The sequence below is a fragment of the Phaseolus vulgaris genome, chromosome 9, assembly GCF_051622355.1.
Source record: "Phaseolus vulgaris cultivar YP4 chromosome 9, ASM5162235v1, whole genome shotgun sequence".
In the NCBI taxonomy this organism is placed as follows: Eukaryota; Viridiplantae; Streptophyta; class Magnoliopsida; order Fabales; family Fabaceae; genus Phaseolus; species Phaseolus vulgaris.
Window position 1 is genome coordinate 12,102,160 of NC_143506.1, and position 128,406 is coordinate 12,230,565.

At 32.4% G+C, this 128,406-nt stretch overlaps 10 protein-coding genes, 2 long non-coding RNA genes and 1 pseudogene across 25 annotated transcripts; 7 read left to right on the top strand and 6 right to left on the bottom strand.

Annotated features, from left to right (window-relative positions):
- Positions 1-6,461: 6,461 nt before the first annotated feature.
- LOC137820283 (SNARE-like superfamily protein) lies at positions 6,462-8,012 on the bottom strand. The gene has a single exon (XM_068624269.2). It carries the CDS (start codon positions 7,562-7,564, stop codon positions 6,911-6,913), a length of 654 nt encoding a protein of 217 aa, XP_068480370.1. The 5' UTR covers positions 7,565-8,012; the 3' UTR covers positions 6,462-6,910.
- An 857-nt stretch (positions 8,013-8,869) lies between these two features.
- Positions 8,870-19,276, bottom strand: SS1 (glycogen/starch synthase, ADP-glucose type). Its single transcript, XM_068624453.2, has 15 exons — positions 18,876-19,276; positions 18,222-18,601; positions 18,011-18,088; positions 17,797-17,921; positions 17,240-17,321; positions 16,502-16,675; positions 16,220-16,301; positions 14,390-14,481; positions 14,246-14,308; positions 11,740-11,829; positions 11,266-11,390; positions 11,051-11,159; positions 10,921-10,976; positions 10,437-10,476; positions 8,870-9,436 (listed from the first exon to the last, which is right to left on the bottom strand). The coding sequence occupies exons 1-15, from the start codon at positions 19,159-19,161 to the stop codon at positions 9,281-9,283; spliced, it is 1,938 nt and encodes a 645-aa protein (XP_068480554.2). The 5' UTR covers positions 19,162-19,276; the 3' UTR covers positions 8,870-9,280.
- An 850-nt stretch (positions 19,277-20,126) lies between these two features.
- Positions 20,127-24,156, bottom strand: IQD21 (IQ-domain 21). 2 transcript variants are annotated; one of them, XM_068625829.2, is made up of 4 exons: positions 23,677-24,156; positions 22,189-22,482; positions 21,184-21,555; positions 20,127-21,008 (listed from the first exon to the last, which is right to left on the bottom strand). In XM_068625829.2, the coding sequence occupies exons 1-4, from the start codon at positions 23,761-23,763 to the stop codon at positions 20,376-20,378; spliced, it is 1,386 nt and encodes a 461-aa protein (XP_068481930.1). In that variant the 5' UTR covers positions 23,764-24,156; the 3' UTR covers positions 20,127-20,375. The 2 variants fall into 2 exon arrangements, with proteins under 2 accessions (XP_068481930.1, XP_068481929.1); XM_068625828.2 differs by having other exon boundaries at positions 20,127-21,011.
- Positions 24,157-37,852: 13,696 nt separating this feature from the next.
- On the top strand, positions 37,853-46,998 carry LOC137821849 (protein DEFECTIVE IN MERISTEM SILENCING 3). Of its 2 annotated transcripts, XM_090295788.1 has the most exons (10): positions 37,893-38,072; positions 38,864-39,007; positions 39,187-39,301; positions 39,699-39,936; positions 40,230-40,421; positions 40,510-40,830; positions 41,350-41,575; positions 44,998-45,246; positions 45,354-46,593; positions 46,668-46,998. In XM_090295788.1, exons 1-9 carry the CDS (start codon positions 38,037-38,039, stop codon positions 46,518-46,520), a joined length of 2,688 nt encoding a protein of 895 aa, XP_090151914.1. In that variant the 5' UTR covers positions 37,893-38,036; the 3' UTR covers positions 46,521-46,593; positions 46,668-46,998. The 2 variants fall into 2 exon arrangements, with proteins under 2 accessions (XP_068482727.1, XP_090151914.1); XM_068626626.2 differs by lacking the exons at positions 44,998-45,246; positions 45,354-46,593; positions 46,668-46,998 and adding an exon at positions 42,610-43,169 and having other exon boundaries at positions 37,853-38,072.
- Positions 46,571-48,008, top strand: LOC150025167 (pentatricopeptide repeat-containing protein At1g74900, mitochondrial-like; annotated as a pseudogene).
- Positions 48,009-49,275: 1,267 nt separating this feature from the next.
- On the top strand, positions 49,276-59,821 carry CLPX (CLP protease regulatory subunit X). Of its 2 annotated transcripts, none has more exons than XM_068624952.2 (15): positions 49,276-49,958; positions 50,039-50,103; positions 50,211-50,314; positions 50,671-50,754; positions 51,210-51,256; positions 51,826-51,900; positions 51,993-52,070; positions 52,192-52,248; positions 52,563-52,633; positions 52,729-52,828; positions 52,928-53,032; positions 53,370-53,432; positions 58,804-58,926; positions 59,260-59,415; positions 59,500-59,821. In XM_068624952.2, the coding sequence occupies exons 1-15, from the start codon at positions 49,593-49,595 to the stop codon at positions 59,566-59,568; spliced, it is 1,563 nt and encodes a 520-aa protein (XP_068481053.1). In that variant the 5' UTR covers positions 49,276-49,592; the 3' UTR covers positions 59,569-59,821. The 2 variants fall into 2 exon arrangements, with proteins under 2 accessions (XP_068481053.1, XP_068481055.1); XM_068624954.2 differs by having other exon boundaries at positions 50,219-50,314.
- An 899-nt stretch (positions 59,822-60,720) lies between these two features.
- On the top strand, positions 60,721-65,330 carry LOC137820734 (TRAF-like superfamily protein). Its single transcript, XM_068624956.2, has 3 exons — positions 60,721-62,082; positions 64,045-64,431; positions 64,811-65,330. The coding sequence occupies exons 1-3, from the start codon at positions 61,858-61,860 to the stop codon at positions 65,171-65,173; spliced, it is 975 nt and encodes a 324-aa protein (XP_068481057.1). The 5' UTR covers positions 60,721-61,857; the 3' UTR covers positions 65,174-65,330.
- Positions 65,331-66,379: 1,049 nt separating this feature from the next.
- On the bottom strand, positions 66,380-69,193 carry EMB1796 (Pentatricopeptide repeat (PPR) superfamily protein). Its single transcript, XM_068624783.2, has 2 exons — positions 67,013-69,193; positions 66,380-66,883 (listed from the first exon to the last, which is right to left on the bottom strand). Exon 1 carries the CDS (start codon positions 68,971-68,973, stop codon positions 67,078-67,080), a length of 1,896 nt encoding a protein of 631 aa, XP_068480884.1. The 5' UTR covers positions 68,974-69,193; the 3' UTR covers positions 66,380-66,883; positions 67,013-67,077.
- A 9,926-nt stretch (positions 69,194-79,119) lies between these two features.
- LOC137821324 (uncharacterized) lies at positions 79,120-80,560 on the bottom strand. The gene is made up of 3 exons (XR_011082782.2): positions 80,362-80,560; positions 80,136-80,210; positions 79,120-79,356 (listed from the first exon to the last, which is right to left on the bottom strand). It is a non-coding gene; the product is annotated as an uncharacterized LOC137821324 (long non-coding RNA).
- Positions 80,561-82,968: 2,408 nt separating this feature from the next.
- On the bottom strand, positions 82,969-84,153 carry LOC150025168 (uncharacterized). Its single transcript, XR_016515425.1, has 3 exons — positions 84,026-84,153; positions 83,800-83,874; positions 82,969-83,027 (listed from the first exon to the last, which is right to left on the bottom strand). It is a non-coding gene; the product is annotated as an uncharacterized LOC150025168 (long non-coding RNA).
- A 5,372-nt stretch (positions 84,154-89,525) lies between these two features.
- On the top strand, positions 89,526-93,671 carry SOS3 (Calcium-binding EF-hand family protein). Of its 8 annotated transcripts, none has more exons than XM_068624963.2 (11): positions 89,624-89,664; positions 89,771-89,842; positions 89,946-90,068; positions 90,841-91,015; positions 91,786-91,868; positions 91,974-92,033; positions 92,235-92,343; positions 92,500-92,552; positions 92,746-92,826; positions 92,934-93,046; positions 93,141-93,671. In XM_068624963.2, the coding sequence occupies exons 4-11, from the start codon at positions 90,907-90,909 to the stop codon at positions 93,202-93,204; spliced, it is 672 nt and encodes a 223-aa protein (XP_068481064.1). In that variant the 5' UTR covers positions 89,624-89,664; positions 89,771-89,842; positions 89,946-90,068; positions 90,841-90,906; the 3' UTR covers positions 93,205-93,671. The 8 variants fall into 8 exon arrangements, with proteins under 8 accessions (XP_068481060.1, XP_068481065.1, XP_068481063.1 ...); XM_090295288.1 differs by having other exon boundaries at positions 89,629-89,664; positions 90,841-90,988; XM_068624959.2 differs by lacking the exons at positions 89,771-89,842; positions 89,946-90,068 and having other exon boundaries at positions 89,526-89,664.
- A 12,572-nt stretch (positions 93,672-106,243) lies between these two features.
- Positions 106,244-111,844, top strand: LOC137823151 (prolyl oligopeptidase family protein). 3 transcript variants are annotated; one of them, XM_068628296.2, is made up of 7 exons: positions 106,359-106,664; positions 106,765-106,845; positions 107,469-107,937; positions 108,607-108,801; positions 109,438-109,467; positions 109,749-110,858; positions 111,139-111,844. In XM_068628296.2, exons 3-7 carry the CDS (start codon positions 107,512-107,514, stop codon positions 111,688-111,690), a joined length of 2,313 nt encoding a protein of 770 aa, XP_068484397.1. In that variant the 5' UTR covers positions 106,359-106,664; positions 106,765-106,845; positions 107,469-107,511; the 3' UTR covers positions 111,691-111,844. The 3 variants fall into 3 exon arrangements, with proteins under 3 accessions (XP_068484396.1, XP_068484397.1, XP_068484398.1); XM_068628297.2 differs by having other exon boundaries at positions 106,380-106,664; positions 106,765-106,815; XM_068628295.2 differs by lacking the exon at positions 106,765-106,845 and having other exon boundaries at positions 106,244-106,664.
- An 8,172-nt stretch (positions 111,845-120,016) lies between these two features.
- On the top strand, positions 120,017-124,169 carry LOC137821675 (phosphatidylinositol 4-kinase gamma-like protein). 2 transcript variants are annotated; one of them, XM_068626384.2, is made up of 3 exons: positions 120,017-120,266; positions 120,857-122,641; positions 123,547-124,169. In XM_068626384.2, the coding sequence occupies exons 2-3, from the start codon at positions 121,274-121,276 to the stop codon at positions 123,928-123,930; spliced, it is 1,752 nt and encodes a 583-aa protein (XP_068482485.1). In that variant the 5' UTR covers positions 120,017-120,266; positions 120,857-121,273; the 3' UTR covers positions 123,931-124,169. The 2 variants fall into 2 exon arrangements, with proteins under 2 accessions (XP_068482485.1, XP_068482486.1); XM_068626385.2 differs by having other exon boundaries at positions 120,082-120,266; positions 120,876-122,641.
- Positions 124,170-128,406: the final 4,237 nt, after the last annotated feature.

The following is a 128,406-nucleotide window of genomic DNA, read 5'->3' on the forward strand; positions in this document are numbered from 1 at the left end:
ATCCGATACCACTCTCGGTTGTACATACTGCTTAGATGCAGGCCATAGATGAAGCCACTCTTCGACACCAAGATTCTATCTAGTCTACTCTTAGCCGTGCCATTAGATTTGAACCAAGTGTACTTTTTACTGACAAAGGGTAAATCCACCAAACCATTATCTTCGATAAAGCAATTAAAACCATCAATCTCGGGCTTGAGCAACCTCTAATCCCTTTCCTTTCGTCTTCACTCCTAACAGCATTGAAATCTCCACAGAAACACCAAGCCAAGTTAACATATGATTGCTTGAGAGTCGTCAAGGCTTCCCACAGAACAACCTTATCCTTTAGGTTACATGCTGCGTAGACATTCACCACTACACACTGACTTTTGGTTTTGAGATGTTGGCCCACAATGGCGATAAAACCATTTCCAACCACATGACTACCATAGGAGAAAGCTTCTTTGTGCCACATTGTTACAATACTCCCTGCCCCATTAACCCCTTCATAGTGGACCCACCCGATATTGCTAACGCCCCATAAAGAAAAGCACTTAGAGTCTGAAAAAGAAAAAAATTTAGCTTCCTGCAGACATAAGAACTCAGCTCCCTCCTTTGCCACAATGTGTCTCAAATACCGTGCTTTCGTCCCCCCTCCCAACCCTCTTATATTGAGATTAACAATAATCATGGACCCACTTTCGTTTTACCCGCCTGGGACTTGTTCTTAACTTCATTGTCCCTTTCCTCCAAACGGTCCAGTTCTCCGACCACTCCCCCTCTTCCCCAGAGCATTGCATTCCCAAGTTTTGGCCCAAATTCCAAATTCTAGCAGATTCAACAGCTTTCTCTTCTGACTTAAAACGATTATTACACTGATTGATGTCATTAGTCGATTCCGCAAAGGAGCAGCGACTTAACCTAGATGAAGAACTTACCCCGTTATGGAGGGACCCGATACCACCATTGGATCTCCATTTCGGTTGGGCAATTCGCTCATCGTGCTCCCTCTGGTGACGAAGTCTACGAAATTCCGGCGAGGTTTTGCTTTCCGCTACTGTGTGGGTTAGTGCCTCACTCCCATTAATCTTCCCGGCTTCACACTCCTCCTGTCGTCGATTCGTACTTCCGCTGGATTGTGGGTCGGAACTTCCCGTCGATGAGTCTTATCCCTCGCTGTATTGTTGAGTTGTGTGGCAAGTAGGGATGGCAAAGCGGGGCAGGCCGTGCGGGCCGGCCCGCGACCCGCAGGTAAAAAATGCAGGGCGGGATGACCTTTTCAACCCGCTAACCCACATTAGCCCGCCCCGCATTAGCCCGCAACCCGCGCGGGCCAATAGCGGGGTGGGGCGGGCTGGCCCGCAAACCCGCAAGAAAAAAATATTGGCACTTAGTAGCAGCAGGGCAACCTAAACTGGGTCATGCCAATTAAATCGATTTCAAACACGATAAAGGAGCAAGACACCAGTCAGAGAAGGAGAAGTAAGCAGGGGTATTTTAGAAGTTACCCGTGACCAAGTCTTCAATTGAGCCAAAAGTTATCTTATTTTTATTGTATTATTTTTATGAAAAATTAATTAATTAATTGTCATTGTTTTAATATATGCAGATGACGGGGAAGATTATAATTATGAAAAAATGGATGAAGGTTCTACTAAGGTGGCATCCAATGTTATTGAAATGGAAGAATGTCAATAATGTTTATGTTTAATGTTTTTCAATTAATGTTTATGTTTAATGTTTTGGAATTAGGTATTTTTAATGTTTTGGAAGTGGAAGAATAGTGATATTTGATATTTATCTTAATGTTTTGATGTTTGACTATATTTGAAAAGGAAGGAAAAAAAATTAGATTTGATAATAACAAATATATAGGTTTAATTTGACAATTTTTTAATAACAAAATATAAAAAAAAAATATTTAATTTAAAAAAAAAACGCAGGCTGGCCCGCAAACCTGCGGGCCAGCTCTTATGCGGGACGGGTCGAGAATTCTAGCCCGCAATAACTTTGCGGGGCGGGCTGGCCCGCTTTGCCATCCCTAGTGGCAAGGGAGGATGCCCGAATCCTTTTCCTGCTGTTGCACCACTGCTGATTGAGCAGCCCTACCGCACGCCCTCAAAGAAAAGCAAGGGTGTGGAAATGGAGATGGAGACATAGTCGCAGTTCCAACCCCTTCCGCGTCACCATCTTTTCCTTCAATTTCCTCTTCGCATTCAGTCGCTGGGCCACCCATACCTTCAGCTTTACTAAGCACACCTAAACCATGCTATCCTTGATTCACTTTTTTGAAACTGAAATTTATCTTACACGAGCAACACAGTTACACTGTCATTGCATGCATAACGAGAAGAGGAGCACGCATGTCATGCACAACACAGTTTTCAGATATTCCTAACTTTATCTCTTTGACCATCAACATGTTGAATGCAATGAATGTAGTCGTTCATAGAAGATAGGTCATTAATATACAGTGCTCATTCATGACGTATATAAAAGAGTGGTTCTAGGAAAGTTAACAATGCATTCAAACAAAGTCTTCATTGAAACAGGTGTTTGCATTGGTTGAGTGGGATTTGATAGGTTTGTGGGTTAGTAGAGTGGTACAAGAGTGAATTTGGTACTTTATTTTTCATGTCAGGTTAGTATTCAGTGACTTTCATAGCGTGCCTAATCGATTAGCACTGAAAAATTACACAACACTTAATTGATTATGTTACTGAAAATAACATAATCGATTGTGTTATTTTCTGGGAGCATAATCAATTATCTGATGTGTGTAAATATGAGCTTAATCGACTATGTTGTAGCAAAATTGATTATGTGTGATTTCTAATTGAAGGTATAGTCGATTATGCTCATGAAAACTTTGGATAATCGATTATGTTGTATTTTGAAGGCAGTGGATAATCGATTATGTTCATATTTTTTTTTCCAGATTTGTGAATTTCTGTTTTGCGTTATTTTTGTTTTTTTTTTAATGAAATGTGTATTGTTTTCGGGCACAAATTCTTCTTTGTCTCAGTTGTGTGTTCTTGTTCTGCTCTTTCCGGTATGTGGTTTTCTTTTTTAATGTATATTTTGTTTTTTGTTTTAAATTTGTGATTTAAAAATGAAAATATTGCTAATAAAATTTATGTTATATTATTTATAATTAAATTAAAAGATTAAATATATTTATCATTGAGAATCATTTGAATGAATTAATTTTAATATTAATCAGAACACATTTAATTTTGTTTTCTGTTTTTAGATTATTCCTTTTGTTTTTTAGATTCTCTTTTTTACAAAAGTATTTTTTTATTACTTAATTGTTTATGAAATAAAAGGTTTATTTTTTTTAAAATTAATAATTTTTTCCCCATCCAATCATTCAATATTTATGCATATTAAAATAATTATTATATATACTAATTTAGATATGTTTTATTAGTTTAAGATATTAATTTATATATGTATACAGTTTTTAATATATACTAATTAAAAGTTAAAATAAATCTTAAGACTTATTATTATTAATATAAATTAATTTTGTTTTATTAATATAAAATAATTATATGCATTATTTAAAATAAAAAATATTAATATAATAATAAAATTTATGTTATATTATTGATAATTGAATTCATAAATTAAATATATTTATTATTGAGAATCCATTTAAATAATTTTTTAAAGTTTAATCTAAAATTCATTTTAAATATAATGCAGTTGTTCTTATTTTATTAGCTCAAACATCTGTTACAATCAAATTTAAAAAATATTCTGGTTATATTTATTGATGAAGACATTTTTATGTTGTGGTGCATAAAAAATAATATATTAATTAATTGGTTTCATTACATCATGCAAATGAAATGTCAAGATAACAACATTTCTCTATCATATCACATTTTGATAACACGAATTATGCAGGTGTATGACTTAGACTTGTCAAATGATGGAGCAATAATGTTATAATGAAATCAAATTTTCACTAATTGAAGAATTGAGAACATTACTTTATATATATATATATATATATATATATATATATTTTAAAAAATAATAAATAATATTAAAATTATCTAAATACATTAATTTAACTAGCAAAATAAAATAATAAATTGAAACATAATATAATTATATTTAAATTTTAAATGATTTTAATTAACTAAAAGGTGCACAAAATTAATTATCACTTTTTTTTTATACACAAGAGTAAATGTGTAATCTTACAGTTAAAAATAATTTAAAATATATTTACAATCATCACATCACTCACATATTTTAATATTTTTTCTTCATACATACACCCTAACATACCACAATCTAAACACCCTTAACTCTCTTTACACTTTTTTCTCAAATCTTCACACTTTCACTTCCTCAAACCTCAACTTTTCACTTTCCAATTCAAACAAAGCAGAACATATCTCATTTCAAACCTACCAAACTTTATTCTCAAAATCACGACATTGCTCACGTACTTCCACCTTAACATATCTCAATCCAAATCCACCAAACTTGTTTCACACTTCCTTCTCAATCCTCCCACTTTCACTCCCTCACATTTCTACTCCCCAATCCAAACAAAACATATTTTTACCTTTTTTTCCACTGCCCATACTTTCAGATCGCACATTCAAATTATTTGTGTGCATTTTAAATTTATTTATTAAAAGAATTACATTGTCATGGTTACATCTTAAATGTATTTTTATGATTTATAGCTATTGTTTGTTAACATATCATTCCTTAATTAGAAAAATGTGTTAGCAAGAAACTACTCTATATTTATCATCATCGTAGCAATAACTTGTTAACATACTTGTAAAAATGAGTGGATCCCTTTTAAACTTAGGAAGAAAAAACAAAATTTTACACCATGGAATCCATTTGGTGGAAGGAAATTATAGATAAGAAATAAGATAATAAATACAAAAACACGTAAACTAAAAAAATCCAGTTTTGACCAAATATCCAGCATCCTGTGTTGGCCGTGAACATTTTAATCATGTCTAGTGTCAACCTCATTTCCGTATTTATAATGTTTTTAATTTTTGGCTACATTCTACTCTCATTTTTAATTTATGATTAAATTATATTATTTTCTAAATTTATTTTCTAAAATATATTTAAATAATTTTTTATTGGATAAATAAACTTAAATTTGTTACATTTCAAATTATAAGTTTGATTATAATAATTTAACTTTTACTATGTGCAAAAAAATAATAGATATATATCTAAATTAAATTAAATTGTAATATTAAGTTCTATAAAAAATAATATTGACTAATTTAAATATATATACATATATATTACACTTTTTTACGTTATTATTAATTGAAGTAAAGAAATAAAGAAGAGAGAGAAGGGAGAGAGTAAAGAGAGAGTATAGACAGAGGGAAGAGAGAGAGAAAAAAAAATAGATATAATTTTGCTTTCATATGATTTAAAATTTTACAATTTTAAATAATTAAAATACTCTCATAAATATCTATAATTTAAATTTAAATTTCTTCAAATACTCTTATAAATTTATACGTGTGGTAACTTCAGATAGATTTTACATGATCTGCATAATACTAAGGCCATTAAATGTTCAACAAAAGATGAAAAAAAAAAGTGAGAAAAGATAAAGTTAGATTGATATTAGATATTGATGTGAAATATAAGACATGATCAACAATGAAAAGGTCATATATATTTACACAGTACTGCAAATGTGAATCAGATTATGGTAATGTTTAATATTTATTAGATCTAAAGGTAGTGAGTGTCAACTTGGCGCAATAATTGTGATTTTTTATTTTCCAAAGGATTTGTAATTTAAGCAAGCCTCTACCCTGCCTTATCTCTATCTAGACGGTTGTGACGTGTTGGATGCCCATGTGATGGCACCTGAAACTGAAACTATTTGTCGATCATAGACCAATGCAAGAACACTTCCTAAAAAGATGTCCACAGTTGGACACATCAATGTGCCAGCACAGAAATTGTCATTTCCCAGTCCCACCACACCGACCCCAAAGACAGCATAGCTAAACTTTTCCTCATCTCATTTTGGGTTGGTCGAGGAGAGCTCAAACTTTCAGTTTTTGTACCAGAAAGATTTCTCTGTTTGTGACTATGCTATGAAAGCTACCTATACAATCCCAACCTAACCTAACATAACCCAACATGTACTTAAACTCACCAATCAAACATTACCCAATATTTTTACAATTTTAACTAACTCTAAAAAATATCAACAATGTAACTCATAACCTTTTTACAAATCCCAGAACTGATCTTCCAGAGAAATTAACCCTCTCACAACTGAGACGATGATAGATTCCTAAATTGGTAGGAGATACATGAGATTTTCATTTGATTGATTAAAGATGAAAACAGAATAAAAAAACTAATCACACACTCTTCTGCAATCTCTAAAACAGATTTACATCCTTCACATCATACATGGAACAATCACATCTATCAAATTTCAGAGCAAAGAACAAAATCACTAAATAATTGAAGAGATAAACCTTAAACGAAGCGGAAGCTAAAGTAACAACAATGTTAAGAAAGTAAAAAAAAAAAGTATAGGATAACCAACACCTGGAATATGTGATCTTGAACAATTGAGCATGGCCGGATGAGAAGTTAAGATGATCTTCATAATTGATATGCAATTCCCATTAAGGAAAAAGAAGGAAATTCCCAATGGAAAGTAGAAAAAAAAAGGGAAAGAAACAAACAGAACCCCCCAGTTACATACATATACATAACAGGTATGCATGCATGCTTATGCCCTGCATCTGCAACTTTTTTGTCAAGTGTGAATGAAAAAAACAAGCTAAGAATCCCTCAGTGAGGGACAAAAAAACCGAAGGCGAAACGAGAGCGAGAGGAAGAACAAGAAGGAGAACCTTTTTTCTTGTTGGAGAGGTGAAAAGTGGGATCAGGTCATGCACTTGAAGCCGCTACAGACCCACAACCAGATGAGGAAAAGGACGGCACAGACGAACAAGTCGAGGAGGAGGAGGACCCAGACGTGTTTCTTCCAGACGTGTTTGGCCTTGGTGTGGCGGTCGTGGGGCTGGTGCTTGAGGGGAGACAGTGAAACGTCGTCGGAAACATCGAGCGTGGCGGGGGCATCGTTGGGTCTCTTCTTCTTCTTGAGGCCCTGCGGCGGAGGGTTGAGTGGGGGTTCCGATCTGAGGCTGCGGTCTTTGGAATCGTAGCGGAGGGCGTCGTCGAAGATGGAAGGAAATTGGGGCTGAAAGGAGAGAGGGGTGAAGTGGTGGTGGGCGTGGGAGGAGGAGGGTAGGGTTTGGCGGAAGGAGGATCGGATGTGGTGGAGGAAGGGGAGGGTTTGGGATTTGAGGAGGGTGTGGTGGGAGATGGCGAAGAAGACGAAGGGAGGGTCCATGAGGAAGGTGTAGGTGCGGTTGTCGACGGTGTGGGTGAAGAGGGTGTGGTTGGGCGGGGCTTGGGCCACGCATTGGGCCGCAAGGGCTTCCATGTTCGGCTCGTTCTCGCTCTGGTGCTGGGCCAGGATGGTGTCCGATCGAGCAATGCAGGCGTAGTGAATCAATTCGGGATTCGAAATCATGGCAATTGTTGTGAAGCTGGGATCAAGAGTTTTTTTGTTTTTATAATTTTTTTCTATAGCATTGGAATTGAATGAATATGAATGATTAGGGTTTTGGTTTGGGCATGGAGGTTACTAAAAATGAGGAGTGATGATTGATGAAAATGAGAGGGTGGCGAGGGTAGGCGATGATGCGACGGGATTGGCTGAGCACCGCGCCCAACCACACCGCAAACCGAACTGTCCTTCTCCTAACCTCTAAATTACCAACTTCTCCTCTCCTCTCTTGTCCCACCTTCTTTCTCTTTATTTTTTATATCCACTTTCTTCATTCCTTTCTTCATTCACTCAACTCAAATCTCTTACCTCCCTTTTCTCTTTCATAAAATACCCTATGTTTCATCATAACAAACTCACCATTTACATCTTCTTCCTCACATCACACCAACTAAGTTTTGTATTCAAAAACAGATCTTACTCTCTCTCCTTCCACTATAATTAATATGTGAGAATTATTCTATTTTTGGAAAGGAATTCAAATATAAAAAAAATTATGCTGGACCAATTTTATCTGAGGTGTTAGTTAGGTTATTTATGGAATTTGAATATAAGAGAATAAATATTGTTCTATTATTTGGAATTTGAAGATGAGATTAGGTTTTATACGCATAAATTATGGATAAATATATTATGAATACTCGCAAGTAGTTTAGTTTTCTTTTTGTTTGAAAAAACACTAAAATTAAATGTTTTAATTTAATATACAATATAAACCGAATCAATGTTCTATATTTCATATTCAATTGTATACTTTTAACTAAGGAAGCTTAAGCCGTATATGTACAAAACACAAATGTATTTTATCACCTATAAAGAAATTATACAAAAAAGGTAAAAATCTGACTTGATCTTAAAAGTTAATAAACTACACATTACGTATCTTCATTCCCCACACGTTTCGTTTCATGAAACGAGTTATACATGACTAACATTCGATTTAATACTTACTCATGCTTAAAATTCTTTATACCTTTTCAAGAATGTGTTTTCGCACAATGAAATCTAGGTATTAAGTATCTTTATATAGGTTGAAAATACAAGTAAAAATAAAAAAGTTGAATACTGGATGAGAATGAATGATGGATGAGAGGAGTTGCAAACCTAATGTATATATCTTAAAAGTTTTAACTTCAACCCTTTGGATCCCAACCATATATGACTTGTTGGCCAAATGAATTAGACAAAAGTATTCCAAAAATGACTTGGTTGCTGGCGACTAGGGAGTTGCCTAAACAATTTTAACGCAAAAGTGGGTCAGGTTCTGGATGATACCAAATAGATGCATGCACAAGACAGAGATTGACGCATCTTACAAATCATGTCGGTCACTCGCAATAACAGTGCCAATACACGCACACTCTCACATGGTACAAATTCCATGTGTCACATGACCCATTCTAAAACCCTTTAAAAAAACAAAAAAGGTAAAAAACTTCTAACAGCACTATACATTGGCGTGGTTCCAAATTGGAGTTCCAATCAGTGTAAAAAATTCCTCGAGAGTGCCTAGCTGAGTTTATGTACCCAATATCATATCATCAAAGGAGTACGGCTTAGACAAGTGAGACATCTGCCTCCTTGAAGGAAACTATTATGACTTAATTATGAGCATGATAATCCTCTAAGTAGCTTGGTATTGGAGAAATCCTTGCGTGGATCATTTATGCAATCTTCATTTCAGCAATAGGGTGGGTCGATGAATGCCCACTCAATGATTTGCTCGTATTGAGTAGCTGCATTTACCCATGTGTAATCTTTTGTCATGCCTCTTAGCATCAATCCCTCCCACGAAGACTTGTGTTCATTGTATGTCTGAATGGCATATCTTAGAGCCTGTCAAAATTAGTAAAAAAGTTAACATCATGGTGACAAAAGTGGAGAAACAATGTTGTCAGAACGTCACACAATTGAGAAAAGTTAGCAAATAGTTCCACATTCCAACATGTCCACCATAGACTGTATGTGTATGGACTGTTAGATGAGATTGGTACACATTCCTTGATGTTTTAGTAACTTGGTATGGCTGTTTATAACATCTAGAGGCCGACAAAGGATTCAGAAAGCCAACCCAATGGTGTCAATTAGAGATTCATGATCCCTACCAAGAACCATTTCATAAGCTATAGTAAACTAAACCAAGCATGCCATGATTGTCAGTAGACTGAGGGTAGCAACCCAATGAGCTCAGACAAGTATATTAAAAGAAATAATGATTACCCATATATATTAGACCATAGCTTCCATCCCAAGATGGTCCCTTCCCCCATACACAACAGGAAGAGGAAGACACTCACAATACGAACACTGCTAGAAAATGTAACTGTAGTAATTATGTAAATAGGACAGATATATGTTATGGATTTATGTTAATCACACTAACTTCTTAAAAATTGAACTTTAAACCTAACTCAACCCTACAAAACCAGTAACTTCTAAGGTGATGATTATTCCCACTTATATACTTATATACTCTAAATTGACCTTATCTTTAATCGGATCTCCAACATACTCCTTCACATCACATTGAGACATAGACATCTCAAGATATTTGTGTATATTCTTGTAATTATGTGTGATTACCATTGTATTAATGGCTCCAAATATACATATATGCATTGCTTCGTAATTCAAATACACAGAATTCATCTCATGTATCTCGTCCTTTCTTCTCAACACAACCTTTTGATAATAAACAAGGCAAAAGACAACTCCAGTCTTCATATCAATTTGCAAAAGACATTATATAGAATTATCAAAATTAAAATATTAAGATGCTGTCAAAGTATGCTTAATAAAAAAACAATGAATCTGAATGGCAAGAAATCAAGCTTACCGTTAACATGCTCTCTTTTGTTAGTGGAGAAAACGTCCACCTGTCAGTGAAGTTCAAAATTATATCAAACAATATATGATGAGCATATTCATTTTGTATGAGTTGAGTCCTGGGATTGTTAACTTTCATTTGACATATCACAAAAGCTAACCGTTTGTAATTGGAAGTGTTACATGTCTCATTTTATCCAGGCTTGTACAGGCTTATGAAAGTTTATGTCACTTAATAGACTTACATTACTTTTACAAATTTAAACTATTTCTAATCACTGTATTATACTTAGTAATCAGCATAGGAAATCTCTTACTTCCATGATTCACAGCCAGAAATTTAAATAAGAGCCACGCTTAATATACACGTTCTATATTTTTACTATGATATAACTGTGTTAGTTTCACTGGGACCAAATACATGCTAGGTTTATTAAGAAAATATGGCAATGGATATTTGAAGAATAAAAAATCAAAGCTCATGGACAACATACCCAGTGCTTTCAGCTTTGCTGTCTTCAGTATATGGACTAAAATTATGAACAGTATCCTGAATAAAGAGAAAGTCGTTAAGGCAAAGAAATCATGTTGAACAAGTCAATTTCTTATATTTTCATGGCTTACTCTTAGGCCCCCAGTTTCATGAACTACGGGTATAGTTCCATATCTCATTGCATACAACTGATTCAGTCCACAGGGCTCAAACGCAGATGGCATCAACAATATATCACAGCTGACAAACCAGGAGTACAGTAAGAAGCAGATTGATGTAGATTCAGTATGGAAATTTTTAATGACCTCAAATTTTCCTATAAAGGATTCATAGATTTTTGGATTACCCTGCAGTTATTTTATGAGATATTGGAACATTAAATCCCACCCAACCCCGAAATTTATCTCTATAAACGGACTCTGTTGCTCTCATCCAGTCTTCATAAATAGGGTTTCCTGACCCAAGCATTACCTGCAAAAAATAACTAGAGGCTGTCAACCATATAGGAGGGTCACAAGCATACAACACATTCCTCAGAACTTCCATATTATAATTACATCTATCAATTAGAATTCAGGAGGCCTCAACTTCTCTCAAATGAAATTATTCACACAAGGAGGTTGCATTTGAAAAATGATCAATCGTTTTATTCTATAGTAAGTATCGAGATGTTTAAAATTTTAGTTTGTATATTCTGCAATGTCTCAAGATATATTTTATACTCTACAAGTAAACAGCCTACATTTAGATATCACCACTCCATGGATTTAATTATTTGCGACAACGTGTGTTTATAGAACAGATATACAAAATAACTTACAAACTGAACATCCGCTTCCATGAGCTCTGGCATTGCCAAGCGGATCAAGTCAATACCTTTCTGGTAGTCCAGTCTTCCAATGAACCCAATCTGCAAGTTTCAGCAATAGTCAATACCAGAAAGTAGGGGTGGTCATGGATTGGAAAATCCAATCTAGATCCCAACTTAAAATCCATATCCATTTTAACTAGATCAAATTTATTTGAATTTTTTTTAAATCCATTTAAAGTGGATGAAATCTAGATTATATTCATTTTGTTAATTAGATTAAATTCACTTTATCAATTACATTAAATCATTTTGATATGAACACAACTAAGTTGGTTCGAATTGGGCCTAAGCCGACTCAGCCTGGACGCGGACCAACTCGGCCCAAAATTGGACCAATTTAAATCAACATTGTCCCCCTCGACTCAACATGGGCCTGCCGACTCCACTTGACATTAGCCTTGACTCGATTCAACATCGACCCGAACAAATTCGGCTGGACATGGGCTCAAGCCGATTCTGCTCGATATCGGCCCGAGCCCGCTCGTCACAACATCGCCTCGGGCTCGGTCGACTCGACATCGCCGCGGGCCTGCTTGACCCGACAACAGCCCAGGACCGCTCGACCCGACAGCGGCCTGAGCCCCTCGACCAAACATTGATATGGGCCCGCTCAACCCAACATCAATCCGGGCCCGCTCAACCCAACATCGATCCAAGCCTGATCAGCCTGACGTCGATTCGGGCCTGCTCGACTAAAAATCGACTCGAGCCACCCTCGGCCTGACATCAACCCGAGCCCGCTCGACTCAACATCAACCCTGACCCCGTCGTTTCGATATTGGCCCGGGCCCGATAGACTCAATATCGGACCCGAAAGACTCAAGTCGACATGGGCCTGAACCGGCTCAACTTGACATCAGCTCGACCCGACTCTGCTCTACATTGGCTAAGGCCAACTCGGCTCGATATCAGCTTTGGCCGACTCGTTTCAACATCGGCCCACGCCCTCTCGATACAATATCGTTCTGACATCGCCTCGTGCCCACTCGACTTGACATCGGCCCGAGCCCGCTCGACCCGGTATCGGCCCAGGACCGCTCGACCCGACATTGGCCCGAGCCCCTCGACCAAAAATTGATTTGGGCCCTCTCGGTACAATATCGTCCCTGGCCCGCTTGACTCGACATCATCTCGAGCCGATGTTGACCCACACCAGCTAGGCCCAAAATCAGCCACCATCCACTCGACTTAACATCAGCCCGAGGCGACTTAGTTGGACATTGCCCGGGTCGACTCGTCTCTAGATGGGTCTGGACTGACTCGTCTCTAGATGGGTTTGGACTGACTCGTCTCGACATCGACCCGAACATGGGCTCAAGCCGATTCTGCTCGATATTGGCCCAAGCCCGCTCGTCCCGACATCGCCTCGGGCCCGCTCGACCCGACATCGCCCCGGGCCCGCTCGACCCGACATCGTCCCGAGCCCCTCGACCCAACATTGATCTGGGCCCGCTCGACCCAACATCAATCCGGGCTCGCTCGACCCAACATTGATCCAGGCTCGCTCGACCTGACGTTGATCCGGGCCTACTCGACTCAACATTGACTCGGGCCCACTCGGCCCGACACCAACCCGAGCCCGCTCGGCTCGACATCAACCCTGACCCTATCGTTTCGATATTGGCCCGGGCCCGCTAGACTCAATATCGGACCCGAAAGACTCAGTTCGACATGGGCCTGGACCGACTCGGCTCGATATCGGCTTTGGCCGACTCGTTTCAACATCGACTCGGGCCCTCTATGTACAATATCGTCCCTAGCCCGCTTGACTCGACATCAGCTCGAGCCAATGTTGACCCACACCAACTAGGCCCGAAATCGGCCAGCATCCACTCGACTTAACATCGGCCCGAGGCGACTTAGTTGGACATTGCCCGGGTCGACTCGACTCCAGATGGGTTTGGACTTACTCGTCTCGACATGTGCCCGACTCTGTTGGACATGGGCCCAGGACGAATTGGCTCGACATGGGCTCGGTGCCGACTCAACCTGGTCTGGGTGCCAAATTGACTTGGGCTTTGGTTGACTCTACTCGACTTGGCCCAGGGTTGACTCGGCTCGACTTTGGCCTGGAACGACTTGGCTCAATTTTGGCCCATACTGACTCGATTTGACTTGGGCCCGGACGTCTTGGCTCGACATGGACTTGGCTCGACTTTGCTCAACCTGGGTTCGGATTGTCTTGGCTCAACCTGGATCGGCCCAAGTCAAATCCAACCCAAAATGCAATTTGGATAATCCAAAAATGTATTCAATCTATATCTAATCCATATCCAATTAAATGGATTGGATTTAAAATCCAAAAATATGGATTTGGATTTGAGATAAATCCATTTAAATGGATTAAAACTAATATGGATTTGGATAATTATGGATTGGATTTTGTAATTTGGATTTTCTGCCCCCCTTACCAGAAAGAGTGAGCACTAATTTTGCATGCAGATAACAAACTTACCAATGGACAATCAGACCTCACTGGAAGACCCAATTCCTTCTGCAAAGCATACTTGCATTTGGCCTGTACATTACACATAATTACGATAAGAGAATTTCAGCTAATAAGATACAAAGGAAGGGTGACAAAGGGAAGATGTAAAACCTTCCCGGAAAGGTCATCAGCAGAGTAGTTGAAAGCAATATGTTTATCACATGATGGGTCCCATTCAGTGACGTCAATTCCATTTGTGATCCCTGGTCAACATTAAAATTGTAATGATTTTTTGAGCATCAAGGCACATCATTGAGTAAGCAATTGACAATGTAGTATTGTTTTGCTTTCGAATTCACATACATTGACTCAGAACTACTTGTACAGCTGAAAGCATCAGGAAACATCATGAAAAAAATAAAATAATGACAAAAGAAGCTTCTGGACTTTGTGATGTTTAGGAAAATAACAATTCATTTGCTACTAAGTTGATGAATTTGTGAAATCAAATTGGTATATTATTCTGACAATAAATTAGAATGACTTTCAACAATTTCCTGTTCAAAATACAGGCCAGTATCATTACAACAGATTCTATGGCACAAGTCAAGACAAGATAGCAAAACAAATAAACGAAAACTCAACTTTGCAAGTACAAAGCAAAGCATTAGTATTTTCTTCAAATTCATTACCTAATTTACTTGCAAGAAGTTATCTGAACAATACAAGTTGATGGAAAAGTAAAACAGAAAACGAATTCAACCCTCCTTACCTGTGGCCCTTTTCCCTGTTTGGTAGATAAGCCCCTGCTCCTCAAGTTGTCTATTTTATCTTAATGATTTGTCATCAATGCCACACTTACCTTATGTTTGGATGAGAGGATGAAAATAAAGGAGGAAAGAATTTGTTATAATTACTTCAAGTGCTTTCTTTATTAGTCCAAAACATTTCTTTCCACTTTTTCTTCAATTAGAAACGATAGAATTTTTCAAATTTCAAAAGTTTTCATTCTCCTCTATTTTCTCTCTCCTTCCGAACAACAAACATGGTATTATGCTTGAATGATCCTAACATGACATGCTTCAGAAATTGGCATGTTTCACTCAACTGAACACACTCACTCTCGATTCTTAGGAAATTGTAGAGCATACAGAAAACTAGAAGACTTCTCATTATCTTCTAAAAAACAGAACAAAGGTTCTATAAATAATTCTGTCTTCCAACAAAACTTCTTTTCCTAAGTCACAATCAGATAAGCAACAACTAAAATAACTTTAATTCTGTTCACAAACTGTTATTACATAACACCAATGATCAAAGCATCACATTATTTTTGGTGTGTGGATAGAAACCATTGTCTATTAAAATTAGTCAATGAACAAAAAACAACTATTCAAAAACTGAGGTGTGATATTTCAGAAATTGAAAGTTGGTCTGGGTTCTATTAATTTTTTATGAAAAAAAAATCTTGCATTAGATATACAAATATGAAAGTCTTCTAATCAATTCAATAGAATACTTCTAGTCACATTAGTGCCTTGTGGTACAAGCTTTTTGCCATCAAATCGAGTAAATATGAAATACTACTTTGAGCTTTCGAATAGGATTTGATTCACAGCAGAGAAAAAAAATACTTAAGATAAGCATTGTTCATTAAGTTGAGAAGATCAAAAGGTTCCTGTTTAACAAGAATAGCAAAATTTATTAATCACCCTATTGATTAGTTTTCGTAAGACACTGAAATAAAGCTTACTTTTCTGAGTGTCAAACTATCAAATGTATAAAATATATAATCTGAAACTTCATAATAAATACAGATTTGCACTGAAGATAATTATTTGGCCCAAGATTGGGTTTAACTTTCTCAAAGAATTAGTGTGCTTTAGGAGTATAAATAAACCACATGTTACCAACTCTAAAATTTCAGTCACAAATAAATCTTTCAAAGGATGAGCTTCAAAATGTATGCTATAAGAAAGAGAATGTTAAAAAAAAGCATACCACTGAGAATACTTTTTCGACCATTTAATAATTCATGTAGACCATTTCCACCTTCACTTGTAGTTATCTCCCAGGAATAGCCCTGGAAAAGAGAGGCAGATCTTTATGCATTGCATATCATTACATAGTAAATACAAGACAATTGTCTTCTACAATATTGATAATTTGTTAGATATCATAGTGGTGTATGGTTTTAACTTCAGGGTGGGTGATAAAGAAACACCCAATATTTGACACGATAAAACAGAAGGGAGCAGAATATGTAGTTTGCAGTATTAGTACCTTGCTTACTGTCACAATCCGGTCAGCTGTAACAACAGCACCTTTTAGAAAGTTGACAGCTTCACCTGTGTCAAGAGCATGCGTCCTTGCCCACGTAGGGAACACCCATTCCAGTGCTCCATACCATTCTGTAGGCAGCCCCAAACTACTGTATGTAATTGCAGGTTCCACTCCCTAACATATAATTTCATCAGCCTCTTTGCTGATATAAATGACTAAAACATATGTTACAAACTTCCCGAATTAATATCAATATACATTATATTTGGCAAAGTATTATGAAACCTATTTGTAGCATTACCTATCAAAGACTACATTATTTTCCAAGACTTCCCTACACAAATTAGCATCTTTGATATGCATGCACTGCCACTGTCATGTTCAAATCATTCATTTCAATGTGAGAACAACCAACACAATTGTATTTTACGTATTAATAAAGTCCTCACACCAAGATAAAAGTAATAATTTCAGTTTTTAACAACGAACCTTTTATTGTTGGCCATTCAGGATCTATCTGTCTAATTTCTAGAATGTGACTTAATGAACACTAATAAGAGGCAGCCAAGCTGAGGGCATCTAGATGGAAAGTATAAAATATAACTTATAGAGACCCTTGTTTTGTTGATGATGCTTGAAATGTCATTTTAAGAAACAGATAGATTAAAGCATGATGTTATTTTGCTGCTATTAGTAATATCTCTATCTAGTAAAATAAAATAAAATGAAACATCTTACCTGATGTGCTATATTATGTATCACTAATATACTGCGAGCATCCCTATATACCCCATGTGGACGATACTTCGCTGCCAAAAGTCTGCACCAGAATCAAGTACTAGGCTCATCCTCAGTAAGACAATAATATCTTCTTAGATAAATCACAAAATGCTCCAAAGGAAACTTTAAAATGTGAAAGCCACATGCCATAATGAAGCGTAATTATAACTAAATGCATAAATTACAACTGAATGGATTAAAGTATGACACATCTTGATCTCTGGAAGGTAGTGCGATTGAAGCATCTATAATGAGAGGAGACCATAATTCATCTAATTATAGAAAGGGAAGTGTAAAGTTTCCAAAAATAAAGAACAAATTGCATGACTTTAGTGGAACCATTGGAAGAAAGACAGATTTTAATAAGGCTGTATTTGCTCTTTTATTTTTAGTAAAGAAAAATATTGACAGAAATCATAAGCTTTGGGAAACACACAGTATTTCTTCATTTGAAAAAGAAAAGGGAGGGGGAAAGAGAGATTGGTAAAAGGGTGGATAAAGTTAGGTATGCATACACTGGAACTAGGCTGGCATGCCAATCATTAGCAAGGAATAAACATTTTTCTCCGTAAGTGAAACCCCCCAATGGAAGCACCAATGGCGCTTCACACGCTGCATGGGAAAGTAAAGTGAACCGAAACTGTAAAACCAAATGAGAAAGAAGTTCATCATTATTCTTGAATGTATAATGGTAATCTAGCATCAAAGCTAGAATTAACAAGAATATACCTGATTATCCCCAAAAGTCCCAAACTTGTCCCCATACGGATTCCCTGGTCTATGGAACGAGGGGTGGTCCACAAATACCTGAAACAACAAGGTAGAAGCACCAAGCATCATCCGCTATGAAACAAAGTAGATCCTACGATGTAAGAAGTCAAAGGGTTTTGAACAACTCAATAGTAACAAAAGCCAAAATCCAAAAATTCTAACTTCATACCCAATCAACCCCTTCCCTATACTCATGGAAAAAGCCAACTTCTTGAGCACCTCCAAAGCACGACACTTTGGTGCGTTGCTCCAGATCAACTGCCCCAGCAAACTTAGCATCCTCAGAAGTACCATGAATGTATCTGGGCGTGACAACCATCACACGGTGCCCGCGAGCCGCCAGAGCAATTGGCAAAGAGCCACAAACATCAGCAAGACCACCAGTCTTGGAATATGGCGCAGCTTCAGCAGTCACAAAAATAATGTTGTGGGACACTCTAGTCTCGGCTTCCTCTTCACCTGTATCCTTAATCCCAGGTTTTTTAGCCAAGTCGCTACTAGAGTCTTCCTCAGCTATTGCATGTTGCACACTCATCAACTCTTCAAGACCTGTGACACTTTCAAGAACTCTTCAAGACCAAAAAATAACATCCTCTAAATGAAACTTGGTGGATGCAACACTATTCTTTATTGTGATCGTAACATAACAAAATTGATACACCATATTTTCAATCCTCTAAAAAAGCAGAGGAGTTTAACTAACAAAATTGAATTAGAACAAGCCCATAGAGATTTTCGCATGCATGAAAATGAAATGAGTAAAAAAAATAGTTTTTATTAATGTGGAAATGAAAAGGTAATGAAAGAAAGAAAGGTATCTAACCTGACTCCGGAATCAAGCGAAAGCCAACGAGATAACCAAAATCGTCGGTTTCTCTGGCCAGCACGAGACCTCTATCATCTTTGGGGGAAGAGACAACTTTTTCTTCAAAAGCGAAGGGACCGTCTTGCGAAGCAGCGCCGCCATTGTGAGCAGAAAACAATCGGAAGTTGCGATTTCTTGAATTTCGTATTAACGGAAGAGGGAAACGCAGCTGCCTTAGTGATGGTGATGATGATGATGCGCATAGATGCGGATGTAGAAGAGCATGGAGTTGTAGAGAGTCCATGAGAAGAGAAGTCTGATGCAGGAGGGAAGGGATCGTGAACCAAGAAGAAAAGTGGCTGCGAAAAGAACAAAAAGAGGCTCTCAAACACTACACACTTCACATGACGTATAAATTTGATTTGGAAAGAGATAATGTACATCGCGTCAGATCCAGAAAAAGCGCCAAAATGCATAACGACCATAGATTGTTTCCCCTTTTATTTTCCACGTATATAATCAAAATCCAAAATTATTATGCTAATAATGTAGTTATACATATGTCTTAATTAGTTTTAACTTTCGTAGTTATTATTTTAATTTTATTTTTCTGACTCTTTCATCTCTTGCTTAAGCTATGAGAACATCAAAACATAAGATGCATCGTAACGTTTATATTATTAAATGTGTATATTTTATCACTATCATCTTGTCCCATTTTAAGAAGTTAAATTTTAAATTCTTTTTATTTTTTAACATATATAAGATAGGTGTTTATATTGTAATAATAATTCTACGGATAAAAAGTATATTGTAATAATAATTACATATTAAATGCATATATAACAAATCTTATTTATGATATCATAATTTCTATGTTGTCAGTTACTTATAATTTAATGTGATATTTTCATCCGTTCAATCTTCCACCCCTTATTTAATGATAACTTTTCTGACAAAACAAGTTTCATATCCCGTTGTAACTAGATAAGAGAGAAAAAAAAAAACACTGGCGGTGTAGGGTGTGCAAAAATTATCCTTTATCAAGTGATTGGGAACAACGGAGAGAGAAAAAAAATCTAAGGTGAGAAACAAAAGTAAAAGTGTTCTATTTTTGGAAATATGTATCTGTCGCTTTAGTTTTTACAGAACAACTATTTTGGTTTATGGTTAATCCCATGGGATTAATGAAGCACCAGTATGATAGTATTCAACACAACAAACAAACAAGGTACATTTTTCAAAATGAAAACAAAACACTCGTGCAAATACTAATTCCCTTTAGGGAAAACAAAATTCAAACATTTTCTCAACATGGGGTTCCTAGACATTACAATCCCAGTTTTGGGGTGGTTCAGGACGAGGGATTATATTGTCCATGACACGACAACAACACAACATATTAAACTGTCCTTGAACAGCACCATTGCATGTGAACGACCAAAGTTCAGAGCATGCTGTTATTTAGAAAAATATGCTATTATTAGGATATTTAGAAAAATAAATAAATTAACAAAGTCACGTCCAACCATTGGTTCCAAGGGGAAGGGCCCAATCCTCAATGTGAACATTATCCGGGCTGCCACCTGAAATCCGTCTAGATTGGAGGCGAATTTCATTAATATTTGGGCTTGGACTTCTTGGGAACACATGAGCTGCAGTGGGCCCACCAGAGCTAGATGAGTCACAGGGTAGCCCCATAGAACTTCTCCTCGTGGACGAGTTCCAGTGAGGCCCAGGTGAACCCCTATGCTTAAACGGGCCTTGACTACGAGCCTTGGCCTTTGCAGACTGGGTTGGGGCCATGTAGCTAGGTACACCTGCACTGTGGTGGCGCTGGTGGTGCCTATTGGATATTGGGCTTGTATCAAAAGATTCTCGGTGGATGAGGCCCATGTTAGCATGAGCTGAGTCCAGTGTTGCAGCCATGTCCATTTCAACTGTTTTTTCTTCAGACATGTCATCAGTGGTGGAAGCTGTGGTAGCAAGAGTTCTATAAAGGTTCTCCCGTGGCCCAAAGTGCCTTGAGTTGTGTGATTGTGATAACATCCAGCGTTCCAACCAGTTCCAATCCATTTGGGCTCTTTCACGCTCATTCGTATAGCTTCCAATATCATCACCATTTGGGTCTATGTGCATGTATTGCTTCTGCTGCTGCATACAAAATCATCAACAATCAAAAATGAAAATGCATTTAGGATTATGTCATGTTATACAGTGGAGACATCATGCTAAATTTTTGAAAAACTTAGATACTTGTTCCTTAAAGATTGAACAAAACTACATGTTCAAGACTGCTTGATTTTGGAAGGACAAAAATGAATACCTGGCAGTTGAAAGCGTAAGCAAGAGCTCTCTCCCTCTTCATTGCAGCTTCATGTTTCCTCAAATCATTTTCCTTGATCTGTTGGCTACTTTGGCGCCTGCTGTCCCAAGTATCCATGTCTAACATTTTGATGGGGCTCAAAAGCAGCTTAGGTTGTTCTTGTTCCTCTAGATCTCTTTGGACCTGTTCCTCAACTCTTCTCTGAAACTTCTCTTGAGTCAACTGGAGTCTTCGAGCTCTTACTCTTGCCTGTACTCGGACTAATGCATGCATGCATCGCATTGTCATCTGCGCTTGCTTTCTCACATTGTGTCCCCTCACTAGCGCTTGCAGCCTCACCAATCCCTTCAAAGCCCGCAATGCACGCCGAGCCTGCAGAGTTCAACGATACTAATGTTTGGTGAAAAAAAAAATGATGACTTGAGTTGTTCAATCATCAGTAATCTCAAAGAACAAATCCAGTGATCAAGTTATTTACTTGTTCGTTCTTTACTAAAATGATCAAGGAAATAATTTGCATGAGCATAGACACAATCAGTCAAAAGCTTATACAGTGATTAACGGTATAATTTTGTGCTGAACTTATCGCAATAGTTAATACCATTCTGAGCTTGTAACTAATGCAGCCACGCAAGAATTTCTAAAGATGAAGCAAGCTATTGATGAGAATGCATAGATAGTGTACTTGCAGATAACCCCATTATTATGCTATTCCGTACACTGAATTCAATAAATATTCCATTAAGTTCTCCATTTATAAATTATAAATCAGCGTGAACTTCAATGATGTTAGCAGAGGAAGGCGATCATATTGTACTGCAAGTGTCATTCATGTCTTATAAATACAACTGCAAAACTTTGGGGGTGGGTGGCGTATCTATGGTCCATACCAAACCAATTAACTGACCTGCTACACTGTGATATTAAACAATTAACAACAACTTTACCCAAAGGAGGAAAAAACTAATTACTCGGTTTGTAAGAGAAGGACAAAGGAGGACATACTAGGTAACCTCTGTAGTACGATTGAATGAGTATTACAGCTCTTTCCTCCGTGGATTGCCGTCCATAACCTGCCAATCTCACAACTCTAGCGGCTGCTTGAGCAGCTGCTACTGCGGCTTCGGCAGCGGCAGCAGTTGCTGCTGCAAAGGCAATAGCATGGCTTCTATCTTCAGTCACTGGTGTTGACGTGGCACTCCCTTCATATGTAATATCCGGAGAACTCTCTGCAGGAAAATGCTCCAAGGACACCTCCTCTGGCGCCTCGTGCTGCCATTGCCCTTCCTTGTTGTCTTTCTGAAAGTGGAAACCCCAACATCCATCATGTCCTAATTAGCAATCATTTGGGAAATCAAGGAGTAACAAAATATGAAACAGAATGTGTTTTGTTAATTAACATGATGGAGATCTATCATGGGAAGCACATGATGGTCAAGATGAATGATGTGATGGGTTGGGTTGTATGATAACTATGTGACACGAATACTGGTAAAATTATTTGATACATCTTCACATGATAGGGGACCATATTCGCATAATTACACACTGTATTGGGTCGATGGTCCTAAGGATCAGGTCACTCATTTTTTTTATGTGGAAGCACAAAAGACAACAACAACAACTAAGAATTCCACTTACTGTACACAGGAAGGTGCTATTAGCCTTCAATGTGTAAGGTAGAACGCAGTGATAGCATTAATTATGCTGCACTTAAGCAATTTCTACTTTCTTCTAGGTTTGTTGGGGATTGAGTAAAAGGTCATGATCATGACTCGTGACTGATTCAATAACTTTGGAGCTGAATCGGTATTAATGACGTGATACACACAATTAACTCCTCCACCTATAAGATACAATAAATAATCCCTTCAAGGTTAACTAGTGTGTTTCTATAAAATGCCACCATTACATTAATGACCTTAGTTTTAAAATTACTGATTAATAAATTTGAACAATCTTATTACAGCAATCGATGCACACATAATCATCAAACTTAACCAGATTAGTTTTTAACATAACATAAGATGAAAGAGACTCCTCTAAGTAGAATGAAACATTCTTAGAATTTCATCGTACGAAAATTAATACCTTAAACTAGTCTTCAAATAATGTCATTGGAAAAAAATCAGTTGGTTAACTCCCATCCTCAGTCTTTCATTGTGATAAAAGGCAACAAACATGAAAATTTTTAACTGGATAATAATAGAATCATTCTTTACAACATTGTTATCCATTCCAATTAATTTTTTTTTTAAAACGATGGCTTGTTTGCGAAAAATGAAAAAACCCATTAAAATGGAAATCTTCAAACCGTGAAAAATGGCGAGAGTTTCATTATGCTTACAGAACTCCAATGAAAATCGAAAATCCTAATTCAGAAAAACCAATTTAGACGAATGGAAAAGAAGAAAACAGAGAGAGTATGAAAGTACAATGTGATAAAAATTGTGAATAGAAGATAATTGTGTGAGAAGAGAGGGAACAGATAACCTTCTTCTCCGGCACCGGCGAGTCCTTAGAAGAGGATTTAAAAACTTTTTTGACGGAGGAGAACCAGCTGCCTCCTTTCTTCCCCATGGTTGAGGAAATAATCTGCTTCTTAAGCCGACACAACCACCATCATCATAACCATCACGTGCATTACAAATTCAGACACGACAGAACAGCAGAAGATGATTTGTTTCCATCGTATGTTTCATTGGAACAACCAAAAACATCCTAGGACACGGAACGCTACGCGGCGTGTAATGGTGTGAAGTGGTGTTTGGACATTAGTTGGTATTTTTGAGATTGAAGAGAGAGGATTTAGAAGAGTTGCGAAATGTAAAGTGGAGTGATGCAGAAACAGAGTTGAGAGGAAGAAAGAAAGAAGAGATTGTGAGTTTTTACATGAGAATGAGGTGAGATTGAGAGAGACAGATTTGTTAGTAACCGTATTCACTACAGTGGGAGAGAAAAGAGAATCTAGATAGCAGCAGAAAATAATAATATGCATTTATAATCTTATTTAATGTTATTAATTCAACTTTCTCCACCTGATTTAAGAAACAAGCTACTTCATTTAATGGTGTCTCAGTAGTTAAACCTTTTTCTTTTCAATTATATCTTTATTTTCATTTTAAAGTTGTATTAAAAATATAAAAAAAGAAAATAGTTTTCTTAAGTTAAATTTCAATCTTAAACAACTACAGATAAATGGTTTATGCTCAATGTCTGTAAATCGTTTAATATAGAAATTTCATGTTTACAATCTGTCACATTTATTCATTAAATTGACTGTTTTAGAATCATTGTTACTTCACTCCTCAGAACACTTAGTTACAGTGTAATGGTTTCAACTATAGTATTAAAATAATAATTACTAAATAATATTATATATAATATCATAATTTATAATATTGAAAAAATTAAAATATTTAATATTTAATTGTATGCAAAAGTTTAAATCTAGGCTTCAATAATAAATATCAACACTTACTATTGTTATTGTTATTATTATTATTATTAAAGTTATGTAAAATATCAAATAAAATCAGTTTTTGGATAATCTTGTTATTGGATAATCGTGTAATGATATGAAGTGGTGTTTGGACATAATATCAGTTTTTGGATAATCTTGTTATTGGTTTAAACAATTTTATATTAAGTTTTTTATTAGCCATTGTGAACTATTTTTATTGGTTTTGTCTTTAGGCCAAATTCTTATTAATTTTAATGAACTACTTAATATGTTTACAATTTTTTTTTGGTTGAATTGGTTTTGTAGTTTGACCGATCACTTCAAGTTGATTTTCAAAATATTGATAAATATAAAACATTATCCATTAAATACTAATTTATTATTAATTAAAAATTGTAAAAAAATATAATTTAAATATATATATACCATTATATAGAAAGAGATACACCATTTTGCTAACTTTTTTTATGTAATTTTAAATAATTTGTTTATTTATTTAATAAAATAAATAATTGAATAATTTTTTTATTTCAAAATAACTAAATAATTTTTTTTCAAAAATATCGACTGTGTAATTTTCTTTAATATTATTTTAAAAAATATATATTAAATTCTATTATTTTTAATTAATTATTCATAAAAACAATAAAATTATAAAAATTATAAAATTGTATATATTTTAATATAATCAAAATGTGGATACGTGTTTTTGTTAGTAAATAAAAAAAGATTAAACCAAATTAAAATCACCTAAACATAAGTTAAACCCATTCTTATAAATTCCATAGAGTTTAATTTCAAATTTTGAATGTGTTACCTTTAAATTTGATTAGATTAATAGAAAAAGCCAAGTAGTGAAAAGGATTAATATTAATCATAAAATTAAAACAAAGGAAATCATGTGATCTTTTCGGAAAAGTTATATAACTTTTCTATAGCTATGTGATTATAAAAAAACATTTAATTTTATCCTCATATCTATCTATATATGTATATATATATATATATATATGATTATTGCTATATGATAAATAACCATCACTTCTTATCACGAGAATAATAAATTTTGAAAATCTAACTATACATAGATGGCCACACACCACTTGAAGAGGTCTATTATACAATAATTGTTTTCACTTATCATCATGAAAATATGCATTACTTTTCCACTCTTACAGACAAAAAAAATTAAGAAAAATTTCGTACTAAATACGCTGCATGTGCATGTATAGCCATAGCTTAATATCAGATAACTTGTAGCTTGAAAACTACTAATAGTTTAAGCATTCATATCGTGGTGTGTGCAATGTGAACGGAAAATGGCTCCTCTTAACAATGTTTTGCTCATTCTTTGTTTCTTTCATAAATAAAATCACCTATATTTCCATCACTATTTAAATGTTGAGATTGGTTTCAATGTTCATCCAATTTCACAATATAAATTCTATCTAGAGAACTCATGGCGTCTCATAATCATGCACCTAATTTATTTTTATCATACAACAATAATTTATCTACTATGAAACTTGATAAAAACTTCAACATTAAAAACTACAAAATTTCAAAAAATTTATTAAGTATACAAGTATATTAAGAATAAAAAGAAACATTACAAAAATATCATGAAATAGAAACCAATTTTAAATAAAAAAAAATATAGTGACTAAATTAAAAACCATTTTAAAAACTAAAAAAACTTTTGGTTTCTAAATTAGTTTCTATTATTATTAATTGATTTTTAAATTGGTATCTAATTAACTACTAAGGTTTTGCTACCAAATTTAGAATCTAAATAATTGGTAGTTAAAACATTGGTAGTTAATTAGATACCAATTTAGAAACTATTTAACAATAATATAAACTAATTTAGAAACCAAAAAAAATTAGTCTTTAAGATGGTTTCTAATTTAATCAGCATAGCAACTAATTATTTTTTGTTTCTAAAATTAGTTTTTATTTCATGATTTTCTTGTAGTAAAAGGTTAACAAGAATGTCGAAACAACATTGGGTATGATTTATTTTATCGTTTTGGAGAAAAGTTTTAGAGAAGAAAAAAAAAATAAGATTTTGTATAATGAAAATGTGGTAGAATTTTTTAATAAATTTTAGAGAATTTATTTTTTTCTTAAAAAATGAATAATATAGAGAAAACAACAATACATGAAAATGATATATCATAATATAACGGTTTTAAATTATATATCTTAAAATAAAACTGTGATATTTATTAATATGTCATAGCATACAAATAATTATGTTAAATCTTAATAATTATGATATTAAAATGGTTATAATTTACATGTTTCTTTGTTAAGCACAAATGAAAAATTGAATAGTATGTAAAAGAAATACTGCTAATATTTGAGTTGAAAGTAAGAATAATGTAATAATCTCTTGGTTATATAAGAAAATGTGAGCAAGAGTTTGAAATAATGAATAAAAGTAAGATAGATTTATACTAATATATAGGTACGTAATAATGAATGTATATAGTTGTTCATGTGATTGAGAAGTAGGTAACTAGTCACGAGCACGAACCCTTTGTAGCACGTCATGTACGCTGGCTTGTCCACTTCAACAATTGGTCCCACGCAATTTATTTTAAAATCTGCCAAACCACACAGATTAAAATGCAAACCAAAACTAGTTTTCCCATTTCATCATTAATCAATCACAAAGGAGACACAGATTATAAGAAGTGGTGGGTGAAAATGAATGGACACCAATATCCGATATACAACACTCCTTTATAGTAAACTTGTAATTAAAGGATACAGATATAACTCTAGAAGTATCCTAATATTAATTGGATGTCTTTTCTAATTATCAGTTGTTTATCTTAATAGAGGAGAATAATTTGATGTCTTTTCTAATTATCAGTTAGTTGGTGAATAACTTTTATTTTGTCTGGTGTGTTACGATTCTGATATTTAATTATTGATTCTTTTCCTTTTTAGTTAAACATAGAATGAGTGTACTACTTGTATATATTCAGACCATTTGTTTTGATTTGAATAACAAAAAAGAACAGATATTCATTCTCATATCCTTTGTCTTCAGTTTACTCTTTTGTTCATCTCTATTCTATTTTGTAATATGGTATTAGAGTCATTTTCGATCAAATCCTTGCGAGTATTTGTTGGGTTTATCAGGCCACCACCTATAATATGTTATCTCACGCACGAGCTTATATCTATCACTCTCGGCGTGAGGGGTGTGTTGGAGATCACACATCGACTAGATATAAGAACATTGCATTGTATATAAGAGGGTGCAAACCTCAACCTTATGAGCCGGTTTTATGAGGTTGAATTAGGCTTAAAGTCCACTTCGTAATACATAATCAAATAACTAATTAATTAGTGTCTTTTTTGGATGTTTTTTCTTGACATCTTTTTTTACATCCTATCATGTTATCTTAGAATGTGTACTCTTGAGAATCTTGAGAGAACCATTTTTTTTGCATTGGATCATCTGGGTGCGTGTGATATCAAAAGGTAACTTCCTTTAGATTGGCTTATAGGTTTAGAAAATTCACTCTTTAGATTGGTTACTGGTAGGTTTTAATATATTTGAGGAATTGAAAAAACTTATATTTCACACTGTAAGGTATTTGGGGGTTTTATATTTGGACTTTTGTGAATAATAAATTACTAACTTGTTCGTTAGATATTAATAACATTAATATTATTTATTTTTATTTAATAGTTAATAATTATATTTGTTAAAATTTTAAATGTGAGTTTCTCTCCCATAATAGGTAAGAAATGAGTTGAAAAAAAAAAGACTATTAAAAAAATTATTAAGTTAAGTTAAATTTAGAAATAAAAATAATTAATTATTATATTAACTAAATTATATATTATTTAAGATATTAAAAAGTTATTTATGTTTAACGTAGTTTCTATTATTAATAAATTATGAATGTTTAGTCACTATTATTTTAGATTCTAATTTAATCTCTAAAAAATTAATAAAAATTAATTTAGAATATAAAGTAGTGAATAATTAAAAATTTGTAACTAATGATAAATATATTTTGAAGTTATTTTATGAATTTATATTTATAATATAATTAATTTAAATATTAATAATTTTGTTAATTTATAAAATATTTTTAACTTAATTAAATAATAATTAATTATTTTTATTTTAAAAATTAATTTTTATGTAATGGTTTTCGTATAATAACACTACACAACAAATAATATTCACATCAACTTTGTCTTAAGATATTTTAGTTGGAAGGAATTTATGATACAGTACATTAATATCAAATTATTCACAAAAAAGCTAATAATATTTTATTTAACTGTTCCAATGGCTATATTTTTATTATTTTTTTAATCATGTTATCTCTATTTATACTTAAGTATTTTTGGAGAAAGTTTAATTATCTTCTTGAAAGAAAAGCTTTCTTATTTGTTTATCCGTATTTTTTTTTTATACTAGTTCTACAATTTGAAACATTTATGAGAAGTTACCATTGTAGTATGAGAAGTTGTTTGGGATATGGAAAGTATTTTGCAGACGTCTTAGGAATCTATTGTTATCCTAGCCAACGATTTTAATACAGTTATTGTTGCTCCAATGCAAACTACTATAGTTGTAACTGCCACCTTATCTGCAAATAATTGCGAAAGATGATCGAAGAAAGAAGGTGAAGTGCCATAAATGTACATGCTCCTTTGCGTAAGCCAGGGAGAGGAGAGAGTTGGAATTCATAGCAATGAAGTAACAACTTTTTTTCATTTATATTAAGGTATACTTAAAAACATATTAAATTAACTTTTAAATATTAGTGTGATATTGGTGGAAAAATAAGATTAAGGGTTATTCATATTTTTCGTAAAAAAATATGCATATGAATATACTAGTTAACTTAAGATTTATTCATATACACTCATTTTATTCGTATACTAAATATGACACATTACCATTGACTTAACCAATACTATCTTTAATAAACATTTGAATCATTAAATATCAACTTAACCCATTCTATACTTAATTAATAATAAAATAATTTGTTAGTAGTGTTCCATTTAGCTATACTCAATTCTCTTTTAACTCTCAATTTTGATTCAATCTACCGTGTTATCGTTCATATATTGAAATCGACGTGAATTTATTAGTTTCTATATTTTTAGTGTTGATTTTCTTTAGAACGCAAAACTAACATAAATTTTCAAATAGCATCCGTTTTTTATTTTATTTTATGTAAACTTTTGATCGAGTTTAACTATCAACTTTTGATATCATATATATATATATATATATATATATATATATATATATATATATATATATATATATATATATATTACTCTTTTTACATGTAGAAGAAAATACATAAAGAATTAAAATAATAAGGTTGATCACTCCTAGAAACTTTTATTTTGCAATCTAACTCATAAGCTACACCATTAATGATATGTGAATGTCCATGTAGTATTTATCTCCTAACTTTTGGGTGGATTGATATTGGTTGTTAAGAGGTTCACTATATACATTTGCTTTCAACACCTAATGTAAAAAATACCTTTAAAAGAATAATTAATTAGTAATTTTGGATGGTATTTGTTCTATGAATAAAAATATCGAGACTTACTCTTGAATTAACATTTTTGCATATGTATAATTTTTTGTGATTTTAAGATATTAATTCCAATTTTTTTCATATTTTATAATTAATATGCTATTATATTTTTTTATATTACATATCTAAAATTAATGTTATTATATATTTTGATATTATATATTTAAAATTAATATGCTATTATATTTTATGTGGGATGTGTCAATAATTACTTTAAATTTTATGAAGAATATATTTCTTTGTTACATAACATTTTGTATTTGTTCTTATTATAAAAAAATGAATACATTGTTTGATATATGAGTTTTCTAATTATGACCTTTGAAAGCATTTATTATTTGTCATCATAAGATATTAAAAATTGAGTAATGTTTGTTGTCATAGTATCAATTATCCATATTATAAAACTTTTCATAGGCTAAAAAATATTATAAATTATGTTATTGAAAATTATTAAGAGTTTTCCATTATACCAAACAATGCAATGATGTTAATTTGACTTTGATTCAAATGAGAAAAAAACCAAAAATAATTGTACTATCAGTTAGTTAGTTGTAGTATAAAAATGTGAGATATATTATGAAGTGGACTTTAAGTCTAACTCAACCCCATCAAACTGACTCATAGGGTTGAGGTTTGCACCCACTTATATACAATGAAAGGCTTTAATCTCTAGTCGATGTGAAATCTCCAACAAGATAAGAATGAAAAAAAATATTATATTACACAATAAAAGCATACACACAAAAATGAGTACATTAAGACATATTTTAAAAAATTAATATTGAGAAAAATATTCTAAATTAATTTTCCCTACAACTTTTTTCACTTTATTAGTTTAAAAATAATTTCCATTTTATATTATAACAAAATTTGTTTATAATTTTTTTATTGTGTGACAAAATAAATGAGAAATGCATATTTAAAAAGAGTTTTTAAATAGAAAATTCTTCTAAATTAGTTTATACTTACAACTTTTTTTCACCTTATTAGTTTCTAAATGATTTCCATTTTATCTTATACTAAAATTCGTTTTAAATTTTTTTATTGTGTGAATTGTATATGTTAGAGAAAACATTCACATGGCAATGGTAAAGAGAATTCAAGGGCTTAATACCTATGGCCATATTTGCACTTTGTACTCATATCATCACTATAGAGCTATAGATTTTACACTACTACTTTGAATGGTATAACATGTTATACTGATTGATGTATGGGGGCAAAACATATATATATATATATATATATATATATATTATTTTTATTTTTATTTTCAAAATTATTTTTATTTAATGATTTAATTAGTTAATATGTATATATATCATTAAAATTAAGTCACTAAATAAAAATCAATTTTAAAGACAAAAAAATAACTAGTTACTATATTGTATAAATTAAATACTATTTTATAGAATAAAAAAATTATTATATTTAAAATATTTTTCAGTATTAATAAATAGTTTATAATCTAATTAACTACCAATGTTTTACCTACCAAAATTATTAATATCTAAAGTTGGTAAGTAAAACCTTGATAATTAATTAGATACTAATTTATAACTTTTATTAATAATAAAAATTACTTTAGATACTAATAAATTTTTTGTCTCTAAAATAACATATAATATATTTAATATATTAATTAATTATTTTTTCTCTAAAATATTTTTTATTTAATGATTTTTTAGTATATATATATATATTTGTAAATGTAATTTTTCATATTATTAATTAATAAAAAAGTAATTATTAGATGTAAATTTAAAATATCATTATAAAAGACAATAAATTTATTGAAAACAAAAATTAACATGCTGGAACAAAATATATTGAAAACAATAAAATTATTCTTCTATAGATCATATATTAAAGTAACATACCTACTGTATACAACAAATTTAACAAATTACATAGACTTATATTTGAATAAAATTACATAGATTTAAATAACCTTTTTAATTTATAAAATATGATTTCTTTTGTTCTTATCAAAAAATGGTTTATTTGTTCTTATCAAAAAATGGTTTTTTGTTCTTATTGAAAAATGATTTTTTTAAGTATCCCTTGATAATTTAGTCCCTTTACGTGTAACATTTATCATCATCAAAAGTCCAAAGTAGGCAAGATAATGACATCTTAAAAAAAGTGTCAAATCAATAAATGAAACTGAAAAAAAAAGGATTAAAAAAATACATTTATAATAATTCTAAAACTAATATATTTTTAAGAATTAAAAAAAAGAGACATATTAAGTTGTACTAAAAAAGAACATTTTATAGGAATAACACAAATTAGAATATTTACAAACACTAACATGACATAAGTAAGTGTATCTTTCTTTGTCCTTGTTGGGTGTAATGATGTTAACGTTTCTTTATTACATTGTACACTTTAGAGGTTTTATTCTGGTTATGGTGAAAGAAAGAAAAGGAAACTAAATTTATGAACCAAAAAGGCTTTGGCCATGGAAGATATTGCTTATTTGTTTGCTTGCATTGAAAGGGAACAAGATAAAAGGTATGCATTAGGAGATCAAGTTGTCTTATTTATGTGACCTCTTTTTTCATGCATCTGATATGATTATGATTAAGTTTGGTGAGATGCACCTTTCATATTTTAACTGTGCTGATTTACTAATCAATAAGTTTAAGTTTGATGTATTTTGGATTAGATTAAATTAATTAAGTAATTGGGTTACTATTAGATTCATATGTTTGATATTTATCTTTTAAATTATATTGTGAATTTAGGATTAGTTTATGGATTATGTAATTAGAATGTGTTTTTTTTAAATATATTTCGGTTACATAATTTATAAGCTAATATGGATTCAGAAAATACTTTCAGATTATATAATTTAAAATTTATTTTTTGAAAAAACACATTTCAGGTTACGTAATTTTGAAGCTAATGCTGAATTTGGGAAAACTTTCAGATTTTTAGTATTTTGAAATGTGTTTTTTCTAAAAATGAATTACAGATTATATAATATGAAATGTTCTTAGAACGTGAAATAAAACAGAGTAGCGAAACTATTGCAAGAGAAAAGTGAAATACATATGAAAGATTAACACTTTTTTACCACACAACCACAAACGACGCATTGTAAAATGTTCTTTGTATACAACCACAAAAGAACCTTCAATCGGTGAAAATCACCCCTTATTTTGTTTTCTCTTAGGGCGCACCCCAAGCACCCCATCCATCCCAAGAAACCTCCAAAATGTGATTTTCATCAATTGAAGGTTGGTGGTTGTATACAAAACATGAGAACTTAAATCTGGGAACTTTTTATAATGCGTTTGTGGTTGTGTGGTGGAAAATGTTAGTTTTTCATATGTATGTCACTTTTCTCTTGCACTGGTTTCACTGCATTGAATTTTTTTTTGTCGTGTTTTGAGAATATTATGAATTATGTAATCTAGGATTCATTTTTTTGAAAATAACACATCTCGAATTACACAATAAATCAACTTTTCTCAAATCTGGGATTAACTTATGAATTATGTAATCCATAATGTGTTTTTTGAAAAAATATATCCCGGATTACATAATCTGAAAGTTAATCTCAATTTTGAAAAATACTTTTGAATTATGTAAAGGGTACAAAACACTTCAAACTTTTTTAACTTTTTTACAATTGTGTATTTTTGGAATTTCAAAAGTTATCTGAAAGAACCTATGGGGTGTAGGAAGAAGCAACCTATTTTGAGTTGGACCATAACACACCTTGAGCCCAACCTATCCACAACTTTCCTTAGGGAATTTCTTCCTACACCCATGATTTCTTCTTGTGTCTTCATAGGGGTGGTGAAATTTTTATTTTATCTTTAACAATAAATAAACTCACAACATTCCCTTTTCATCTTCCGAGCCCCTATATTTTTCTAGTGATCATTAATGGCCAAGGAAGCCACTTAACCTTCAATTGATTTCGTCACAATCGCAACTCCATAACAAAAAATAACTTACCAATCCTCCTACTCTTCCCATTTTAGTAATCCTAAACAACCTTAACAAAAGTATATACATCATTGTAAGAGAGAGCATCTATCACGAGGAAGAAGAAAACCATTAAGGAGCGTCCATCGCAAGGAAAAAAAAGCATCGAGGAGCATATGTCTGAGGAAGAAGAAGAGTGTAAGTTTTTAGCGTCTACGCGATAGGGCCCATCGTCGAGCGTTTAACCAGGTAACAATGATGGTTTAGCAAAGAGAGATTACTTGATAGTCACCAAACATATAGGATATCATGAGAGATTTCGAAGAACACCTGCAATAGGAAAATGGAACCTAAATGGATTTGGATTAAACCAAGGAGAAGACGCGCACCAGAGAAATGAGCAAGAGAAAGAATAGAGATAAAAGAGAAAACTATATATGTAACACATGCCTAAACATAACAAACATAACAAACACAACAACACAATTACTAACCCTCACCAACCACGAAGTATAACTATACTGTATTATGTAAAAGAAATATGATGTAGTTTACAAATTGAGAATGTAACCTCATTATTAACACCTTCAATTATATACGAGGCAAGTAAAAGTATAATTTTATTGAGTTTCTAACCAACATGAATTTGTCCTTTGATTTGATAAACACAATTAATTAAAATAAACCATTCATGACAATCAAAGTAAGAAATAACATGAATTGATGTGCATCTCTTGTAGCTCAGTTTATGCAATAAAACAAATGAGATAAAGAAAAGGGAAATTTAAATCGATTGTATTATGGATTGTGCAATTTAAAAAGTAAAAATTTATTATGGATTTAAAAATACCTTACTGATTGTATGTCTACCATAATGCATTATATATTGTACAATAAAAAATAATAATTAGGATTTAGAAATACCTTTTGGATTGTACAACGTAAAATACATCATGTTAGACGGTACAATCTTAAAAGTTATTTTAAATCTCGAATTAATTTTTAGATTGTACAATCCATAATATTTTTTTTATATAATTGGATTTTTTATTGTAAAATCTAAAACATATTTCCAAATCTAAAAAAATCTTTAAGATTGAACGATTTGAAATAATTTTTTTTATTCCAATTGATTCGTAATATAATTTTTTTATTTCCAATTACACAATTTCAAATACATAAAATACAATTTTTTATATTTCAAATTTTATAATTAAAAAGTATTCGAATTTCACAATCTAAAATTAAAAAAAATATAAATTTCATAATACTATTTTTTGAATTTACAGATTAGAACAAGAAATTCTTATTTCCTTGATCTCTTTGTCCGAAGAATCTTAATCACTAACTTAAAGGCCCACCAAGAATGATGAAATTTTTGTTAAGGGTACATAAACTTTTTTTGTCTAGGTGAAATACAGAACAAAATTAAGTTTTCTTTTATTATGTATGTAAGTTTATTTTAGAATATAATTTATTTTCATTGTTGAACAAGTGGTATGCAATGACAATGCATGGTGTGAAAACATGTTTTTTCCGTAAAAAAAAAATAAAATCTTATACAAAGTGGAAACTTATTTCCATTTTATATTTGCATTTCATAAAAAAAAAAACAATTGAAATATGTTTCATTTTGTAATAATAAAAAAATTGTATCACAACATTTTTTGTTTGTTTTGACAACAAAATAAAAAGTACAAGATTAGGGAGAGTTTTTATCTTAAATTTGGAGACTTAAGCAACATAGACACTGACACGAACATTGATATGACACGACACAAATACGAAGATACGTATAATTTATAAAATGTAGGACACGGGGACACGAATCTATATATTATATAATTATGAATTATATAAGTTGATAATAAAGATTTATGTGTACAAGTATGTTTCAAATTATTTTTTGGAGCAGAAAGATGTTTTTCAAGATTGGTTAAAAAAATTTATTTTTTATTTTTATAATCATAATAAAAATTATACAATAAATTTGATTTTTTCGAAAACTAATGTATTTTTCCTTTTTAAGATTGTATTAAAACCAAACTAGAATTGTCATAAATCCCACAAATAATTTTTTAATTGGACAGTTCACAAATATGTGTCCTACAAGTGTCATACGAATGTCAATGTTCGATATGAGTATCCGACACCGACATACCATTTAAGAGAAGTGTCTTAACTTCATAAATATCATAATCAATATACTAAAATAAAGTATTTACAATTTTGGATTCAATAGTTTATAGAGGATACTTATTTTATGAAAATTTTGAATAAATAGTTTAAGAGTAAATTGATTTTTTCAATAATTTCCAGAGCATTTTGATTACTAAAAAATGTAAAATTTTAAAAACTAAGAATTTAAAACTTTTCATATTTTTCTTTTCTTTTTATATACATGTTTTTTAACGTAAATATTTAAAACTAGTATTTGATATTAAAATTAAATAATTTAAATATATTTAATGATAAGAATTGAAAGATAATTATTTCATTGTGTCAATTATTATGCATTATGTTAATATACATATAATATTTTTTAAAAAATATGTTTTACCCAATATGTTATAAAATTTTAATTAAAAAAATAATTGTGTTGTATTTAATTAAAAAATTATATATATATATATATATATATATATATATATATATTACACACAGATAACATTAAGTACAACAACAATATTTTTTCTTAAGTTTGTTTATTTTAACTTAATGGACCTTTTACTTACTTTTAAATATTTCCTTATAATTAATTTTGATTAAATAATAAACTGTGACATATTATGTATAAAGTTGATTTAAATAAATTTTTAGTTTTATAGCTTTTTAATGTGCAATTTTAGTTTCTCTCAAAATTTAACAACATATTGATTTAAATAATTTTAGTATAATATAATATATAATTCCATGGTTAATAAAAAAATTATTTTACATTTTAACAATGTTAAAGCTTATAAGTAATAGTTATTATTAATATTGCATATACATAAAGTAATTAACTCTGTTATCATTTACCAACACATCATCATTTTCTCGTAGAAATTTAAAAACATATTAGTAATGCACAAAATTGCTTAATTTTAGAAAAAATAGAGAATTAAATATATAATTAAATTTTAATAGGAATGAGAATGCACCCTCACGGAATTATAGAGTAATGCACAAAATTGCTTAATTTTAGAAAAAATAGAGAATTAAATATATAATTAAATTTTAATAGGAATGAGAATGCACCCTCACGGAATTATAGGATCAAAATGTATTTAACTTTATTATATATATATATATATATATTTTACGTTTCTAACTTCGGTGAAAAAATTGAGGAAAAGAAAAATGTGTATATATTATATTAATTGCATTAAATGTAATACGTTTTTTGAAATCCAACTTACCATGTTAATATACATAATCCATTTTGTGAACTAATTTTTACAAAGTATTGATTAAATAACAAAATTATCTCATATTACTTAAAAAAAATATTTATTTACATATTTGTATGACTAAAAATTAATAATATTAACTGTTATATTAATATTGCTTCTTAAGTATATATGTATAATTATTAATAATAGATACATATTCAGACAAATAGTGATGTAAGCAAAAGCAGAAAAATGATCATAAATATAATTTTGGTATAATAATGAATAATTAATTAATGAAATTGAAAAAATAGCATTTGGAATTGAAATTTGGAAAGCACTGTGAGGGAGGAGTGAAGAGTACAATTGGAAAGCAGACAGAAGAAGAAAGAGAAGAGAGATTCTTTCTCTGTTTCTCTCTTCTATTCTTAAACTTCACTTTTCACATTCTGCACTTTCATTCACAGAGTTATGTTTCAACCACCCACTCCCACTTCTTCCAAAAAGGTTTGTCTCCCTATGCATTCTCCACCAATTTTTCTTCTACTTTTCTGCTTCGTTTTCTTAAATTAACTGTTTGGGTTAACCACAACATGTCGTCGCGTGTTTTCAAAATTCAAGCCCAATGTTTAGAAGGGTTTAGAGGATTATGGACCGGACAATTTTGTTCGGCGCTGCCGATTGTAGTCACGATCAATCTCTTATTTAATTTTAGGTTTTTATGGTAATGATTATAACTATAATTATTCTTTGTCTGTAAGGTAAGATTAAACGTCGGACACACCTGTAACCTGCATTTTTTAACACTTACATTCATGTTGCATGTTGCTCTGCTGTATTGTGTTGACTCAGCATGATTTTGGTGAGTTGTTATCTTTGTTCATACTTGCTCTTCATGAAGTATAGAATTGGAAAACAAGAAGAAATGGTTGTTTCAAATAATTTTGGTTTGATGCCCTACATTTGTTTCAAAACTATTGCCTCTTGCTTGCATTGCTCTCTCTACTTGTTTTGTCTAACTGGGGAAAGAATAAAATTGAGTTAGAAAGTTATGAGACACATGGTTGGTGGTGATGATTTTGCATCAGAGAAGATAGAAATAGTAAGACTCCTACAAGGCATGTTTATGCAGTAATGTTTAGGTTTAGGTATTAGTGGAATCCTTGCAAATTTGATGTAAAAGCATAATGGCTGATTGCCCCAAGGATACATTGGAGTTTCCTTAATTTGCTGCTTTTTATTGCGTGCAAGCATTTTCCGTCCGTATTTATGAATGTCAGTTACCTTCATCTATGTAGCTTTCTGCTCGTACAAATGCACTATCCATCCAAGGGGCTTCTTCAGCAATGATGCAAGTGGATTTGAATGAAGGCACTGTTGAGGCAAAGGAAATGCAAAATGGAGAAATTCTACAAGCACAATCCATCATGCAACACTCCCAGGTTGCTTATGCTGTTTTTATGAACCAAAAGGATTACTCTTTTCCTCTACTAATTGCATGTTAATAAAATATCATTGCAGTTATTTGTGTGCACAAGTTGTTTTATCCAACTTTATGCCAGATGCATTGTTTTGTTATGTTCTGGGTTTCAATTACCTCATTCCCATCTAATACTTGCAGAAACTAGAAGATGACCTACGCATGTTAGGGACACAAATTAAGCAGCGTGAGAACAACATAAATCACTTGAACTCTGAAAAAAGCAAATTAGACGGTTCCATTATTCATTTGCAAGGTACATTTGCTGTCCATTTTAAGGGTTTTTTCTCTGTTTGTAAAACGTATAAAGAAAATATTTATGATTCTGTTCTGTAAGGTGCATTAAATGAACCAATGTTGTAATCTTTTATATGGTTGAATGCAATTACGAAGTAGGTATTCCATTGACGAAAATGTAAGATGCCAGTTCAGTTATATTGTTGCTGGCTAGTGGTGCAATGGTTTTATCTGATATTTTAACATCGGTACTTTTGGTTATAAATGGAGCTGTGTTAATGTTAGTCATATTACATTACAGCTTACAATTTGTATTGACTGAAAATTTAAGTGCATATATCAAATGTATTAATTTTCTATTTAGGATGTAATAAACTTTCAAGTATCATTTATGTTTTTTCTTTTTGTATTCTTAGTTACTATTGGGAAATCAGAGTCTTCAAGTAAGGCCACAGCTGGTGATATAGACAATCCCCCCTCTACAAATGACGAGGAAGTAGATAAACAAATATCGCAACATGAAAAATCTGCTGCTGGTATCTTGTGCCAGCTGAAGATTCGTCATGGAGCTCAGGCTTCTCATCTTACAACAACAAAGGATGTTGTGGGTATTGTTGCTACATTGGGCAAAGTTGAGGATGATAATCTTAGCAGGTACATTTGGCAAAGATATTTTCTTTCTGGCTTGTGAAGGTTTGCTTGTATATCAAACTTGTAATAACTTCTTCTTTCTAAGCCTCAGCAGTGTTATCTTTAAACAGGATGAAAAATAATGTATTTCTCATCTTTTGTTAATTTGTTTGAAGATTTTGTTTTTAACCGAGTCAAATGATGTTGTGTGATTCATATAGACAACCTCACCTAATGAGAAAACTCATGTTGTATTTGCGATTATCTATGAATATGCAAGCACACGCAGGTAGTTTCACGTACTTATTTGGTTGCAGACTTTTGTCAGAGTATTTGGGAGTGGAGACTATGCTGGCAATTGTTTGTAAAACGTATGAAGGGGTTAAAGCTCTTGAAATGTATGATAAGGAAGGCTGCATAAACAAAAGTTATGGACTTCATGGGCTAGGTGCTTCTATTGGAAGGGCTTTGGATGGTCGATTTCTTGTGATATGCCTCGAATATCTGAGGCATGACTTCCAAGAGTCTTGTGTTTATACCTTTAATTTGTTGTTTTGGATAATTTTTTTTTAACTTTTATCATTTTGTATGTTTTAGGCCTTATGCTGGTAATCATGTGGTTGATGATGCACAACGGAAGCTAGATATTTTAAACCCAAGATTGCCTAATGGGGAATGTCCAGCTGGATTTCTTGGCTTTGCAGTGAATATGATTAACGTAGACAGCTCAAACCTATTTTGCGTAACTCCCAATGGTTATGGTCTCAGAGAAACTCTGTTTTATAATCTCTTTTCTCGTCTACAAGTGTATAAGACCAGGGCTGAAATGATACAAGCACTTCCATGCATAAGTGAAGGAGCTCTTTCTTTGGATGGAGGAATAATTAGGAGTTGTGGTGTATTTACCTTGGGCAATAGGTAACTTGACGTGTGATCTCTCTCTCTCTCTTTTGTCTTTTGAGAATTATATGGCAGGTAGAAAACAGAAGATAGTGACAGGAGAACAATCTTTCTTGCAATTGTATCCCACTGAAAAATTTTCAATTTAGTGTAGGTGGTTCAGCTGGATTAACTGTAGTATACAAGAATAATGCTATCCATAATGAGGTCCAACAATGTCAATTATCTCTATCTTTTTTCTGTAATTTGTATAGAAACTCATGATATGAATTATGCAAGTCTTGATTTGTTACCACACAACATGGAACCTCAACAGTATGGTCCTTGAACATGTGAATTTAAGGTTTTGTAGGTTCTTTAGTTGATACATTTTTTTTTTCTGTTCACTGATAAAGAACTGTTTTATGTTTTTCAATTCAGAACCTTTTTTTCTTAATAAAGTAAGGTTTTCATTTTGAACTGCTGTTTCGTGTAATCTGTTTTCAAAAGAATACAATCATTAAATACGTGAATTAAAAAAATCTGGGGAATTTGCAGGGAAGATATTGATGTAAGATTCCCCCGACCAGAAAGATCAATGGAGCTTGATAACCATCACGGTGAAATTTCCAGACAGTTGAAAGAAGTCAAATGGAAGAAAGAAAAGATTCTGGAGGAATTAAAAAGGGAGCAGACGTTGTTGGACATGACGAGGCTCAACTTCAACAAAAAGAAGGGTGATTATCTTAAGTATTTGGCGCAAAGTTCCTCAAATGCAACTCAGGTAATCTATCTGGAAATTGGATGTTTAATCGTAGGTGATTTATTCATATGTTGTTTTGAGCTCACGCAACTCATTTTGATTGTGTTAGAACGGTTTAAGTTATTTCTACTAAGGCTATGTTTTGACAAGAACTTTCAGTCAGCTTCTAGTTTCTTGTCCTAGCTGAAAAGCTTACCGGAAGTTTTAATAGTGTTTAGTAAACACATTTTTTAGTATTTTATAGGCTTCTTTTTACATGCTACTTCGTGTTTTCGTGCCTTTTGTATTTTATGCCCTTTTCATTATTTTACAAAATAGGATTTGCTCCCCTTTTTACATGTGTTATTTTTATCATTGAAATATTATTTATTATTTTATTTTAACATTAAACTTGAATATGTTTTAACCATTACATTAATCAACATAATGAAAGTATGACATTTACTTACGTGTATGTTAAAATTGATTTTATTTTAAATTTGGATTTGAATTTTAAGATATAAATAACATTAATAGTAATATATAATATGAAAAATTATAATAATTAAAACTAAAAAAATGTAATTAAAATAATTTATCTACAAATAAAAATTACAAGAGTTTAAAGTTAACCAATAAATAAAATTATAATTACCTCAAATATATTTTAGCAATGAAATAAAAAAATTATATTAAATATCATGTAAGCATGCTTATATTTGTCATTTTATATATTAGTGACTTTAAGAAATAGGTTTACAAAACACTTACAATTTAATAAGCTAATTTAACTGTTTTCAGCTCCTAGCTTTGAATTATTTTTTAGTGGAGAGGTATATTCTAAAATACTATCAAAGTCAGCAGTGGGTGTTGACTATTAATTCCCCACAAAAAGAGTCTCTTTCTAAATACTGATGCATGCACATGCTAAATTATGTACTTGCAAGCTTATTACATTTCAAGTTCACATAGTGGTCTCAATTGATGGGAGCTTTCCATATCTGACTTTAAATTGTAATCTTGAACTGTGACATAACTCACCGTGGTAATTTTTCTTTAATGAATGATACCATCAGGCTCAAACTGGTTCTGACAGATTCGTTAGTAGATGATTGAATTAAGGCTGACAGCATACAACGAAGAAAAGAGCCTGTGGCTGGCAACTTGTTTTGTTCCTGATCTTGTACCTACATCCATTTCGTTATCTGGCTCTGGAAGGAGAGTTCCCATTTTGGTGTCTTAAATTGGAAGATAAAAATTTTGGATAGTAAAACAAGCACATTGATTTTTGAAGCTGGAGCCCGTTAAGGCTTTATTTTTCTTCAAGTTTTCTTGTGAAGAAAATTCAGATTAGCCTCCATGACACTGCTATCAGATTTGCCTCAGTATACCTGGTTACCCCTTCAAGACCAAACATACTTGCTAGGACAACCTATTTCTTGGTTCCTTGTATACTCCTGTATTGAGTGTTGATTAGAGGCTGTGAACATTATACATCTCCCCTTTTAGTTAAAAAAAAACATTTAACTGTAGCTCCTCGTTTTCCATTCTTTTTCTGCAGTTTCTGCAGGATTGGAGAACATCCTCAATTCCTTTTTCTTTCTCCTCGCCGTGAAATCGATTGATTCTTTAACAATGTCTGAATCATTTAAAGTGGGGTAAAATGATTTTCGTGGAAAATTTAGATTGAATGAAATGCTTTGATAAAAATGGATGGGTTTAATTTGCCAAAACGAGAGCAAAATTATGTATTTATAGTGGATTGAATATATTTTCAATCGTTATGTTTGGTTCGGTTAGGTACTTGATTTGATAATTGGATTTGGATTAGAGGTTGTCTCACATAATCCAATATTGGTCCAAAGGAGTGGAGGGAATGTAAAGAGGGGTTTCTATATTTAGTTTGGTATTAAGAGAAGAAAAGGAGAGAAATGTAAACTTGTTTGACGAGAAAGGAGATCGAAGGGAAAATATAAATAAAATGTCAATTATATAATAAGCATATGAAATATAACATAATACATAACTGATAGGTATGTCATTACTATGTCATCGCAAATTCCTACCTACAAAGGATATAAAAATTGCATTTTCTGTTTCCAATTAATTAAGCCAATATTTCAATTTCATCTTCATACCTTCCACCTCCATATTAATGGCGTAAAATCGGTTTAAATCTTTTTAAAATTTTTAAATAATCTTAAATGAAATATAATATCACATTTTTAAATAATCTCAGTTGCATCCATGTGTCCCCGTACCTCTCTTCTTGTCGCAACACTTCCGTTCTTCTTCAACTACAGTGTTTGAGAGAACAGTTTCATAATTTAATATGTTTTAATTTATTTTATAAGATAAATTTACACTTACCTGAGAGTTTGAGTATCTTGTAGTTATAAGTTTTTCCTTAGGCAACATCGTAGAAATTATATCAAGAAAATAATTATTGTTACAATTGTAATGGTTCCATAAAGTGAACTATTAATGCAACATGAAGCAAATTATGTGAACCCTAAGAACCAAACATTTCTTCTACAATGCGACAATAATTTTTTTGAGTTTCGTATTCCATTTTTGCACCTCACTGATTTTTTGTTATGGATTTTGTGGCTTTCAAATTGCACAATAAGCGGACAAAAACACAATCATCATTATTAAAAACACCACAAAACTTACCTCAACCACCAATGTTCATCATTAACCACCACAAGCAACCACAACCACTTGAAAATGAAGAAGAATGGAGGTGCAAGGGGGAGGTATGGAGGTGTAAGGAGAATTTGCCTTAATTCAACCAATATTCCAATGCACCTCTTGATATTGGACTTGGGTGCCTCCTTACAAAGTCTAAACTCTTTTTGGAAAAAAAATTTACTATATGTTATGAAAAAGGATAGAGCAAAATAGAAATGGGTGTTTCTTCTTGCACCCCTATATTATTGTGAATTGACAAAATTAACCATGAGACTTTTTAGAATCCTTAGGCCAACGCATACTTGCTCCTTCCTTCTTCTTTGCTATTTTCCTTAGCATTGTGGAAAGAAAACGACAATGAGATTGGTTCCTATTCTTGGTGATTTTGGTGTGTTGTTAGTGGACATAGGCAGACCTTGGTGTTTTCCGATGACATTGTGGTGGTTACAGGTGGTTTTGGAAGTTATTGAAGAAGAAAGTTAAGTTTGTTTTTTTGGGCTTCCGACAATGGTAATTCGAAATATTTGCAGAATTGGAAATTTGGAATAAAAAAGGGGTGCATGCATATAGTATTCCGGATTGGTCAGTTTATAACACATTCCTGGAATCGGTAATCCAGAATTGGTATTCCTATTCTAGAAGCGATTCCAGATTACCAATTCCAGGAACGTGTTAGGGACTACTTTTTAGTGTTTTAGTGTTTTTCTTGAATGAATTTCTGGTTTTGGGTAATGTATTGTTTTGTTTTAATTAGAATTATGTATGTGCAGATCAAAATGGTGAGAAATGTGGGAGGAGGTATACAAGGTGATCGTGTACGACTGACAACATCGGTTAAAAAAAGAAGACATGTTGATGAAGATGAAGAACATGTTGAACATGAAGTTGAACCCCATGTGGAGGTGAAGGATAAAGGTATATTCAATGTGGAGGGTGAAGCGTATCCTGGAGGGCCAGTGGATGGATCATTGTTGAGAGGTTATAAGGACCATGTGGCGAGGCAACTGTGGAATGGTGTGGTAAGTAAATATGTTGAAATATGATACGTGGTGATTATAGTTGTTTTGTAAAATGGATTTTTTTTTCTAAACTGGAAATTTAATATTATTTTGGTTGGTTATTGTAGGATCGTGGTGAGTTGAAATTGGTTTCTCATGGGAGAAAAATAAATAAGATGAGTGCTCCTCATGCACACATACTGGATGTAGTGAAATTGTCGGGTTTAGCTAGTCTTGTTGGTGCAAGCTATGACACGATAGACAAAGGATTGTTGTGTGCCTTTGTAGAGAGGTGGCATGCAGATACAAATACCTTTCATCTGCCTATAGGGGAGTTGACCATCACTTTGGATGATGTGTCAAATTTGTTGCATCTTCCGATTATCGGGCAATTCTACACTTACCCGAGTTTAGATGCAACTTCTGCAACGAATTTGTTGGTTGAGTCACTCTGTGTGGATCGGGGAGCAGCAGCTGCTGAGACACGACATTGCCGGGGTGGACACGTGCGTCTAAGTTGGTTGAGAGAGATATACGAGGGCGCATGCAACAAGAGACAGTGGACTGTGGCTGCTAGGGCGTATTTGCTCCACCTTGTAGGTTGCACCATCTTTGCAGATAAAAGTGCTACATCAGTTAGTGTTTGTTATATGGGTTTGTTCATAGATTTAAGGCACACTGGGAGATACTCGTGGGCGGCAGCTGCTTTGACCCACATGTATGAGCAGTTAGGAGAGGCTAGCTATGCAAATACAAAGCAACTAGCTGGGTATGCCACCTTATTGCAAGCATGGATATACGAGCATTTCCCTACTATTGGAAACAGACAGGTGCGAGACGAGTATGTTGAGGATGATCCCCGGTGCATGCGGTATGTGGTTGGGAGTAGGTTGTCATTACTTGCATCTGTTCGGATGCAATTAGATACCATCTCCTTAGGTGCAGTGCGATGGAGGCCATATGAAGACCACAAGGGAGTGCGTCCTTTCGAGTTGATTTCTTTATTTTCGGGGTACATTCGGTTGAGGGCATGCAAACAATTATATTTGCCTGAACGTGTACTCCGACAACATGGATATGTACAAATTATCCCTCGTCACCCAGCTACTATGATAGATGGCGATCCCTCCACAACTGAGTTGGACCAACGATGGTTACATTTTAATGATTATGTTGTCCAAGATGTCGCCTTAGCAACTGATGTTGGGGCATGCATCCCTGAATACTTGGAGTGGTTTCGGTCTGTATCACATCCCTATATCATTCAAATGACCGAGGGTGATCGTCTCCGATGATAATCCTTGATGCACATGGACATGTGGGATGACATCAAGAGCGAATGATAATGACACTAAGTATCCCGCAGTGGTTAGAACTTATAACTTGTTTTTTAAATTATACATGTTGACTTTTGATTAATATAATTTGTTGTATGATTGTAGGATCTTTGTCGTAGAATTGCAACGACGTTGTAGTTGATGGTGGACGAAGGTCATGTCGTCCAGGGTTCACTTGCGTTGGAAGGGACACAAACAACTCTTATGCTAGCCTGATCAACCACTAATGATATGTCTATGTATGTCCGTAAACGACGACATGGACGCCGATGATGACATACATTATTTATGTTTTTAGATTTTTTTTTTTTTGAAATTATAACGTCTAGACTTTGTTTATGATGATATTTTGAATGGTAATGGAATTACTTCTTACAACCTGATGAGTGAATTACTTATTGTGCATTTATAATAAATTACAAATGCTTATATATTCAATTATGAATTCACTTACAAACCGAAAAATACAAATGTTGTCTATAAGTCTTTGGTATAATTACCTTATTCGTCCTTACATTTAAGGTCAATAGTCAATTTAGTACAGTGATTTTTAAAAAAAATCAATTTGATCTTTATGTTTTTAATTTTTTTTTCAAATTAGTCATTTCTGTTAAATTCCACCTTAGGACGTCAAATGCTGCTTATGTGGCAGAGAGAAGTGGGATAGGGTGTTGTGTGAGGTGTCAAGTCGTGTGGATTACAAATCAGTGTAAAGTCAACTACTCCTCGTCGTTCGACCATGTCGTCGACATAGCGGTCTGTATGCATGTGACTACAACGCGACATAGGCCTTAGTGGGTCGTATGCGATCCCTCCGCCGTGACCCAACTCTCCGAACGTTCGCCATCCTCGACGAGCGCTATGACGCGAACGGAAAACCTCATCGCGTTGTCAGAACCTTCCTCTCCATGCACGAGTACGTTGCCATTAAAACCTGAACTCATTCAACACCGTCCTAGACGTGCTATGCAAATCGAAGCGCATGGAAATGGCACACACCTTGCTCAAGACGTTCAAATCAAGATTCAGACTCGATAGCGTGAGCTACAACATTATCGCAAATGGTTATTGCTTAATCAAATGCACGCCGATGGCGTTGCAGGTTCTGAAGGAAATGGTGTAGCGAGGGATAAACCCTACGATGGTCACGTACAACACATTGCTAGAAGGGTATTTTCGGAATAGTCAGATTAAGGAGGCTTGGGAGTTTTACTTGGAAATGGAGAAGAGGAAGTGTGAGATTGATGTTGTGACGTACATGAGTATGATTCACGGGTTTGGGGTAGCGGGTGAGGTTAAAAAATCTCGTAGGGTTTTTTATGAGATGGTGAAAGAGGGTTGGCTCCCAGTGTCGCCACGTGTAATGCGTTGATTCAGACTTTGTGTAAGAAGGATAGCGTGGAGAGTGTGGTGGTGGTTTGGGGTTGTGTGTGCCGGGGATGGTGATGCTGGGGAGGTTGATAAGGGTTTTGGAGATGTTTGGGAAGATGAAGGATGAGCCTTGCTTCCCTAATTTGGATTTGTCAATCCATGCTTGACACCTCACACAACACCTAATCCCACTTCTCTCTGCCACATAAGTAGCACTTAACGCTGTAAGGTGAGACTTAACAGAAATGATCAATTTAGATTAATTTTAAAAAACATTGAGACCAAATTGATTTTTTTAAAATCCATATTACTAAATTGAATATTGATCCTAAATATAAAAACGAATAAAATAATTATACGTAAGTCTTTGTAAAATCCTTTGGTATATTCCTACAAAATAACATGTTCCCAACATGAAATCCAAATTTTTTTTTGAAGGATAACAAAGCCTTACAAAATTATTTTCATAATAGAAAATTAGAAAGTAAAAAATCATTCTAGATTATCCTTTCCGGAATAAATTTTTTTACTTCTAAAATAATAAATTCAGAATTTATAAAACATGTTTTAAAAAGAATATTCTAAAATAATTTTTTGTCTTTCCAATAAAATTTTTGAAAAATAGTTTCACTTATAAAAGACTTCCTATTCCATAAATGAATTTTTCTTTTAAGAAATTATAGTTCCAAAATTTAGGCAATACAATCACCTATTCCAAAATGTGTTCCTCAATTTCAAGAAAACACCACACCCCCATAACCACCAAAACTAGAGAGGGTCCATCACCGAATCTTCTCCTCGACTTGTTTTCCTTCCTCAAACGTCTAAACCTCCACTGTTCATGGAGTTGCTTACTTACTTACTTTCCTCATAACATGGCGTGTAATAGCTGCACTAAATATGGCAAACTTGCAACCATTACATGCTAAATAAAATAGCATTAAGGTACATCTATTATGATTTCCAACACATTCTGTGAATTTCAATAAAAAAAACATTTTTTACTTTTTAATCAGTGTTCTAAAAGAACTAATTAATCACTAGAATCTAAAAGAACTAATTAGCAGGACCCAGTTGTTTAAATCATATAATGGCTAACATATTAGTAATTTTACAATTTTAAAATGTAAACATACAGTGAGAGTTATGGACGGTATGAACATTTTTGACACCATAAATATCTTTACCTAATTTTTGTTTTGATTAATAATATTATATAATTTTTATTTGTATTAGGTGTACATGAATTCATGCCTAACAAAAAAAGAAGTAATTATCTGAAGATGAGAAAAATCTTTGAAAATGATAAGATATTTAAAAGAAGGTGATTTTATTTTATTTTATCTTGAAAAAATTGAGTCCATGAGACGTATCTTACTCTATTTCGTCAACTGTTACGGTTCTTCTCACTTCACTTTCTCAAAGTGTTGTGTTGTGTGGGTTGAAAGGAATAAGATTTTGGAGGAGTTCGATAGAGTGGTGTGGTGTGGCGTGGCTTTATACTCACAACAACATCATCAAAATTATCAAATAACTTTCCGGCAACCTTAATTCTGTTCTGTTCCTTCCACACTCAATGTCTTGTTCTCTCTCTTCCATTCTTCCCACACCCAAAACATCGTAACTTTACAATTCAATCTTGCACACCAAACGCAAACCATGCTCGCGTTTCGATCCAAGCCTTGCAGGGAAATAGCGACCCTCGCACTCGTCCGCTTCAACCACTTGCTATTCAACTTCACACGCGCCGGGAACTCTCGCTGCCCTCCACGCGCCACCTTCGGGGTTTCGAGAGGCTACAGCGTTGTTGCCTCGTTGGGGGACCCGCCCGAGGTGTGGTCCGGCGGCGGGATTGTCGTTCGTCCCGGGAATTCAAACTTTGAAGTCGCTGGCGGCGCCCCCAACACCGGCGATTCGAAAGAAGGGTGTTGGGGGGGCTCCAATCTGGGGACCAATTTCCCAACGCCGAAGGAGATTTGCAAGGGGCTCGACAAGTTCGTTATTGGGCAAGAAAGGGCCAAGAAGGTGTTTTTTTTTGACTCTTTTTCCTCTCGGAGTCTTGATGTTGTTGTTATTCTTATTTGTGCTTCGATTGCATTTTTCAGGTTCTTTCTGTGGCGGTTTATAATCACTATAAGAGGATATTTAATGAGTCTTCTTTACCCAAGTGGTTAGTGTTATTATTCTTTACTGAACTTCACTTTTTTTCAATTATGTTGATTGATTGTATGTATGTGTACATTGATTTTTACATGTTCTTACTATTTGGATTGTTAGGCCTGCAGGAGATTCGGATGATAATGTGAAGGCTGATGCTGTTGAAGATGATAAAGTTGAACTTGAGAAAAGTAATATCCTTCTAATGGGGCCAACAGGATCAGGTAAATCAGTTCTTGCCTTCTGTTTCAGTGTTTAAGTGTTTATATTCCTCTAGTTTTTGTATAAATTATAGTGTATGATATGATGTTTGTTGCTTCCGTTTTGGAATAACAAATTGTTTGAGTGAGTGGAGAATTGATGATGCTTAGCTAATATATTAACTTTTTGTGCTGAGCCCTTTGTGTATATAGCTATATAGTACCAAGAAATCATATTTTTGAATAATTGAGGTAGGGGTGGTGGGCTAGTTTCAGACCTTTTGTTTTTTATTATATCTTTGTTTCTGTGAACATTTCATTCATGTCTACTCCTGGTTACTAGTGTAACTTGTTTTTCTTTGATGCTGTTTCAAGGACAGGGAAAACATTACTTGCCAAAACTTTGGCTCGGTTTGTAAACGTTCCCTTTGTTATTGCAGATGCAACTTCACTCACTCAGGCAAGTTTGTGAGTTTTATTCTTGCTTTCTGAGTTTTTGTCCAGTAAAATAAAATAAAAGTAGCAGGGTGGGGACGGGGGAAAGAAATTGTTTATGTTTGTAGGCTTATTCATTTCAAAGACTTGTTAAGCTCCCCAATAAGTTCTAACTTTTCAGCATAAAAGGCACATTTTACCATCCTGAAATCTTATGTTCTCAAAAGGTGTAGATAATTTCTGCAAGTTCTGATCATAGGGAAATTGAGATATAATTCCAAAACATTTCCGTTTATCAAATTCAATGTGCCCTTAAGGTACTTTGGAGTAATTTTTCTCCTTTTATACCGTGATTATAATTCTTGTGTTTATTATGTCTTGTTCCATTTATTACAAACATCTTCATCCTAATTCTTTTTTCTTTTCTGTGGAAGCGATGTGTTTATCTTAAGTGTCTAACCCAATGTCACCTTTGAACAGGCAGGTTATGTTGGAGAGGATGTGGAATCCATATTATACAAGCTCCTCATGGTAAAATATTCTGGTGAATGATGACTGTTTTTAATACGAAGTAGTAATTTGGGGATGTTTTGATCGATTGAACAAGACCAATGATTCTATGTGCAATCTTTGAGGGATTAATTTGGTATTTGGAAAAAGAATGTAAATTTATAAAATTCATATTTCCTTGCCTTTTAATATTTCAAAGCTTATCCATGAGAAATCAAATGTAAACTGGGTTTAAAGTGTTTGATGTATAATTCTACTTTTGGTAGGTCATAATAAGGTTTCAGTTCTTATTTTTTTTATGTATATCTCGAGATATTGTGATTTCTGCTGGCCCAAGGAGTTTTTGCATTATCATATTTATTGTTGTGCACACTTTTAGAAAAAATTTCTGTTAATGGGAATTATTTTCTTCTATCTTTAACTCTCTTCTATGTTTGTTGTAGTACCGTTTTCTGCATGGTCTATTAATCTTTACAATTTTTATTGCTTATTTCGTCAAATAGAGTGGTTGCAATTTGATGAAAGTGTCATAAATGAACATAGTATCACAAACTGTACTCTGAATCAACATTGCATGAGTTTATTTCCAGGTTGCAGATTATAATGTTGCAGCTGCACAGCAAGGCATTATTTACATCGATGAAGTTGATAAGATTACCAAAAAGGTTTCTCCCTGTTTTTACTTTTCCCTCCATCTGCCAAATTTCAAAACCAAATGTTTGTCTGCTGTTTTCTACATCTACTCTTTACATTTCAGGCGGAGAGCCTTAATATCAGTAGGGATGTTTCTGGTGAAGGTGTTCAGCAGGCATTACTAAAGATGCTTGAGGGAACGGTTAGTTCTTTTCATGTGATCAACATTGAAAGTTAGTGGATAGTTAACAAAGCTGTTTTTTGTTCTAATTTTGTATTTTAGCTTCATTTATATTGATCTTGTTGCATTCTTCCCAATCAAGATTGTCAATGTTCCTGAGAAGGGAGCCCGAAAGCATCCCAGAGGTGACAATATTCAGGTATGTGTATATTAGTATTTTGTGCTTTACTGTTTTAGGTATTTATATGCTTGTTGGGACTTATATTTAAGGTGCTGGTACATGGGCACAATGACATTTCAATATTTAAGAGTGTCCTTTGTTCTAAACCTTTGAGAGAGCTTAACTGATCTCTCTTGTTCTTTTTCTCTCTTCATTCTCCAATTTGTTCAAATGTTTATGTATATATGCACTTTGGCTTGGCTGAATTTACTTTCTGGTATCCTTTTATATTACTTAAGAGGCTTCTGTAGTCCTCATTTTATTTATATAGAGCCATCTGTTTGTCTTCACAGATTGACACAAAGAATATACTTTTCATTTGTGGAGGAGCCTTCATTGACTTAGAGAAAACAATCTCAGAAAGGTTCACATATCCTGAAAATTTAATAGTAATGACATTGATAATATGGAGTATCAAGTGTTTCTGTATCTAACTAGTAACTTTTGATTCCCCTTCAGGCGTCATGATTCTTCTATTGGATTTGGGGCACCTATACGTGCAAACATGAGGACTGGTAAAGTCACAGAAGCTGCTGTTGCATCATCCTTGTTAGAAACTGTAAGTTTCGTGAGGCAGATCTTCTAACCATAGAGGCTTTTACTAATCTCACTAGATTCAACTTGGATCTTTACAATTTTTTAAATTATTATTTTGCAGGTTGAGAGTAGTGATCTTATTGCTTATGGTTTAATACCTGAATTTGTTGGACGGTTTCCTATCCTTGTTAGTTTGTCGGCTTTAACTGAAAATCAACTCATTCAGGTAGTCTTTGTGTGTAACAATTCAACTTTGTTGCTCAGAAAAATTGTACCTGTAATGCTTTTCTTATTTGGCTTTGTTCACAACTGAATGATGTATCATGTAGTAGATTAGATATCTTTTGATTGATTAAATAATTGGATGGGAAATGGTTAGAAGGTCAGAAGGACTGGTATTCTCACGAACAAAGAGTATAGACTGAAATGACATTGTTTTTACCTTTTTCTTTTTCTTCATAAGTCAATTAAATTGTGTGGTATAATTTAATTGCTTTTTTTAAGACCTTACAAGGTCATTTTTCTTTCTACCTAAGGCCATTAATGATTTTATCTTTGTATAGGTCCTCACAGAACCAAAGAATGCTCTAGGTAAGCAATACCAGAAGATGTTCCAAATGAATGGGGTAAGTTTTTACCAACGTCTTTCTATTCCCTTGTATATTTTATAGGTAACATCTTTTGTTTCCAATGGTTTAAGTATGAGAAGATACCATAGTTGGCCTGATATATTGGCACAAAACTGTAGTGTATGAGGTTCATGGGTCTTTCCACTTATAAATAATTCTGTTTCTTGCTTGTTTATTGTAGTTTTAGGACCCATTTGGTAGCTAGGATAATCATATCCTACTCTAATCAATTGTTTGGTGCAACGATAAAATATGGTTACTTTACCCTATCGTCCATCCTATCTTGTAAATGTGGTGTATTTCTTATCCTAAGGGGGGGCTGATTAGAAGACAGTAGGATAAGATAGTCACCCTCCCTTTTGCTCTTTCACCACCCAACACCATTACAACCACTATTACCACACCACGACTACTTTTGTCACAACCATCCCTTGCCGCCACCCAACACCATTACAACCACTATTACCACACTACCACTACCTTTGTCACAACCATCCCTAGTTGCGACGCCACTCCACCAACATTGTTGTTTGTTACAAATTCATATCCATATCATCATCATAACTGTACTGGCCAGACCTCGGACATCGACTGAAGAGATCGGCATCAGACGTGACCTCGGACCTCAGCGGTCCAGTCATATTAATGGGCCACGTAGGTGGGGCCCAGAAATAATAGAGTTATTATCCATACGAGAAAGGGACCTAAGTCACGAGAGGATTCATGCATGTGGTGTGTATAGCACGTACAAGTCTAACACAAGTAAATAACCCTTGGAGGCGCTAAGGCCCGTTAGGGTTAGGGTTTCCCAGGGGTAGACTGCATGCATGACACGTGAATACTTAGGGCACCCATAGAACAGATGACCCCGCAGCGTTGGTACATGAGTTGGTACCCTGGCGGCCATACTGTTAAAGATTTTGCACTCCAGAAGAGGCAAGTCTTGAGTCGTGGCTGCACTAAGCTTGTGCAACGTGTCACAAGATGCCTCACCAGTAACCCTAATTCCACTAAAAGAAATATCCTTGTGGGATAGGGAGTTGACCTAGATACAACCTATATAAAGGGTGGTAAGAACCCTAAAAAAGGTACGTCGTTTCTAAGACTGAAACTGCTTTACATACTTTACTGTTTCTTAGCCCAGTACTGACTTGATCGTCGGAGTGCAATCAATAGGTAGGACCCCCTTTGTTTCAACGGAGCCACTCTCAGCTACTCAGGGAGAGAGCGGAAACCACCAGGAGATAGGAGGAGCCACCATCTGCCTCTGAAGTCAACGGTGACTGAGTCAATCGGCGAGAACATTTGGTGCCCACTGTGGGGCCCGATAAAACTAGGTCTCATTCACAATCGTGTTGAGAGCCACCCAGCAACATGAGGAGTACGAGGCAAGGTGGATCTGCACTAGAAGGAGGAGACAGCGTCTCCATACAGCAACTAATGGAGACCATTCACGCTCTCCAGCAAACTGTAGCGACGTCCAAAGTTGACCAGGACAGGATTCTGGCTGAAGTTCGAGCCGAGTAGGTGGCTAGCCAGAACCGCTACCAAAACGACTTGGCAGCGTCACACGCAGCCAAGGAAGAACTGCGCAGAGATTTGCAAAGCATGGGTGAGCGCACAACTGGTGAGCGAATTCTGCCCGTACCAGTTAGGGCTCGCCCCATGTCGTTCTCACAAGCAATCATGGACACTGTGATACCAGCCAACTTCATAGATCCAAACGAAGGGTGTTGCCAGGACCTTTCAGTGATTCACTGAGGTGCCACCCATAGACGTTCAGCGAGATCCGCCACAGAGCTGTTGCCCACATCGTTGCAGAAGAAGAGGTCATAGAGAAGTGCGAAAGCATCAGCCCAGTCCGACCTCAGGGAACTGGTCGTCCTCAGCCCCTAAGGGTACATGAGGCCACGACAGAAAAGAAAGCCCCGGGGAAACAACCGCCATATGAAGGAAGGAAGCCTCAAACCAGGGCACGTGCGAGGGAGAACGCTCCCACCAGGCACAATTTTTGAATGGATCTCAAAGAGCTTATCGCCATCCTTAACGTGGCAGACAGACTGAAGTCTCCACCGAAGACTGACAAGAGGCTAGGGCCCAGCAAGGACACCTGTTTGGCGTTGGGATTCCAGTTAGATGAACTGTTAAGGAATGGTTTCTTGAAGGAATACCTACAAGAACCGCAGAGGGCCCCGACGTCAGCAACTCCAGCAGGAGATCAGGGGCATGAGGTGCCCATCCACGGAGAGATCAACACCATCTCTGGAGGATTCTCAGGAGGAGGGTGCACCGCATCCCAGCGTAAGAAATACGCCAGGGGAGTGATGACAGTAGAAGCACAGAAGTCCAGACCAGACACCCAAGCTCGACTTCGTCTTCACCAAGATCGACTTGCAGGATGTGGTCCCACATGACAATGATCCAGTGGTGATCTCAGTAGTAACAGTGGGTAGAAAGGTACACCACGTCCTAGTTGACCAGGGAAGCTCAGCCGCCGATGTGATGTTCTAGTCGACCTTCAACAAATTGCAGCGGTCTCCCGACCAGTTGAGGCCTTACGATGGCTGCCTGTATGGTTTCGCGGGAGACCAGGTAGAAGTGCGGGGACACGTAGAGTTGAGGACAACCTTTACTAACATCAGGTACCTTGTTGTTAATGGTCCCTCTGTCTATAACATTCTTTTGGGCATAGTGCTCTAAGAAATAGGGTTTTCGAAGAGACAAAATGCTCAAGTGAAGTAATGGAACAGTGCAAACGAGCGGGAGAATCAAAGGGTTTAACGTATAGAGGGAGCGCAAGCGACAGCAAGCCTCCACTGTTGATCTAGCCACGTGTACGCTGATGAAAGAGTATGGTGAAATGTCACCTCGATGCACTGTTCATGTCCCATCACTCTAGCGCCATGTAGGTCGCCGTGGGCGATCACTTAGCCTCTTCACTGAAACAAGTTACAGCTCGAGCCTGGAGGCTTGTGTACTGGCCAGACCTTGGACATCGGCTGAAGAGATCGGCATCAGACATGACCTCGGACCTCGGCGGTCCAGTCACATTAATGGGCCACGTAGGTGGGCCCCAAAAATAATAAAGAGTTATTATCCATACGAGATAGGGACCTAAGTCACGAGGATTCATGCATGTGGTGTGTATAGCACGTACAGGTTTAGCACAAGTAAATAACCCTTGGAGGCGCTAAGGCCCGTTAGGTTAGGGTTTCCCAAGGGTAGACTGCATGCATGGTACGTGAATACTTAGGGCACTCATAGAATAGATGGCCTCGCAACACTGGCACATGAGTTGATACCCTGGCGGCCATACTGTTAGAGATTTTGCACTCCAAAAGAGGCAAGTCTTGTGCCGCGGCTGCACTAAGCTTGTGCAATGCGTCACAGGCAAGGTTGTCAAACTCGCGAGTCTACGTAGACTCGTGGGAGCTCTGTAGACTCGACTCGCAGACTCGACTCGTAAACTCGTAAGAGTCTACTTTCCTATTAAAAAAAATTAATAAAAAAAATTAATAGTTTTTTAGAGCATTTTTACTTCTATTAGAATATGTAGTTCTATTGGCCTCACTTGAATTTGATCCACACCCTCCTAGACCTTCCTTAAAAAATATACTGCACCTCCAAATTCAACTTCTGCCCAAAAAAAACTAATGTGCAGCAAGTCCACTTCATTCTGCAGCAGCCCAATAAAAAAAAAATAGAACCCTAATCCCTTCCCTACCCTAATTTCACACCACCCATCTCAAGCAGCAACCTGCAACCACTGCGACGCCACCACTTGCAACCCGCGACCACCGCGACGCCACCACCTGCAACCCGCGACCACCGTGACGCCACCACCTGCAACCCGCGACCATCGCACGCTCCGCTCGATCTACCGCCGCACTCCACAGAAGAACATGAAGACGCAGTCCACACGCAAACACAAACGACACCGTTTTGGATTTAAAAAAAAACCCAGTTGGACTCGCCAACTCGGACTAGAGTCGCGAGTCCACCGCGATTTCACCGAGTCCGCGCCGAGTCCACCGAGTTTACCCCAAAAACGAGTTTACTACCGAGTTAACTCGGTAAGGCAAAGTGGGCACGTAAACTCGGACGAGTCAACGAGTTGACTCGCGAGTTTGATAACCATGGTCACAGAATGTTTCACCTGTAACCCTAATTTCACTAAAGGAAAGATCCTCGTGTGATAGGGAGTTGACCTAGATACAACCTATATAAAGGGTGGTAAGAACCCTAGAAAAGGTACGCCGTTTTTAAGACTGAAACTGCTTTACATACTTTACTGTTTCTTAGCCCAATATTGACTTGATCGTCGGAGTGCAATCAACAGGTAGGGGCCCCTCTGTTTCAACAAAGCCACTCTCAACTACCAGGGAGAGAGCGAAAACCACCAGGAGATAGGAGGAGCCACCATCTGCCTCTGAAGTCAACGACGACTGAGTCAACTGACGAGAACAATAACCATCATAGTAACCACTACACTACCACTATTAGGACCATCATGGTTATGCAACCACCATTACTTCCACCATTGTTGTCAAAACTTGTCAACATTTTTACTATTGTGGTTATGTTACCACTTTTGTCATCATTATTGTCAATGTCACCCTTGTTGTCATAATAATCATTACTACTTATGTCAATATTGATATGACTCTCACCATCATTGTTATCATCCACATCATTTCTTTACTACTATTGAAGATACTACATCAACTACAAATATTAGACTAGATTATAGTATATAAGTAGGTGCAAATCTCGTTTTGCTAACTGGTTTTGTATGATAGAATTAGACCTGAAATCACTTTCTAAGATGATATCCAACTCTATCTTAGCAAGTTTTGTGGGGCCTATTGTGTCACTTGCTCTCAGCCCAAAGTTCTACTTCCACGTTTGAGATCTCTAGTCTTTGACATGAGAGAATTTGTTTGAGATCCCACGTTAACTAAATATATGACTAAATTATAGTATATAATTGAGTGCAAAACTTGTCTTGCAAGCCAGATTTGTGATGTTGAGTTAGGTTTAAAGTCCTATTTCTAAGAATTATGACTAAATTTATAGTATATGAGTGAGTGTAAAATCTTATCTTGCAAATCGGATTTTTGAACTTGAGTTAGGCTTTAAGTTAAAATCCTATTTCCAAGAATTACTGTTGTCATTATTAGCATCACTTTCACTATCATTATTGTTATCATCTTGTTATTGTCGGAACCATTACTACTACTACCACCATCATCATTACCAATAAGTATATTAATATTTGGTCCTTATATCGATTGAATTTTGAATGACTATCATAGGCTTTTTTGGCATGGAAAGGACTGTTTTGACAAAATTTTTTATGTAACTTCAGGTAAAGCTACATTTTACAGAAAGTTCTCTAAGTTCAATTGCCAGAAAAGCAATATCTAAAAATACCGGTGCTCGAGGATTACGATCAATCTTAGAGAATGTGTTGGTAGATGCTATGTATGAGGTATGCCATAACTTTTCTTTTCGATAAGTAATTTGTTTGTCGTGTGACATGGAGTGCAGGTGCTGCTTATAGAATTAGTGATGGTTCATTGCATTAAAAACAGTAAAAGTTAATGACACCGCAGAATCTTCAAGCATTGGGTTTTGGCACCCACCTACATGCATGTTAACCTCTACTGCTACCATTACTACTAGTCTACTACTACTGCAACTGTTATTATTTTGAAGAATATAGACACAATAGATTCTGTTCATTAAAAAATAGGCATATTGGATTGTACTGTGTCATGAAATGTATAGACTATTCAGCTTGCTTATTTAACCTTTTGTGCAGATTCCTGATGTTAGAACAGGCGATGATGTTATTGATGCTGCTGTCGTCGATGAGGAGGCAGTTGGAAGTGTGGGGTGTGGTGGGAGAGGGGCTAAAATCCTTTATGGTCAGGGTGCATTGGATCGTTATCTCACGAAGCAGAAAAATGATTCAGAGGTGTGCATACTTTGTAATGCATGATTTTTCTCTCTGCTTCAGTCAAATTACTTCCTAAACTAATCATACTTTGTTTGTGCATAGACCATGGAGACATCAGCCACGGATCATGAAGCAGATCCAGAACTTCCTTCCATTGTTGCCAGCATGTAACATGTTGCAAATATTACTGTTTGTTATTTTTGTACATATGGTTGACACAATTGTTGAATAATATAAATACAAGGTTGGTTTCTTCTACAGTCACCTCCGTGGTTAGTTTCGTTTCCACTGATCATAGAGCTAAATTAAATGCCACATAACTGTGCAATACCTGATTCTTATGTAAATTTTCAGTGGCATTATTGGTGGAACCAAAATGTGTATCGTTAAATGAATTATTCATTTTCGTTCCTATTTTTGTTTAGACATTGGTCGTTCAACTTAACATTTTGAGTACAGCAATGTCCCCTTAGTTCAACAGCACGATGATATTTAATGTTTCATTTAGGATTGTCAAAATTGGTCTGTATGATCTGTTTTGACCTGGGTCACTAACTTTCCTGAACTGAAACAGAATGTTAATACAATTCACGACTTCTTTACCCTCCTTCATTTGTCTCATTGTTTCAACATTGCTCCCTTTTACCTCATTCCTTCGAACAATTTATCGTATGTTGCAGAGCCACATTGATAGACAGAAAAACTTGTTGTGAATCCATTGCAAACAACAGCAAAGAAATGGTGAACCAGTGTAAAGCAAATCCATTATACATCACTTATAAACCTACCCAACGTGAATCACCTTTTGCCAAAATGTAGAATGAGTTAAGCGAATACAACCTAGTAGCTCTCTTTCTGTAGCAATATCATTTAAATATTTGAACTAAGCAATGTTACGTATGCATATTGATTCACATTAATTTGCATTTGTTTATGCTCTTTGGAAAAATAAATAATATTTATATTAAAAAAATCACAGTTTTACTCATTAATACCCCCTTATGAAAAACATATATTTGAAAATAAGAAGAAAAAGAGAGATAAAAAAGTGTAAACATATATTTGTTATGAAATAATTGAATCATATTATTTTCTTACTACTATCTTGATTCTTTAATGATGCCCATTAGTTTGATATTGTCAGCTTTATGCGTCTAGCATATTTATTACAATTATGATTTGGTATTATTTGCTATCAATATGAATCGATAATATTATATAATAATATAACACCAAAGCAGGCGAAGGCAGCACGTGCACCCAAATGAAGTTGTGAAACGGTACCAAAAGCCTATAAACTTCATCATTGGTGCCAAAGTCTCTATCTCTCACCATGTTACTTAATAATATTATAAAAGAGCTCTAAAAAAGTGGGTGAGAGTGCAGAACTTGAGAACTAAATCCACTTCGTTTTCTTGGTGTCAACCTCTCTCCATTGGATCTTCACCCTGTGATTATGGCTTTGCATCCACACGAATAAGAAATCTCCTTTGCCTCTTCTATTTTGCTCCTTTTCTCAAATTTCAATTTTATTAACAACACTGCTTATGTTACTAATTAACCCCTAACTGTTAAATGCTTTGTAAAATAACTTTGATTAGGTCTAATGTTACTTAAGGACAATATTTTCATTTGGTATTGTTGTTTCTTAGCCTTGTTTTATTTTTATACGGCATACTTATTTTAGAAGAAATTGACAAATAATCGAGTACACCACCAACATAATGATTATTGCTTCTAATTAAAAAAAGTTCGAATCAAATGGCTTTTTTCTCTTTCTTTTCACTGAAAAAGATTAATGGGGTAAAGAAAAATATAAAGTGGATAACCCAATTCAGTTCTTCGATTGCATGCCAAGTTTTCACTTCAAATTTGCAATAATTGGTATAACAATTGAATAATTGAGGAAGTATAAACACGTTAGAGTAGAAATTGAAATTGAAATTGAAAATTGGTGTAGTAAAAGGGAGTCAGTTATATTTTTTTTCTTAAAACAAACATGTGACCTAACAAAATAACTAATAACAAAATATTACGAGAAATTGAGATTGTTATTTTAGTAAAGAAATAGAAGAAATTTAGTTACCGTTGGATGAACGCATGAACTATCTAATTTCTGAAATTAACGGTCCTCATCCACTTTCTCTCTCTTCACAGCAGGGTAGAGAGAGAAAGAGAGACAACGAAGAAAAGAAGCTGTTGGTCATCAGAATGGACTTTGGTTTTATAGGAATCCTCTCTATTCACCGATCCACGTCCATCACCGTCTTCCTTCTCCTATTCTCTTTTTCGTGTTCTTGTTCTTGCTTGGGAAAGAAGAACATAGAGAATTGAAGGAGGAAGATTGAGAAAGAGGGAATACCCAGGTAATTAGTTCGGTGAAATTTTTGATTTTGATATCTGGGTGTTTCTCTTTTCATCTTTTTACCTTCAGTGGTGGAAAGGGGTTTTTCTGAGTTGATGGACTTGGAAAGCGTTGAGTGTGTGTCATCCTCGGATGGCATGGAAGAGGATGAGATCCACACCAATCATCATCACTCTGAGTTTTCTTCCACAAAGCCTCGCAATGGAGGCACCAATAACGTTAATTCTGTGGGCTCCACCGCCCTTGCTCCGGCAACCAGCGTCCACGAGTTGCTGGAATGTCCTGTGTGTACTAATTCAATGTACCCTCCAATTCACCAGGTATGTTTTTTCTTCAATTTTTTTCATCTCATGCTTGCCTTCTTTTGGCGAATTTGATCGGTGGCTCTTATAAAGGGACAAGGACGACCTAGATATGGTTTTGACTGGTTTTGATGAGTCTTCAGTGATGATTGTGGAATTATGGCATTACTTGCAATTCTTGGTAATATGTGTCATGTAGAGGGATTTGTTGTGTTGTCAAATTTTAATCTCCTTTTGGTTGTATGAATTTGGCTACGGAGAGCTTCATTCTGATGTTTAACACTTCTTGTTTCAGTTTAGTGCATACAAGATTACAAAATTAGTTTTCATTGTGTCCATTTGTATACATAATTTTGAATTTGAGAGAAGGTTGATTTTAGGATAGTTTACATATTTTGCTTCCGAGCTTTGAACCATGTATTTGACTTTTTATGAGTTAGTTAAAATGAAGTTATGATCTTTAAAGCGTTATCGTTTGTTTCTAGTGAGAGCAAGACCCAATATTGTAACGAGCCTTCGTTTAATCCTATATCCTGTGAAAAATGCTTCATGTTGAGTCAATTTTGGCGTTGCACAAAGTTTTCAGAATGCAGAACACATGTTATGCTAGTATCATGGCTAGATGCATTGTCTTTGTTGAAATTTGTTGATAATGTTGAAAGTGGTTAATTCAATGTGTCGTTATGTATATGTGACTATAGCACTCAGAAGATTTTATCAGGAATTTCATATGGCTGACAGAGAATATTACTAGAAATAGAAGAAAAAAAAAGGCCAAAAAGAACATAGACCAAAAGAGCCGACCATCAACTCAAAAAGGATCTCCAATCTCGTCGCATACCTCCTTATGCCCTTTAAATATCAATGAACTGAAATAATACAGCCTAGGAAAGCAAGCCCCTCCCAAAATAGACATGCAACTAAAAACTTTAGATTGAAAATCTACCTAATATTCTCATACCTAATGCACCTTTCTTCAGCTACAACCTATGTTAAGCTCAACTGCTGAGGTAATCATTGGGATTAAACAAATACAGATGTATTACCCCTTTTTAAATACTACTGTTACTTGGTAGTTCTACTGTTACCGCAGATGGAGAGGCGTAGAAATGGTGTTATTTTAGTAGTTTGGAACACCTAATTACTTGGGAAAGTAGAGGCATATTATGTGGTCCCAGTTCATGCTTTTTGGACTGAAGAGGTGAGATTTGAGAAGAAATGAAGAGAAAACCACGTGGACTTGTGGCTTGTAAGTGAAGACTCAAACATATAGGTATTTTGAAGTGTTATTTGTATACATAATTGATTACGAGAGTGCAATGACCTAGCCCAATACTTAAACTAAAGGATTGGCCCGGTTTGAAGGAAGTAGAAAGTATACCTCACAGAGAAGCGGATAGGAGAGGTAGACTATAGACTCATGCGGTCAGCTCGGTTAAAACTCACCCCGGTCAGCTCGGTTAAAACTCACCCCGTATGCCGTGTGAGTTAGTTGACTTTAACTAAACAAGACCAACCCAGTGGGGAACACCCATAATCAAATATGGGTGTCTTTTCTGTTTTTTCTATGATAATAATAATAAAACTGAAAAATACTAGTAAATAAAATTATTTTATTTTCCCCTCATTTCTATAATCTTTCAATTCATCCAAACAACCTCTGGTTGGTCTTTTCCCTTCAAACTTGTCTTGGAATATGAAATAGTTACTAGTATATAATGAGGTTAATTCTTCACGTTTCTTGGTCCTTAGGTGCTCGATAGTCAATATTTTTGTATGTTTACATTCAGGCATACGAAGTCAAGCTAGTGAGTTTCTTCCCATATTTGAAACTTGATCCAATCTCTGCTTCTACAATTCTATTGTTCATTTTTTCATTCAAGTTAAAAGTTGATCTTGTCATGATTGAAGCTGCAAAAAAGTGTATTGTATATATTCCTGAAAGGGGGAAAAATGTAACAAATTAGTTTATTTTTGCAGTGCCACAATGGCCACACACTCTGTTCTACGTGTAAAACAAGGGTGCATAACCGATGTCCCACTTGTAGACAAGAGCTTGGAGATATTAGGTGTCTGGCACTGGAAAAGGTGGCTGAATCACTTGAGCTACCTTGCAAGTACTACGCCCTTGGATGTTCAGAAATCTTTCCATATTACAGCAAACTTAAGCATGAGACAGTGTGCAATTATAGACCATATAGTTGCCCTTATGCTGGATCAGAGTGTTCTGTTGTGGGGGATATTCCCTTCCTTGTTGCTCATTTAAGGGACGATCATAAAGTGGACATGCACACTGGATGCACATTCAACCATCGTTATGTGAAGTCAAATCCGCGTGAAGTGGAGAATGCAACCTGGATGCTCACAGTAAGTGTATCTATTACATCTTTTTATCTGATTTTTCTTTCATTTTTGAAATATTAGAAAGGGGGTAAGAGGGTGGGGTGGGGGAGATTGTTTTCCCCATTGGGTCGTATATTTGCAGTTCAAAAATTGTTTATAGGGATTCAATTTCTGATGTGGGAAGAGCTAAGGGAACAGATTCTCGTGATAATTGTTACTTACATGACTGAAATTTATGTGTTCCATCCGATTAATATTTTTGTTCCCATATTGAAGAGTGATGGCTAATGACAACTTTTTATTTTAATTCATGTTGTAGCTGCAACTGTAATCTTATCTGAGTTTAACTTATACTGATAATTTCCTCTGATTCTTTTGTTTGAAAACTGATTTTGTTTGGTAGGTGTTTCATTGTTTTGGCCAATATTTCTGCCTTCATTTTGAAGCTTTCCAGCTTGGCATGGCACCTGTTTACATGGCATTCCTTCGTTTTATGGGTGATGAGAATGAGGCTAGAAATTATAGCTATAGCCTAGAGGTTGGGGCGAATGGTAGGAAACTGATTTGGGAGGGTACTCCACGGAGTGTTCGAGATAGCCACCGTAAAGTCAGGGATAGCCATGATGGGCTCATTATTCAAAGAAATATGGCTCTATTTTTCTCTGGTGGGGACAGAAAGGAGCTGAAACTCAGAGTTACAGGAAGAATATGGAAGGAACAACAGAATTCGGATGCTGGTGTGTGCATGCCGAATCTCTGTAGTTGACATGTTATTTGAAGGGCATTTCTATCAGTTGTGTTTCGTCATTTGGGCTGCTATATATTTATACCATCAAAGTGACTCTGAAATGTCCAGTTTTTATAAGCTGTGTAATAAACAACATTTTCTTCCTCTAAAATTTGTTTGATTGGAGTTTGAATTATTTCTTGCTCTCAACATCTGAGTCAAGCCAAGAGAAATACACTAGCTCAATTGCTTTTTTTTAGGATGTAGATGGGAAAGTTTTGTCATTTTTACGATGATAAATGTACATCTGGTTGGTTACTCTTCAAACTGCATGAAAATAAATTCTACCAGGATTCAATTCTAGCTTAAGAAACGTTTTAAATAGAACACATTTTTATTAGAAGATTCTTATAAGCTAAAATCCTAATTTTCTTTTGTAATTTATAACTTACTAAACTTAAAATTTCATTTAAGCTGAATTGTATTTTCTTAAGTGATGTTGAATGTTTTGAAAAGGAGAAAAAAAAGAGTAAAAGTTAAAATCTCTTAAAATTAACTTTTATAGGTTTCATTTTTGTAATTTTCTTCATTAGAAATAGTATCTAAAAAATTCTTACCAAATAATTGTTTGATCCAAACTTTTTTTTAATATCTGACATGAAAGCCTCTTTGAAAAAAAGAAAAGTGGAAAACTAAAGAAAATGTCAAATATCACCCATGAGAAAAATAATACTTAGTCCTATAAATATAATTTTTATTTTTGTATTTTTAAACTGATGAATTAATCTTCTAATTTTTAGAAGTAAACAGTTTTGGTTTTGTAATACTTAAATTAATATTTAATAATAGTATTTCTTATCACGGTTGAGGACTAAAATAAACAAAGTTAGAGAAAACTAATTTATATTTTTTTTAAAATTAGAAAAGTAATTCACCAAATTTAAAATACAGTACCAAGATCAAGTTTACTGAAAAAAAGAAATACGTATTTTTTTCCCTTGCCAAAAATACATGAGCACTAACTTTGTCCTCAACTGCTAAGACTTTTATTTCACATTCTAATTAAACATTGGCCGTATCAGTTTTGGAGGTCACTTTCAAGAAGGGTGGTTTTTTCTTGGGTTTAAATCGAACAATAATTCTCGATTCCCATCACGATTCAATTCTATAGTCCTTTCTCGTATATGCAAAATTAAACATCGAAAATAACAGCATACCATTCTCAGCATAAAAAAACTTGTTATGTTGGATAACCTAAACAAAATATATTTTCATAAAACGACTTTCCCATACACTTTTTTCATACAATCAATTATAACAATTAACGAAAATGGATCACTAAAACTATCCCAATCCAACCCACACCGAACTGTTAGATTTGTTTCAACATCATTTGTTCAAAACTAAATTGTGTTTGGAGGAGTAGATACTGCTTGAACCAAGGTGCTCACTGCATAGAAGTGAAAAGAACTACGCTTTTTACGCACCATAATGTTCCCAACTCACTGCAGTTACAGTGAACAATATAAAATAAGTTGCTTCATCTTTCTTCTGAGTTCTAACCTGTCATCTACCCCAATGTCAATATTACTTCACTTGCAATTCAAGAAAATCCATCATATTTCCCAGAGAAACACTTCCATTTTACAATTAAAACATGTCATAGTTCCAATGGCTGATCTTGTTGCTCCAGTACAGGGGGTTTCAACTTAAAAGAAGGTTTAGACCAACACCCCAAATAGTACGGCACTGTAAAAATGGGAAAATCATAGATTGCGTAATCCTTTCCAACAAATTTAATTACAAGTAGTATGATTCAAAATGTTGGTAACGTAAATTGATGATTCAAAACTATTTAGGCAGACACAGACACCATACCTCCTCATCCAAGCACCATTAAGTTATTATTATACCTCCACATTAAGCACCAAGAAATTGGAACTTCAAGCTGTTACATGTTCAGTTGCTCTATCACCCTCAGTTTCAGTCGTTTTCTCTGCCAACTCTGCCTCAGGAACAGTATCATCAGAGCTCTCTTTATTGAGAGCTTGAATATCACCCTCTGATTTAGATTCTGAATCCGTTTCCTTGTTTCCAAACAACTTGGATGGAAGTAAAGAAGCTACTGCAGCCCTTGCACTTCTTTTGGCAGCTTCGGCTGCTTCGGCCTCCTTAGCCTTAGCTTCAGCTTTCAACCTTTCTTTCTCTTCCATCAGCTTCGTCAACTCCTCTTCTCTCCCTTCTTTTCTCAACTCCACCTTAACAAACTCTTGGAACTCCTCATCAAAATCAACCCCATTGTCATCCAGTAACGTATCAACAATCTGAAGCATCTCATCCAACCTCCCCGCGTCACTCAGCACCTTCATCACGAACTGATAGCTAGCAACATCCATCTTGAGCTTCTTCACCATTAACTCAAAGAAACCCTTGGCTTCATCAACCTTACCTACCTTAACCAACCCATCAACCAACCTATTGTATACAGACAAGTTAGGCCTCAACCCTGAGTCCACCATTTTCCTAAAATATCCGGCTGCATCATCTGGCCTATTCTCTCTGAAACAAGCATCCATCAACAACCCATAAGTAAACTCATCAGGACTCACCCCCTTCATCTCCATTTCCCCATAAACCTCCTCAGCCTCCACAACCCTCCCATCATCACACAACCTCTCAATCAAGTTATTAAACGACAAGGTATCCGGGCTACACCTATACTCCCCCATCTTCCTAAAAACCTCAATCGCCTCCTTAAACCTCCTTTCACCACAATACCCATCAACAATCACATTAAAGCTCCCCAAATTAACACTCAACTTTATGGGAGGCTCGTGCTCCTTCATCATCCTATCAAAAAGCCTCAACGCCTCATCAAACCTCCCATTCTTAGAGAGTGCATCAAGCACAGAATTATACCCCACAGCACTCATCTTCTTCCCCAAAGCCTCCTCATAACAATCAATAGCCTCCTTCTCCATCCCCTTAATAAAATACCCTTTCATCAAACACCCAAAAACAACCCCATCGTCCACAACCCCACCCAACCTCTCTCTCAGCTCCTCATAAAGCACTAGAACACCATCACCATCGGAAACCCTAGCGTGGCCCAACATCAAGTAGTGGTAAACGAGAGGGTCAGGTGCAAACCCTCTAGAATCCATTTCGCTTTTAATTTCCATGGCGCGTTCAAGCTTGCTGTTATCGACCAAGCCTTTGATGAGAACACGGTAAGTGGTTGGGGAAGGGTTCATGGGGGCGTCGTTGAGGAACTGCTTGTAATGTTCGAGAGCGGTATCAGGTTTGCGGCAATCGAGGTAGGTCTGGAAGATGAGGTTGTGGGTGATGATGTTAGGAACGACGCCGGCCTGCGTGATGAAGCGGTGGAGGGAGAGGAGGTCGGCATAGCGGGATTGGCGGAGGAGGGCGGCGAGTACGGCGTTGATTGTGAAGATGGTGGGGCGGCAGTTGGAGTAGATGGAGTGGCGTGTGTAGAGCGCGGCCTCGTCGAGGTCATTTTCGCGGACGAGGGCGAGAATGCGGTTGTGCAGGTTGAGGCGGTTGCCGGTGAGTGCGGACACATGTTCGGGGAGCTTCGGGTTGTTAGGATTCAGGTAGTACGGGGTTTGTTGTTGGGGTTTTGGCGCGGTTTGCGTGCGGTTCAGGGCTGAGAGGGGGGGTTCCATGCGGAGCTGACGCTTGCGGCGGCGGCGTTCCGCCGCGGCTTCTTCCGGGGAGGAGAAGGAGAGCAAACGGAGGGAGACGCAGAAGGGAGGGCGCCGGCGAGGGTTTGCCACCGCTCTGAGTTGCGTCAAGAAGGAGGCTTTGGAGAGAGCCATGTTAGAGAGAGTGCGATAGGGTTTGGAATTGGATAGGGTTCAGACAGGGTTTAGTTAGAGGGATTGTGATGATGGTGACGAAAGGAGATTTCGGCTTTTGGGCTTTGGGCTTTGGGCTCTTGTTAATGGCCATTTCTTTCTGCACTCTTGAAACACTCTTTGTTTATGAAATCTCTGTTTCGAAAACATTTTTTTCTTTGTGAAAGAATAATTTCGGTAGTATTTTAAAGAATTTAGTGGTGCAGAAAGAAAAATTTAAGGGTGCAGGAAGAAAATGATAAAATTGTTTTTGAAGATAGTTTAGTAATTCATTAAACTAATTTAAAAGTAACTTTAATACGGGTTAATTGTTTTAAATAAATTGAAATATTTAATCTGGCATGTCAAATTCTATATTTATTTTGAAAATTACACATGGGTAATTTTAAAAATAGTAAATAAGAATAGTAGCAATAACAAACAAAGGTGATGAGAAATGTAAAAGTTAGGACTTAGTACTAACATATATGCTCCTATGGGCCTATGCCAACGGGTCCAAAGGAGAGGAAAATTTCCACATTTACTTATTATCATGTCCTTTCTCATATATATTAAAAATCTAACTTAACACGCATTAAGAAAAATAGTTTTTAAATGCCTTCATTTTTACTAATTTCTTCATATTTTTAAAAATAATGTTCCCATAAAACAAAAGTAATTAAAAGTTAGACATTAATTAAAGATATATTATTTTAGGAAAAATGCTATTAAATAAAATAAGAATAACCGAAAATTCCTTATATTTGAAAACAAAACAAGAAAAGTCTAACTTAGAAAATAAGAAATAGTGAGTGATTGAGACTTGTAAGAATGTATCCCTGGTTACAAAGGAATGTATGACAAATGTGAGTATTAAGAATGAGAATCGGTTTATAAGGTAAGGTGAGTTGTAGTATTGTTTGAAGATAGTTGCACTATTTTAAATAATTTAATAATAATTGCTTTGTCAGACATTTTTCTGTTTATCCACAATCCAAGCTGTCTTCCCTAAAAATAAGTAGGATGCACGATCAATTTGACTTTTAATGAAGGAAAACATTGTCAATTTACTCTTTTAAAATATAAAAAAAAATATTTAAATCTTGAATGACTAGAATTTTTAAATTAATCTTAATACTATAATTTAATAATAAAATAGTTTTTTTTTTATTTACTGTCCCTTTTAAAAATATATTTTAAAAACAAAATATTCTAATAAAACTTAATCATAAAGTGTAGGCTTACAGAACTGGTTCTTTCTTTCTAATTTAGTCTTTATTAGAAACTTTTGTTTCATTGAGTATTTAGTTTTTTTTTATTTAAATATTTTATTGCTTGATTTTGTCATTAATTTTATCTTTTGTCTACAGTTCGTCTATTAATTATGTCTTTTATAGCATTGTGCTGACAGCAAAAACTAAACAATAGAATATTTAAATAAAAATATTTTTTAAAAAAATAAAAAAAAATATTTTAATAAAAATGAATTAAAAATACTCAAATTTAATTAAATACAATATTTAATAATAGGTTACTTTATACATTTCAATTGCCCTAATAGATGTGAATTGTGTTTGATAGCTTAACAAAAGTAGTTACAAGGGCAAAAAAAATGCATTTAGGCCATGTTATTTGGATTCTAATAATATGCAGTAAGAGTTTTATACTGAACTGCAAGCTCGTGGTGGGGGCAATTATGTAGAGAAGAGTGATCATATAGTGTGAGATCAGAGCAGTAAAAAGTATAGTGGATTGTGCAATAAGAAGTTATTTCTTGAAGCACTAAGATACATAATCTTCAAAATTCAAAAAATAATTTTGACATTTTTTTCAAATTTGAGATTTTTGTTTAAATTGAGACTGAAAATCAATAATCAAACCAAAGTGCTTATTTTATTTAAATATAATATTATATATCTAAAGTTAATTAGTAACAAATAAATAAATATGAATGTCTATGGTTATCTTACTATTTAATTGTATTTTACTTACAATATATTTGTATTTGTCAAAATAGGATTTTTGACTATGATGAGATTATTTTTTTTATTTTTTACTAAAATGAGGTCCGTTTAAAAAAAAATTACAAATTTAGGCAAGTCGTGTCAATTCAGCATGACCTCATATGCACAAATCGTCCCAATTAGACACGTTTATGCCATGTCATACTGAAATCGTGCCAACTTGGCACGACTTCTGCCCTGTCATACTGAAGTCGTGTCAACTTGGCACGACTTCTGCCACATCATAATTTATTTATTTTTAATTTTATTGTTTATATATTGGGTAGTAAGTTATGCAATGTTAAAAATTAATTTGATACATAATTTTCTAAGAGTATTAGTTTTAAGGAACAAAAAATTGGATAATCGTGTATGAAACATGGTTGAATTGAATGAATAAATACATAGATAAAGAAAATGAATGTTCTAAGAGTGTTATGAAAATACAAACCAAACCTGACAAAGCAAACCTGCCAAGCTAGGACCCTCTATGTATTTATTCATTCAATTCAAACATGATTCATACACGATTATCCAATTTTTTGTTCCTTAAAACTAACACTCTTAGGAAATTATGTATCAAATTAATATTTAACATTACATAACTTATTACTCAATACATAAATAATAAAATTAAAAATTATGACGTGGCAAAAGTCGTGTCAAGTTGGCACGACTTCAGTATGGCAGGACAGAAGTCGTGCAAAGTTGACACGACTTTAGTATTACATGACAAAGTCGTGTCTAATTGGGACGATTTGTGCATATGAAGTCGTGCCGAATTGACACGACTTGCCTAAATTTGTAATTTTTTAAAACAGACCCCATTTTGATAAAAAACAAAAAAAAAAACCCATCATAATCAAAAACTCGTCAAAATATAATAACAAAATTATACAGTAATTTTTAATTATAAGATTATCTAATTCATTTAGTATATAAAAGAAAAATGAAATTATGAATATGATAACAATTATATTAAAATACTTAACTAAAATATTTATTTGAATTTTTCTTTAAAAAATGTTGGATAAATTATGATATGTATTAGAAGTATGATTTTAAAATATTTTGTATTAATTTAGTCTTTATAAAATCTAAACATGATTTTTTTTATTTTAAATTTGTAACTTAGGGTTTAGAAGGGGCTGCAACAATAGGCTGATGAGTATGGGTGGCTGGAGACATGCTTCGTCATTGATGGTGAGGACTATGGGACTATGCTATTTTAGGTATAACAAATTCAGAAAAAATTTGTTAATACTATAAACAGTTTAGGGCTTAGGTTTAGGTTATATAATTGATAATGATATAATAATATTTTTAAATTAAAAAAATAAAAATGAATAAAGTATTAATTTATTAAGGTTTTAAGTATATGTTGTTATTGTCGAGGATGTTAATATATATCACTCTAACAAATTTGGTGATATCAAAATTGGGTTGTGAGTAATGTAATACATATATGACAAGTACACTGATACGATACAAACACAGACACGAAAGATACGTATAATTTTTAAAATGTAGGATACGGGACACGAATCTATATATTATATAATTATAAATTATATAAATTGATAATAAAGATTTATCTGCACAAGTATGTTTTAGTTTTTTTTTAGCATAAAAGATAGTTCAAAAAGATTTGTTCCTTATTTTTGTAATCATACTAAAAATTCATACAATAAATTTGAATTTTTAGAAAATTAATGTGTTTTTCCTTTTTAAAATTGTGTTAGAATCGTGCTAAAATCGTGAAAAATTTAATAAATACTTTTTGAATTAGACATTTCACCGATATGTATCATACGAGTGTCTTTCAAATGTCGATATTCAATACGTATGTCCAACAGTGACATGTAATTTAAGATAAGTGTCCAAACCTCTGTGATGTGTGGTGACATTACATTTTGGGTAATTGGATGACTTTGCCTTTTGAGAATTTATTGTTGGGGGTAACTTGTGTTTTTGGGTATATAAAGAGAAGTAGGGATCATAAGGAATGTGAAGCCTCGTAGGTAGGGTGCGTCAATCTTCCATTGATTTGGTGGGGGTGGTTTGAAAATTTCAACCCATTCATTTATTTTTTTTACTTCAAATTAAAATAAAACTAATTTAAAATATTGAAACTTTTATATTTTTTTCTTGAAGATATAAACATGAAAAGAATATTGTAATTTAAATCATGAATACAAATTAAGTTCTAATTATTTATTTTAATTATATACTTTAATATGTAAAAGTATTAGTTTTGTTAATATGTTGAGACACTAAACACTCATAAACCCTAAACTATAAATTGACTTGCTAAAAGCATATCTTTGGGTTCATAAATAATTAAGGAAAGGACATTTTATGAAAGATTTGGAATGGACAAATATGTTTATTTTTAGATAAACAGATAGAGTCGTATATATATCGAAGTTCCCAAAAGGAGACCAAAATTCTAAAATATTCATAACATATATAATGTATTCGTGTGTTCAACAATATAAATATACTATATAGTTTGAAGTCAATTTAGACTTTAGAACAACATTTAATAATCTCCACAACTATTTAATACATTCAATACCTGTTTTGCTAAACATATCCCCAACTTGAGAATTTATTATATATAGGTGGGACTAATGGATATTTTGACCAAGTATTTATAAATTCTTGAATGGCCATTCCGAATATTAGACTTTTGGTAGAAAAAAAACTTATTTTCAATTGTCATTTTAAAAGTCTAAAATAATATCAATTATTATTTTATTTTATTTTTAAAAATTATCATTTATTAATTAAGCTCTTATATTTTTTTAATAAAAAAAGTACATGTTAAGCATCACTTGGAATTTGAGTTATCCAAAACTCAACAATTAAGTTTTTATAATTGCTTCTAATATTTTTATACATTTTTATGAACTTAACTATAGAAAATAAAAAAATATGTAAATTTACCAGTGTAATAAATAAAAAATAATAATAAATACTTACTTTGGACTCATATACAAGCAAAATTAACTAACTTTACGCATATTAAGAATTCTAGTTAATTTCATTTAATATCCTTGATTTATATATATATATATATATATAAATTAACTTTAGTCAAATTTATTGGAAACAATTCTTGAAATTAAATTCAAGATATTTTTTTAGATAATAACATTAAATAAAATTTTGAGAGTTAAATTTTATTTATCTTTGAATCAAATCAACGTGACTTTTTCTTCTCATAAATAACTCTAGAAAAAGTATCATATATTTTGATATAGTAATAATAAAAACTTGTGTTTTATGTGGTTAATAAGTGTGTGAGTTAGTTTAAAAGTAATAATTAAGTTTAATTTAAACTTGAATTTTAGTTGCGTTTATTGTATAATTAATGTATGCAATGTGTAATATCTAGATTATTATATAAGTAATTATTATTTAATTAAAAGTTATAAGTAAATTTTTTTGTCTATAAATATTTTCTTATAAAGGACATTAACCCTATATGTATAACAACAATTTATATATTTATAATATATTACAAAAATAAATAAATTTTGTGTAATAATAAGAGTTTTACTTCAAAATAAATAATTATCTATATTTTTAATACATATATTCCAATGATGTTAGAATCAAATTGTTCATGAGTTAACGTTCTAGAGAAGTTCCTCATAAATTTTCTTAAATAACTCTTATTGAACATGTTTTTCTTCTACTCATACCACAAACACATAAAAGAAAAACACAAATATATGTTCGATCTTTGTAAACCTTAAATATCAGTATTAATAAACTTAACATGCAATATAGACAACGAGAACATAAAATTTGATCTACAACTATAAGACTCAATCTCATTTTATTAAACATACATATTCATATTTCATTTTTTTATGATCCATTATAAATGTAAAAAAATACTTGGGAAGTGATTAAGTAGTTGAGTAAAACATTTGTACAAAACTTGGTTTAAGTAAGTTTTATAAGTACATATTTTCTTTAAATGTTATCCCTCCTAACTAGGGTAAGATATTTGAGAATGATTAGATTATAATTTATTTTGATATTATTTTGAAACCCTTGCACGTCAATGAATGAACTAGAAAATTTGTAAACTTTTGAATTATTTGGTTTTGAGGAGTGTATTAGTAATTGAATGTAACTATTAGAAGTCGACTTTAAACCTAACTTAACTTTATAAATTCGTTTATAAGGTGAGGTTTGTACCCCACTTATATAGAGACCTACCAACTCATCAACTCGTGCGTGAGACTATAAATTATGGGTGGTGTGATAGTGGTCCGATAGCAAGTGACCTGTTAAATCCAACAAACTCTTATTATGATAGACTCTAAATGACTTTGATATCATATTAAGATGAAATTTAAACCTAAATCAACCTTATAAAATGACTTGTAAGGTGAGTTTTGCACCTACTTATATATTATGAAAAATCTTTATCTCTAGCCGATGTGAGATCTCCAAATGTATCTGAATTTCAATTGGTAAATATTGAAATGATTATGTATCTTGAATGCAATGTTGCTATACTTAAATCTTGATAGAATAATTTCATGAATAACTATTGCTATACTTAAATCTTGATAGAATAATTTCATGAATAACTAGTGATAATATATATATATATATATTATTATTAAACTATTGTTTTATTCTTTGTCTTGAAAATTGAGTGTGATGTTTGAGTTAGAACGTATAATTGGATTGGACATGGGATTGTAAACTAAAAATTTAGTTTGATTTGATTACACTTCTAAGTTGTTTTATGCTTTAAGAATTGATTATTTCATGAGTTTTGAATTGATATTTTGTAAATAATTATGAGAATGGATAAGTCAATGAGTGATGAAATAAATCTATAATTTCAACGCTTGTGCATAATTGAATTCTTGCGTGTGCCTTGAATTGTAGAAGGAATGGGCAATTATGTTTTTAATATGATAATTGGAATTGATCAAGATTTTTTTGTTAAATTAAATTGTTTTAAACTTCGGCTTAGAAGTTTGATTGATTTTTATAGTTTTTGAGTAATTTTTCCAATCAAATACATTCTTGTATAGTAGATACTGTTCGAAATTGAAAAGAAAAGTTCCTGAAGAATCTCGTTCAGCTAAAGGAACGATTTTTTTTTAAAGTTTGCTCAATCAAAAAATTTATATGAATGGAATCATAAAAATAATTTTTTATATTCTTAAAAAAAATTCCAACACCAAAATTTTCAGAAATAAAAGCTTACCTTATTTTTGTTTGTCATATATAAATGTCATCACAATATTAGATGATCACAACTCTACCTATTTTTGCATAATGATTAATATTATATCACAAAAATTATGCGCTTTTTTAATCAGTGATATAATTATTCAATATTTTAAATTTTAATAATTTATGTATGGTTCAAACTTACTCCTTATTCGCTTATCATAAAACACTTTTCTTTTTCTTTTCCCCCCTTTTTCTTTTTCTTTTTCTTTTTCTCTTTATATATCCTAATGTTTATGGTTCACGTTTACAATACTTATTATAACAAACTTTGCTCCTTCTAAATTTATAAAACTTTAAGTCATATAAATATATACTTTTAGTTAATATTATGATAATCGAAATGAATGATTCATTGAATCATATACATGTAGATAACACATGATTGACGCCTTATTTCATTAGTCACATCATCCTTAAAAGTTAACAAAAGTAGTTCAAATATTTAAAATTGATGTGATGCATTTAACTCTGTAATATAAATATAGCATAATGTTTAATTTATTAAGCAATTATCAATTGGAAATCCTACTACATCCAATTCATTATAGATAAAAATATTTTACAATATATATTTTGGTGTGCAAATCCATCTTATAATCAATTTTATAAAGTTGAGTTAGGTTTAAAGTCTATTTCTTAATATGCTATCAAAATAATTTAGAATATATTATAGCAATAATTTGTTGTGCCTATTGTGTCACCCGCTATCGGACTATTATCGGATCATCCATAATATATAGTCTCACGCACAAGTCGGTAATGTATAAATTACATATTTGCTTCTCTAGTTTTACAACATTTCTCTTAACTTTATTTAACCTCCAAGATCAACTTGCCAAAACTTTTTATTCAATAAAAAGTAAAAATGAAAAGGTAGTTAGTCCTTTGATTAAATTGATTAAGCTTGCTTTGATAATTTTTTCTATTCGGATGATATGACGTATGAGGACATATGCTCGTTTCCAGGATAAGATTGAGGTTTTTATGGCAATTTCAGTTATTAAAGATTTAACTCATCTAGTGGGTAATTCGTCTAAAACTTCAATGAAGAATGATATGTTGGATTTCAATGTGATCAAGTTTTTTAGTATTAATACTAGTATTGATAAAGTTCTTCGTCCTCTTCCTGTTAGATGGGAGTTTCCTTCACCAGGCTGGGTTAAAATTAACACTGATGGGACTGCTAGGGGATATCCTGGTCTTGCAACTTGTGGAGGTATTTTTCGTGGGAGTATGGGAGAATTTATAGGAACTTTCTCTGCGTTTCTTGAAGTTCGGACTGTTCTGGTTGTTGATTTTTATGCAGTTATACATGCTATGGAGGAAGCTCAAAAGATGAGACTTACTAATGTCTGACTGGAATGTGATTTTGCTTTGATTTGTGTTGCGTTTACTGTTAGGACCAATGTTCCTTGGATACTTCGTAATCGATGAAATATTTGTCTTAATTACTGTAGGAAAATCAGGTTTAGGGTTACTCATATTTTTCGTGAAGGGCGTGGGCTGATAAGTTGACTAATTTAAGATTTATTCATAGAGAATCTTTTCATTGGTATAATAGGCTATCATTTAATCTAATCTAATCTTAGAATTCTTTATGAATAGGTATAGTTTACTAATGTATCATTTTTCTTAAAATCTTATTCTTTAGAATCTTCAAAAAGTAAAAGGGGAAAGGCAAAGCTAGGTAGGTTCTAAAGCGAGAGGCACGGAGTTACTTAGGGTAATGGAATAAAGTATGATTGATCTCCCCGATCCCTTGGCTTAATATAATCAGTCATCACTGAGGTACGAAGTTACTGTACCGATAGGGATACTGCAGCTATCCATTTTCTTACAAGGCGGCTCTTCTTTCTATAATAAATTCATACAGGCTCGTCTTTTGAGTTTCGCTGTGGACAAAATGCCGCTAAGCTTCGGCAGGGTTGCGTCTGGCAAATATTGCCGAAGCACCCCCCAGTCCCAGTCATTGGTCTGAAGCCAGTAGTCGTGAATGGTTTTCCCCAGTTCCGCTTGATCCAAAGGACGGACCACACAGGAAGCCAAAGGAGCATCTTCGAGCCATTTATCCTTCAAACAAAAAGGAAGCTGTAGGGAAGGCCATCTGTCCTTCAATTAGCCTTAAGGCGATAGACCCCCTTCTGAAAGGGACTTTCTTTCCTATAGCTATAGTTTAGAATAGTAAACTATTGCATCCTTTGCCCTAACGAGTATCTCCTCTAGATGGAACCCAATCAGGATGTGAACAAAGGCCACTGCTCAAACTCTTCGATATGCGCTAGCTAGGCAATCATTTACTGGTCTGAAGGACTCAGGGTCTCCTCGATGCCTTCTCGTATATGGTCGTTGTTCCTGGATGGAGATTGAAAAGGGGGAGCATGCTTTCGTAGTCAAGGAAAGTTGCTGAGGTAAGACCCACTCTTATAGCTAGCCAAAAGTAGCTCTTAGCCAGTCTTGTTCCCAGCATCGATGAACCCGTCCAACCCGTCCACGATCAGGCAGCACTCCGAATATCTACCCTTCCTCGCTTCGAAGGAGCAGCTCTTAGAACGAGGGAGAACTCTCAGGTGGAGGCAATAATAAATAAGGAAAGAATGCGAAGTAAGCATCCAACCCTGGTACTAGCAAACGATGACTCAGGAAAGGAAGTTCCCCCATATTTTTGTATTTTTTTTTTCAATAATATTTTTTTCATACGATGACAAATGATTGTTGTTACTTGAGGTGTCAACATAGCTGAACTGCCTAACATGAAAGCTTTTATTTTAAAAAAAAGTAGTTCAATTTTCTCATCCTAAATTAGAAGTTTAGGTTGATTTAGTTTTTGAAATTTTATATCCATATAATTTAATTTGTAAAATTTAATAATTTAACTACAAATTAATTATTCAAACCCACAAATTGTAACACCCCGGAAAATACATCTAACTATTACAATACAGGTTCTACTTATTTCTATACAAGCATAAAGTTTTTCAAAACATTCCTAATACATGATTATGACATATAGAAATACAAATATTTACAATATAAGTTTCATAATCAACGCCCTAAAACTCTTCTGATCCTCAGACACCTGTAAGATCATCTGCTCGTGTACGTAGTACAGTCATCGCAGTTCAAACACAACAAGAAAAGCAAGGGTAAGCTAGTGAAAATAGAATTTTATAATATACACAATTAAATCAAAAGAGAAAACCAAGTTACACGATCAATTTCTCAAATTATTTAATCTTCTTCAAATCTCAACAATAAAACAATCACATAGATCTCACATGGATCTACACATCCAGAATATTCAACAAACAACATCTTCCGGAAGACCCGTATTAAGTAAGTCCTACCAGAGACTAACACCTGATCCAAAGATTACCAGCGAATCCAACAGAAAGGATCAGGGTAAGTTCAATACAACCCAAGCCGTGCATCTCATATGTCACGGTGTGCATGAACTCCCCCATCAGCTTCTCACCACCTGATATCTTAGTCTATGTGACTTAGATCATTAGTGAAGCTCGGAGATCTCTGTTACCACATAGGCATCAATACTTAATACACAACAAACATCAGTCCATACATTATCCCAAATGTATGAATTCAATTCCATACCATCCCGTCATACAATATCATCCCAAACACGATCCACAACATTCAAAAACGTAATTAACATAAAAAAAAACAACACTTAAATATTAAACCATCAAAATATAATATTTTTACAAATTTAAATAATATATAAACAAACAACCCAATATATATAACACACAACATCCCTGCAAGAAGAATTGAATATTGGGACCACGTCCCTTCCGCATTCAGATCTTCTATCCTAGGGTGCTATTAAAAATTAAATTAAGCTTCCCTTACCTCAATTGCTTGCTTTCCAAGCAAATTTTAGAATTTTATTCCCCACCGTTTGGATAAGCTTCAAGATTTACGGGCCTAATGCAAATTATCCAAACAGAACAAAATTTCAGTATATAATATAATAAGTTGAGAGGATTAAACTTCTCAACTGACCCCACCAAGATTGATGACTAAATCCTAAGGAAAAACAGAGAACAAAGGATATTTAGAGTAAAAATGAACTTACTCTGTTTGAAAATCTGATCGGGTAGAAATGTTCCTTAACTCCTCAGCTACAGCGTGGTATGATCAGATTCTAAAATAGATGAAGATTGGGAGAGAAAACTAAGAGAGAGAGAAAAGAATATGAAAAGAGAGAAATGGAGATAAGGAAGAAAAAGAAGAAGAAAGAATTTGTGCGGGGGCTCTGTATTTTTTTTTAACGCTGTTACACAAATTCTAATATTAACATTATAAAAAACAATCTGTCCTAAACTTAATAAATTAAATACTGAATTATAATACTGAAACTTAGATTAAAGTAATAGAAGTTATCACTTTCACAAATATAATAACTTTTTATTCATTTTCTTAATTTATTTTAATCAAACTACAGTCGCACTACCATGGAAAGAGTAGGATTAATATGATATCCACGATTTTCTGACTCGTTAAGCAATTATTCATATACTGACAATTCCGCAAAATAATAGAGTCCTTTTGGGAATAGCCAAAAGAAATTAAACCCTCATTACTTTTTCTTTCAATTTGATTCATCATAAATACTTTATTTCTTCTAACAATTCTTCTTTAGATCTAATAAATAAAAAAACATATTTCTAACATCCCAAAACTTTACTATCCACGCTACTATAAACTCATTAAAGAGTTGTATAAAGTTTATAGTAGTTCAATATATAAATATAATCATATATGTATAAATATAAATATTTATAAAAATAGAATTAAAAAATATTTTTTTTAGATGTCGCTTATGTAATAATTTATTTGGTGAATTCTAGATATGATTTCGACATTTATACGTATATTTATACGTATATATATTCCTGTAAAAAGTATAGTTATTATAGTTTTCTTATAAATCAATTGAATATATAAATTAATATTCACTTTATATTTATGAAACATTTATAATATAATCCAATTCATTAAAGAGACCAGTAGAAAAATTTAAGAAATTTAATTATATAACTTAATTTACGAATTTAATTAATTTCTTTTACATGTTATTATTAATATTATTTCGTCCTCTAAAACTTCCTTATAATCTTATATGAAAGTGAAAGAAGTCTTCACTTTATCCCACGTCATTTAATCAGAAAATTAAAAGTATTATTATAAACCTTAACACACTCAAGTTCATCTTTTCCAAACATATTACATACAAGAAAAACTTTATTACACATAACACAAAGATCACAAATCTTTATTAAACAAGAAAAACTCATTTGATTAAAATTCTAATTAACTAGTCTTATTATAGTCTTGATAACCTTCATTATAGTAAAGCTAATATATAAAAACATAAACATATAATTATTATTTTTTTTTAAACAAAGCATTTTAGAAAAATAAAATTTTCAATAAATGAAAATATATTAATTTTATAATATATATATACACACACTTTCTTAACTTAAAATATTAAAATATTTATTCTTGGTCTATTTTATGTTCTCTCTTCTAATCTAAAAGAAAAATATTCTTACTCCATTCAAAATCTAGCTAGGTGTTTAAACCTAGTAGCATATTCAGTGACGGAAAGATTTCCTTGTTCCAACTGCATGAATTTAATTATTTTGCATACCTGACACTGTCAGGAAAATATTCCTCCAGGAATCTTACTTTGAAGTTCTCCTAAGTGGCATCTTCTCCTCTGTCTTCCATCATTTTTGCTTCATGCCTATCCACCAGAATTCAGCTTCTTTAGTTAGTACATAAATGTCATAGGATAACTTTCTCTCTTCAGGGCATTGAGTAGCTTCAAAGATTCTTTCTATGTCTCTCACCCACTGGTCTGCTCCATCTGGATTTACCTTGCCATTAAATATGGGCGGATTGTGTCTCAGAAAATCCTCCAGACTAAAGGTATGAGGTTGTTGATGAAGCTGAGTTGCTTCAGCTGCTAATCTAGTAGTTTCTAATTGATGAAGGGTAGTTTGTTGTTGTTGTGCCATAGTAGCACTCTGTTGTTGCAAGGTTGTTGCCATCATCTCTATTGCCCGAGCTAAGTTGGGCATATCTACTGGTGGAGGAGGAGTAGGTGGTCTACGTGCCATCTACTAAGCACGTAAAGAATTGGGTTAGAAATTACTAAAAATTTCCAACTACATCTTTAAGACAAATTAACTTAAAAGAAATCATCACACAAAATAGATACAAAACCAATCAAGACTTATCTCTAAAATGTACTCTAGCTACTTAGAATTAAGATAGAAAATAATCTTGATCTAGTCATGAGTGTGCACCCTCACCACTCTATCAAGATTCTTTTCATTCTTAATACTTTCATCTTTATTCATAACAATTAACTTGACTCGAACATAAACAAGATTTCAAGAAAAACAACTTTGTCAAACATCTTATTAGAAACTTTTAATTAAGTCTTGAGACTAGACTTAAACAAAAATCTACACGCAGGAGAAACAGAATAAACCCACTACCCTCAGGTTATCCTAAGGATGAACTGCTCTGATACCATTAAATGTAACACCCCAGAAAATAACATCTAAATATTTCAATATAAGTTCTACGTATTTCTATACAAACTTGGAGTTTTTCAAAACATTCCTAATACATGATTAGGATTTATAGAAATACAAATATTTACATATCCATAACTCAAAATAAAACTCTGAAACCTCTAAGGCTTTCCTGCACCTGTATGGTCATCTGCTCGTGTACATAGTACAGTCATCGCAGTTTAAACACAACACAAAAAGAAAGGGTAAGCTAGTGAAAATAAAATTTTATAATATACGAAATTAAATTAAAAGAGAAAATAAAATTACATGGCCAATTTCTCAATTATTCAATCTTCTTGAAATCCCAACATAAATCAATCACATAGATCTCACATGGATCTACACATCCAGAATATTCAACAAACAACGTCTTCCGGAAGACCCGTATTAAGTAAGTCCTACCAGAGACTAACACCTGATCTAAAGATTACCAGCGAATCCAACAGAAAGGATCAGGATAAGTTCAATACAACCCAAGCTGTGCATGTCATATGTCACGGTGTGCATGAACTCCCCCATCAGCTTCTCACCACCTGATATCTTAGTCTATGTGACTTAGATCATCAGTGAAGCTCGGAGATCGTTACCACATAGGCATCAATACTTAATACACAGCAAACATCAGTCCATACATTATCCCAAATGTATGAATTCAATTCCATATCATTCCATCATACAATATCATTCAAAAAGTGATCCACAATATTCAAAAGTCTATTTGACATAAGAAAAGATAACACTTTAATACTAAATCATCAAAATATAATATTTTTAAATTTAAATAATATACAAACAAACAACCCAATATATAAACACACAACATCCTTACATGAAAAATTGAATATTGGGACCACGTCCCTTCCGCATTCAGATCTTCTATCCTAGAGTGCTATTAAAAAATTAAATTTAGCTTCCCTTACCTCAATTGCTTGCTTTCCAAGCAACTTTTAGAATTTTATTTCCCACGGTCTGGATAAGCTTCAAGATTTACGGGCCTAATGCAAGTTATCCAAACATAACAAAAATTCAGTATAGAGTAGAATAAGTTGAGAGGATTAAACTTCTCAACTGACCCCACCAATATTGATGACTAAATTCTAAGGAAAAACAAAGAACAAAGGATATTTAGAGTAAAAATGAACTTACTCTGTTTAAAAATCTGATCGGGTAAAAATGTTCCTTAACTCGCCAGCTACAACGTGGTCCGATCAGATTCTAAAATAGATGAAGATTGGAAGAGAAAATTAAGAGAGAGGGAGATAAGAGAATATGGAGAGAGAGAGAGATGGAGATAAGGAAGAAAAGAAGAAGAAAAAAAAAAGCGTGCAAGGGGAGGGTTCTGTCTTTTTTTAAAAAGAAAAGCACTGTTACATTGTTGGCTTAAAATAAGAAATTAAGAAAAGACCGGATACATTAATATTAATTTAAAAATTTAAAAATAAATTTATTTTTTAAGTAATTCATATAAAATGACAAAATACTTCCTTATACTAATAAAATGAGATATATTAAATAAGGATAAAATCGAAAAAACTTTACGTAAAAAAAACGGTTATAATGAGAAATTTCCTTTATATATAGGTATAGATGTATAAATTATTATTATTATTATTATTATTATTATTTTGTCTTATCTAAATTTAATTGTTTCTTTTATTATATATTTTTTAAATAAAATTAATCTTATGTTAATCACCTATAATATGCATAAATGTTTCTTAACAATTAAACAATATATTATGTAAAATAAATAAACAATAAATATTTTTTTCTAAATTAGTTTATATTATTTTTAAATGGTTTATAAATTGGTATCTAATTAGCAATCAAGAATTTTGCTACCAAATTTAAAATCTAAATAATTGGTAGTTAAAAACCTTGATAGCTAATCAGATATCAATTTAGAAACTATTTAACAATAATGAAACTGATTTAGAAACCATTTTTTTTTGTTTCTCTTTAATTTAGTCACTATAACAACTAATTATTGTTTATATTTCATGATTTTGTTGTAGTGATATTTCTTGATTTTCCAAAACCAATTATCTTAAATTACACTTACAAAATAGAAAGAGTAATTATCGAGATCTTGCCGCTTGTGGAAGTATTTTCCGTGGAAGTATGGGAGAGTTTATTGGAATTTCATCTATGTTTCTTCACGTTCAGACTGCTTTGGTTGCTGAATTTTATGGAGTTATATATGCTTTGGAGGAAGCTCAAAAGTTGGGTCTTACTAATGCCTGACTGGAATGTGACTCTACCTTGGTTTGTGTTGTGTTTACTGTTAGGACAAATATTCCTTGTATGCTTCGTAATCGATGTAATACTTGTCTTAATTATTGTGAAAAAATCAGGTTTAGGGTTACTCATATTTTTCGTGAAGGGAATGCGTGTGCGGATAAGTTGGCTAATTTAGGTTTTATTCATAATTAATCCTTTCATTGGTATAATAGACTTCCATTTAGTCTATTCTTAGAATTCTTTATTAATAGGTATAGTCTACCTATGTATCGTTTTTGTTAACATATGAGTTTTGATCTAGTCCCCCATATTTTTGTATTTTGTATTTATTTATCTTTTAATAATATTTTTTTTTCATGTGATGACAAATGATTGTTGTTACTTGATGTATTAGTCTAGCTGAAATGTCAAGTAGCATAATGATGTCTAACATGAAAACTTTTTATAAAAGAAATATCATCAATCTCATCTCATTAAAAACTAATGGGAAAAAATTAGGAATATCATGAATCATAACTGAACACACACAAAATACAACATTGTTGAACTTATGAGACATTGTGAATTTAATCCCTAATATCATAGTTTTGTGGTAAATATAGTTTGTATTTTACTCATAATTTGATTCATAAAATTATATTTTAAAAACAAAATAGTCTTATATATTTAGAGACTAAAATAAACATTCAATAATTGAATTAATAACATCTCATATACCAAATTAAACATTTATTCTTTTTTTTTGTTATAGAGATAGGATCATACCTATACATATAAAAAAAAAACAAGTCCGGATAATTTACGGGTGCTAAACTAATATATTTTATTTATATGTATCCAACCAAAAGGTTTGGGGAAGTTTTACATATGATTATGTATTTGGAGTGTAAATTTAATGAGGAAGGAGATATATTGTTAAAAAAAGTAAGAGAAATATATAACAATATTTCTATCAACCGATACATTTTAAATTTAGACTATCAAAATTAATTAAACTTTTTGGAGTGACAAAAACTAACGTTTAACTATTTTAGATGGACGAAAATAAAATCTGTTACTTAAATAAAATATGAAACGCGGCAAAAATTTGAAAGCAATATTTAGAAGTTAAATTCTCTCTCCACTAATTCTCATTCTTCATTTATATTAATTGTGAAAAATAAATTTTAATATTTTCTCAAAATTTAAATAATTCTAAATGAAATATATTCTGAGTTGCATCGTGCATCAATACATTCCTTTCAATTGCATACATTCCTTCTTTTAGGTGTAACACCTCCATTCTTCTTCAACTGCAGATTGAACACGTGATGTAAAATTTGAGTGTGTGTAAGAGGTTGACGAGAAAATTCGTTGTATTTGAAATTTCTCAGTGCGATTTTTTTTTTAGGTTTATACTATTTTTGCACCTTGTTATTTTCTTTTCACGTTTTGTGATTTTCAAAAAAATAAAAAAAATAAGCAAATAAAAATACAATCATCATCAATAAAAACATCACAAAACTTACCTCAATCATCAACTATTATAAACAACCACAGTTAAAAAGGAAGAAAAAAACATTATCCTCACTATCCTAAAAAAAGAGTATTATTAGAACTAAAACAATAAAGAGATTATAGTAAATTGAAAAAAAAATTGAGATAAAATAATTAAATTGATGAATGAAATAAAAACAAAAATATAAAAATAATGAATTGTAATTGACGGAACATACTTAATAAAAATTAAAATTATTTTAATTAATTAATAGAATGAATATTTTAATAAAAATTTAATTAAAAATATTAAAATTTATGAGATGGTTATAATTTAATTAAATTAAGATTTTATTATTTTAATAGCTTTCGGATTAAGTTTTACAAATAAACCCTTTTTAAATAAACTCGCCTAATTCAGTTTACATATTCCATATAACTTTTTAAAGTCAGACGAGCTTAGAGTATAAATGAATGAATTTAATTAACTTTTTAACATAAAACAGTCCATAGACTTTTATTTATTAATATGCTTTTAGATCAACTAAAGATATGAAGATATCGTGAATTTTTTAATAAGTTTATTTTATTATTTAATTATCTTTAAAGTCAAATGAAGTACAAATAACAGGTTGATGAATTCAAGCACATACGATCTTATTATATTCTGTCGTGAAATAATAAAACATATGATAACTTGTTTAAATGTCGGAGAAACTTTTTAATAGGCATTTTTGGTCAAATAATTCCAATAGACATTTATTTAGTAAATATATTAATTTAAAGTTTAAATTTATGGATTAGGTTAAAATATAAATTTCGACTTAGGTTTTGAACGCCGGATTATAAAGTTGCGGCAATATGTTGACTTCCTTAACACTTATAGTTGAGTATTTTATACAAGTTATGGGTTTGTCGACTTATTAATATATGCTTCATTAATATAAGCTTCGTAAATTCCTTTTTCATATATTTATATTAATTGAAAAAATTGATTTTAATTTTTTTTATTTTCTAAATAATTTTAAATGAGATATAACATTAGTTTTTTTAAATAAAAAAGTTACACCTAACATTTTATACATCCTTTTTCATTTTCGGTTTCACATAATAGTTTTATTATTTGAGAATGTGAAAGAATTGGTGAGAAGATTAAGTATACTTTATTTATTTTTTTTAAAAATATCACAAAATTTATCTATTATTAATATCTAATATCAGTTACCACTTAAAAGCAAAGAAAAAAAATCTTACTCCCACTATACTAAAAAGATATTATTAAAATAAAAATATATGAAAATAGAGGAAAATATATGAAAGTGGATAGAGAATTTGAGTATATGTTATGAATTTATATTGGTGGAATTTTATAGTTTTTATGCATTAATTTCTATATGGTGATTTTTTTTAAATCCTTTATTTTAAAGTGTTTTAACTTAGTCATAAAATTAAAACAAGTAATTTAAAAGTATTATAGATTTTATAGTGGTTGTTAAATCAAATACAAATATGAAAATGAAAAAGCTATCACTGTAGATATCTGCACAGCTGTGACCTCCCTTTTTTCTTCTGTTCATTGTTTCTTTTTTTGACATTTTTTCTTTTTCTTACTTTTTTTCTACCTTTCTCCTTTTTCCCTTTTCCCTTTTCATGTTTTTCCGCACAAAGATCTTCAACGTCATTAAATAATATCCTTGCCTCTTTCATCCAACGAAATACTTTTACAAGTATTAGACGACAAAGTTGAAACTTGAAAGCTCATAGTTGACGAACATTAATAATTGTATTTCTACATTACATTATAAAACTTATAAATTCTTTATTTATTTATTTAAAACTATTATCTTTTTACAATCTCAACTCTTTTATTTTTTTAAAATATTTTCGTCCTCCTTCCTTTTATCTCTTTATAATCTCAAATATTCTAACTTCTTTTTAAACTATTTTTTTTATAGAGCTGTGAGCTAATGGATAGTTGAAATAAGGTTTAACTTAATAGAAATTTTTTCCTTAGGATAAGGTTTCTCATTCTTCTAAGATTCCAAGTTTTTTTAATGGAGGTGCTCTTTGGTGGAATAAACATAAACGGTAACAAAATTACTAAATAAAAACTAATTTTAAAGACAAAAAATAATTAATTACTATATTAACTAAATTAAATATTATTTTAGAGACAAAAAAATTATTGATATTTAAAGTAGTTTATATTATTCATAAAATTTATAAAATAGTTTCTAACAGGTATCTAATTAGTTACTAATTATTTTAGATTCTAAAGTTGGTAACTAAAATCTCAATATCTAATTAGATAATAATTTAGAAACTAGTTTATAAATAACCATAGAAACTAATTTAAATATCAATAATTTTTTTAATTTCTAAAATAATATATAATTTAGTTAATATAGTAACATGTTTAATCATTTAAACAATAAGTTATAACTTGAATAAACAAAAACTCTTATAAAAAATCCTCTTTATTATTGGAAGTGTTAAATTAATTGTTCAAACAACAAGTTTCATCACTTAAGCGGTTGTCTATGTTTGAATAAAATGTGATCGATTGAAATACATTCTTTTACGAGGATGTGATATAAAAAAATTAGTACTAGCAAAGAGATACTTTTGACTTAATGATTATTGCATAAAAGTAATCTAAATATGATGAAAATTTCTATGATATAATCGAGTGAGAAATCAAATACAAACATGTGAAAAATGATTTTATTCCATAAAATTTGTCCTAAGAAATCAAATTTATCATGAAAATACAATAACAAATCGATTAAATAGATATAATAAACATTAATCTCAGGCTTATAACTTAAATCCAACATTTTAGAAAGTATTTTTTGTTTAAATAGTTGATGGATGTTTTGCATACTTATTGTAAAGCAGGTGGAATAGGAGGAAAAAAAGAAAACTCTATAGTCTGGTGGTTCATTAATTATAAATAAAATATACAACTCCCCAAGTGAATTTGCATCTCAAGTATAAATAAACCTCACAAACAACTTCTTCTCTCCTGCGCCATCTTCATCCTCATTCAACTCCAACATATTTAACAGGTTAGTCTCCTCTAAATTATCTCTTCCTCCCTGTTTTCTTCTTTCTCCATTTCTCCACTGTTGAGATACACCACTACTTAATATTAACTTAGAATTTTAACTGTAGTATATGCTCGTCAGATTCGTCACCTACAATACAACCTTCAGTATATTGCCATTTTTTGCCTACTCAAAGGAGGTCAAGATTAAATATAAATAATTTTTAGGCACTTTCTTTTTAAAATATTATATTAAATTTTTTTTTTTATCATTTTATATAATTTATTTTTTTCTGTTACTAGGAGTTGAAAATTATTTCAAGTGTTAATAAACGATCTTGGAAAAATATAGAAAGTGAATGAATACGACTCAGCGAGCTGCTACTGTTCTCTCATTGATTTTGGTTACCACCTCCCTTTTTATTTGTAAGAATTGATTTTTTTATTTCCTTCATTATTTTGATTTTGATTTGAGCTCCTCTCATGGCTTTTAAATACCTTCTTTACGAAGAGAACATGGATTGTTATCTCTTTTGTTTTTCATGTCCTTTTCCTTTTGGAAAAAGAATTTGAGCCATCAGTTAAATTTTTCAAAAGTAAAATTAAGACAGTGGAAGTGTATTAAAAATATGCATGTTGGGGGTGTGTTATGATGTTTTCATTACAGTTTTTTTCACTCTTGAGAGCAGTTGACTATTATCCGGTATTGAATAAAAACAAAAAAATGTTATTCTTAATATCAAGTTGAAGGAAGAGTAGGTTAGATTTTTTTTTTAATTAGTGTGTGTTCATCTTCTTTTTTTTTTTTTTTATATTCGAGACTAGAGAAATGCGTTAAAAGATCTGAAAAGAAATATTACAAAGAAGGGTAAAAAATTGATCTGTCCATTGAATCTAAGAGCATGTTTGGGTCATCAGAGTTGTTTTATCTGATGTTTTTTTTCCCAAAATACACAAGGAGAGGCTAGTTTTTTCTTCCTTTGTCTGATTTGACATTTTTGAAAACTTGGAAAGTAAAATTAAGATATTTTTGTTTTAAAGTTCTAGTCAACTTCACGCAATTTATCTGTGGCTGAATTTTTAATTTACATTGGATGGTTGTAAAAATTTATATAATTATGTTATGTATGTTTTCTGTCCAATTTTCAATCACAAGTGAATTGTCTTGAACCTGAAGATGAATGTGATTAAAACTTAGGCCCTTCCCTGGAATGAATCCATCGTTTGTCAAAGAATTTGGAAGAGAGTTTTGCAGTTCTCTTTAATGGGCTGCTGCTATTCAACTTCAAAGAGAACCGGAACACCAGGTTACGAGGAACCCACCGTTCTTGCATCTCAGACACCCTGTGAGTATCATGATCCATCATTGAATGGTAAATCCTTGCTGCTTTGCTGTTCAAGTTTCGATTGGTTTCTGCTAAGAACCATCAAGGTCCTTTTACTAACCCACTGATCTTAAACTCTTAGGGGCATTTCATCTCCAGTTTCAATTTTGTAAATTTATTCAATTTATGATTTAGTTTGCCTGAGACTTGATCATTTTTTTTATGTACAATACAGAATAAGCACAAAATCTGAAACTTTCCAAATTCACTGACGCAGATTACTCCTAATTACTGATAGTTGATTTTGACAAATTATAATCTAATGATCATGTCTGAAAAAATATGGCCCTGTTGTTCAATATTGTAGAACTTTCTATAGGCGCATCGAAGTATTGAAATCTGATTCTTCACCTTATATACAGTTAACATGCAATTCGTAGACAGCAGTACCTCATTTTGCCACGGATAGTTTCTTTACTCTGTTTTTTGTTTTATGTTTTCCGCAAAGGATAGTTCAAGGTCAGGGAAATTCTAAATTAATTGTTTATAAAAGGAACAGAAATGTTTATAGAAAAAGTTTTTATAATCACAAACTTTCGAAGTGTTTATATTTTATACAACTTGTTAGAATGTTATAAATACAGTAGCAGTGGATATATAATCAATCTACTTAATCCTAATATCCTCAATTATTAGGTTTATAAGATTCTAACAGAACTATTTGTTGAAACCTCCTAATGAGTAATTCGTCATTCTTTATGATTTCAATATTAAGTTTCAAAGCTGATAAAAAGAATCTTTCTTTCTTGCTTTCTTAGTTACTGTTAGTGAAGTAGAAGCCTTGCATGAACTCTACAAGAAGTTGAGCAATTCAATTATTGAAGATGATCTTATTCACAGGGTAAGTTAGGCATTTAAGTTTTCCAGTGTTTGGATGAGATGTCCTTAAAGTCGACACCTAAGTAATCTCTCTGATGATTTACTTCTTGATCATCTTGCATTCCAGGAAGAATTCCAGTTGGCACTATTCAGGAATAAAAACAAGAAAAATCTGTTTGCAGATAGGGTTTGTAAATCTAATCCATGTTCTATAGTTTAAGATTATTTGACCGTAAAGTTCATGGAGACTATGTGCTATACTTACAGTATCCGAAGTTGCTTACTTGTTTCAGTGAAATCTTTTTATCTGATGTATTATTTTTTTCTACATTTACAGTCATATAACTTCTTTTGATTCTGATGCATACTCAAATTTGTTTCTCCACAGATTTTTGACTTGTTTGATCTCAAGCGCAATGGGGTCATTGAGTTCGGGGAATTTGTTCGATCATTGGGAGTTTTTCACCCAAATGCACCTTTAGAAGACAAAATTACTTGTAAGATTGACCTTCCAACAACATAAATATTTCATGTTAATTTCTTCTTTTCCTCTAGTCTTGGATTTTCCTATATTAAGTATATGCACTGATTAATGCTTTCAGTCACCCACAAGATACTTACCTTTCTTTAAATTGGGAATAATGGTTTTGCAGTTGCTTTTAGGCTGTATGATCTGAGGCAGACAGGGTTTATTGAAAGAGAAGAGGTAAGGTTTTCCTTCCTTGTTAAAATCACAATTTGAATTCTTTTTTTGGGGTTATTAATTTAATGTTACGTTATGTTTCTTTAGCTTTATCCATATTCATAGATAGATACATATATTTATGCTCGCTCTGTATAAGTTTACATCAACCCATTGCTTTCACTGTTTAGCATAATGGTCTGGTTTATCTCTGCAGTTGAAGGAGATGGTATTGGCACTTCTGCACGAGTCGGATCTTGAGCTTTCAGATGATATGATTGAAAGCATTGTGGACAAGGTTCACAAAACAGAAAGTTTACCTTATTTTTGTTACTTCTAAGTTCTAAGATGAGCTCCCTCTGAACTTGGCCTTCCTCACGTTGTTGTCTACCTTCTTACCCACAGACTTTCAGTGATGCTGATATAAATGGTGATGGAAAGATCGATCAAGATGAGTGGAAAGCATTTGTGTCCAAACATCCATCCTTGATAAAGAATATGACTCTTCCTTATCTGAAGTTAGTATATTCGTTCTCCATGAACCTTATTTTTTCAGTAACTGGAATTTCAGAAAACTTTTTTTTTAATGCATGTCTCCTTCCCATGTTGCAGGGATATTACATTGGCATTTCCCAGTTTTGTTGTAAGAACAGAAATTGAAGAGTCCGATATGTGAGTTTGGGAGGTTTTGCTTCACCAAAGATGCTATATACTATGTACTAGTTTATAGATATCTTTGATTTCGTCTCTTGATATCGTTTCTGTCAAGAGATGGCCTTAGGTGCGGGGCCAAAGACAAGAATATAGTTTGGTCTTTGGTTCCCCAACAAAGTTTCTAAACCTGGTTTTGCAAATCCATAGCTACCAAGTGAAGTTCTCTCTAGTTAGGTAGATAAACCTAAGGGTACGAATGATTCACTTGAATTGTTAATTCGAATTCAAGGTTAGCTTTGTACAAGCACTTTGTGTATATATACACACACACAAGAGATGAAAGTAGAGTGTAGTAACATATATGTAACTCGGCCATCTTTTGCTGCTTGCAAGTTTGAAGGTATGAGGATTATGCTAGAGGATACTTAATGACCTCTATAGTTGTTTAGATTCCAGTGTCAGAGTTTATGTTATGTATATTTTATGTTATGCTTTTCTGTTGTTTGGCCTTTTGCCCTGCACTTACACACAAAAAAGAGGCTTTTCTGTTAGTAAAGTTAGGAGTAATTAAAGTCTTACATTTCCTTCTACCTATTTCTTCGTTTATCATCACATTATTTATTATTGGAACATGATACTCGTGGACGATCAAAGTAGCGTCCTTTGTCAAGAAGGAAATTTGCATTAACATGAAAAATCACGTGAAAGAAAAACAGGGTATAAACCAGTAAAAGAAAGGAATGAGATAATAGAGAAAAGAAACAAGCAAGGAAAGAATAGACAGTCTGTTTTTACAAAGGGTAGATGGTCTATCTTTACAAAGGATAAATGATATAATTTTACAAAGAGTAGACGATGTACAGTAATAGTAGACGGTGAATGTTAAAAACAAAGTATAGTTTGTGATTTCTTTAAGCTTGTTATCTGCACTCAACCCACTTAGCCATTTTTCATGTTAGTCAGATTGATTCTTTTTGCTCCATCCTTGTTTCTTGTTCTTTTAATTTTTCTGCAAGATTTATGTTTATCTCCTCTTTTATTCCTTGTCTTAGGTGTAGTTGGAGTTTGAGAGCTTTTGGTATATTTTTCACTTGTTTTCACATTTTCTACAAAAATTACATGATCTATGAATTTTACTACAATTTGACCCTTATCAATGGACAACAAATCTAAAAGAAGAATTTGTGTTTTGATAGTAGCATATGTATCATTAAGATCCTTAAAGAAATCAAATCACATATTCAGAATAGTTATATTTAGAAGAAAATTTTATAAAATCACAATTGCATTTAACTTCACAAACACATTGTGAAATCAGTCTTAGAGATTCAAACTTCACCCATAATATCTTCAAATCAATGAACAACTCAGGAACATTTCTCTCACCTTTCTTCATTGAAAGTATTTCTTGAAGAATATTAAAATTCTAAAAAGATCTCCTTTAGGGAATCTTTATCTTAGATCCTCCCAATAATTTTTGCATTATCAATGTATATGTTTCTCTATGTTATTTGTGGACTGACTGCACGAGTGATCCATAAGATTACCGTCATATTACATCTCTCTCATGCTTCATAAAGAGGTACATTTTATTATGGAACCATTATGTCGCCATCAACAAACTTGAACTTGTTTTTAGATACTAAGACATATTTCATAGTTCTACTCCATGAATGATAGTTATGACCATTGATTTGCAGACTAACCAAAACCATTGAAGGGTTCTCACCTGCATGAAGATAATAAGGACTCATTGCATTTTAAATAACATCCTTGATGATGTTGTTCATGATAACAAAATGAAGAAAAGAGGAGTAAAAAATGATCCTAATATATAAAGAAAAGGAAAGAATAAACGACGGAAGCAAATGGAGACTTAATTCGCTCTAATACCATATTCAAACATGACATCCATGGATGAGTAGAGTAGCACTTTTTGTCAAGAAGAAAAATTGTAGTAGCAGGAAAAATCACCTGAAGGAAAAGCAGGGTATAAACCAATAAAAGAAAAAAAAAACACTAGACAATCAATCATATTCAAAAAGTAAATAGTTTATTTTTATAAAGGATAGACGGTCTAGTTTTATGAAAAGTAGACAAAGTCTACAATAACAACCGATAATAAATATTAAAAAGAGAGTATTATTCATTTCTATAAGCAACATCCTACGAATAGAAATGGATAAAAAAAACCACAACATTTATAATGTATTCACACATTTTGTTCATTTCTCTTTCCATTTGTTTCCTTCCAATTTCTCCTTTCACATACTCAAAATTATCCAAACTATTGTGAACATTTTCTTCTCTTAATTTTATCCATGTATCCCGCCATCACAAATTAAAATAACCTAATTTTATTTTTTGTTATTTATTTTTTTAGACATATAGACTTATTTCATTTCCTTCTATTTGTTATTTTTTTTTTAGTTTGTTCAATTTCATGTCGTTTGTGTGTTGCATTTTGCATTTTGTTCTTATAAAGTAACCGATTATGTTCATTTTTAACTTTTTACATTATTTTTTATTGACAATTTTTACATTATAATCCGGTTAGATAACTACGCAATTTTATCTAACATGAGTGTAAGGCACAATAATTTTTTTAAATAAATTTTATTTACACCTTATGAAGTTTTCCCCAATTACATTTAAATTTTTTATTTTTATTTTACACAAATATCTTATTTGATTTAAAAGTATTACACATGTGAACTTTTAAGTTTTAAAAATATTATACATGGACCTCATTTTATATACACGTTCACTCCTTTAAAGGATATCACTATAAGGAACTAAAGCAATAATTGTGAGTGTAATTTGATAAAATTTAACGAAATTTTAGTACAGTTGACTATTTTTTATAAGATAAATATATATTAGTATAATGGGGTATGACTAACACTTAAAGAAACAATTTAAAACTTTATATTTACTAAAAATATCATTAAATAAAAAATAATTACTATGTTAATTAAATTAAATAATATTTAAGATTAAAAAAATTATTAATATGTAAAGTAGTAAATGATAAAATACTTGTCTTAATTACTGTGAGAAAATCATGTTTAGATTACTCATATTTTTCGTGAAGGGAATGTGTGTGTTAATAAGTTAGCTAATTTAATATTTATTAATAGAGAATGTTTTCATTTGTATAATAGGCTACCATCTAGTATGTTCTTAGAATTCTTTATGAATATGTATAGTTTAACTATGTATCGTTTTTGTTAATATATTTTGGTCTAGTCTCTCATATTTTTTTATTTTTTAATAATATTTTTTCATGCGATGACAAATGATTGTGGTGACTTGAGGTGTCAGCTGAGATGTCAAGTTGCATAGTGATGTCTAACATGAGCTTTTATTTTAAAAAAATAGTTTTTATTATTAATAATTTTTTATCTCTAAAATATTATCTAATTTATTTAATATAATAATTAACTATTTCTTATTTTTAAACTTTATTTTTATTTAATGAGTTTTTGGTAGTAATCCCTAACCAATTATTTATCTTGCTTAGAGAAATTCAAGTACCGAAATTACCTTATCCAACCAATATCAATAAGTAAAGTCACTAGATTACACCAAATAATCGTAACACAATCTCTAAACAATAGTGATCATTTAAGTCTTAGTGAACTCATTATGGGAAACCTAGTTTATAAATGAAAGAAATTTTAGAGTTGTAGTCGACATGAATAAAAAAAAATAGTTTATGCCAATTGTAAGGATTGATTTCTCGTGGTTGTTGTGTTGAACCTCCCTAGCTTCTTACTAAAGAATTCCTATTTTGTGTGTCAATTATTCTCAACTTGACATTATCAATCCTTCTTTGTGACACTGTTCTTTACATTTTTGTTTATCCCATAAGATTTTCTATCTTGTTTTTAAAAAATTTCCTTAAATTTTGAGACGTTGAATATGAGATCTATTTATTATCCCGTTCAGCCTTTGTATTTGTTTCTAATTTTTATTTAGAGTCCATTTTAATCAGGTGTTCGGACATTTTTTTATTTTTCTTGTTGGTTGTTTGTTAAATCAAAATGTTAATTATTTCATAAACATTACAAAAAAAAAATCATTAAATAAAAAAATAATTTTAAAACTCAAAATAATTAGTTATTATTTGATTAAATTAAAAATTATTTTATAAATTAAAAAATTTATTAATATTTAAGTAATTTTTTTATTAATAAAAATTTATAAAATTATTTTTAAATTATTTTCTAACCATTAATTCTAAGATTTTAGATACTCACTACTTTATATTTAGAATGTAAAATATTTATCGTTAAAATTCTAAATCTAAACCCACTTTATATACAAATTTTAAAATTATTTTATAAATATTTATTAATAATAAAAATCACTTTAAATATAAATAATTTTTTAAATTTTTAAATTAGTATAGATTATAGTTAATATAGTGACTTTTGTTTCTAAATTTTTGGTTATTTAATAATTTTTTTAGTGAAAGTTTTACAATGTACTGTATTCATCTGTATTCACGTGTTTGATTCATAAAATATTGGTTGAAGTGAGTTTGAATGTTTTTTTCCTTAAATATTAAAGTATGGGAACATATAACTAAAGTAAAAGAACAAGTAGGCAAAAATAACATATTTAGGGGAATTTTTTAAAAATTTAGATGTCAAAGTGCAACAAAATTGAGAGAGAAAATTATTAAACAAAAAGATAATATTTTGCGTAAAATATTGCTTACTTTTTTTTCATTCATTTTACATAATTTTGTGTGTCTTGAACAGTGTGATTTTTACTTAAATTGATTTTTATTTTTTTTAAGTTGTGTTGTTCTCATGTGTCTTTCAGATTTGACTTTACTTGACATTTGCAAGTAAATTTTACAATATGTTCTTATTAGGGAGATGAGACCTAGAGAACTATTGAAGTCTTCTTCTCCTTCCTTCAGTCGGTCAGGTTGTTGGGTGGTGAGCTGGGATTCTTCTCGTCCTCCTGCTTCTCCTTCAACACTCGGTCTCGGGTGAACACCGGATGATGGGGGTACATGCGAAGGCACTCCGACGCTCAAGTCAGTAAAGCGGGTGGTCAACTCTCAGGTAGGTGAACAGTAATAAATGACATACCTTACTCCTTGAGATGTGTGCTATTTATATTATTCTAATGGGCGCCATTAATTGTGATTGCTTTAAATCAAACAAGTTGAATGGTCAATCGACCATTTACTGTGATTGCTTTAAATCAAACAAGTTGAATGGTCGGCCGGCCATTAACTGTGATTGCTTTAAATCGAACAAGTTGAATGGTCGGTCGGCCATTAACTGTGATTGTTTAATCGAACAAGTTGAATGGTCGGTCGGCCATTACCTGTGATTGTGTGTGAGTTTGTTTGTGCCAAGTTACGATGTTAACTTAGGTGTGTATCGATCGGTCTCAGCCGGAGGTGTGTTGGTTGAGGCTTCGGCTAGGCCGAGTCGAGAGAGAGGTGTTGGCAGGGTATGCCTGTTGAGGCTTCATCCAGACCAAATCTGATGGATCAGCCTCGGCAGGGTATGCCGGTTAAGGCTTCATCCAAACCGAGCCGAGAGAGGTGTTAGCAGGGTATGCTGGTTAAGTCTTCATCTAGATCAAACCTGATGGGTCGGTCTCGGCAGACTATGCCGGTTAAGGCTTCGTCCAGACCGAACCGAGGGAGGTGTTGGTAGGTTATGCCGGTTAAGGCTTCATCCAGACCAAACCTGATGGGTTGGTCTCGACAGGGTATGCCGATTAAGGCTTCATCCAGACCGAGCCGAGTGAGAGGTGTTGGCAGGGTATGTCGTTTAAGACTTCGTCCAGACCAAACCTGATGGGTCGGTCTCGGTAGGATATGCCGATTAAGGCTTCATCCAAACCGAGCCGAGAGAGAAGTGTTGGCAGGGTATGCCGTTTAAGGCTTTGTCCAGACCAAACCTGATGGGTCGGTCTCGGCAGGATATGCCGGTTAAGGCTTCATCCAGACCGAGCCGAGGGAGGTGTTGGCAGGGTATGCCGGTTAAGGCTTCATCCAGACCAAACCTGATGGGTCGGTCTCGGCAGGGTATGCCGGTTAAGGTTTCATCCAGACCGAGTCGGGTGAGAGGTGTTGGCAGGGTATATCGTTTAAGGCTTCGTCCAGACCAAACCTAATGGGTTGGTCTCGACAGGATATGCCGATCAAGGCTTCATCCAGACCAAGCTGAGAGAGAGGTGTTGGCAGGGTATGCCGGTTAAGGCTCCATCCAGACCAAACCTAGTTGATCGGTCTTGGCAGGGTATGCCGGTTAAGGCTTCATCTAGACCGAGCCAAGGGTTGCAGGAGCACAGTGCTAGTACTTTGATGAAAACGCCTCGTCAAAACCTCCCTGGTAGGGTGAGGAAAGAGTGTGTGACTTTAGTTAATTCAGCTGTAATAAAACTTGAGGTGCGTGCCGTCCTTAGTACAATTTTCTCAAAAAGCCACTCTAAGTGATAAGTTCCCCCTTTACGACTTCTCCGACTCGGAAAGGTCCCTCCCAGTTGGACGAGAACTTGCCTTCATTTTTTCTCGCATCGTCGCGCATCCTCCAGACTAGGTCGCCTTCTGCAAGCTCCTCGACCGGACTTTTGTGTTGTATCGCCTTGACGCCCGGATCTTTCAAGCGGTGCCCCGAATTATGCTTTTGTCACGAAATTCACTTACCAAATCGAGGTTGACCGCTAAACTTTCCTCGTTTAGGGTGAGGTTAAACATCTGCCTTCGTATGGTGGGCTCGCCCACCTCGCCCGGGATCATGGCCTCGGCCCCATATGTCAGGTTGTAGGGTGTCTCCTGCATGGTAGTCTGGGGTGCATCTGTACACCCAGAGTACTTCTATCAGCTCCTCGATCCATCGGCCTTTTGCCTTGCTCAGACGCTTTTTCAGCTCATTGAGTATGACCTTGTTGGCGGTAATGCACGCCTTTGAAGTCCTCATCCGTGAAGGTGACGAGTGACATCCTCGGTCGGAATGCCACCGCATTTACTTGGTGTACCGCCCGTAGGTGTTTCTTCCGGGCGTTGTTCGTGCTTCCTCCCCCGGCGAAACCACCGGCTATAGTGTTGATAACCTCTCGGTTACCTTTCCTATCGACCTCCCTTGGGGTGTTGTCCCTCGCGGGTTGTTGGTCGCCTCTGATATCCCGGTCATTTCGACCACGTTGAGGTGACCTCGTCCGCCTGGGTGGATTCGCTTGGCGGGGTGCGTCTCGGCCGTTCCTGACTAATTGGCGGAGGTGCCCAGCTTGGATAAGTTCCTCGATCTTATCCTTTAGAGCCTGACACTCCTCGGTCGACATTGTTTGGGTTGGCCACTTTCTTTGGAGGAGGGATCAACTCAGCGTTGGGAGTCTCGTCCAGAATCCTCCCCCTCTCGATTGTCAGGGGTGTGTATCTTGAGAACTGAATTGACCGATCCCGATTATCTTGGCGTCGGTCATTTCTTTGACTCAGCCACCCCTAGCGGTCTTTCTCTTCTTTGTTTTTCTTCCCGCCGGCCTCAGTGCGGGCCTGGTTGCGGAACTCTCTGAGCTCTTCCAGCTGCATGTACTTAGCGACCCTCTTCCTCAGCTCGTCCAGGCTGTCGGCCGACTGTATGCACAAGTTGTCGGCAAAGGGCCCCGGACGCAGGGCTGTCAGCATGTGGTGCATGGCAACGTTCGGGTTCAGATTCCGGATGCTCATTGCCACCTTACTGAACCTATCAACAAAGGTTATCAGCGACTCTCCCTTCTCCTGGCGGATGCCTACCAGGGCGATGGAGGTTAGGTGGTGCGGTCGGCTGGTCGCGAACTAGGTCTCGAACTTTGCTACGAGCGTGGCAAAGCTGTCGATGAAGTTGGGTGAGAGCTTGGTAAACCAACTAAGGGCTGCTCCCTTCAAGGATGTGGGAAACACTCGGCATAACACAACGTCATCCGAGGTGAAAAGACTCATATGGGTGGTGTAAGCATCCATATGCTCGTCCGGGTCAGTCGACCCGTCATATCGGTTTCGGTTGAAACCCTTCCACTTCTCAGGCAGTGGGACTTCGATGATGGTGTTGGTAAAGGGATGTCGGTGGGTCGAGTCGGCCGTCACGGTCGTTCGGGTGGACCTTATCAGGCACGACTCGTCGTCCATTTCGATCTCTCGGGGAGGGGGTCGGCCTCTCGTCCCCTCGGCCATGTCTGGGTTGGGGGGAGAGATGTAGGACTTGCCGACAACGTTCGTCGGTATGGCAGAAGGTCCTCCCTCTCCCAGCTTCTTTTTCATCTCTTCGTTTTCCCTACGGAGAACTTGTAGCTCTTGCTCGTTTCTTTGAGCAGCCTCCTCGGTCTTCCTTCTCATCTCGGTCATCTCTCTCTGGAGAGACAGCAATAGCATCATCTGGTCGGCTTCGGTCATTCTCTCAATGCTTCTGGTTGAGACCATCTACATTTTTCCTTCAACTAGTTTCTCTCGGCCCCACGGTGGGTGCCAATTGTTCCTACTAGGGAGATGGGACCTAGAGAACTATTGAAGTCTTATTCTCTTTCCTTTGGTCGGTCAGGTTGTAGGGTGATGAGTTGGGATTCTTCTCGTCCTCTTGCTTCTCCTTCGGCACTCGATCTCGGGTGAACACCAGATGGTGGGGGTACCTACGAAGGCACTTCGACGCTCAAGTCAGTAAAGCGGGTAGTCAGCTCTCAGGTAGGTGAACAGTAATAAATGACATACCTTACTCCTTGGGATGTGTGTTATTTATATTATTCTAATGGGCCTACCTTGTTGGGCGCGTTTATCGGAGTGGACCCTCCTTAGGTTTGTATTACCTAATTGTTAATGACAAATTAACTTCACTGACCTTGGTTTGAGCATTAGCGGTAATATGGGTCGGCCGTCGGCCAGGTTTCCCTGGTCTCGATCGTCTCGGCCAAGTCTTTCAGGTCTCGGCCAGGTTTCCCTGGTCTCGATCGTCTCGGCAAAGTCTCTAGGGTCTCGGCCAGGTAGGCCAGGTTTCGGTCGTCTCGGTCAAGTCTCTCAGGTCTCGGCAAGGCTTCTCCGGTCTCGGTCGTCTCGGCCAAGTCTCTTAGGTCTCGGCCAGGTTTCCCTGGTCTCGGTCGTCTCGACCAAGTCTCTAAGGTCTCGGGCAGCCAGGTGGGTCTCGATCAGGGAGACCAGGGGTCGGTCTCGCCCATACCGATACACAATATATATTGAATAGTTACGTTTAGTGGATGGTTATGGAAAATAAATGTGATTATTTTAATTACGATTGTCATGTTTTTTAAGATGTAGAAATCTACTACATGTGGTTTTCATTTGATGATACATATTTCTTAAATTAAGTAATAAAAGTAAAGTTAGTGTTACTATAAAGGGTCTAGAAACTTTCTCTTCAAGTATAATACGTTGATTTTTTGGATTGGGCTTTAGGGTTGAACTCTTAACTCCTGCTTCAAGATGAACCTAAGTTTGACAAGCTTCCTGGACTGGATCAACTGCACCTTTCGGCTTCTCCTCTCGGTCTCCTCTCATGGTTGGGTATGTGTACCTGCAAGACATTCTGATGCCAAAGTCAGAATCAGTTTGATGTAATTATCAGATAAAAGTCACTCTACTTACCTCTTAGAATGATTTCTTATTTATAATGTTTTCTTATTGGACTCATAACCTTCTTGGGTCTTTCTTTTTGTACCTAATATCTTTTTAAACACACGCCTATTAATTTGGGTTTTATCATGCTGGACATTGCTACAGTAACCATGTTTATTTTATATATATACATATTTTTTTACATTTAACTTATATATATATATATACTTTTGAGTGTAATTTTTCGGTTAGACCTCTCAGAAAATCTAGTTAGTAATGAGAAAAATATTAATAGTTGAATAATTATTTACAGCTTGATTTTATGGATTCATTTTTTTATTTATACTTATAAAATTAAAATTGTTTTAAAAGAGTATAATTTTACTTAAATTTATACTTCACGGGGCAAACTTATTTAAATTTATTTTCAGAACAAATAATTTTTTTCTTAACATTTTATGATACAATTTTATTTGGATTATAATTTTTGATAAATTTTTATTTGAGTTATATTTTAAATAATATTTTCTAAATTATCTTATTTAAAATTTAAAACCTAAAAAATAAAAATGTTTTCCCAAGGATACGTGTGGGTAACTTTTCAAGTGAGTACCATTTTTGTTAAAGAACGTTTAGTGGATAACTTCTAGTCCTGCATATGCCTAGATAATGTGGTGGAAAAAGATTATGTAAACACTTATTTTCCCTAACCCTATATTCAAACAAAACATATAAATAACTATTAGTAGGGATGATCAACTTATTCTTGGTATGCTAAAAAATATATATTTTGTTTTTAACTTTTAGGATCACCTCAAGATTAATGAATCGTGTGTTATGAAAATTTCTAAAAAATATAAAAACTTGGGAAAAGTGTTTACCTCATGTAGAATTTTCCTATAATAGGATTGTCCATATACTCAACATTCCCTATTTGAAATTGTTTATGAATTCAATTAATCCCTTACCTACTCTTAATTTCTTGCCTTTTTCCTAACACTTATTTATTAAAGTATTTATCTATCACTCCAAAAGTTAAAGAAGAATCTTTTTTATTTATTAAGATTAATAATATTTTTTATTTTAATTTAAAATTTATATATACAAAAATAAAAATTACTACATCAATTATACTTGCTACAAATTTTCTTCTTGCTCACTCTTTTTTTTTTCTTTTTTTTTATTTTCCACCTCCCTTTAATTCAAACAAATAAAACCTTGTTCAACATAGAACAGTATGATGATTTATTATCACTACAAGAAAATGATAAAATAGAAACCAATTTTTAGAGACAAAAAATAATTAATTGTTATAGTGACTAAATTAGAGATCATGTTAGAAATTAAAAAAAAAATGATTTCTAAATCAGTTTATATTATTGTTAAATAGTTTTTAAATTGGTATCTAATTAGCTACCAAAGTTTTAACTACTAATTTTAAATTTTAAATTTGGTAGCAAAAACCTTGATTGCTAATTAGATACCAATTTAGAAACCATTTAATTTAGAAATCAATTTTTTTAGTATCTAAACTAATATCTAATTTAGTCCCTATAACAATTAATTATTTTTTATTTTTAAAAATAATTTTTATTTCATGATTTTTTTTAGTGTATAAAAAATTGGACATGTAACAGAATCACTAGATTTTGATGCATAAAAGTATCGTAAAAATAAAAATAAAGATAGGTTAAGAGAAAAACATTTAAGAAACTCATATCAAGAAAAATCTGTAAACAATATCTCCAAATATTTATTGACTTTATGAGGTACACATAAATGAAATAATAGTTTTGTTATTTTTATTCTTTTTAGTGTGAACTATTTAAAAAAAAAAACAATGCACGTTAATTAAGAAAAGTTAATTAGCAGATTTCAGTTACATTAATTTCATTTTTTTTAAAAACACCATCCTTCATTAAAATTTGATACTAAGAATAAAAAATCATTAAAGTAAAATTGCAATAAAAAAATATTTAAGAGTAATTTCATTAAATAAAAAATTAGGATTGATAAATAACAACTAATGATGGTTAAGTGAATATTCTTTTCTAGTATTCATTTTTTTAAACCAACTAAAGATTTATTTTTTGTTTGTTGTGTTGTTTTGTTATGATTGTTTTTTCTTTTTGGTGATGAGGTAAGTGATTGCACCCAACACTCATTGATTCATGTGAGAGGTGGGAGCCAATCCTTTATGGTCAATCACTTTCCTCTTGTAAGGTTTGTGATTTGTCTTCAGCAACAATAATTTAAAGTTTCTTTTAATTATTTTAAGACTAAGCAATTTATGTATATAAATATTATTTCAAAACAAGTTTACAAAAGATTAACATAATACATAAGAATTACGTCTTCATTGTTTTGAAACTTAACATGATGTACACGTTATAACTTCTTGTTCAATCTTCGGCAATGAACTAAAATACTATTGTTATCTCGTCATCTACACTCATACGTAAACTTTGTGCTTCATTTTTATCATTTAGTCGGAATTTTCGAGGTTATGGCAATGACAATTTTTGTATGTTTCTGAATTTGAGTTTACTAGAATCTAGTGATTGGATTCAGAAACCAAATTATTTTAAAGTTTGATTGTGACTCGGGTCACACTAAAAGTTGAAGAATTTTTAGCTCATGAAATTTTATCTCTTAATTATTAAACTAATTATTTTTTTAAAAAAAAAGATAAATTGTGATAGCATAATTTATAATAATTAAAAGATAAAATTATATTAAATTAGTAAAAATTCCAGAAATTATTGGAATCTTACTATAAAACTAAATAATTTTAATTATTGATAAATTATAGTTTATGCATTATATATATATACAGAGAGAGAGATAAATATAGATAGATATAGATATGTAGTGTTGATAATTAGTTTTCTATTAATGACTGAAGTTGTTTATTTTATCTTTTAAAGCTAAATGTTCACCTTAGAAAATGATATCCACGAAACTATATAAGTTATAAATAACAAATATAAAGGAGTTGAAATAGTTTTTATTTTAGAAAGTATAAAAATTATAATTTTCATGAATTAATTTATAGTAAGATATTTTATTTATAAGTGACTTTTAATATTTATACTGTTTGTGGAAAAATAAAATTAAGAATAATTTAATATGACAGTAAACTTGTCACTTTTAATCTTTGACATTATGAGTTTATGCTCTTATAAAAAAAAATCCCTTCTCAATTATTCAATTTACATTAAACAGAAATTATTTAATAGATGCAAACTATCACTGTGTTAAATCAATCCTTATTTGGGACTTAATACATAATATAATTAAAAAAGGTTAAATTTTAAATCTCTAAAACATTAGTTATTTTTAGATAAAAAAAAGTTAAAAGGGATAATAGTTATTTTTTTCCTAAAAAAACACATTTATTAAATAATTTTAATTTAAGGTTCTACTATTTACTTTTTTTGTTTCTTAAGATTTGGCTCTTTTAAGTATTATTTTTTCATAGTTATCTATTCAATTACGAGTGAGATGGAGCATGGGAATCATCCTGTGTCCTCTTAGACTTGTTTGATAACATCGAAAACCATTTTTAAGGCAATAATAATAATAATAATATAGATATAAACAAATTAAATTCTGGAAATTTTATTCAACATTTGTTTCCCTATATCTATCTATCTATCCATCGGAGTCCAACGCCACCAACTGAGCACAGAACAACATCAACAACAACCTCTGCTTGGTTCTTCCTCTTCCTTCTCCACCAAACCTTAAACTTCCACATAACCCAATCAAGTTTTGATTTAGACTCTTATTTCCCATCAAACTATATCTTTGTCTTTCTCTCTCTCTTTCTGCATCCTCGGAACCCAAAATATTCCAACTAAACATTTCTTCCTTTTCATGGCAGATCCTACCCATCTTTCATTCAGGTTAGATTTCAATAATCCTTATTCTCAATTAAACTGGGTCAGCTTTAATTAACGTTAGTCAATTAAAAAATTGTTTTTTTTTTGGCTTTCTGGGTTCTAGTTTCACACGCAGTTTGCGATCGGATCCGGTTACAGTGGATAGACTGACAAGGTTTTAATGGTTCTACCTTCCTTAGTGATCGTAAGGGACTTTGAAATAGGTTGTAGTATTTTAAAATCTATTATGTGATGAAGTGAAAACCAAATAAACACAGAATTTGCATTTTTTTTCCTTTGGTTTGTTACTTACTCCATCTTCTATCTTGCTTGGGGTCCATGGTTTTTTTCGTGTTTTTTCAGTTATGCTGCATTAGTTTATGTACAGGTAGAAGCTTAGACTTAAAACCTGTTTCAAATTATTTGTGCCTGTCAATATCAAGGGTAACTTTTTACCTTCTTTTGTCCCTTTTTTATGTTTTTGGTCCTCCCTTTCTTGTTCTCCACCTGGATAATATTCTCAAGTGATTAGGTTTCATTCTGTACACGTAATTTCTATTGATTTTATGTCACTTATTACAAAATTAAAGTTCTAATTTTGGTCTTTCGAGCACATTCTTCAGTCGGGCTCAATGGTTGAGGAAGTATTCGTGATTAAGCATTGAAGAATCCTTTAATTCCTCTCTATTATTTTTATTGTAATTTAATGGTGGTCCAAATGTTATAAAATTATTTAGCTTGCTTATTGTTTCTTTGAAGTAACACTGTTATTTCTATTTTTTGTTTTGGGAAAGTTCTCTCATCATAATAATCCATGTTCTGTTGCAGTTCAATCTCACACCTTTTGGTGTATCTCTAATGCAATCAGTTGATGAATGAGAAGAGATATTCGAAGCGTCCAAAATCACTGCCTTACAACATGCCTGTGACAGACTCAAATGAGGCGCAGAATTTTGATGATAACATTATTTTCCCTGTTGAAGAGATTGTACAATACCCTTTGCCGGGATACGTGTCACCAACTTCATTAAGTTTTAGTCCTGATGATAGTTTAATCTCTTACTTATTTAGTCCTGATCACTCTTTAAATAGAAAGATTTATGCTTTTGATCTGAAGACCAACGCACAAGAACTGTTATTCAGTCCCCCGGATGGTGGACTAGATGAAAGTAATATTTCTCCAGAAGAAAAGTTGAGGAGGGAGAGGTTGAGGGAGCGTGGTTTAGGTGTGACACGGTATGAATGGGTGAAGACAAGCTCTAAAAGGAAAGCAGTCCTGGTGCCATTGCCTTCTGGGGTCTGTTCATTTATCCTGAAATGCAATTGGTTGAAATTTTGTCTTATGTTTTCATTCAGAAGAGAAAAAGTGCTCATAAGTTTTAAACATACATGTTACACTTTAATTCTTAATGCTGGTAGCCACATCCCAGAAACACACAGGCTTTCATTACTCTAGTAATTATATCATGATGCTTATTTCTGCCCTTTATAATAACACCTGCTTGGAATTAGTTGTCAGCATTTAGATGTTGTCTAGGAATAGGAATAAATTAAACTGAAGCTCCAAATGCTGATTTTTATATATTTATCTTTTTTTGTTTAGGATGGCCTATCATTCTGCAACTATCTAACATAGTTAAAAGGAAGTTGCTGGAGTTATTTACTAACCTCTTCTATTTGTTGTTGTACATGATTTTGAAAGTTGTTTTAACTACAATTTGCATCATTGTCATTGGTATTGAGTAGGGTTTTACCACCCTTACCTGATGATAGGAATATAGGAATCTTATTTATATGTACATAACAATGTTATATCAACCTGTATATATACTTATGTGTTTTGTATAGGTGTGTGTTAGAATGAATATAATTTTCTCTCCTTTTGTATTTTATGTTGAATTTGATATTGATTATTAAATTCAAATAGTCAAGTGTCTAATGGTTATTTCTTTTTCCATATGAACAGATTTATATTCAGGACCTTTCCCTTTCAAAACCCGAGCTCAAGCTTCCAAGTGTATCAGGTTCACCCATTATTGATCCACATCTCTCTCCAGATGGATCAATGCTTGCCTATGTAAGAGACTGTGAGTTGCATGTTCTGAATCTCTTATCTAATGAATCAAAGCAGTTGACCCATGGGGCAAAGGAAAATGGTTTGGTAAGCTCAACACTTGGCTGTTCTTTCCTGTATTTGAGTTACTAAATGCATTTGAGTTCAATGAAAAGAAGTTAATGATTCTTATATATTATCACCTGGCTAATTAACCTAATCTTTTTAGATAAACTGTCTTCAAAGAAAAAAATATTTTAGCAATTTAAAGATTGTATGGTAATGTTTCTTTTTGAAACATTCCAAGGTTCACCTACTTCAAATCAACTGCACATATCCTATTTAATGTTTTTAACTCTATCATGCGTGTTTGACCTCAATTATGAGGCATTTTACTGCTGAATTTGGTTAAGCGTGGTCGTTCTGTCCTTGCTGCCACTGTCCTGGATAATGGTAGTTTAGTGTGCAGTGTTGATTCTCTTCTAGGTTCAATCTAGTAGGACTCCAATGTTTTTTTTTTTTTATGAAAATAAGCTAGACTGAATTAAGATATTTGAAAATTGGAACTTAAGAAGAGTCAATTATTCTTGATCATTGTATAGGATTTAGGTTTGGACTTGTACATTTGTCCCTCATATGATTGCATAAAGTTTTTAGTTTGTTTTGTAGTAGATAAAATATTTTAGTTTGACTTTTACATTATTTCAGTATGAGAAAATTTGACACTGGGTTTGGGTGTTGCAGATTCATGGGCTTGCAGAATATATAGCTCAGGTGAGATTTGCTTTAAATTTTTTTTGTATACTTCTTTAGACTAAATATAATGCTTTGCATTACTTGTACAAATTAGTCCTCCATTCTACTTCTGACCGGGCAAGTTGCATAATATATAGGTTCTGAAATGATGATATTATTTTCTATATCATTGTTAGCTTGTAAAATTTTTGTTACTTTTGAAGTGCCAAAAATAAACTCTTCTTAAAGCTAAAGATGTTGTTATGTGCTGTGAGAAAGGTTTTTATATTTAACAATAACATGTATCTTTTGGATTTCAGGAGGAGATGGAGAGAAAAACTGGATATTGGTGGTCACTGGACAGTAAATATATTGCTTTCACCGAAGTTGATTATTCTGAAATACCACTTTTTAGAATTATGCACCAAGGGAAGAGCTCAGTTGGTTTAGAGGCACAGGAAGACCACCCTTATCCTTTTGCAGGAGCTTCAAATGTTAAAGTGCGCCTTGGGGTTGTTTCAGTTGCTGGAAACTCCATTACTTGGATGGATCTTCACTGTGGGGGCACGGAACAGCAAAACAATGAGGATGAATATTTGGCAAGAGTCAATTGGATGCATGGAAACATTCTCACTGCTCAGATCTTGAACAGACACCACACTAAAATAAAGATTGTTAAATTTGACATTAGAACAGGCCAAAAGAAAAATTTATTAGTGGAAGAAAATGGCAATTGGATCAATATACATGACTGTTTCACACCTCTTGATAAAGGGGTTGCCAAATTTTCAGGTGGATTTATCTGGGCTAGTGAAAAAACAGGATTTAGGCATCTTTATCTTCATGATGCAAACGGGGTTTGTTTAGGACCCATCACTGAAGGTGAATGGATGGTTGAGCAAATTGCCGGACTGAATGAAGCTACAGGTCTAATATATTTTACTGGGACCTTAGATGGTCCCCTTGAGTCCAATTTGTATTGTACTAAATTTTTCATTGATGGAAGTCAACCACTTCAGGTCCCTGTCAGACTTACACACAGCAAGGGGAAGCACATTGTGGTTCTTGCTCACCATATGCGAAGTTTTGTTGATATTCATGATTCCCTTGGTTGTCCTCCTAGGGTGTTACTGTGCTCATTGGAAGATGGAAGTATAATCAAGACTTTATACGAGCATTCATTTACAGTTCCAAGGTTCAAAAGGCTTCAACTTGAGGCGCCGGAGATTGTTGAAATACAGGCTAATGATGGCACTACACTGTATGGAGCTTTATACAAGCCTGATGCTTCAAGGTTTGGACCTCCACCCTACAAAACTATGATCAATGTTTATGGTGGTCCAAGTGTACAGCTTGTTAGTAACTCTTGGCTCAGTACAGTTGATCTGAGAGCACAATATTTGAGAAACCAAGGCATCTTAGTTTGGAAGGTCAGTTCCCTATTTTACATGATTATGCTCCACATTTTGTTGTTTTTGCTTGCTTTTAAATCTTTATGCATCCACATTTTGATGACAACTGCACGATGAAACTCAAATGTGTAGGACATAATTACAATAAATTGAATGTAATTTATGAACCAACCACAGATAACTGAAACATGGAAAATTTTGACACGGTGGCAGTGTACGTTTTTAATCATGAAAATCTAAAAATGTTTTCACCCTTGCATTTCTTATACATGTTAAACATTGGTGTCCTTGTTTACAGCTAGACAATAGAGGAACTGCAAGACGGGGGTTGAAATTCGAAAGCTATTTAAAACACAAACTTGGTCAAATTGATGCTGATGATCAGCTAACTGGAGCAGAGTGGCTTGTGAAAGAAGGGCTTGCAAAAGCTGGTCACATTGGGTTGTATGGTTGGAGCTATGGCGGGTATCTCTCTGCCATGACACTGTCAAGATATCCAGATTTCTTCAAGTGTGCAATAGCTGGTGCCCCTGTTACATCATGGGACGGATATGACACGTTTTACACAGAGAAGTACATGGGGTTGCCATCTGAAAACAAGTCAGGGTATGAAAGTGGTTCTGTTATGAACCAAGTGCACCAGTTGAAAGGGCGGTTGTTGCTCGTGCATGGCATGATTGATGAGAATGTCCATTTCAGGCACACTGCAAGGCTTATCAATGCACTTGTGGCGGCTGGAAAGACATATGAGCTAATAGTTTTCCCAGATGAACGCCACATGCCGCGCCGTCACAGTGATCGGATTTACATGGAAGGGAGGATGTGGGACTTCATTCAGAGGAATCTGTAACATAACTTTTTCTTTCAACTTTTGTGTTTAGTTGAATGGGCATAGTAGTTTCTCAACTTCCTTTACCCAATATTTGGTTTTTATTTCTTCTTGCCTTATAGCTACTTTGATGACTATTTTTGCGACCCTAAAAAGAAACTCTTCTGATATCAAATAACTGAACAACTCTTTAAAATTCAAATAGTGTAGATCTTATGCTATATCCGGAGGAGAAATTATCAATAGACTGGTTTGATCTAAATTCTGAAATATGCATATTGTATATTTATATCATGTATTTAAGTATAATCATAAAATTCTAGTAAAAATATATTAAATTCATGACAAAAATGTCTCATATTGTCTCTTATTAGGTGTTTATGACATTTCCCATTCTGCTACCAAATGAATGGTGCTGTGTGATAAATTGTTTCTTAAAGATGTTGATGTTGTACTCGCAATAAAACTTCTTTAAAGCATAACAAAAAAACTTGGACATGGTGGAAAAGATCCTAATTTTAGGCTAGAAAATTTAAAAAGGGTAAAATGTTATGATCAAGTTTAAAAGTGTAAGAAATTTGATAAACATGGTAGACACTAATAGAAAACAAACACTATAAAATATCAGAATCTAATGCAATCCAACAATGAGTTTGAAAAAAGGTTAACTTTAGTAATTTTGTTATGTATATATGAAAAGACAAACATCTCATAATCACAAACACATCAATAAAGATTAATCACATCAAACATTCATACACTAACCATATCAATGAATTGCTTGCTAGAATGGGATGCATGAATGATGATAAGATAAGGGGTTTATGAGAATGAGAGCAATAACAATGGAAATGCAGAAGTGTAAATAGCATGTTTTAAACAATGCTTTTAAGAACTCCTACATGGTATGGAAAAATTAATAAAATTTTGAACTAAATTGTGCTTAAAAAACTTCGCAGATGTCTCAAATTTGTCCATCCAAACATTACTTTAAAATTATAAATAAAATCCAATATACAAACACTTCCTATATTATAAAAAGAGTTCTTTTTCTCAGTGTAATTTTGTTAGAAAATGAAAGTAAATGGCGATGAAAATGAAAGTAAATGGCGATTTGGTTTAAGAAACAAATTCTTTTATTATTAGGTTTAATCTTTAGTTGGGTATTTGATGAAAAGTTCCCAAATCACTAGTGTAATTTGTATGTATTTAAATTTTTGGTAAAGTTTTAATGTGAATTTTGTTATATTTGGTACACACAACTCATGAGTTCAATGAGTATTATCAGTCACAATATGTATTATCAGTCTATTTTAACCTGAAATCAAATCTTTCTTATTTTTATAGACAGTATATTATTTAACAGATGGAATAAATTGTTATATTATAAATGAATATTACAAAATTTCAAATATATGACTAACCCATTTAACTTGTAAATTTTGAAGGACAAAAATAGTTGATAAAATTTTAAAAATATATTTAAAATATAAGTTATACATACAAGTATTTTGTAATGCAAATTTATGGAAAAGTATATCTAAATAGTATATCTCTAATTTAGTAATTTAATTCTCTTAATTGGAGGAAGCATACCACTTTTACAAGAGAATATAATGTATAGGTCCTAACAAATTGGGGATCCAAGAATTTGCACTTAACCCTAATTGAGATTTCCCATGAAAGAACTTTATTAGATCCACTTCAAAGTACCAAACTCAAAGCACTATGGCACTTTAATAACTAATAGTTAAAGGTTGGATTTAACTACTTCCAATGATAATTTTAAGTTTTTTTTTTAAACTGATAGTGTAATTTTATTTCATATTTGTTTGAAACGGATAAAAATAATTTATTCTGAAATTTTACAGTCTTACTTATCATATATAATTGTAATTTTATATTAAATTCAAGTCGTATTTATCATATGAACTCAGTTATATCATTATATCAAATTTTAGTGAAGTTTGAACTTCATATTTATGACTTGCTTATATTAAATTATATTGAAATTATATTTTACCGTACGACTTACTCAATTTTAAAATAATTTATTTTTTAGAAATATTAAATGAAATTATACTATTTAAAAAAACCTAATTTTACTTTACATATGTAACACCCCATAATTTACATATAACTATTACAATACCGGTTCTATATATTTCTATACAAGCTTATAATTTTTTCAAAACATTCCTAATACGTGATTAGGACATATAGAAATACAAATATTTACAATATAAGTTTCAAAATCAACACCTTAAAACTCTTCTGATCCTCAGACACCTGTAAGATCATCTGCTCGTGAACGTAGTACAGTCATTGCAGTTCAAACACAACAAGAAAAGTAAGGGTAAGCTAGTGAAAATAGAATTTTATAATATACGTAATTAAATCAAAAGAGAAAACCAAGTTACATGATCAATTTCTCAAATTATACAATCTTCTTCAAATCCCAACATTAAAACAATCACATAGATCTCACATGGATCTACACATCCAAGATATTCAACAAACAACATCTTCCGGAAGACCTGTATTAAGTAAGTCCTACCAAAGACTAACACCTGATCCAAAGATTACCAGCGAATCCAACATAAACGATCAGGGTAAGTTCAATACAACCCAAGCCGTGCATCTCATATGTCACGGTGTGCATGAACTCCCCCATCAACTTCTCACCACCTGATATCTTAGTCTATGTGACTTAGATCATCAGTGAAGCTCGGAGATCTCTGTTACCACATAGGCATCAATACTTAATACACAACAAACATCAGTTCATACATTATCCCAAATGTATGAATTCAATTCCATACCATTCTGTCATACAATATCATTCAAAAAGTGATCCACAATATTCAAAAGTCTATTTGACATAAAAAAAATAACACTTTAATACTAAATCATCAAAATATAATATTTTTACAAATTTAAATAATATACAAACAAACAACCTAATATATAAACACACAACATCCCTGCAAGAAAAATTGAATATTGGGACCACGTCCCTTCCGCATTCAGATCTTCTATCCTAGGGTGCTATTAAAAATTAAATTTAGCTCCCCTTACCTCAATTGCTTGTTTTCCAAGAAACTTTTAGAATGTTATTCCTCACTGTTTGGGTAAGCTTCAAGATTTACGGGCCTAATGCAAATTATCTAAACAAAACAAAAATTCAGTATATAATAGAATAAGTTGAGAGGATTAAACTTCTCAACTGACCCGACCCGACCAAGATTGATGACTAAATCCTAAGGAAAAATAGAGAACAAAAAACTTTAGAGCAAAAATTAACTTACTTTGTTTGAAAATCTGATCGGATAGAAATGTTCCTTTAACTCCTCTGCTATAGTGTGGTATGATCAGATTCTAAAATAGATGAAGACTGTGAAAGTAATTAAGAGAGAGAGAAGAGAAAATGGAGAGAGAAAAATGAAGATAAGGAAGAAAAAGAAATGAACGTAGAGGGTTCGGTTTATGTTCTTTTAAAAAAGTGATGTTATGCATACATTCTATTTCTAATTAAACAACTGTTTTATTTTTGGAATGAATTCTTGAACAAATAAGTGGGAGTTATGTTGTTGTTTATTTTATCATTAATTTTTTTTTAAATATGAGTTTTAATAAATTTATAATTAAAATTAGTTTAAATAATAAATAATATTATATTTAACTAGTTAAAATGAATTTTACTTAACTTAAAAAGAACCAAACTCTCTGCATAAGTTTTATGAAAGAGAAGACACTGAAATGAAATGATTGGAAAAGCACATTCAAATTCAAACCTCAAGTAAAACGCACAGAAATAAAAGCACCAGAGGAACCTTTTTCATCATTATCAAAAAATAAAAGCAATAAGTCATGTAATAAAATATAATGCAATTATTTTGTACAAAATCATTTAATTATTTAACAATACTTAATTACACAGTCCATAATTTTTTTTAAAAAAATTTAAGTTTGGAAATAAAAAATCATTTCATATTGTCAACTATTTTTATAAGAAAATATTATTTTTAGATATGTTTAAAATAAATAGTCATTCTTTTAAAATATTGAACCAAGTGCATCGTGTTTGCACATTATGTCAATTTTAGTTTTATGTTCAAAGTTTATTTATGCTTGCTAAATGTCTAATCAAATGTCTGTATCATGATCTTATTTTAGTTTGACATTTAGAATAAAATTATCTCACTCTAATATATTTTAATGCAAAATTTATATTTTATAATATTTTTTTATAAATTTTAGAGTAAAAGTCTCTCCCTTTTATTTTTTTCACTTAGCCATTATTTTTTTTTTCTCTTCTATCTATTTGTATAGTCAGTAAAAAAAAACTTTAATTTTAATATAAATTCAATTTCACTTAAATTTAGTATGGTTTGGTTATTAATTTAGATTTTATTATTATTAATTCTGATTTTATTATTTTTAAACTATTTTACCGTTATATTGCATTAATAATCAGTTTTCAGACTTGTTAGTATTCCTATTTTATAAGTTACATTAATTATAATTTTATTATATATAAAATTAATAAGATCAATTTAGCAGTTTTGCAATTTTATACAATTACGTTCAATCATATGCTACAATCTTTTGTCTTCTCTTATTTTCTTCATTTAGTTCCTACATACTCAACACAGACATTTCAAAATCCATATATAATAGGATAATAAATTCACAATTTATAGCGTAACATATTCAATTGAAGAAATTTCTCAATAGATAGTATGCAATTCCCTTATAGAAAAATTATTATAAATCAATTTCATCACTCCCACTACGTTACAAGTTTCAAGAACATTTTTTTAAATTATTTTATTATAATTTACCTTTATTAAAAGTAATAACTCTAATTCTCCTTTAAAAATAAAACCTCAACATGTAAATTTATTACACTAGTAAGTATTTTAATTTAAACTCTAAGATATAACTTCACAAGTCATTTACTTTTTATTAATAAATTTAGAATATAATCTTTCAAATATTTTCCTTATCTTAAATTTTTTATTTTTTTAAGAAATTTTTATGTAAAGACTTACAAATGTTAGAGAAATTTTAGTTTAAACTCCATATGATTATAAAAATATTCAAAGTTCTTAAGCAAGACTAACATTTAAATATTTTAACTCATCATGAAATTTTTCAATTTAATCAAATTTCATCTCCATAAGATATAACTTCACAAGTCATTTACTTTTTATTAATAAATTTCAAATATAATATTTCAAATATTTTCCTTATCTTAAATTTTTTATTTTTCAAGAAATTTCTATGTAAAGACTTACAAATGTTAGAGAAATCTTAGTTTAAACTCCATATGATTATAAAAATATTCACAATTCTTGTGCAAGACTAACATTTAAATATTTTAACTCATGATGAATTGTTCAATTTAATCACATCTCATATCCATAAGATATAATTTCACAAGTCATTTACTTTTTATTAATGAATTTAAAATATTTTCCTTATCTTAGATTTTTTGTTTTTTAAGAAATTTCTATGTAAAGACTTACAAATGTTAGAGAAATCTTAACTTTCTCCAAAACTTTCTAATTCATAAACAAAATATTATTATAAATCTACTCCAATAAATATTCCTCTCGGCTCTTATATTGCATGTGATAACATAAATATCACACATACAACCAATTTAAGAAAAAAAAATTGAATTTTTTTTACTCCAATTAAAATTCTAATTAGTTAAAATTAATCCTCATTTTACCATCATTTCAATAACAATCTCTAATCAATAAAAAAGAAAACCAGTACACACCAAAATTTGGAAAAAATTAAAAAATAATTTAAAGAAAAATAACTTATAAGATTACGAGATTTAAAAATAAATAATTATATACTCAATATAAAATAAAATTAAATAAAACTTTTTAAAAGCATTTATGCTAAATTAAAATCTGGAAGTGTGCCCTTCTAACTTTTACCTTTATAAATATCAGTAGGGAAAAAAAATATAATTAAAATTTATAACAAACTTTGAAGATTATTTGGTGTAATTGAACATTGAAGTGTTTGATGACATTGGATATCGAAAGTTTTTATAACCTATCACTTTCTAAAAGTATCAGAAAGAACTGAGAACTTCTATTTTTAATTTCAAATTCATTACAAATAAAAATTATTATAAAAGCATTTGTTTAATTTACTAACTTCATTTATTAAGCACACTTCAAAAACAATAAAGGAATTTCAAAGGTTAATTTGTACATTGAGATATGTAATTTACAAATTTGAATTACATATAAAACATAATTTTAATTTGAAGTAGTAAACTGATGTTAATTTGCTAAATTTATTTTACCAGAAACAGCATAAATGATTTTATTATAAAAATATGTATTTGGACACAAGTCTATTCTATTTCTAAACCTAAAAATTAGATCAAACAATTTAATAATTACAAAACTTACTATTTGAAACTTTTATGGCACGTGAAACAAAAGAGAGAAAGTCATATTTTAGCAAAAGTATAATATTTTTTAACGAAAAGTAAATTAATTTTTTTTTATAAACCTTACTCTAGATCCTTCTACTGCGTAAGTTATGAACGCATTAAACAGTTATTTTCCTAAAATTACCACATTAACCCCGTCAGGTTGAATGATAATGACAACACGTGTCACTACTGTAGAGATATGTAAGAATATTACATAAACACATAAATAATTATTAATATTAATTTATAATATATTTTACTTATTTTTAATCATTTTATATATATTTATTAGGATATAAAAACGAAAATAATAAAAGAGAAAACTTGTATAAAGAATATTAAAATAAAAGGAAAAATATTATATTTATTGATTTTTCTAAAAGAATTTGTTAAAGACACTTCAGAAAAGAAGTATACACAAAGAAGTAATAATTATTATAGAAATAAATACTATACTGATTTGAACATGCAATTAATTATTTATTCTACAACTAATTGATATTCTATCCAATTTATCGAAATTTTTAATTAATTTTCAACTATTTTTTTATCTCTTTATTACTTATTAATATTATTTTTTAAAATATTAATTACTAGAAAGGGAATTGTTTTTAATTATTTATTTTTATAAATCATTTATTGTTCATCGATATACAATACTGATCAAATAGAATAGAATCTGATATTACTTATGCAATACCATTATTATGATAATTAAAATGAGAAAAAAAGTTATTTAAACATCAAAATAAAATATTTTTATCTGTTATGGTATCAAACTATAAACTCTATAACCTTATAAATTTTATTCTTATCACAACTTTATTTATATTTTTTCCCTGAAGGTTAATTCAATTAAATGTTGTCAAGTAAATAGTTTCTTATGAAATTAATAGAAGTGTGTTTTTTTATTATGAAATTAATGTCAGATTAATTAAAGACTGAAGCTCTCTGAAAAAAAGTTGAAACTCTCCTAATTTAGCAAATTTCTTATAAAATTTTATCTAATAATATAAGATGTTAAAGGTAAAATTTCTATTACCCAATAACATTAATACTATAGTTCCATTATTCAGTGTTTTACTTTTATTATAATCGCTATTATTTCTGATTGAAATGAGTCACATCAAAGTAAGTTTAATTTTAAAAAAATGTTTAATTTTTTTTATAAAATATTTATAATATTATTAAAAAAATTATTTTATTTTAAATGTTTATAAAAAATTAAAATATATTTATTTCATTGTAAATAGTTTGAAATAAAAATACGATAAAAAAAATTATAATTAAATTTTCAAAAACAATTCTCTCGCCTTTACGTCTTGCTTTTGATAGTTGCAATTTGCAAGTTAGTAAAATCTACATATGCAGTTTACAAAAATAAATGTTAAGACTATTAATATATATTTTAATTAAATTATTATTGGTTCACAAAATGTATACATCAAAATCAAAATGTTAGTGTAAGATATATTTAATGTCTTGCAAAAAGTAGTAAGATATATTATGTTATTTAACACTCAACATTATTTAAACAAAAGAAATATTCAAATGTATGGGAAAGAATTTAATCCCAATTAACATAATTTTAATATATAATTAATTTTTAATTAAAATTCTGTCAATATAATACATACTATTTACTATTTTAATAATTTTAAAAGTTTTATTATAGTAATTATAAAATAAAATTGACCAATATTAATAAAAATATCCTTAGCAAGATTATTCTAGAAATTTCTTTACTTGTATTTCAAATTATTTATTCTTTTTATGCTAAAATTATTCAAAATCCTGCACTAATACATTACGTGGGGACAAGGCTAATCTCTTTAACTAATAACAATAAATAAATTTAATAAATTTGCAACGTGTTTTAAACTTCGGTCACAAGTCATGGAGTCTACTGCTATAAATAGCACTCACTCCCGTTTCGAATTCCCAATTCTGACACTCTGTCTCAATTTTCTGTATTCCGCGACACTGACTCAGTGAGTTGCGTTCTTCCTGGAAAATTGGGAACCTCAGTAAATTGTCGATTCTCTGAAAAAGTTAGCACAATGGCTTTTAATTTCTCCTATCACAGTCATCACACATGAGTCTCCTCTCCCATGTCGCTTCATTCTCTGTAAGTTTTTTCTTCATTATTTCTTATTTTCTTTAATTGCAGATATTTCATTTTCTTCTTTTTCTTTTCTTCTAAGATTCGTCTCCTGTATTGTGTCTATCATCATATGTAGCTTGTTTTCATAGGAAGCAAATTTCAAATTTATGGAAAATGTCTCGTTTCGTTGCCATGTCATTACAAATTGTTTTGTCTTTCTGTGCATTTTGCTTTTTTTTCCGAGTTTCGGCTTTTATGTATGATTTTACGAATATTGGAACTTGAGAGTTATGTTTTGTCTTTAGCTCGTCCAGTTTGATTTGTTTGTTGAGTTTCGGCTTTTATGTATGATTTTACGGATATTGGAACTTGAGAGTTATGTTTTGTCTTTAGCTTGTCCAGTTTTATTTGTTTGTTGAGGTTTGTTGAGATAATCCGAAAGAAGAAAATTACTCAAGGGAGGCACAGTCCTTTACTTGATTTTTATCCCATTGAATGCTTCTTCTTTGTGGGGAAATTAAACGGGATGTTCTCCATTTTACTGATTGCTAAGTTTATAAGTGGGTTAAGAGGTTTTTTTCCCTTTTCTTGACTTTCTATTTCTCCTACTGGAGTTTTTCTTTCCTTTTGTAGGGAAATTGGAGTCCAATTTGCAGGGAATCCCTTCTTCCTTTTGTCAGCATCAACGAATTTTAAGCATAGAAGAAAAGATGACAGATATGAAAAAAATCATGTAATCAATTCAAGGAGATATGTGATCATCTGTTATTCATTTATCTAAATTTGTGTTTTCTGAAAGTCTTGGTTTCTGGAAAGAAAGTTAGGATATAGATATATTAGGTATGTAGTTCTTGTTTACTGCCTAGTTTCAGGCATGAGGGACCAGGAAGAAAAAAATAAGCAGTTGAGGCTATCCTTTTTGTGTTTTCCTATTGAATGTCGGATGGGAAACGGTTGAATTTAATATTGGTTTTGAGGTTCATAGCTTGTTTATTTTTGAGCCAGCAAGATTTTGAACCTGTAAATTGATAATGGCTTGTGTGGCACTTCGTCCTCTGCCTGAAGAATCTTTCAACACCGGTAGTGAATTCACCGGCTGCTTCAATTCTCTTTTGAGGGACTCAATTTTGATTTACCTAACTGTTGGTGGATCTGTGATTCCTATGCGTATTATGGAGACAGATTCAATTGCTTCAGTGAAGCTGAGAATTCAAACCTTTAAAGGATTTTTTGTAAAAAAACAGAAACTGGTTTTTGAAGGGAAGGAGTTGGCTCGTAACAGATCTTGTATCCGTGATTATGGGGTTGGTGATGGGAATGTTCTGCACCTGGTGCTGAGGCTTTCTGATCTCAAAGCTATTACGGTTAAGACTGTGTGTGGAAAGGAGTTTGGGCTTTATGTTGAGAAGAGTAGGAGTGTCGGTTATGTGAAGCAGCAGATTGCAAAAAAAGGGCAAGGGTTAGTAGATCTTAAGGATCAAGAACTGACATGTGAAGGTGAGGCACTTGAAGACCAGAGACTTATTGAGGATATCTGTAAGGACAATGATGCTGTAATTCATTTTTTGGTCAGAATATCAGATGCCAAGGTAAGGACTAAACCAGTCGAGAAGGATTTTGAATTGTCCATTGAGGCATCATATTCACACAATCTGGTGTCAAATTTACATGCAGACCAGTTAGCGTCAGTTTCTGTAACAAATGAGATCCGGGAGAAGAATCGATTATCAAGGAATTCTCTTGTGGAACCAATTATTATGAGTTCCAACAACAAAATTTCACCAGTGATTCACAATATAATTAAGATCACTTCAGAGGGGTTAGAAAATGGCTGTAAACCAATTCAATCTCCAGAGGGATCAGGAGGAGCTTATCTAATGCAAGATTCATCTGGCTTGAAGTATATTTCTGTTTTCAAACCCATTGATGAAGAGCCAATGGCAATTAATAACCCTCGAGGCCTACCTATTTCCCAGGACGGTGAAGGGCTAAAGAAAGGTACACGGGTAGGGCAAGGTGCGTTGAGAGAAGTTGCAGCTTACATTTTGGATCATCCTAGGAAAGGACCACGCTCATATCATAGCAATGAGGAACCAGGATTTGCTGGAGTTCCACCTACAGTCATGGTCAAATGCCTGCATAAAGGATTTCATAATGTTGAAGGTTATCAAAATCTTTCTAAAGTAGGATCGCTTCAGATGTTTATGAGGAATATTGGAAGTTGTGAAGACGTGGGCCCTAGTGCTTTTCCGGTGGAAGAGGTACACAAGATCACTGTGCTGGATATCAGATTGGTAAATGCAGATAGGCATGCAGGCAACATTTTGATTGCTAAGGATGGTGAAGACGGTGCTACAATCCTCATTCCAATTGATCATGGCTATTGCTTGCCTGAGAGCGTAAGTATTCGAACAATATAAATGCACCGGCACTATTTTCCAATTGTAAGGATATTTTCAGCTGGTGGTGTTATCGGCAGCTATGTCATGTCTTTCTTAATTCTACTTCTTATGCATGTCAAATTCAGAATTAGTGCTAAGATGCTGTAATATTCTGAGTCCAACTCTTGCATTATATTTGTCACTGATCTTAATGTTATTTGCTTAACAGATTACTGTTACAACTATGTGTGATTTTTTTTTTTGAGATTGTCATAGGCATTATATTGCATGAGAAGTAGAGTGTTGGCTCTTTTTTAAATTCACTACACTTATGAACATCTTCTGATATTTTTTTGGTTGCTTCTACTCATATTTTGGTTTCTTGTTATCGCTCACTCAGCCCCTGTTGAAATTCTCCGAATACTTTTTATAGCAAAAAAATTACAATCATTTTCAGCAATGCCTATCATTCAGACTTTAAATTCTTTTTAAATAATCTCAGATTAGTTGATTCCTATCTCTTTTGCATGGTCTCTATTCCCTTGGTTGATTTTTTGCATCCTTGCTGATAATGTATGAATATCTATCATATGTTGTCCTGTCTTACTTAGTGTACATCTGGTATAGCTTTTTTAGGAAAATAATCTTTTTTCTAAAAAATCTCTCTCAGAAGTTACAAAACGAAAAATTCATCAAAATATGTTGATCCACAATCTGCATTGTTAATGGTTTTCTGATGATCTCTAAATCAGAATGTGATTATTCTCATGGCAAAGGCCTTGACAGCGAACTGTAGTTGTTATCAATTCCACTTTCTTTGTTGTTATTCTTTCTTAAAAGTAGTTAAACTTTTTAGCATTATTTAAAAAACCCTCTTCTGTTTCTTCTACTTATTCAGTTGTTCTAATTATCCCCTTTTGCAGTTTGAAGACTGCACTTTTGACTGGTTATACTGGCCACAAGCTAAGGAACCCTACTCTGCAGACACCATTGATTACATAAAATCTCTGGATGCTGAAGAAGACATAAAGCTTTTGAAGTTTCATGGATGGGATCTTCCTCCTAAGTGTGCCCTGATCCTTCGTATATCAACCATGCTTCTTCAGAAAGGGGCAGAGAGAGGACTCACTCCGTTTGCCATAGGAAGCATCATGTGTAGAGAAACACTGAAGAAAAAATCTGTGATTGAACAAATTGTGCAGGAGGCTGAAGAAGCTGCTTTTCCTGGAGCAAGTGAAGCTGCATTTCTTGATCTCGTTTCAGTGATCATGGATAGTCATTTGAATGAGCTATTCCCATTTGACTGAATATACATAATTCCTATACTTATTACTACTATCTTCATAATATAGTGACAAAGTGATCTTGCTTCTTCGTCATCCAAGACTGTGGTTCAAACTTGCTTGATGACGGTGGTATTTGCAATATCGACTTCAATATATATATATCAACATAGCAAATATTTGAACGTTCACCAGGAATGTTTATGAAGGTCCTGTGCAATATTATCCCTTTATATTTATGAATATAAATTTGTTTAAATAAATTTGTACTTAGTAAAAAATTCTTCCATGTTTTTTTTCTTTTAAAATTTGAAAGGCCTAAACCCCAAAATCTGAAAAAGAAAAAATCCAACCAAATGATAGAGATCAAGATATACAAGTTTTAATTGAATTAAAGTCTGTCTTTTATTTAAAAAATAAAAAGTGAAGTTGTATTTCAATATGATTTCTTTAAAAGTCTTATTTTAGGCCACAATTGGTTAATTTTAGTAATTTATTTAAAATACATCTATTATCTTTCTCTCTATACTTAATAATGAACAAAAATAGAAAATAAAATATTTTGTGTGCATTAAAAATTTACTATCTTAAGTGTCATGGTGATTAGTATAGTTTATTGAATAAATGATCAACAAAGTAATTAAGAAGAAAATGTCTAAGGTGTCTGTAATTTGGAAATATTTTTTTTAGAAACTATGATAAAAAAAATAGTTTATTTTATCTTTCAAATGACATACTTATTAACATATAACAAAATTTTAACTAAAGAATCATAGTTCAAATGATATTTAGCTTGCTCCCGTGAAAAAAGTTTTATTCACACTACAGTTTAGCTTATCATTTATTTGAAAGTTATAGATATGGTGTAACAGCAACTTTTGTTTTGGAACATATATTTTCATTTTCTGATTTATTGAACCAAAATAATTACGTTATTTTGGAGGAGTGTTATGTTTTTTTTTTTCCTGATACAGATAAATATTACGCAAATAACTTATACATGCACGTTGGTGTTCTTATAATTCAAGAAGTTGTGATTTCCAAACATTTTTTCAACTATCGCTATTTCTACAACGGTAATGATATAACTAAAGGAAATACTCTCTTTTTTTAAATTGTAAAGTTCTGAAATTTTTTATTTTTATTTAACTATAATTTTCAAGATAAAATTAATTTTTTTTTGTCAATTATATTTTTTACGTTTTATCTAATATTTTTTAACGACACTGAAATTGAAACTGAGGAAGCAATAAATTGAACAGTGAATTTCGTGAACAGTTTTTCATCAAATAGGGACAGAATATTCATTTGCGTTGTCAAGTTGAAGTTAGTGAACATGGTAATCAGTGTGAATATAATTTGCAATAATGATTACTCATTATGTAGAACGTGGAAAAAACAAGTATTTTTCTTATACTTTTATCATAGCTACGAGTATTTATGTTCTTAATTACATTAAAACTAATTTTATTTAACGTTGATTTGGTGTACTAAATACGATGAAAACATTTTATTTCAATCAATTTCATTTTGATTAATTCTTTATACTACGAAAACATCATTTTAATTAATAAACATTGATGTTATTAGATTGAAACTTGCTAGTATAAGTGATCTTAATCAAAATACGAGGTTGCATGTCCCACTTAAACATAAAGTCGTAATTAAAATATTAATTTATCTAAGAAAGGTAAATGAAGTAGAAGGGATGTTTTGCCTCTGATTATATATACAAAGAAAAGTTCATGCATTTGTATACTTTTATTTTATACTATGATTGAGTACGTGCATTTGTAATGTGGTTGATTAACTTAAGAAACAAATAGTTGATATTATTTTGATTCGTAAAAGTGAATTTCAAGAAATAGTTAGTATGAAGATGAAGATGAACATAAAAATAGAGATAGAGGGAACAATGGAATCCATTACAAATCGAGAATGGAGCCCTTGTGTTGTGAGAAACTGCATATCTTATCTAATGCCCTTTGATTTGATTTATGACTTCCCATGCATTATGCATTCTTCTACGAACTTTCTACGCAATTGCACAAATAAGACAATGTAGACTTTCAACACTAAACAATCAAATCACAAAAGTTAAATTTATTTTTTGTTTCCCATCTGTCATCCAACCTAGATAGCTTGTGTTCTGAAAAAACTTTAAATATATCATTGTCTTAAAAGAGAGTATTCAATTTCATATTTTTGAAATGTTCCTAATGAATTTTGAGAAATAAGTCACTACTTTTAGAGTATAATCTTCAAGTTAGATTTATGAGAGTCAATTGTTGTTTAAAATATAGGACATTGTTTGGTCATTATATTGGAGGTTTTTCACATCTCATAATTTTGTTTCTTTTTTAATATTAGACCGTATAGTATACTAATAGGTTGTCTTATAGTATAATAGCTTCTTTAGATCATCTTGATTCTTAATTAGTTACACTTTATTAGTTTTTTTTTTCATTTTGTGACACTTCTATTTTTCTACCTATGAATACTATAATATACATACAACTAAATATTTACATATTCAAATTTTATTCATGTAATATTTTCAAATATATTTCTCTTATTAAGAATTTTTAATAATTACATGATTTAAAATAATTATCCAAATAACATAAATTCATCCATTAGTACAAGGTGAAATTTATCACATGCAAAATCATTTGTTGTCATGTAAATACAAATCATCACAAATAAAGAAAACAAAACACAATACAAACAATATGGTAAGCTAGTTATTTTTAAAATTTCTAATATAAATTTAAACTTTAGATAATAATTATAAATTCATCAATTCTAATAAAATTTTCACACAACAATCAAGTGTCTACCATATTTCAACATTCACATTGTTCATGTCAAACTTCTAGTGACCCATATACTTAAAGACTTCGAATATACTTCCAGTAGACTCAAACATTAACTTAGACTCAAAAGATTTTCACTTGCCATATTATCTTATTGTGAGTCCACACAACTATGCGCATAAATAATCTGAATATCATATCATTTAGTATGATAAAATTAATTTATATGACTTGAAAGACTAGATTATATTTTAAACTGCATGCAAAGTCGGTTGGTTTACGTCCGATTATTATCGATTTAAGGATGATCTATATGTTAGGCATGATGTCTTAATGAATAAATAATAAAACATTCCACTTAAATCAGACTTGTTTTTACACCTAATATGTCGATAAACATGGAGAAACGAGGGGTGAAGTTTAGTTATAAGGTTTCGACTTGATTTTCGGTTCAAAAGGGTTAGGTAAACAATTTCTCTCAAAATTTGTATTAGTTTCAAGGATCTTAGAATGTTTATTAGTTTCAAAAATCTTCAAAAAGTTAAAAGATATTTCACGTGCATTAATGATTATTTCTAAAATATAGACCAAGACAAAATTTAAGAATGAATAAAGAATGAATGAGAGTTAAAACTTGAGTTCTTTTTAGGTGATTGAATAATAAGTAAAATAGAAGAATTCAAGAAATTAAGGAAAACTTTTATTGGTCTGGGATTATAACTTGATTAGATCTCTGGTCAGAAGAAATATTTATGAGAAACTTAAAATTTAATTAAGTTTAATATTTTTATTATTATTTTTTAAGAAACCTACGGTGTAGCTCCCGGTTATTTGAAAGACATGTTTATTGCGCTTGAAAGAAATAGAATCCGAGGAACATGACTTATGAACTGCTTCTTCCTGCACCTCCATAAGTTGTTGTGTCATTTTCATAATTTTTTGTATTTAAAAAATGTCCTTCTGTAAACAAAAAGTTAAAGTGTAGTTTATATTTCAGATTATGTAATCCGAAAGTTTTTTTCCTGATTCGTGGAATATGTAATTTGGAATCTTCTTTCTAGATTTGTGATTAGCTTCCGAATTAAATATAAGATTAGCTTCCGGATTATATAATCTAGGAGTCTTGAGATTAGCTTCTCTATTATGTAATCCGAAATATCTCGATTACATAGTCCATAACATATTCTCGGTTAAGATTTTTTTTTCTGATTATATAATCCAAAATACCAATTTTTTTAAAATATATTTCAAATCACATAGTCCAAAAACTATTTTCGAATCGAGATTAATTTTTAAATTATATAATTTAAAATATATATTTTTTAAATTGTTTTTAGATTTTATAAATTAAAAAATACTTTTAGATCTAAAATATCTTTCAAATTATTTAATCTAAAATATAAAGAATGTTAGATTTTAAAAGTTAATTTATTTTTTTTAAAGGACAAAATGTATTTTAACATTTAACATGGGATGTTGGAGGGGTAGGAAGAAGGAGTCTCACTTATGTTGTGCCTAGGTGGTTCTAGCGTGATAAACGTGATGCCCCACCGCCCAAAACAGGATCGAAAGTTCACAAAGGTATTTTGTTTTCCTCTTTAGATCAAATATTTATTCATAAACTTCTACAGTAGATAAAGAATTATGTCAATAATACAAACAAAAATTATTATTTTTTATTTTC

Coding starts and splice junctions, on each gene's coding strand:
- LOC137820283 (XM_068624269.2), bottom strand. CDS start 7,564: ATGATTTCGAATCCCGAATTGATTCACTACGCCTGCATTGCTCGATCG.
- SS1 (XM_068624453.2), bottom strand. CDS start 19,161: ATGGACTCTCTACAACTCCATGCTCTTCTACATCCGCATCTATGCGCA. Junction 11,830..14,245: donor TGAGGTCTGATTGTCCATTG/GTAAGTTTGTTA, acceptor TGAAACTTGCAG/ATTGGGTTCATTGGAAGACT. Junction 11,160..11,265: donor TCTCATAAAATAACTGCAGG/GTAATCCAAAAA, acceptor CTGGTTTGTCAG/CTGTGATATATTGTTGATGC.
- IQD21 (XM_068625828.2), bottom strand. CDS start 23,763: ATGGGGAAGAAAGGAGGCAGCTGGTTCTCCTCCGTCAAAAAAGTTTTT. Junction 22,483..23,676: donor CGCCGGTGCCGGAGAAGAAG/GTTATCTGTTCC, acceptor TTCCACTTTCAG/AAAGACAACAAGGAAGGGCA. Junction 21,012..21,183: donor CTTACGCTTTCAACTGCCAG/GTATTCATTTTT, acceptor TTTTGTATGCAG/CAGCAGAAGCAATACATGCA.
- LOC137821849 (XM_090295788.1), top strand. CDS start 38,037: ATGTTTCAACCACCCACTCCCACTTCTTCCAAAAAG. Junction 39,302..39,698: donor TTCCATTATTCATTTGCAAG/GTACATTTGCTG, acceptor TTGTATTCTTAG/TTACTATTGGGAAATCAGAG. Junction 39,937..40,229: donor GAGGATGATAATCTTAGCAG/GTACATTTGGCA, acceptor ATTTGGTTGCAG/ACTTTTGTCAGAGTATTTGG.
- CLPX (XM_068624952.2), top strand. CDS start 49,593: ATGCTCGCGTTTCGATCCAAGCCTTGCAGGGAAATAGCGACCCTCGCA. Junction 50,104..50,210: donor GAGTCTTCTTTACCCAAGTG/GTTAGTGTTATT, acceptor TTGGATTGTTAG/GCCTGCAGGAGATTCGGATG. Junction 52,634..52,728: donor GAGAAAACAATCTCAGAAAG/GTTCACATATCC, acceptor ATTCCCCTTCAG/GCGTCATGATTCTTCTATTG.
- LOC137820734 (XM_068624956.2), top strand. CDS start 61,858: ATGGACTTGGAAAGCGTTGAGTGTGTGTCATCCTCGGATGGCATGGAA. Junction 62,083..64,044: donor TGTACCCTCCAATTCACCAG/GTATGTTTTTTC, acceptor TTATTTTTGCAG/TGCCACAATGGCCACACACT. Junction 64,432..64,810: donor ATGCAACCTGGATGCTCACA/GTAAGTGTATCT, acceptor TTTGTTTGGTAG/GTGTTTCATTGTTTTGGCCA.
- EMB1796 (XM_068624783.2), bottom strand. CDS start 68,973: ATGGCTCTCTCCAAAGCCTCCTTCTTGACGCAACTCAGAGCGGTGGCA.
- SOS3 (XM_068624959.2), top strand. CDS start 90,907: ATGGGCTGCTGCTATTCAACTTCAAAGAGAACCGGAACACCAGGTTAC. Junction 92,553..92,745: donor GGTTTATTGAAAGAGAAGAG/GTAAGGTTTTCC, acceptor TTATCTCTGCAG/TTGAAGGAGATGGTATTGGC. Junction 92,827..92,933: donor TTGAAAGCATTGTGGACAAG/GTTCACAAAACA, acceptor TCTTACCCACAG/ACTTTCAGTGATGCTGATAT.
- LOC137823151 (XM_068628295.2), top strand. CDS start 107,512: ATGAATGAGAAGAGATATTCGAAGCGTCCAAAATCACTGCCTTACAAC. Junction 108,802..109,437: donor GGGCAAAGGAAAATGGTTTG/GTAAGCTCAACA, acceptor TGGGTGTTGCAG/ATTCATGGGCTTGCAGAATA. Junction 110,859..111,138: donor AAGGCATCTTAGTTTGGAAG/GTCAGTTCCCTA, acceptor CCTTGTTTACAG/CTAGACAATAGAGGAACTGC.
- LOC137821675 (XM_068626384.2), top strand. CDS start 121,274: ATGGCTTGTGTGGCACTTCGTCCTCTGCCTGAAGAATCTTTCAACACC. Junction 122,642..123,546: donor GCTATTGCTTGCCTGAGAGC/GTAAGTATTCGA, acceptor CCCCTTTTGCAG/TTTGAAGACTGCACTTTTGA.